General features: G+C 42.8%; 1 protein-coding gene across 1 annotated transcript; it reads left to right on the top strand.

Moving 5' to 3' along the window:
- Positions 1-20,518: 20,518 nt before the first annotated feature.
- Positions 20,519-106,378, top strand: LOC141134571 (exocyst complex component 1-like). The gene is made up of 3 exons (XM_073624055.1): positions 20,519-20,645; positions 91,679-91,809; positions 106,124-106,378. Exons 1-3 carry the CDS (start codon positions 20,519-20,521, stop codon positions 106,376-106,378), a joined length of 513 nt encoding a protein of 170 aa, XP_073480156.1.
- Positions 106,379-141,819: the final 35,441 nt, after the last annotated feature.

The raw sequence follows: 141,819 nt of genomic DNA, 5'->3' as shown, positions 1-141,819 counted from the left end.
CCTGCAGTGGGTAAGGAGGTTTGAAGTAGTCCTATAATATAAATAAGCAATTCTTTTGTTAGCCTTGTGAAAATTGCAAGTGAAGATATTCCTGAATAGTAGAGCAAAGCAACTTGACTGACTTGGCTGTAATAATTAACCACATGCCGACCAGCCACCGACAACTGTACTGCGGCAGAATGGCACGGTTGGGCGAAACAACGTTATGTAACGTCGCTTCGGCCTGTGGCCACTAGGGGGCGCGCGCCCCCCCCGCTCACCCCCGAGCTGATGCGAGTGCCCGGCGGTCTCGATCACCGTCGGGCTCCCACAATCGCTCGGGGCACACAGAGAACCCAGAACTGTGTGTGTAAAAACACAGTTTCCGGTTCTCTGAGGGGAGAACTGACAGATTGTCTGTTCACACAGAGTATGAACAGCGATCTGTTAGTTTCCCTGCACAGTCCACATCCCCCTTCAGGTAGAACACACATTAACCCCTTCACTGCCAGTGACATTTTTACAGTAATCAGTGCATTTTTAATCCCAAAAATGTGTCAAAATTGTCTGACGTTTCCTCCATAATGTCGCAGTCAAGGTAAAAATCGCTGATCACCGCCATTACTAGTAAAAAAAAAAATTATTAATAAAAATGCCATAAAACTATCCCCTATTTTGTAGACGCTATAACTTTTGCGCAAACCAATCAATATACGCTTATTGCAAATTTTTTTTTCCAAAAATATGTAGAAGAATACGTATCGGCCTAAACTGAGGAAAAAAAATGTTTTTTTTATATATTTTTTGGGGATATTTATTATAGCAAAAAGTAAAAAATAATGTTTTTTTTTTCAAAATTTTCGTTCCGCAGAGGTGATCAAATACCACCAAAAGAAAGCTCTATTTGTGGGGAAAAAAGGACGTTGATTTGGTTTGAGAGCCACGCCACATGACTGTGCAATTGTCAGTTAAAGTGATGCAGTGCCGAATCGCAAAATGTGCTCTGCTCTTTGGCCAGCCAAATGGTCCAGGGCTTAAGTGGTTAAAGAAACAGACTCTTCCTGTGTTAGCAAGATGCAAATGAAATCACAGTGACTGCTGGTTCAATGGTATTGTATCCTATAGAAATACAAGTAACAGTGTGGTAAATGAAGACAGTGATGTCTGTATACAGTGTCTATGTGGATGAATGGTTTTATCCTTCGGTACCATAGGCAACAGGTAGTGAATAGAGACAATGGTGTCTGTATACAGTGTCTATTACAAAAGAATGGGATGATGCCCGCTCACAAATCCTGGAATGAGAGATGAGGATGATGATGGTGATGATGATGACTTGGCAAGCTCTCCCTCAGGAATCTGGCTCAAGGGATGGCACCCGGCCTCCGCCGCACCGCGCTACATCTCACACGAATCTGATGCAAATGCAGGACAGATGGAACAGGGGCCGGCCTCCAGGCTGCCTCCAGACAGGGAAGGGGATGCTGTTCGCAGGTGTCCCTCTTGGATGCGGGGTTCTCCTTAATATCCATACCAGACCCAAAGGGCCTGGTAATGGACTGGGGGGACCGTTTTTTTCCAATGATTTTTATCTATATTGCCGAGACCCGACAATACATTACAGCCGCGAGCAGTTTTAAATTACTTTTTTTCCTTTAGAAATGTCATTTTGCTGTGGTACTGTTATAAACACTGGAAAAATGCACTACTTTACAGGCATACTAAGGACACCCCCCAGGCACGATATATAAAGGAATATTTCATTTTTATTGTTTCACTTTAAGCATTATTAAAATCACTGCTCCTGAAAAAACTGATGTTTTTAAAACTTTGGGGCAGGGGGCACTTCTTTTTGACACTTTTTGGTGAATAAGTACCCCATACTCATTGCCATAGGGGGTTGGGATTTGGGGGCCCCCCTGATAAAGGGGGTTTCCAGATTCCGATAAGCCCCCTGCCCAAAGACCTCCACCGACCAGGGTTGTGGGGAAGGGGCCCTTGTCCCCATCAACATGGGGACAAGGAGCACCCCCCCCGCCATGTTAAAGGCATGTGGCTCGATCGTCCCTCCCTTTCCTGGCCTGCAAGGCTGCATGCTTGGATAAGGCTCTGGTATGGATTTTTTTTTTATTTTGACGAGGGGGTTCTCCTCAAGATACCTATGGGTCTGGTGGATTTGGGGGGACTCCCACGCCGTTTTTTTTTTCACAATTTGTTATTGCCAGCAATTTTTTACATTCCCCAGGTTACACCTGATGAGTCATCTGTCATTGAGAATGCAGTGGCCGTCTTCCCGGCCTGCTCCTTAACAACCAGCTATTGTTAAAGACGTTGGTGGCTACCGGCTCCAAAAATTTGCATCTGAACCGCATATGAATCGCAGCTGAACCGCTAAACAGCTGCTTAGGAAATCTGGAAAGTTCGACTATGTCAAATCTTTAAAATCCATTAAAAAAACTTTATAGCATTCACACAGCACACACAGGGGGTGATTTACTAAGATGAATACGCTGCGCTTGTTCACTCCTTAATTGGTGCGCCGGAAAAATTATTGATTGAATGTGCGAACTGGCGCACGCAGGCGATAATAAATATGTAAACTGCAACTGGTGCTAGGGTAACTGCAGTTTTCTCATTGATAATAGCGGACACCCAATACATTTGGTTAATTTCATCTCCTTGGATGTGTCTTGTTAGGCAATTAGTAGGTGCTCTCTGTGAATTAACCCTTTTGATACTAATCTCATTCCTATTACTTCTAATACATCTTTGAAATGTGTTTTTTTCTATTTTTAACCAAATCTTTCAATATATTACAAAGAACAGAGAAGTGTTTCTAAGCCCAATAAATTAATATTTCCTGATCTTGATCTTTAAAGGTGACCATATACTGCAATCAGTTAGATTTTAAAAGAATTAGATTTAGTGCAAGAACCTAATTGATTTCCTATACTTTGAATTAATTGTTCCAGTGCATCTTCCTATTACCTATTTTGCCGAAATATATAGAGTACAGAGATTGGCCAATCAGATTGCATAATCATCGTAAGTGCCAAATTTGGAATGTAGATGTGCCATGACCCACTTGTATTTTCCAAACGATATTTCTTGGGCATTATACAAGGCACATGAGAAAACACGTTTTTTCAAGACATGCTAGAGTGATCAGGAAACTTCAAACTACGGCTCTCTAGCTGTTGCGGAACTACACATCCCATGAGGCATTGTAAAACTCTGACATTAACAGACATGACTGGGCATGATGGGAATTGCAGTTTTTGAACAACTGGTGGGCCATAGTTTGAAGACCCTTGCGCTAAACCCATCCCTTTCCTTTCTCAATGAAGGACTGTGCCTCCTGGGATATAAGACATACATCCCAGGAGGCAAGCCAGTGACATGCATATGGGGGAGTGTAATGTGTGTTAGGGACACAAACCCACACAAACACCACCCCATGTTACAAAATATATATATATAATTTTTTTTTTTTCTTAATTTGCAAATAAGGATCATCTCTTCCTCAGAGAACAGTGAGCGGGGCAGGGTGGTGGGAAGAAATTAGCAGTAAAAGCAACATCCTGTGTGCTGTCCACCTCTTCCGGGAACCAGATATGCGCCATAGGCACATACCTCTGTGCGCACAGCACTTGCATAGGCAGCGGTCACACATCTAGATGCATTTAGCTGCAGGAATCCATATTTTGATATAAATTAATATTAAAGCAGATGCAGATTTCCAGGACTGGACTAACAAATGTTTTTAGTGAAAGGCAACTGGTGTTTTATATTAAACAAGGTCTAAATGGGCCATTGGCATGAATCTTTGCAAAGTTAAACTAAACAAAATCCTCTTATTTTTGCTTGGGGACAGAGTGCAGAGGGATTAGAAGCCTTGTCAGTTTTTGGGGATGTCTGCACCCCTGATAGGGTGATGACACCTCCCAAATTTTGCCACTTTCTCCTTCAAATTTATTCACTTCCGGTCACATAGCCAAACAGGAAGTGAGGGTAAAACCCTACCAATATGTCTTTCCTTGGGGTCACACAGGTCAATCTAAATAGTTTCCCGTTAGGTAAATTGCACTCTAGCATTTTGCTCTGCACACCCCAAATTATTAGGAATCTTGTACTTTGGGGTTTATTTACTAAAGGCAAATCCACTTTGCGCTACAAGTGCATTTGGAAGTGCAGTTGTTGGAGATCTGAGGGGGACATGCAAGGAAGATGAATAAAAAAACAGCATCTTTGCTTCCCCTCAGATTTACAGCGAGTACACTTGTATTGCAGAGTGGATTTGCCTTAAATAACACCCAAAATACCTAATAATGTGGGGTGTACACAACAAAGTGCTAGTGTACAATTTGCCTAATGGGGACACTAGTTAGATTGACCTGTGTGTCCCCAAGGAAAGACATTGGTAGGGTTTTACCCTCACTTCCTGTTTGGCTATGTGACAGGAAGTGAAGCCAGTTTTAAGAAAAGGGACACAAAGCCCAACCTAAAAAAGACAAGCAGGGGTTCTAACACTCACTTGGTTTCCCTCAAATGTCCACAATTAGAATAGGATTGTTTCGAGCTCGATTTTAGCTCAGTGCTCTAAATCAGTGGTTCTCAACCCTGTCCTCAAGTACCCCCAACAGGCCATGATTGCAGGTTTTACTTCATCTTGCCCAGGTGCTTTAAATCACAGTCAATGGCTTTGTATTTTGGACAGCTATTTTAGCTAAGATAAATTCCCAAAACATGTCCTAGCGGGGGTACTTGAGGACTGAGGCTGAGAACCACTGCGCTAAAATGGTAAATTTAATACTTACCTTGTTGTAATTTTCCTTTCCTGGAGACTATTCATGGCAGCATACGCACAATCTATGCATACAGTGGGGCAAAAAAGTATTTAGTCAGCCACCAATTGTGCAAGTTCTCCAACTTAAAAAGATGAGAGGCCTGTAATTGTCATCATAGGTATACCTCAACTATGAGAGACAAAATGTGGAAACAAATCCAGACAATCACGTTGTCTGATTTTTGTAAGAATTTATTTGCAAATTATGGTGGAAAATAAGTATTTGGTCACCTACAAACATGCAAGATTTCTGGCTCTCACAGACCTGTATCTTCTTTAAGAGGCTCCTCTGTCCTCCACTCATTACCTGTATTAATGGCACCTGTTTGAACTTGTTATCAGTATAAAAGACACCACCTGTCCACAACCTCAAAGTTTCATACTCCAAACTCCACTGAAGACCAAAGAGCTGTCGAAGGACACCAGAAACAAAATTGTAGACCTGCCCCAGGCTGGGAATCTGCAATAGGCAAGCAGCTTGGTTTGAAGAAATCAACTGTGGGAGCACTTTATGGACCCAGACCAATACTGTATTTTACATATACAATGAAGGCATAAAGCTTAGATCCCCCTTCCAGATCATGATGAGATCATCTATGAATCTTCGATAACAGACAAGTTCAGGGGGGCGATTTAAAAATACAGCCTCTTCCTCCCAGTGGGACATAAAAATATTAGCCACACTGGGAGCAAAGCGTGCCCCCATAGCCACTCCCCTGGTTTGTAGATAGAATTCCTTGTTGTACCAGAAATAGTTCCTCGTTAAACAAAAATCAAGACAACCAAGGAGAAATTCCTGATGTTTAAATGATAGGGAAGAGGAGGAGAGGGCCCATTCCACCGAGGACATAGCATCCTTATGATTAATGATGGTATAAAGCGAACTCACGTCCGCAGCGACTAATATTGTGGAAGGGGAACACTCAAAGGTTTCTAAAATTTGTATGATGTCTATCTTTCAAGAAAGCTGGAGTTTTCATAACCAATGGCTGCAGAAAGAAATCAATGTATTGTCCCAACCTGGCAGAAACAGAATCAATCCCATTGACAATGGGTCTCCCAGGGGGATGAGTGATATCCTTATGAATCTTTGGTAAGAAATAAATAATGGAAGTCCTGCAAAATAAGGGGTCCAAATACATTGATTCTTTTTTAGTAAAGATTTTTTGATCCCTACCATCCTCTATTATGGCATGTAGCTCATCTTTAAACACTAGCATGGGGTCCTTATTGAGGATACTATAAGTGTCACGATCTTCAAGTAAACAACGCATTTCAGATTGGTAGTATTCCTTATTGAGAGTCACAAGCCCCCCCCTTGTCTGCGGAGCGGATCACTATTTCTTTGTGATTTGCCAGAGAGTCTTTACCACGTTTGATTGATAATGGGTCAGAAATTTTCTTAATTGTAAGCTTATCCAAATCATTTGAAACCATGTTTTTAAAAACCTCAAGATATTTATTGTCCGCATTGGGAGGGTTAAAAATTGATCTATTCCGTAATGACGAGTGATCCTGCACCGTGGATCTCAAACCCTGACTTGGGTGGGAAAGGAAATATTTTTTCACGTTGAAAAGTCCTAATATATTTTTGAATGCTAACATAAGTTTCAAATTTATTGAGATTTTTGATAGGTGCAAATTTCAAACCTCGATCGAGAACTCTAGTTTCATCATCATTAAGGGTGACATTACTGAGATTATATATACCAACACCTAATGAGGTTTGGGCCTTTTATGTTCGCCTACCCCCTCTCCTTCCTCTTTTTTTTCGTTTTCGGGGAGGCCCCAGATTTGGAGGTGTATAAGGTGCAGGTTGTCTCCATTGTTCCTCTGGGAATGGTTGATGGAACGGAGGGGGGGTATCTCTGTTCCCCTCGTTGGTCTAAAAAATCCCCTCTATGGTAAGAAACCTGATCAGAGAGTGGGGCAAACCTATTGTGTGTAGGAATTGTTCTATCATAAGACAGATAGGGACTATCCCTATTGTAAGTATCTCTTCTTCCTTGATGATGTTGATTAACCCTAGGATCTTGTGGTGAATTATATTGGTTGGAGGAGCGGGAGTGACCCCCCTCATGAATGTACAATCGAGAACCACCACCTCTACCTCTACCCCTTACCGTAAATTCGAAAAAATCATCCAAAAGAATTGGTCTATTTTAAAGCAGGACAAGGTTTAAGGTCCTGTTTCACCAGAGCGACCGCAGTTTATTTATAAAAAAGCTCCCTCATTAAGAGATCGCCTGGCCCCTGGTGTCCTCAATCCTCCAGTTCCTTTTACTGACAGATTATTCTCATTCTTGGGGGGTTCTATGCCTGTGGACGGTGTATTCCATGTAAGCATTCTAAAGGAAACATCAAAAAACAAACAAAGTTCCTAGCATCAGCCACCAATAGGGAATATGACATTAAGCAACTTATCACTTGTGATACGGTGGGGGTTGTCTATATGTTGGAGTGCGGTTGTGGGCTCCAATATATTGGCAGAACCTCAAGATCCCTACACGTTAGGTTGGCGGAACATGTCAATAATATCAAAAAGGGTCTCAAGACCCATATCGTGTCTAAACATTTCAAATTATTTCACCAGCAGAACCCCAAAAGTTTAAAATTTTAGGGTATCGAGAGGGTCACCAAACACTGGAGAGGGGGTAATTTTATACGACAGTTGAGCAAAAGGGAATCTTATTGGATACATGAAACCCGTGTTCTTTGCCCTGATGGATTAAATGTCGATTTTGATAATAATTGTTTTATTACTGATCGTTGATTATTTGAATTGTTGTTGATTATTTATTGTTTGTTGTTGATGCAATAGATGGTCGTGGATGACTTTTTTATATATATTTTAACACATATTTTGACTTTTTATAAATTGATACACGCAGATATATATTATTATATATTTTTATATTTCCTGTAATATTTATTGCCCTACATGTCTGCTTGGGGTTCGATTATTACCTCCTGTTATGCGCTTGCCAGCATTCCTTTTGCCACCATGGTGGTTATTTTATGCCGTACAGGCTGTGAACTTACACTATTACATTTTTATTTGTTTCCGTTTGCCTATTTCTTACGAGTGGGGACACTTCCGGGATTTCATCCCTGCATAGTGATCTCCGCCCCTCTTGTTACGTGGCTTGATGAAGGGAGTCGCTATGGTAATGGAGTTTGTATATTACGCGGGTGTCCACGCTCCTTTGGTATCTGCTGATGACGTCCCCGCCCATTGGGACGCAACGCGTTCGGAAGGAAGGAAGCGTTGTGACGTCACCCACGGCCATCTCGCATCTTTTCCTATACACGCTACATTATCCAGCACTGGATGAATGCCTTATTTGTAAATACTAGTACAATATTAGTACAATACCTGTCATTTTAGCTAATAAACTTATATTTTATGGAGAGCACTATGTTGTACTCTGTTTCATACAAATTCATATGCTGGGAGAGTGTCTTATGCTGCCAACTGCTTGTCCTTGTCCTGCTGTTTGACCGATCTGGATCTGCGGTGAATCATCTACATGTGACCCGTAAGGGAAAGTGCTTTTGACCCTCTATGATTAAAGGGTCCCTGCCCTAAGGTGAGAGGCCATCCTTTACATTGGTGGAGGGATCACATAAAGTCACCGAGTTGTCAGCATGAAGTCGCATCACTCATGATCGGTCGGATTGATTTATTCGCGGACTTTATATTGCTGTTTTTCATTTTAGCGCAGCACGTCATCCATATAACCTAAATATTTCACAATTCCCCCCCCCCACTCCCAGGCACCAAAAAGCCCCTCACCACCTTATCCCTCTGTATCATCCTTAACAGTGGATCAATAAAACAAATAAAGAGAATAGGGGACAGGGGGCACCCCTGTCTCACCCCAGATTTAACCAAAACTCCCATTAACCAGAACCCGACTACTGATCCCCCAATACAACCCTTTTATTTCATTAATGAGCAGCTGTGGTATACCCATCCGCTTCAAAACCTCCCACAAAAACCCATGATTCGCTTTATCGTATGCCTTCTCAAGGTCAAATGATGTCAGGATAATCCAACTATTCCGATCTTTACAAAAATTAATTATATTCCTAACTAAAATTAAATTCTCCGAGATCATTCGACCCGGCACTGCACAGGCCTGCGTCTCGCTAACCATCCTACTTATGACTCCTCGCCACCATTTTTGCAAAGACCTTGTAGTCTGAATTTAGTAAGGAGATAGGCCTCCAATTTTGAATATCCATCTTATCCCCCTTCTTATAAATGAATACCACTACCCCCCTCTCATAGATTCGGATATAATGCCTTCCCTCATCATGTAACTAAATACCTCAACCACATCCCGCTTAATAATTTCCCAAAACAATTTAAAAAACTCACTTGGTAAGCCATCCCCTCCCGGGATTTTATTAGCCCCCTTGCTTGTCACAGCTTCCCACACCTCCTCCTCATTCACTGCTTTCTGCAAAAAACCTTGTCATCCTCATCTAAATTATCCTTTACCATATCAAACATTCTAGTACCTGACTCATCAACACATCGTACACACCCTCAATCACTTCTTTTTCCTTACAAACCTTCTTGAAAAAAAATCTAGAACATTTTTCATCCTGCTCCAGGTGTTTAACTCTCGCTTGAAAAATAATTTGTTTTCCTCTTTCAGTTAATACCTCTTTAATCCTCTTCCTGACATGGTCTATTTCATCGGCCATGTCATAGCCCATATTTCTAAATGAATATAATGTAGCCAACCTGACTTGTAACCGAGAATATCTCCTTTTCTTAATGCTACTTTTATCCCTACTCTTTTTTTGAAAAAAAGAATTTAATTTTCCTTTTGACCCAATCCCACCACCCCAAAATATTACTAAAATCTTTTTTCCTATTAACCCATCTACTATATACATTACTAAAATCGTCTTTGACATACTCGTCTTGCAACAATAAATCTCCCATACTCAAATCAACATACACTGCCACATGGTCTGAAAAAATTACTGGCCTGTGTTCAACATTAGCACATTTGAACGCATCAGAAAAAAAACATAAATCAATTCTGGATTTGGTGCGCCCACACTCTGAAAAAAAAGTGAAATATGGATCCACCAAACCAAGAACAGTATGAGCATCATTGAGATGCAAGTCCTGAATTACCCCATTCAGCATAGTGCTACCTACATCTTACTTAGTCTCCGCTACTCCTATCCGATCTTTCATAAATCGGATCGTATTAAAATCAACCATGATCACACTAGGTCTCCATCCCACTAAACTTCTCCTTCCCACTAAAACTAAATCTGCCATAATGAATCTTCCTGGCACTAACACAACATGAGACATAATGTCAAAATTTCTATTTGTAATGATAATGCCTACCCCAGCATTCCTATTTTCCCCAACTGCTGACCATATGTAATCCACCACCCACTCCGGACGCTTGGGCAGTCGATTAAAAAAACACTCCTGTAGACAGGTGATGTCTCCTCCATTGACCTTCAAGTCCTCAAAAATGGCACACTGTCTAGCAGGAGACCCAAAACCCCTCACATTGAGGGACACCAGCTTGATGCTCATTGTCAGAGAGCGTACCTCGGCGGGCAGGGTGCTCGCGGTGGTGTGCGTCGGCGCGCGTTGGCGCGCGCGTTCCTGTGGACTCCGCTGTGCGCGTTCCTCGTGGTGCTGGCATGAGTGTCCTGGGTAGGCCTGTTGTGCACGCCGGTGTGCGGGGGCGCGCGCCTGTGTGTGCTGGTGCGCGCGCGTGCACGTCGTTTGGCGCCAAACGGCCCATTTAAGCCGGCGTCCCTCTGTGATCAGTGCTGCCTGATCAACAGCTTGCCGTCCTAGTGCCTGACCTTTGTATCTGAACTATTCCTGATTACCTGACGACCCGGCCTTGTCTCCTGGACCTCCCATTGAACTCTGCCTGTACCTGACCTCTGCCTGTTTGACTATCCGTTTGCCTGCTCCACTGTACCTCTACTGCCTGTCTGTTGCCGAACCCAGCCTGTCTCCTGACCATCCTGCTCAGTCTTGTTGCCTGTGTTCAGCCATCTCCAGCCATCTCACCTGTTCATCCTGCAGTATCTGGACTGTTGCATACAGGCTCTTATACCACTCCGCACTCCTGTGCCTCCTGTTTGCCTTACCAGGGGCCGCGAGTCGGATGCGTAAGGGAGCCTACCTTCTGCCCAAGCGGACTCACCGGTCTGGTAAGTAGGAGCCTGACAGTATCAGGCAGCCATGACCGAGTCCGGGCAGGGGGCTTCCCCTATGGATGAGCTCTGCAGACATCTGGCGGGATTGACCCAAGCGGTGAAAAGCTTACAAGAGGGTTATACAAGACTGGAAGAGCGTGTACAGGCCCTATCTGCACCCTCCGGTCCACAGGGGGCCGCAGCCGCAACCTCAGCACCCTCTGTAGTCATGCTACCTCCAGAGCCCAAAGTACCAGCACCAGAAAGATTTTTTGGAGACCGTAGCAGGTATCGTGCTTTCCGGAATGCATGGGGTCTCTATTTCGCTCTTCAGCCACGCACCTTCTCTCTAGAGGTCACTAAGGTGGGCTTCGTTATCTCCTTGTTATCTGGTGAACCTCAAACCTGGGCCCACCGACTCTTGGAGCAAAAATCTGACGTCTTGGAAAGTCTGGATGCCTTCTTTGGGGCAATGTCTCAACTTTACGAAGACCCTCAGCTAACCGCAACTGCTGAAGCCACCCTACACTCCCTCCGTCAAGGCCGTCGAGCGGCAGAGGATTACGCTGTCGAATTCAGGCGCTGGAGCTCTGATACGGCGTGGAACGATGCAGCCCTGCGCCATCAGTTTAGGATGGGCTTGTCTGATCCTCTCAAGGATGAGCTAGCACGGGTTGGGGTGCCTCAGACTCTGGAAGAATTAATCAACCTGTCCATTCAAATTGACCGTAGGCTGAGAGAACGACGCACCGAAAGATCCACCAGTACCTATCGCCCCACCTGGATGCTTCCACAAGTTCCCAGTCCTCCCAGTAGGCCCCCCGCTCCACCACTTGTTCCAGCCTGTGATGTACCAGAACCCATGCAGCTTGGTCTGCTTCATCCCTCTTTGACTCCTGAAGAGAAGTTACGCAGACGGGCTCATAACCTTTGTCTCTACTGTGGAGAACCTGGGCACTACGCCAGCGTTTGCCCCAACAAGACGCGTAAGTGTCGTTCCGCTGTTCGTACCTGTGCCACTATTTTGCCAACACCAAGTACGCATCTAACTATCTCTGTCATTTTACAGCTTCCCGGAAAGGCTATCCGAGTTCCAGTCATCATTGACTCCGGAGCCTGCAGCTGCTTTGTCGACCTGACCTTTGCTGCTCAACATGACATACCTCTTCGACCCAAGACCCAAAGCCTGGCTGTTCATCTTGCAGACGGTTCAGCCCTCCGTTCCGGCCCGGTCACTCAAGAAACCGTCCCCTTAGAAGCTATTATGGGCCCTCAGCACCGGGAATATCTCTGTTTGGATGCTATCTCCTCACCTCTCTTCCCAGTCATTCTTGGAATGCCATGGCTGCAGGTTCACAACCCCAAAATCAACTGGGCTACTGGAAGTATTGAGTTTCTTTCAGAGTACTGTCAACAACACTGTCTGCAAAGAGCCGACCTTGAGGTTCCCCAACTTCTCTGTTTACATCCTGATGCCAACCTGCTCCAAGCTATCCCAGAGCCCTACCGAGATTTCTCGGATGTATTCAGCAAGAAAGGTGCAGAGATACTACCTCCACACAGGCCCTACGATTGTCCTATAGAGTTGCTACCTGGAACCGAGGTACCCTTCGGCCGGATCTTTCCGTTGACGGAGCAGGAGCTGGGCACCCTGAAGCAATACTTAGACGAAAATTTTTTAAAAAAGTTTATCCGTCCGTCCACTTCCCCGGCCGGTGCTGGCTTATTCTTTGTAGAGAAGAAGGATCATTCTCTTCGACCATGCATCGACTATCGAGAATTAAACAAGATAACGATTAAAAATCGCTACCCGCTACCCCTGGTGCCTGAGTTATTCCAAAGGCTGGGAACTGCAAGGATCTTCACAAAATTGGATCTTCGCGGAGCCTATAACCTAATCCGCATCCGAGAGGGAGACGAGTGGAAGACAGCTTTTCACACTCGTTTTGGGCATTTCGAGTATCTCGTTATGCCCTTTGGTCTTTGTAATGCCCCAGCCACTTTCCAACATTTTGTGAACGACATTTTTAGGGAATTTTTGGATCTCTACGTCATCGTTTACCTGGATGACATTCTCATCTTTTCCTCTTCCTTGGCTGATCATCGCAGGCACGTCCGGAATGTCCTTGCTCGGCTCAGGCAACACGGATTATACGCTAAACTTGACAAATGTGAGTTTGAACTCCAATGTATCCAATTTCTGGGACTCATCATTTCTGTTGAAGGTATTAAGATGGACCCACAGAAGGTGTCCGCCATCCTGGATTGGCCTGCACCTACAGACAGGAAAGGGGTCCAACGCTTTGTAGGATTTTCCAATTTTTACAGGAAATTCATTAAAGACTTTTCTAAAATCATTGCTCCCGTTACGGAACTTAAAAAGCAGGGAACCCGATTCTGTTGGACGTCCAGGGCACAATCGGCCTTCGAAAAATTAAAGGGTCTGTTCACATCAGCCTCTATCCTCAAGCACCCTAACCCTGCCCTGCCATTTGTGCTAGAGGTCGATGCCTCAGAAATCGCAGTAGGGGCGGTACTCTCCCAACGCCAGGGCCCCAAGGCTCTTCTGTTCCCAATAGCATTCTTTTCTCGCAAACTCTCTATGTCTGAAAGGAATTATGATGTGGGAGATCGGGAGCTTTTGGCCATCAAGACGGCTCTGGAGGAGTGGCGCTATCTTCTGGAGGGTGCTGTACATCCTATTCTCATCTATACTGACCACAAAAATTTGGAATACTTAAGATCTGCCAAGAGACTTAAACCACGACAGGCTAGATGGGCGCTCTTCTTCTCCCGCTTCTTATTTCACATCACTTACAGACCTGGCTCTAAAAATGTGAAACCAGATGCATTGTCACGAATGTTTCATGATTCCAAAGAAACCGCCCCTCCAGACACTATCCTGCCGGCGGGAAATTTTTTACTTCTTCAGGGAGATTTAATTTCCAGAATTAGGCAAGCCTCCTCAGAAATTCCCCAACCTACTGGGACCATCCTAAGCGACGGGTTGCTTTGGCACGAAGGCAAGATCATGGTTCCTGAGAAACTTAGAGTGCCGGTACTGGAATTGTGCCATGACCACAAGCTGGCAGGTCATTTCGGGGCCCGGAAGACAACTGAACTGGTGCAACGCACCTTTTGGTGGCCACAATTGATTGAGGATTGTAGGAATTATGTCAGTTCTTGCCACACTTGTGCCCAGAGCAAGAGTAATCGCACAAGGGCCTGGGGCTTGTTGAAACCCTTACCAATTCCTGACAGGCCCTGGAGAATGATTTCGATGGATTTCATCATAGAACTACCCCCATCTGAAGGTTTCTTTACTATCTTTGTTGTGATTGATAGACTGTCCAAAATGGCACATTTTCTCCCCATGAAGGGTACACCCACGGCCGTAGAAACGGCGAAGATCTTTGTCAAAGAAATAGTGAGACTACATGGGGTACCCGCTAATATTGTATCAGATCGTGGTATCCAGTTCACCTCCCGGTTCTGGAAGGCACTGTGTGGTGCTCTTGAAATTGAGCTGGCATTCTCTTCGGCCTATCACCCCCAGACAAACGGCCAGACGGAGAGAACTAACCAAACTCTGGAACAATACCTCCGTTGCTTTTCTGCATTTTCTCAAGATGACTGGGTGTCCCTGTTACCAGTCGCAGAATTTTCATATAATAACTCTCTGCATTCAGCCATCAACCAAACGCCATTCTTTGCCAATTATGGATTCAATCCCTCCTTCCTTCCCAGCTCTATCCCGGAATGTGCCCTTCCTGCAGTGACTGAAACAATGGAGTTCTTCTCTACTAATAGTAAGCTTTTAAAGAGGATGTTTGACAAGAAAAGACGTGGGGAACTTATCCTAGAGCCTGGTAACCAAGTGTGGCTATCCACAATTAATTTAAAGATGGCTTGTCCTTCCAAAAAATTGGGACCTAAGTTTATGGGTCCCTTCCAGGTAAAAAGAAAAGTAAATGATGTTACGTATGAACTCAACCTGCCGGATTCTTTTAGAATACACCCGGTTTTTCATGTATCACTTCTGAAACCAGTTGTTCCTAATTCCTTCTCTGACCGTAATGCCAAGCCACCTGAGCCTATTATGATCAATAACGAGGAGGAATTTGAAATCGAGGAAATCCTGGAGTGCAGAAAAAGGCAGAATCAGATCCAGTATCTCATTAAGTGGAAGGGGTATGGACCCGAGGATAACTCCTGGGAGCCTGAAAGTAATCTCCATGCTGAGGAATTGCTACAAGCCTTCAAAGACTCTCACGCAACCAGGTTGGCCCAGCTGGGCATCCGGAGGCTGCCCTTGAGGAGGGGGCACTGTCAGAGAGCGTACCTCGGCGGGCAGGGTGCTCGCGGTGGTGTGCGTCGGGGCGCGTCGGCGCGCGTTGGCGCTCGCGTTCCTGTGGACTCCGCTGTGCGCGTTCCTCGTGGTGCTGGCATGAGTGTCCCGGGTAGGCCTGTTGTGCACGCCGGTGTGCGGGGGCGCGTGCGCGGGCGTTTGCGGGTGCGCGCGCCTGTGTGTGCTGGTGCGCGTGCGTGCACGTCGTTTGGCGCCAAACGGCCCATTTAAGCCGGCGTCCCTCTGTGATCAGTGCTGCCTGATCAACAGCTTGCCGTCCTAGTGCCTGACCTTTGTATCTGAACTATTCCTGATTACCTGGCGACCCGGCCTTGTCTCCTGGACCTCCCATTGAACTCTGCCTGTACCTGACCTCTGCCTGTTTGACTATCCGTTTGCCTGCTCCACTGTACCTCTACTGCCTGTCTGTTGCCGAACCCAGCCTGTCTCCTGACCATCCTGCTCAGTCTTGTTGCCTGTGTTCCAGCCATCTCCAGCCATCTCACCTGTTCATCCTGCAGTATCTGGACTGTTGCATACAGGCTCTCATACCACTCCGCACTCCTGTGCCTCCTGTTTGCCTTACCAGGGGCCGCGAGTCGGACGCGTAAGGGAGCCTACCTTCTGCCCAAGCGGACTCACCGGTCTGGTAAGTAGGAGCCTGACACTCATTCACATGAAGATGTGCATCATTCACCCCCAGACCTATCACTTAAGCCAGAAAACTGACATACATTCCTCAGGGCCATAACGCTTTCATCATCCAAAAACCCCTGACTAGGCGACAATGTGGCCGGCTGAAAAATTTTTGGAGTCCACGGACTTAGTGCTGGTGATTCTACCTCCACTCCAACATCCCCCAGGACCTTAAAGGGGTTACTTGTTTCAATTCCAGCTGTCTCTACTTTCAATTTCTTAGCCCTTCTCTTCTTAGGGCTCTCCAAAGCGTCCATCTTGGTCTTGGAACCCAGTGTCTCCATCTTTTCCACCTCCTCTTCTTGGGCTTCCTGCACCTCCGGCTCCCACTGTAAGGCTGCTGCCAACTCCTCCATAGCCTCCACCGCCCTCTCTACGTCTGCTCCATACTGGTGGGTGGCACTTCTACTCTTTCCTTCACTCTCTCCTCCACACCCTGGTGCCCACTTTCTTCCTCTTCCACCACCACCACCTCCTCCTCCTCCTGTCTTTCAGGAGAGTCAGACAGCACCTGTGTGGACACTGGTCGTCCACTCTCAGCGGTGCGCCTGACAGCTTCAGCATAAGAGACATAGGCCCTTCTTACTTTTGGACAATTCTCCACTGTATGATCACGCTGTCCACATATATAGGCCCGCTTAATCAAGCAAGCCCCAGCCTCATGTCCCTCCTCCCCACAGTTCCGGCAGTGCATCTCCACATTACATTCATCTCTGGTATGCCCAAACTTATGACATCTTCTGCAGTATGTCGGTTGACCAGTGTAGTAGAGAAACCCTCTATTTACTGCTATTGAAAAATTCGCTGGTGGATGCCGCACTCCACCAATCCCTTCAGAATCCACCTTCAACTTGACATAAAAAACTTTAATTTGCTATTAAAGATCCCCAGACGATTAGTCAGCCTGAAGCCTCCCTTCACTGCAGAGCAGTATCTCTTCAAAAAGGCCACAACCAAGACAATGTCCGTGAAGGGGTTACACAGGTGAACAACCAATGGTTTCTCCTCCATAGCATGAAAGGCCTTATAGACTCATGGTTAGCTTTCTCCTATTCCTTACACTCAATAACTCCCATGCAAAAATTGCTATGCACAAAAGAAACATCATAGTACCTTGGTGCTGCATGGTCCTGGATACAATAGATGTGACGTGGTTCCACTCCAACTGATTTCTCCAGCAAATCCTGAACAAGGAACTCCAAACTCACTTTATGCAAATGACCAGGCATAACCTGAAACCGCAGGGTGTTCTGAATCCCCTTCCGCTCCACTGAGCTCAGCAAAGAAAAATTCAGACAATCACACAATCTTGCCTCTTTTCAGGGCAAGGTAAAGAATGCTATCTGCAAGCTTTATATAACATAGGTTTGGGCAATTGAAAACACATGCACAGTCCATAAAACACACAAAATGCAAGTTCACCCAATGTAGAGACAGAACTTCAAAGTGGGTACACCTGTTAAGGTGTCCTTAAATTACTAACCCAAAAAACACACTCCCTGAGCATGCCCAGAAATATCCAAGTGCTGTTCACACACAAAAAGCACAAAAAGAAAAAGTCCCTGAGCATGCCCAGACCAACCCAAATGCAGCTAGCACAAAATAAGCCACCCCCCTGTCCAAAATTAAGCACATCATCCAGCATTTTCTTATTTGGGGTTAAGAAAAAAGAAGGTGGGAAAAAGTACTGGACTGCATCAAAAACAAAACAAAAACGTATCATAAACGCACCAAAAACGCATCATAAATGCACCAAAAACGCATCAAAAAAACGCATCAAAAACGCACATACAGAAAAGCATCTGGAACACATCTGGACTGTGTTTCTATGGAGTGAACTAGCCCGAAAGCTAGTAACTTGGGGGGTGGGGGTTACTCTGCCTGTAAAGTGGTGCATCTGTAGCATGTATCCAAAATGCTGCTTCAAAGATGTACGGTTTTAGAGAAAACGTACAAATAGACATTGCAGCTGCAAGATTTTAACCCCAAACCAAAAATAGCCTGCCCCCCAATACATACAAGGCCATTTGGGGCTGTAAAGGCTTAAAATGAGAAACCCCACATGAAAAATACCACCCCAAAATAAAAAATATTGTACCGTCCCATGCACTAACAAACCCCTAGCCAAACACACAGCAAGCCAGCCCATTAAAGGGGGGTGTATGCTTGAGGGCAGGAGGGGCTCAGGCACCCCAAAAGTAAACCTTGGTTCCCATATTCAGGGGGACAAGGGCCTCTTCAACACAACCCTAGGCTGGGGTTGTGGGGGGCTGCAGACAGGGGGCTTTACGGAATGTGGAAAGCCCCTTTAAACTAGTGGGTACAAGGTGCTTTGTGGTTGGTATTGGGCTGAGCCCAACATGCCCTAAAGGCAGCCAGTTATGTTGAGTGCATGTGGCCTTGTATGGTTTAGGAGGGGTTTGGGCGATCGCTCTTCTCACCCCTTTCCTAGCTGGCCCTGTTGTATGCTCTGAAAAAGGTTGTGGTTTGGATTGGTGAAGGCAGCTCACAGCCTTTTGAGAGTGTAGTGGAGTGTGGAGTTCCCCTTTAAAAGCAAAAGTTAGCCCATGGAAATCCAAGGGGTTAGGCTCGATTCACACCTATGCATGTTGCTTTTGAGCGTTTTTGGAGGTTTTTTTTTCATGCTTGCCGCGTTTTTGAGCCGCGTTTTTGCCGCGATTTTGCCGCGATTTTGCGTTTTTTTTTTTTTTTCATTTTTTTTTACAGTCTTAAAAAAAAATTACAAAAAAAAAAAAAAAAAAAAACGGCAAAAACGCACCAAAAACGCATCAAAAACGCTGCAAAAACGCAGCACTTGCGTTTTTGATGCTTGTCCATTGAAAACCATTACATGCAAAACGCTGCTTTTTGCATGCAAAAAAGTCCCCGACCCTTTCCAAAAACGCTGAGATACAAAAAAGCATTGATGTGAACATGTTCCATAGGAACCCATGTTAAAAAATTCCCGTGCATTTCTGCAAAATGCAAAATGCATCAAAAAACGCGCTAGTGTGAATGGGGCCTTAGGCCCCATTCACACTAGCGCGTTTTTTGATGCATTTTGCATTTTGCAGAAATGCACGGGAATTTTTTAACATGGGTTCCTATGGAACATGTTCACATCAATGCTTTTTTGTATCTCCGCGTTTTTGGAAAGGGTCGGGGACTTTTTCTCATGCAAAATGCAGCGTTTTGCATGTAATGGTTTTCAATGGACAAGCATCAAAAACGCAAGTGCACCTTTTTTGCAGCGTTTTTGATGCGTTTTTGCCGTTTTTTTTTTTTTTTTTTTATTTTTTTGTAATTTTTTTGTAAGACTGTAAAAAAAAATGAAAAAAAAAAAAAAAAAACGCAAAACGCAAATCGCGGCAAAAACGCCGCTAAAACGCGGCAAAAACGCGGCTCAAAAACGCGGCAAGCATGAAAAAAAAACCTCCAAAAACGCTCAAAAGCAACATGCATAGGTGTGAATCGAGCCTTAGAGGGGGGAGACAAGAGCATTGGAGAATGGAGTGTGGAGTTCTCCTTTAAAAGCAAAAGCTAGCCCAAGGAAATCATATGCATTAGAGGGGGGAGGTTAAATGCCCTTTTAGGAGGAGCTAGAGGAGCGAGAGTCTTTTTACATAATTTTAACAAGGTACATGTCACATGTTGACAACATATCATGCTAACATGACCTATGTGCAAATCTCCTTAAAAAAAATACATAAAGGTGAACCAGCGTAAAAAAAAAAAAAATGTGTCAAGTTTAGAGTTGCGCCCGTTCAACCCACGCAATTGCATTTGCGTTGCTTGACATTTGCTAAGATTTTGGCCGCACAGTGAACAACGCATTTGAACAAGCGCAAGAGTCGCTTGCGCATGTGCAGCGCTTAAATTGATCTCACACAGTTCTAAATGTACTTGCGGGCACAGCAGGCTTTCTATGATAAAGTTACTTTCTCATTCTATTTTGGGCATATTTGTTACTTGGGCAATTACTAAACTTCCTCACATCAACCCATAATATTGGCACCTCCATCTTCTGTTAATATTGAATTGAAAATTGCGTGCGTCATGTCCATAGTGGCGCTCAGATTTCATTCTCCCATGCGCTGAGATCGCTATAGTAAATGGGGATTAGCGCTCTGTTACCAGCGCAAACGTAAATATGAAAATGTGCATTGTGCCTCGCCGTGCGCCTCAACTCATGGCGCAAACGTTTAGTAAATCGTCCCCAATGTGTGTTTTGACAGCATTACTCCATACATCCTGTTGTAATGGTTCACATTTTCCATCTTTTCCTTTTACACAGCTGTCAAAGCATTGATTCAATGGTTTGGAAAATATTGAGCGTTTTTTTTAAAGACGACAACATGAAATTATTATCATTATACTACAGTAAATGGCTACATAAGCATTGGCTCAGCCTATACATCAATCTTTGTTATTCTCAGTCCTGCATCAGCACTATGGTGTCAATGCTCAAAAACAACTTGGAGAAGGAAATATTTCAGATTAAAGGGGATAGACTGGTTCATGTTTTGCAACTTGCAAATGTAAGTAAAGAAGATCCCAAGAATTATCTATGCATATCTGGTATGTATCTCTTTTTGTATTAGTTGTTCAGCTAAGTAAATATTGTCATATAACTGTGAAAATCATTGTCTCAAATAAAAAAAAAAAATGTCAGGTTTACAAACAGTTTTAGAAAGATTAATTGAAAATATAGGATGTGATATTGTATTATAATTTAGACTGTCCAGGACAGTTTTTTATTGTTAGCCCTCATTTTATTTTCTCTATATTGAGATAATATTTTACTGTAATGTCTTATACTGGCTTACTTGACTGCAATGGAACCGTACAATTTCAGTTACCTAACATAAGAAATAGGTATATGACATATAATATATAAGATGCAGTTGTGGCGTACCTTCATTAGATACAGTTGTGAATATAGCTGAACACTTCTAGTGTAGCATGCAGACATGGTCTCAAAATTCAGTTGTTGTTAGACCAAACATTAGAATGAGGGAGATGGCTGATCTAAGCTGCTTTAACTGTGAAATGGTTTTTGTGCCATATGTGGTGGTTGCAGTATGTTGAAAATGGCTGATCTCATTTTCACACACTACATTCTCTAAAACTGCAGTGGGTAACACGTCTGTGAGTGCATTTCCTTGTTACTGAGAAAGGGCAGAGGAGAACAGTGAAACCTCTTCAAACTGACAGAAGTCCAGAATTTCTCAGATACCTATTTTTGCAGTAGTAGTATACAAAAGGGGATCTCAGATCCCACAACACTTTTGGACCTTGAAAATGACTGGCGGCAGTAGAAAAAATCAAGCCAGGTTCCATTCCTGACACCTAAGATCACGAAAATGATGGGCGCCAGATCACTAAAACTGGTTAACTGGTGACTTGATATGGATTGTGTAAACAGATTTGGCTAGCCGAGGTATAGTAAAGAGGGTGATTCTTTTGGCTGGCAGTTTTTCACCATGGAACTCTTGGTATTTAGAACTTGTAAATGTAGAAGCTCACCTAAAATGTTCCTATGTTGAAAAATATCCTTTAGTATACTAAACAACCACAAACACATAGCCTGTTTCACACTTTTCTGTTGGAGCCAAATTACTGTATGCTTGTTGGAGCCCTGTGGAGCTATTCATTCTGATTGGCACCCTAGTGCACCTGCATGCAGCTCACAACTCATGATAATGCATTACTGCTCATTGTGGTGCACTGCTTTGCTAAACCAGGTGCATTTTGGTGCTTGGGCAGAGCTGTGAATCAATAGGGCTTTACTGTTCACAATTGGTATCTCTAAGGCTCCATTCACACTAGCGCGTTTTTTGATGCATTTTGCATTTTGCAGAAATGCATGGGAATTTTTTAACATGGGTTCCTATGGAACATGTTCACATCAATGCTTTTTTGTATCTCTGCGTTTTTGGAAAGGGTTGGGGACTTTTTTTCATGCAAAAAGCAGCGTTTTGCATGTAATGGATTTCAATGGACAAGCATCAAAAACGCAAGTGCACCATTTTTGCAGCGTTTTTGCCGTTTTTTTTTTTTTTATTTTATTTTTTTTTTTTTGTAATTTTTTTTTAAGACTGTAAAAAAAAATGAAAAAAAAAAAAAAAAAAAAAAAACGCAAAACGCAAATCGCGGCAAAAACGCGGCAAAAACGCTGCAAAAATGCTACAAAAACGCTGCTCAAAAACGTGCCAAGCATGAAAAAAAAAACCTCCAAAAACGCTCAAAAGCAACATGCATAGGTGTGAATCGAGCCTTAGGCTGAATTCACATCTATGTATTTTTTACTGCTTTTTGCATTTTGCAGATTTGCACTACAGAACGTGTTCCATAGGAAACCATGTTAAATGGACTGTAGTGGAAATCTTGGCACGTTTTTGAGCAGCGTTTTTGTAGCGTTTTTGCCGTGTTTTTGCGTTTTTTTTTTTTTTTTTTTTCATTTTTTTTTACAGTCTTAAAAAAAAATTACAAAAAAAAAAATTAAAAAAAATAAAAATAAAAAACGGCAAAAACGCACCAAAAACGGTGCACTTGCGTTTTTGATGCTTGTCCATTGAAATCCATTACATGCAAAACGCTGCTTTTTGCATGAAAAAAAGTCCCCGACCCTTTCCAAAAACGCAGAGATACAAAAAAGCATTGATGTGAACATGTTCCATAGGAACCCATGTTAAAAAATTCCCATGCATTTCTGCAAAATGCAAAATGCATCAAAAAACGCGCTAGTGTGAATGGAGCCTTAGAGCTAGGATACTGGTTTGTGATTCAACATGTAAGCAGTAGTTACTTCAATCACTATTAAACTCAAAACCACAAATTTAATATATTAAGGCTTGCCAATCCATTGATGTGGCGGCTACATTTTGTTTTCTTTTTTAGGCTTTTTTTCCCCTTTTAATTTCAGCTGGTGATCGGGCCAGTAAATAGTAGAAAATAATGTGGGGTTGTCAGAGCAGCACTGGGGGTCATATGGCTAAACAGCTCTAAACCTGGGGGTCACCAACCCAAAAAAAAGGGCGGCCCACCAATATTTAAATTACACACCAAAAACAATCAAATATAAGTAAAAACGATTTACAGATAGAATTTTATTACAAGGGTTAAAAGCAAAGGAACATAAAATTAATGATTTCATACAAAAGAGGATTACTGTTGTATGTATCAAGTCAGTGACACGTTTTGCGGTTATTGCTGCTTCCATTATACTCATACACAACAGATATCCAACATGAGACATCATAAAGGAAAACATTTTTTTTTTTTAAATAACAAACATGTTATACTTGCCTGCTCTGGGCAGTGGTTTTGCACAGAGTCTCGGATCTGCTCGGGTACTGGTTCTGCAGTACCATGCAATTTGGTGTGCTGTGATCTGAGGAAATAGTGCTTGCACTACTTTTTATGCTTCCTGTTATGTTTGGAAGCCCAATGAGCTAAATACACTGTCAAAACCAGAGTGTGAACTGACTCTTAATGAAATATTTAGATGCAAGTGGTATTTTAGGCATTCCCTGCAAAAGAAATTTCATTTTTGGTGAGATACTCTCTAAAGGTTGTTTACTTTTAATGGCATGCATGCACTGCAGCTTTTCTCATTAAAACACTGAAAGTGAACCAGACCCTCCCAATCAGGAATCAGACTGCAAATAGCTTTTTTTTTTCTTCAGAACAGAAACGTGTAGGAATTTGCTACAAAGTTTGTTAAAGTATTTGCAATGTACATTGATCACACAGAAGGGACTGTTTTTTTTTCCCTCAAAAGTGGAGTTACACTTTAAAGTATATCTAAACCCAAGAACCCACATTTAGATTTATTGCAGCTTACTGGTACCTTAGCTGTGGTGGGCGCATTCGTTTTTATCTTCAGGCCTTTCCCCTTTATTTTCATCTGGTTAACATGCCAGTAACATGCTTCTTGTCTAAGGGTGGCAACACTAACTCACTGTAGAGTGTCCATGGAGGAGCAGCATGATCCCCCTAGGACAGGATTATAGAACACCTCCATATTTCTTTAAAAAGGAAGGAGGTGTATTATGTAGTTCACAGAGGTAAACTGTACAGGCTTGATAACATTGCTTCAGATAACACTGCAAAGAGCACAGGAAGTGATAAGCTCAGTATACTTCAGGCAGGATCAGCTGGTATTTTCTTTGTACCTATTAAACAGATACAACAAAAAGCTTCAATGAAATATGTTAAATAATGATAAATTTACTTTTGGAACATGTTACATCTTCCACCCATATCAATAAGTTATTGATAGCGTTGTCACTTATTGATATAAACCACAACAGTATTTTTTGATACTTTAAAGATAGCAATGACACTTTTCATTAGCAGACTTTTCTGTAGAACAGACATATCCTTTCTTTGAAAAGTGTGTGCAGGGGCCTGACATTGCACCTGAGATCTGCTGTTTTGTGGGTACAGGACCCGTTTTTAAATAAATGCACATTTTGTACCTGCAAAAAAATGTGTATTTTATATTTTTTGGGTAAAGGTGAACTTCGCCTTTAAAATACCAAAAGGGAGCAAATAAAAGAAGTTCACTTTAACATTTATGGGAGCCCCCAAAGTCACACATGCACAGTGTGCCAAAGCTCAAATGCAGCACTCAGGGGGTCTTTATTCTGGAGTGACAAAGCTTTAACCCATTCATCACACATTGCATTTGTCCTTTAGGTGCCTTTCACACTGGGGTGGTGGGTGCGTCAGGGGTTTACCGTCAATTTCGCTGCGCTATTCGGCCGCTAGCAGAGCGCTTTCCCCCCCCTGCTAACAGCTGAGAAAGGGTTAAAACCACCACAAAGCGCTGCTGCAGCAGCGCTATGCCGGCGGTATAGCCGTTCCGCCCCATTGATTTCAATAGGCAGCAGCGGTGAAGGAGCAGTGTATACACCGCTCCGTCACCGCTCCAAAGATGCTGCTAGCAGGACTTTTTTTAGCGTCCTGCCAGTGCACCGATCCAGTGTGAAAGCTCTCGGGGATTTCACATTGGAGAGACAGCAGCGGCTCTTTCAGGGCGCTTTGCAGGCGCTATTTTTAGCGCTGTAGCACCTGCAAAGCGCCCCAGTGTGAAAGGGGTCTTATGCCGCGTACACACGGTCGGACTTTTCGTCTACAAAAGTCCAACGGACGCCGACGGACTAAAGCTGGCTGGTAATCCGATCGTGTGTGGGCTTCTCCGGACTTTCAGCAGACTTTTTCAGCCTCAAATCCGACGAACTTTAGATTTGAAACATGCTTCAAATCTTTACGTCGTAACTACGACGGACCCCGAAATCCGCTCGTCTGTGTGCTAGTCCGACGGACAAAAACCCATGCTAGGGCAGCTATTGGCTACTGGCTATGAACTTCCTTATTTTAGTCCGGTGTACGTCATCACGTACGAATCCGTCGGACTTTTGTGTGGTCGTGTGTAGGCAAGTCCGTTCGTTAGAAAGTCTGCTGCAAGTCCGCCGAAAGTCCGCCGGAAGTCTGTCGGACAGGCTGTCGGACTTTTGTAGACGAAAAGTCCGACCGTGTGTACGCGGCATAAGTCTCCAAGCTCTATCTTGGCAGGCACTCTCAATCTCCTACAGGAGTCCAACATGCATTAACAATTTTATCACAGAGCTAAGGGATGAGTCAAACCTACGTGGGTTCGGTTTGAGGAAGGTTTAGAGAACAACATTGAAGTTCAAGTGCTGAATCCAAACCCCACTAAGGAAAGTTAGAAGCAAAAGTGACCCATCGCAACCTTAATTTAAACAGTGATATGCCTCCATCCCTAAATATATTGTAAGGGAAGGGAAAATGGGACTTTAAATGAGGCATGTCATTGTGATTGGTAGAAATATATATGTAGATCTGAGAATTATTTTAATAAATATGTAAACAGTAGATGATGATAATATTGAAATTCATGATTGAAATAGACTTGTCTGGACACCCTTAGTTGTATACCCAACATGTTTCATGGTTGACTGCCAATCATCAGGGGTAAGATGCACATGTATGCTGGAAAATCAAATAAATAAATTAACTGTTAACCACTTGCCGACCGCCTCACGCATATATACGTGAACAGAGCGGCACGGGCAGGCAAAATCACGTACCTGGTACGTGATTGCCTTCCCGCGGGCGGGGGGTCCTATCGGACCCCCCCCCCGGTGCCAGCGGCGGTCGGCATTTGTCTGGCAGCGATCAGAGATGAGGGGGAGGCCATCCGATCGTGGCCCCCCCCCTCGCGATCGCTCCCAGCCAATGAGAAACATCCCCTGCCTGTGTATAGTACACACAGGCAGAGGATGTGATGTCATCTCTCCTCGGCTCGGCAGTTTCCGTTCCGACGCCGAGGAGAGAAGACATCCAAGTAAGTGTAAAACACAAACACACACAGTAGAACATGCCAGGCACACTAAACACCCCCGACCCCCCCCCCCCGATCGCCCCCCGATCCCCCCCCCCTGTCACAAACTGACACCAAGCTGTTTTTTTTTTTTTTCCTGATTACTGATTGGTGTCAGTTTGTGACAGTTACAGTGTTGGGACAGTGAGTATTAGCCCCTTGTAGGTCTAGGGTACCCCCCTAACCCCCCCTAATAAAGTTTTAACCCCTTGATCACCCCCTGTCACCAGTGTCGCTAAGCGATCATTTTTCTGATCGCTGTATTAGTGTCACTGGTAGCGCTAGTTAGGGACGTAAATATTTAGGTTTGCCGTCAGCGTTTTATAGCGACAGGGACCCCCATATACTATCTAATAAAGGTTTTAACCCCTTGATTGCCCCCTAGTTAACCCTTTCACCACTGATCACCGTATAACTGTTACGGGTGACGCTGGTTAGTTTGTTTATTTTTTATAGTGTCAGGGCACCCGCCGTTTATTACCGAATAAAGGTTTAGCCCCCCGATCGCCCAGCGGTGATATGCGTCGCCCCAAGCAGCGTCAGATTAGCGTCAGTAGCGCTAACACCCACGCACGCAGCATACGCCTCCCTTAGTGGTATAGTATCTGAACAGATCAATATCTGATCCGATCAGATCTATACTAGTGTCCCCAGCAGTTTAGGGTTCCCAAAAACGCAGTGTTAGCGGGATCAGCCCAGATACCTGCTAGCACCTGCATTTTGCCCCTCCGCCCAGCCCACCCAAGTGCAGTATCGATCGATCACTGTCACTTACAAAACACTAAACGCATAACTGCAGCGTTCGCAGAGTCAGGCCTGATCCCTGCGATCGCTAACAGTTTTTTTGGTAGCGTTTTGGTGAAATGGCAAGCACCAGCCCCAGGCAGCGTCAGGTTAGTGCCAGTAGCGCTAACACCCACGCACCGTACACCTCCCTTAGTGGTATAGTATCTGAACGCATCAATATCTGATCCGATCAGATCTATACTAGCGTCCCCAGCAGTTTAGGATTCCCAAAAACGCAGTGTTAGCGGGATCAGCCCAGATACCTGCTAGCACCTGCATTTTGCCCCTCCGCCCGGCCCAGCCCAGCCCACCCAAGTGCAGTATCGATCGATCACTGTCACTTACAAAACACTAAACGCATAACTGCAGCGTTCGCAGAGTCAGGCCTGATCCCTGCGATCGCTAACAGTTTTTTTTTGTAGCGTTTTGGTGAACTGGCAAGCGCCAGCGGCCTAGTACACCCCGGTCGTAGTCAAACCAGCACTGCAGTAACACTTGGTGACGTGGCGAGTCCCATAAGTGCAGTTCAAGCTGGTGAGGTGGCAAGCACAAGTAGTGTCCCGCTGCCACCAAGAAGACAAACACAGGCCCGTCGTGCCCATAGTGCCCTTCCTGCTGCATTCGCCAATCCTAATTGGGAACCCACCACTTCTGCAGCACCCGTACTTCCCCCATTCACATCCCCAACCAAATGCAGTCGGCTGCATGAGAGGCATTTTCTTTATGTCCTCCCGAGTACCCCTACCCAACGAACCCCCCCCCCAAAAAGATGTCGTGTCTGCAGCAAGCGCGGATATAGGCGTGACACCCGCTATTATTGTCCCTCCTGTCCTGACAATCCTGGTCTTTGCATTTGGGAATGTTTTGAACGCTACCATGCACTAGTTGAGTATTAGCGTAGGGTACAGCATTGCACAGACTAGGACACACTTTCACAGGGTCTCCCAAGATGCCATCGCATTTTGAGAGACCCGAACCTGGAACCGGTTACAGTTACAAAAAAAAGTGTAAAAAAAAAAAAAAACACAAACAAAAATAAAAAAAAATAAATAGTTGTCGTTTTATTGTTCTCTCTCTCTCTATTCTCTCTCTCTATTGTTCTGCTCTTTTTTACTGTATTCTATTCTGCAATGTTTTATTGTTATTATGTTTTATCATGTTTGCTTTTCAGGTATGCAATTTTTTATACTTTACTGTTCACTGTGCTTTATTGTTAACCATTTTTTTGTCTTCAGGTACGCCATTCACGACTTTGAGTGGTTATACCAGAATGATGCCTGCAGGTTTAGGTATCATCTTGGTATCATTCTTTTCAGCCAGCGGTCGGCTTTCATGTAAAAGCAATCCTAGCGGCTAATTAGCCTCTAGACTGCTTTTACAAGCAGTGGGAGGGAATGCCCCCCCCCCACCGTCTTCCGTGTTTTTCTCTGGCTCTCCTGTCTCAACAGGGAACCTGAGAATGCAGCCGGTGATTCAGCCAGCTGACCATAGAGCTGATCAGAGACCAGAGTGGCTCCAAACATCTCTATGGCCTAAGAAACCGGAAGCTACGAGCATTTTATGACTTAATCTTGGTGTGGTCAGATGCTTTGAGGGCAGAGGAGAGATCTAGGGTCTAATAGACCCCAATTTTTTCAAAAAAGAGTACCTGTCACTACCTATTGCTATCATAGGGGATATTTACATTCCCTGAGATAACAATAAAAATGATTAAAAAAAAAAAAAAATGAAAGGAACAGTTTAAAAATAAGATAAAAAAGCAAAAAAAATAATAAAGAAAAAAAAAAAAAAAAAAAAAGGCACCCCTGTCCCCCCTGCTCTCGCGCTAAGGTGAACGCAAGCGTCGGTCTGGCGTCAAATGTAAACAGCAATTGCACCATGCATGTGAGGTGTCACTGCGAACGTCAGATCGAGGGCAGTAATTTTAGCAGTAGACCTCCTCTGTAAATCTAAAGTGGTAACCTGTAAAGGCTTTTAAAGGCTTTTAAAAATGTATTAATTTTGTTGCCACTGCACATTTGTGTGCAATTTTAAAGCATGTCATGTTTGGTATCCATGTACTCGGCCTAAGATCATCTTTTTTATTTCATCAAACATTTGGGCAATATAGTGTGTTTTAGTGCATTAAAATTTAAAAAAGTGTGTTTTTTCCACAAAAAATGCGTTTGAAAAATCGCTGCGCAAATACTGTGTGAAAAAAAAAAAATGAAACACCCACCATTTTAATCTGTAGGGCATTTGCTTTAAAAAAATATATAATGTTTGGGGGTTCAAAGTAATTTTCTTGCAAAAAAAATAATTTTTTCATGTAATCAAAAAGTGTCAGAAAGGGCTTTGTCTTCAAGTGGTTAGAAGAGTGGGTGATGTGTGACATAAGCTTCTAAATGTTGTGCATAAAATGCCAAGACAGTTCAAACCCCCCCAAATGACCCCATTTTGGAAAGTAGACACCCCAAGCTATTTGCTGAGAGGCATGTCGAGTCCATGGAATATTTTATATTGTGACACAAGTTGCAGGAAAGAGACAAATTTTTTTTTTTTTTTTTTTTTTTTGCACAAAGTTGTCACTAAATGATATATTGCTCAAACATGCCATGGGAATATGTGAAATTACACCCCAAAATAAATTCTGTTGCTTCTCCTGAGTATGGGGATACCACATGTGTGAGACTTTTTGGGAGCCTAGCCGCGTACGGGACCCCGAAAACCAAGCACTGCCTTCAGGCTTTCTAAGGGCGTAAATTTTTGAATTCACTCTTCACTGCCTATCACAGTTTCGGAGGCCATGGAATGCCCAGGTGGCACAAAACCCCCCCAAATGACCCCATTTTGGAAAGTAGACACCCAAAGCTATTTGCTGAGTGGTATAGTGAGTATTTTGCAGACCTCACTTTTTGTCACAAAGTTTTGAAAATTGAAAAAAGAAAAAAAAAAATTTTTTTCTGGTCTTTCTTCATTTTCAAAAACAAATGAGAGCTGCAAAATACTCACCATGCCTCTTAGCAAATAGCTTGGGGTGTCTACTTTCCAAAATGGGGTCATTTGGGGGGGGGTTGTGCCATCATGGCATTTTATGGCCTTCAAAACTGTGATAGGCAGCGAGGAGTGAAATCAAACATTTTCACCCTTAGAAATCCTGAAGGCGGTGCTTGGTTTTTGGGGCCCCGTACGCGGCTAGGCTCCCAAAAAGTCCCACACATGTGGTATCCCCATACTCAGGAGAAGTAGCTGAATGTATTTTGGGGTGCAATTCCACATATGCCCATGGCCTGTGTGAGCAATATATCATTTAGTGACAACTTTTTGTAATTTTTTTTTTTTGTCATTATTCAATCACTTGGGACAAAAAAATAAATATTCAATGGGTTCAACATGCCTCTCAGCAATTTCCTTGGGGTGTCTACTTTCCAAAATGGGGTCATTTGGGGGGGGTTTGTACTGCCCTGCCATTTTAGCACCTCAAGAAATGACATAGGCAGTCATAAACTAAAAGCTGTGCAAATTCCAGAAAATGTACCCTAGTTTGTAGACGCTATAACTTTTGCGCAAACCAATAAATATACGCTTATTGACATTTTTTTTACCAAAGACATGTGGCCGAATACATTTTGGCCTAAATGTATGACTAAAATTGAGTTTATTGGATTTTTTTTATAACAAAAAAAAGAAAATATCATTTTTTTTCAAAATTTTCGGTCTTTTTCCGTTTATAGCGCAAAAAATAAAAACGGCAGAGGTGATCAAATACCATCAAAAGAAAGCTCTATTTGTGGGAAGAAAAGGACGCAAATTTCGTTTGGGTACAGCATTGCATGACCGCGCTATTAGCAGTTAAAGCGACGCAGTGCCGAATTGTAAAAAGTGCTCTGGTCAGGAAGGGGGTAAAACCTTCTGGGGCTGAAGTGGTTAATATACAAAGCCCTCGAATGAGAGGGAAATGTCAAATACACCCCCTTTCCTAAAAATACCTACAGAAAGATCCGCAAGACCCAGCTCCAGTAGAGGAATGGCATGGTGGTCTGGAAGTGATTGTCCCAACCGGGGTTGAGGCAGGATACCACCCCCCCCCCCAAAAGAAATCAGAGAAAGAGCCAAAAGGAACAGCAGCCATGGAACAAACCAGACAGTCATGCCACAAGATATCATGTGTACATATTTTACCCAAATCTGTGAAAAAATGTGAATGAAAACAAAAACTGTGAGTAAACTGAAAACGTGTGACACAGGTCAAACGTGTATCACATAGGTCTCTATAGGTGGTTGGAAAAATAATAAATTAATCGTTAGCAGACAAATATAAACTAAACATATTCAAAGTATATGGATACCAAGTAATACCAAGTATAACATAAATGTTATATTCTCTGAGTTGTGAGAGACACAAGACTCTGGTCTAGATCAACTGATTTTTTTTTCAGTACTTACTGTACACTCCAACATGCATCTCAGGACAGGTATATCTTATTATGCTTCCTTACATGTGCTCTAAGATGGCTACTATGCCCCTTGACCCTTGTCATCACTCCTGGGTGGAGCCAGCCTTAAAGTGACAGTACATGTGGAACCCTTCAGGTATAACACCTTCCATCCATCCCTAAAAAAAAAAAAAATAACAAAACGAGAACAGGCACAAAAGAGTAACTAATAACTGTCCAATAAGAGTCCTCCAAACACAGGAGATTCACAGGACTTCTCCCACATCCAGATGTGAGACCAAGCTTCTAGGGACAGCTACGGGGATAAAATGGCATTGGATCTCTTTTGGCGGCCCCGTCGAAAGTCTCGTAACCGGTCTTGCAGCTGAAAACGGTCAGGAGGGCGACAGTGTCTTTGAGGGCGGGCACCCAGCGACTCGGGACTGGAGGAAACAGGGTTATTCGAAATGGGCACCGGCGGGGCCAAGAAGGGATCAACTAGCTCAGAGGGTGAACAGACCTCCGGACCAGGGCTGGAGGGCTCTGTTGTAGCTGAGTTCAAAAGTTCAGAGTCCCCACAATCATCAGTCCCAGTGCATCCTGATCTGCTGGGCGCAGACCCTTGAGACACTGGTGGTTCAGCCGGCATCAGGGATTTGGGCAGCTGAGAATGAGGACGTAGTTGGTCCGCATGCCATCTGCAAATGGAACCATCTTCCAGGCAGACCCTATACATCTTGGGTCCCAAAGTCTCTACAATGATAGCAGGAAGCCAATGAGTGTTGGAAGCCCCATAAGATCGGGCCCATACCTTTTGTTGGGCTGTGAACCGCTTGTGAGCTTGTCGCGTTTGACCATCTTGTCTTGGGACTGCAGTACATATTCCTGGACTGTTTGAGGGCGGAGCATGTCCAAAACAGTCCATGGCTGCCGACCCAGAAGGAGTTCCGCTGGAGTTTTCCCAGTGGTTGCATGTTGTGTGTTTCTGTAAGCAGAAAGGAGTCCAGCTGCTGGGGTGACAGGGACTGTTGTTTACTTGCAGCCACTGTAGCTTAGAAATAGCGTTTGAAAGTCTGCACAAACTGTTATGCTTGACCATGTGTAGCCGGGTGGTAAGGTACGGTCAACTTGTGCTTGATGTTGTGAGCAGTCAGGAAACGCTGAAACTCCTGACTGGTGAATTGTGCACTGTTGTCTGTGACGATTTCTCTGGGGTAACCACATGTAGCAGTGAGATATAACAGTATGGAAGTCGTTGGCTGAGTAACAGGAATGACCTCAGGCCACTTTGAATGGGCGTCCACTAGGATCAAGAAGGTGTGTCCTTTGATCGGGCCTGCAAAGTCCAAGTGTAGGCAAAACCAAGGAACCGTGGGCCAAGTCCAGGGCTGGATGCACCCTCGAGGGGGGTCTCTTGCAGTTTGTGCACATCCGGCACAAGTATTCACATATGTCGTGATATCTGAGTCTAGGCCTTTTTTTTCATACGTGTGCCCCCGGGATGACCAGTATGTAGCAAGTCCAGAATGTGTCTCTGGAGGGTCTGTGGAATGATCAGTCGGTCTCCCCATAAAACACAGTTGCCAGCCACAGTTAATTCCATACGCCTACAGAAATAAGGTTCATAATCCTGTGTGACGGTTGCAGGCCAACCAGACCGTACCCATGAGAGTATTGTTTTCAGAAAGGTATCCTTGGCTGTATGGGCTGCTATCTCCCCAGAAGACAAGAAGTACAGGCTGGTGTAATGACAACTCTTGACCGGTGGAGAGGAGTCCATCGACGTCCCTGTCATTCAGGACATTGTGTCCGCATTAGCATTGGCATCATTACCGCGATACTGGATTTTGTAGCTGTATGCTCCCAAGAATAAGGCATAGCGTTGAAGGCGGGCCGCAGTAGTCTGAGAGATGCCTTTGTCAGGGCTAAAGATCTGAAGGAGTGGTTTATGGTCCATCAGTATGGTGAATTCCCTACCATACAGGTAAAGATGAAACTTCTTAATTGCCCATATCAGCGCAAGAGCCTCTTTGTCAATGTGTGAGTAATTGCTTTCTGCTTTTGTCAAAGACCTGGAGGCAAATGCCACTGGTTTTTCAGACCCATCTGATAAGATGTGAGATAGTACAGCCCCCAGATCATAGGGCGAGGCATCACAAGCCAAGGTGAGATGCTTCTAGAGGTCATAGTGCACAAGCATGCGTGACGCCAACAGCTTCCGCTTAGAAACTTCGAAAGCACATTGGCATGCAGCCGACCAGTCCCATCTGGAGTGTTTCTAAAAAAAGATTGTTCAATGGAAACAAGGTGTGTGCCAGATCTGGAATTTGTGGTAATAGTTCAGCAAGCCAAGGTATGATCCCAGTTGCTGGACGTTGGTTGGGGCTGGAGCTTTGACTAAAGCATCAACCTTGGCTTCCGTGGTGTGTATACCCTCTGCATCCACAAGGTGGTCACAAAACTCCAATTTAGGCACCATGAATTGGCATTTCGCTAAGTTTACTTTTAGACCCTGCTCTTGGAGTCTCGCCAACACGAGCTCGACGTTCCTCTTATGTTCCTGCTCTGTCCGTCCTGTGATGAGCATGTCATCTAGCAGGCACTGCGTGAAAGGAATGTCTGCCAAAATCTCTTCCATTTTTCGTTGCCAAATGGCTGGGACGGAGGCTACACCAAACAACATCCGATTGTATTCATAGAGGCCCTTGTGGGTGTTGATGGTTAGAAACTTGCGGGCAGAAGGATGGACCTCAAACTGTAAATATGCTTGTCTGAGATCAAGCTTGGTGAACTTTTGACCCCCTGCAAAAGAGGCTAAAATGTCATCTACTCTGGGTAGGGGATACTGGTCTATCTTCAGTTGGGAATTCAGTGCCATGCGGAAACCGCCACAAATGCGTAAGTCCTCATTCACTTTCTTTACTGGTACAACTGGTGATGCCCACTTGCTGTGCTCTACCTTTGAGATGACACCTTGTTCCTCCAGCCAACTTATTTCAGCTTCCACTCCTGCTCGAAGTGCAAAAGGTACTGTCCGAGCTTTGAAGAACTTAGGCTGAGCGTTGGGTGTCAGCTTGAGTCTCACACAGTCATGCTTTTTTTTATCCCCAACCAGTCATCAAAGATCTTTGGGAACCGCTGCTTCAGGGACACCACCCATCCCTCATCATCCCCTAATGGAATTGTAACGGTGTTACAGGGATTTATGGCGATGTCTGGCATTCCAAAGTGAGCAATCCAGTCTCTCCCAAAGAGAGGGGGTCCCCCATTTTCTAGGATATATAATGGCAGTCTCTTTGTCTGACCCTTGTACAATACCTATGCTTTTGCGTAACCCAGTGGGTAGAGTATCTGCTTTGAGTATGTCTGCAGTTTGATTGGTGTTGGACAGACAGTTGTTCGGGTCTGAAGTTGTCTCCATTGTTTCTGGGTGATAACTGAAACTGCTGCTCCTGTGTCTACATCCATCTTGAGTTTCTTTCCCTCAACGGTTACCTCTACAGTGATTGCGGAGGGTGCTGAATGCATATGATGTATGAGTAATCTGTGGAGCACTTCCTCATCCTCTGATTTAGACGATGATGTATATCTTCCCACCATATATGTCTTTGTCTTGGGGTTCAGAGGTTGTTTATCTCGCACCTTCTTACTACGGAACACTCATTTAAGATGACCTGTCTTATTGCAATTATGACAGGTCTGATCCTTAAACTGGCATACTTTGTGGTCATGGTCTGTATTCCCACAACGGTAGCAAGCTGGCTCCCAGCTTGGTGGGGGTCTGTATTTCCAGTTTGCGGCAATTGGCTTGACTGCTGTTCTGAAAACTGCCTGTTTCACCTCTTCCCTTCTGCCCTGGGGGTTCAATTCCTCTGTATCTTTCACAGCCATTTCCATCACTGAAGCTATCTCAATTGCCTTTGTAAGGGTAAGGTCTTTCTCTGTTAACAGTCTCTTTTGGCTAGACTCACTGTTCAGTCCCATGACAAACTTATCTCTCAGTGCAGTAGGTAAGTACTCCCCAAAAGAACAGGTAGAGGCTAGTCTGCGAAGGGCGAGCACATAAGCTTTAATTTCTTCACCTGGTTGCTGCTGCCGCTGATAGAACAGGAATCTTTCTGCAATCTCTAGTGGTTTAGGCTGGAAGTGATCCTCTAACAGTGTCAGGAGCTCTGTCAATGTCTTAGTTGCTGGTTTTACAGGGGAAAGGAGTGTCATATGTCTTAGCACCAACCACTGTCAGAAATACTGCTACTTGCCTGTTGTTTGGGATGGCATTTGCACTGAAATACTATTCCAGTCTCTCAACCCAGGAACTCCAGGATGTCTGTTCTCCATCAAATTCACTTAATGTGCCGATCAATTATATTTTTCCTGCTGGGCTCTGTGAGTGCTTTTATCCAGGTGACAATCCACACTGCCTTTGTCTCTCTCAGACAGATAGACACTTTGTAAATCCAATCCTCGTCGCCACTGTTATATTCTCTGAGTTGTGAGAGACACAAGACTCTGGTCTAGAACAACTGATGTTTATTTCAGTACTTACTGTACACTCCAACATGCATCTCAGGACAGGTATACCTTATTATGCTTCCTTACATGTGCTCTAAGATGGCTACCCTTGACCCTTGTCATCACTCCTGGGTGGAGCCAGCCTTAAAGTGACAGTACATGTGGAACCCTTCAGGTATAGCAATAAACTAGGGACCTACAGAGACCTATGTGATCTCTTAAGTGCAAGTAAACCCCCCTATCATTTTCAGCCAAGGAAGCGGCCATCTTTACCTCTGTTTAATCTACAAATTCCATGATACTGCACATGTGATCAGTTATGACACCAGCCATTGGATGGTTTGATAGTTTGGTTGAGAGCACAACCAATGGGAGTGTTACATTTCCGGCACATGCTTTATGGATGGGTTTACTTCCACTTTAAGGATACTCCCCTTTACCATCCCTCAGCCAGCTCAGATTAAGGGCGGCGGGGCTGGATACTCAATCGTCTCACTTCTGGGGTTGCGATGCACTCAGCTCTCTCCCCTCCGTTCATCCCAGCCGTATGATGGAGGCGGGGTCTGACCTCAGCTCATCGGCGTCATGTTCAAATGTGCCCCACGAGCGTTGCAGGGTGGTGGCATGTTTGTCCCTCCACCTCACGCCACAGCGGAGGTGGGCGGGCACCTACTGGGATACTTTATACCCTAAATGATGGGATTCCTCACCCCCTATACGCTGCTTAGACGGCATCACATGACGTTGGTGGGGAGCCGCCCAGGATCGGGGGTATATCAGCTGCGGCCAGCTGACAGTTCACTCCTCCAAAATGTATCTCAAGGAAGAGATCACTTTGAGCCACACTCCTATCACACAGGAGATGGTAGGTTTATTCACGTTCTCATACATTTATACCATTTGCAATGGATTTGCTGCTCACTTACACACCATCATGGGTGGGACAATTTCCTCATTTACCCATACACACATTTTTCTTTGTTGCATTTGTTGCTTACTTGCACACTCTTTCTAGGTGTGCTATTTACTCTCATAATCTCCATACACATTTCATCACACATATACTTTGGTCCCATATATGGGATCACTCTACACACATACCTTTCACACACATACAATCCCTCATGTAAACATTTACACGTTTGACCTGTGTCACACATTTACTCACAGTTTTTGTTTTCATTCACATTTTTTCACAGATTTGTGGTAAAATATGTACACATGATATCTTTTGGAGATGTGGCATGACTGTCTGGTTTGTTCCATGGCTGCTGTTCCTCCTGGACCTTTCTCTGATTTCTTTTGGGGGGTGGGTGTTATCCTGCCTTAACCCCTGTTGGGACAATCACTTCTAGACCTCCATGTCATTCCCCTTCTGGAGCTGGATCTTTCTGTAGGTATTTTTAGGAAAGGGGGTGTATTTGACATTTCACTCTCATTGGAGGGCTTTGTATATTAACAGTTAATTTATTTATTTGATTTTCCAGTATACATGTGCATCTTACCCCTGATGATTGGCAGTCAGCCATGAAACGCGTTGCTATACAACTAAGGGTACTCAGACAAGTCTATTTCAATCATGATATTCAATATTATCATCATCTACTGTTTACATATTTATTATGTGATTTATGTATTTATGCTCTGTAATTGTATTTATACATTTAATTGTATTATTATATTAATTATATCCATTGATTGATTGTTTGCATTAAATTTATTATTACAATTATCATGTTAATAATTTTCTTATGATTATATTTAAAATGATATATTATTTATTAATTTATTCATTATGCCTACAAATATCATGGACCACCCTTAAGGGATTATGACACTAAACAAATTAAATTTATTAAAAAAAATTCTCAGATCTACATATATATTTCTACCAATCACAATGACATGCCTCATTTAAAGTCCCATTTTCCCTTCCCATACTTTGTTATAATGTTAATAGAAGATGAGTGTTAAAAAAAACAATATCCATTTTCTAGACTAATAGGCAAGGGTTTGTCAAACAAATGGCATCGGGGCAGATACTGCCTGAGGAAAATGTACCAAAGCAAAAAATATTTTTTAAAAATTCCATTTGGCTAAGAGCAGCAATTATAATAATGCTTAAAGGGCAACAGCATAATTGCAAAATTCATTTAAATAACATGATTGGAGGCATTGAAACTTCCCAACACATTCCTGGGGGGGGCTGTATAATGTATGCAACCTACTACATAAACAAAGTCGCTGGAAACTCCCTTCATCTGCAGTCTCTTATCCTAGATGAGGGTATGGTATAGATATTACTGGGTATCCCACAAAAAAAACTGAGAAAACTTTTCCCTAAAAATATGTACCAGCCCTATATCCCCGATGAGAGTCTGGTATGGATGTCAAGGGGGTCCCACGCAAAAACAACAAAAAAAAAGTGTGGCGCTCCCCCCAAAATTCTATACCAGACCTGCCGAGTCTCGTAAAGAATATAAGGTCGAACCCCATGCAAAAAATAAGACAAAAAGGGTGGAACCCCCCTGCCAATATCCATACCAGATCTTTATCTGAACATGCATCCTGGCAGAACAGGAACTGGGGGATGAGCATTCACACTCCTTCTGAACCATACCAGGCCACATGGCCTCAAAACGGGCAAGGGTTATGTTGTTGATGAGGACAGTTGCCTCTTCCCCACAACTCTGGCCCAGTGTTTGAGGGGATCTACAGGCAAGGGATCATCAGAATCTGGAAGCCCCCTTTAAAAATAAGGAGACCCCCAGATACCAACCTTAACCCCTGTGTGAATGAGTTAGGGGTACATAATACCCCTACTCATTCACAAAGAAAAAAAAATTAAATTGTAATTTATTACACACACTTTATAAGTACTTAAAAAAAAAATAAAACAAAGAAAGTCCCACAATGTAAATTCATCGTCAATCATAGTGTCCAATGTGTCAATTCATGATAAACAACACCCACCAATTTGCTGAAAGAAAAAAATCTGCCAACCAGTGGACACATCCAAACCCATTGTTACACTGTAATGTAAAGCATGTAAAGAAATGTGAAGAAAGGTGAGGTATGCCCAGTGATGTGTAGTTACACAAATATGGCCATGGCCATTATTAGTTAATGTCATGTGACCATAAAGAAGGAAAACTTGTGTCTGAAATTACCTTGGGCACCAAATGAAGCGAATGACTAAGAAGGTAACTATGGGATTTTCAAGGTGCCAAACACAAAAAATATATAAAAATAAATTGTTATTGATATCAATAAAATATTTTTTCACATAAAAACATTGAGAAAGAAATTTTATTCATACAGTACTGCTGCAATATATTCAGCTCTACATGTTTTGCCAGACTATGGCTTCCTAAGGAAATTTTGCTAGAATATTGTATACCAGGTCACTACAAAAGAGCAATATATTAGTATACAGATACATAAACACAAAAAAGTATTAATAAAAATACACTGGAAAATTAAATCATGATATATATTGTTTAAACAAATATGGGTAATTTAAAGAAGAACTGCAGTCTGCTCACATAATTTGTAATAAAAACATTTTTGCCATTCTGAAGCTTCCCTCCAACCACTTTGCATATTATTTTATATATACCGTGATTCTGTACTTGCCAAATATGCTGCAGAAATCTACCTCCACTAAGTCTGGCTGCATCCATTTTAACTGTGGGCAGCTGAAGCTGCTGCCTGTTCACTTCCTGGATTTACACAGACACACAGCAACACACCTTCAGCTCTGCAGCTCTCATTGGCCTCTTATGACTCACCCCCCTCCCTTCCTGGCAAATTCTCACAAGAGTGAGAGAGAGAGCTGTGCATAATGTCATAAGCCTAGGCTTTTTACCAGATAAGAAACAGGAAGTGGGCTGTATAAGGTATTTACTGGCAGAAAAAAAAATGTTTAGCTATCCAAAGTTAAAACAACACGGGCAGAAGATTTAATAGGTGGAAAGTTGAAAAAAATGACTGAAGGTCCTCTTTAAACCCATAACATAAATGAGCACACATATTAATGGGTGAACTGGGGGAGTCCCCTCACCTTATTATTTAATAAATGAGTATCTGTTAAGAATCCAACATCATATGCTGAACCAGGACATCAGTGATCACAGAGGGGAAAACAGGAGCTCAAATGACAAACCCACTGCCTGAGGGGGAAGAGACACACCCTTAAATTAATTAATAGGAGATATACTGAACTGTGTCCAAAAAAGCCACAGGAAAAGAAGATCATACCTCAAATTGGCACTGATTAATAAGAAATCCAAAAGATACTTGAGTAAAATTACAAAAGCTAAGTTTGAAATCACTGTAAGACTTTTTTAATCCAAGAATGAAGTTGTAGGCATAAAACAAGCCAAAGATCTCCCAATGATACTACAACTAGAAAATGTGCAGGGTATTAGATTCAATGTCCCTTTAAATACATCATTTTATTGCCATCAAAGAAATTAGCAATTCGGTCTTATCATTATACTCACATTGTTCTTGGATGTGTCACCCTCAAGGCCGAGGGTTTAGAGGTTAAATTTTAAAAGCAGAGGCAAGCCTGCTGATCTCTCAGGTTTGCTAATCTGACAGAATGTCGCTGCTTTTATAATTCAACATGTAAACAGTCTGACAGATTTCTAAATCCTGTATTTCACCATATAAGCTCCGTTTACTGTTAAAAATAAGTCTGAAATGCAAGACTCCGGTGGCTGTAAGAAGATGTCCGCTTGCCGCCTTCTCACTGTATCCTTACTGTGGAGGAGTGCAGGGTGTAGCAAGATGGCGGCAATGGAACATCACTTCCGTTACAAATTCTGATGGGTCGCCGAATCTGATGAAACAGCGACCACTCAAAGGGAACAGCCGGATGGGCACCAGTGGGATGAAATACACCAAATGGACACACACTAATGCAAATGGCAGGACAAATGTGCCAGCAGGAAGACCCAGAAATGTCTATCTCCCCCCCAGTGGTGCCCTGGGCATCCATACGATCACCCATCCATCAGGCCAATGATTAATTGGATATCTGCCATCCAGTGGATAAAAGACAATTTGAAATAATGAATTAAAGTGAATATAGATATCTTCTAAATCACTTACTGGGTCGAAAGGGTTGGGCAGTTGTGCCATCCACTATCCCTCCCCCCCCCGATTTAGGTGGCCAGCAAATGAATGGGGCTCTTACTGCCTAAAACAGGGGTAGGCAACTAGCCCTGTCCACTATCTGGAGGCAGATAAAAATCAAAAATTGGGGAAAAGGGGGAGGGGAAACATCGGGACTGTAAATGAGGCCATGGCCTGGTAAGGTCACGTGCCTCCATCCCTGACAATGATATTGTAAAAATTAGGAGCAAGAGGGTGGCACTTTGAACAAAGCATGTGGTTAAATTGAATACAATGGTGGAGATATTTAATATTCTGTAAATAGCAAAATTACACACATAATTTCCATATACATACAAATAGGAATACACATTAATTGTGGAGTCAACTCCTAAAACAGTGGTAACTGGTAATAACGTGGTTAAAAATGGGTAGCATGATAGAGTTACAGAGTCCACCATATATCACAGTGGGGTACAAAAATGTTGCAAGGTAACATCTGCATGGCCTATGACCTTACTGGTCCCTGTCACATAATGTGATGGTATGAATATATAAATAATAGAAACTGTTAGAGCTGTAGTATACTGGTATACGGCAGTTGTTAGCTCGATGCATTTTGTGGCTTGGTGCCGCTCATCAGGAGCAAGCATGTGGTGTATCTGCAAATGGGAGATAAACAACTAGATAAATAATCTTGTATCAATAGAGGGGAGGAGAATGAAGATGGAGACCTCCCCCCCATAGATCACTTACAAGTATATATGCAGCTGGAGGCGTAATGTCGAGAACCAAGGACCACCCAAAGGCATCAGTGTCCGGAGCTGAGGGGGCTGGTCCAATGGTGACACACATCACGGGCAGCAACCCGGGTGGACTCTGGCACACAGAGCATACCTAAGGTGAACATGTGACAATAAGAGTAAGAGGTGATTAGGCCAAACAAATGTAGTGCAAAATTGGTGAAAAAAGGGGTGTGATGACAGTGAGGTCTGTTTTGTGTGGTGGGACTGATGTATACAGGGGAAGGGGGAAAGAAAGGGGAATGGTGGGGTGTGAATGAACAGGAGTGAGGGTGGACAGCCATGGCGAAGGGTTGCCACCGAGACGCCTGAAAACAGGAGTGTATATGAACGACAACCAAACAAAGTGACTGCAAAATGTACAAAAATTACCTGGTGCTGGAGAAGGGGGAGAAAAGAGCCCTGGTTCAGGAGGGACATGAGAACTAATGTGTGCAGGAGCCCCGTGTGACCAGGCCCGACCAGGGCAGTCGCCCATAAATAAATGTGCACCGCCACCTTACTGCCCCCAATGTCACACGCACGGGCGCTGTGAACGGGAGGAGGCGCCAAGGCCCTGCACCCTCACAACCATGTTCAGCCCTCGTGGAGATGGAAAATGCCCGCCGGGGAGGCAGCGTCACAAGGATGCTGCACATCCGGTGTGCAGTGTGTGACGTCGATGCACAGTGACAGAGCATCCGCCCCCCGAGTGTCACAAGGGGCGGAGGGAGGAAGGGACGCCCCGCGGTGCTCGTTGCAACTGCCGAACAAGATGAAATCCGGGTGGCACAGAGGCCACAACACATGCCACAAGTTGCACAACCACAAAATATAATGCCTAATAATTGCAGAGGTGGGTCACCAAGGAGATAGAGAACAATATAATAGCTAATACAAATTATATAGGGGTAAAGCAGGGAAGGTTAACAATGGTAACTGGTAATAACATGGTTAAAAATGGGTAGCATGATAGAGTTACAGAGTCCACCATATAAAAACAGTGGTAACTGGTAATAACATGGTTAAAAATGGGTAGCATGATAGAGTTACAGAGTCCACCATATATATACAGTGGTGTACAAAAATGTTGGGGGTGAATAAACAGGAGTGAGGGTGGACAGCCATGGCGAAGGGTTGCCACCGAGACGCCTGAAAACAGGAGTGTATATGAACGACAACCAAAGTGACTGCAAACTGTACAAAAATTACCTGGTGCTGGAGAAGGGGGAGGAAAGAGCCCTGGTTCAGGAGGGACATGAGAACTAATGTGTGCATGGGAGTGCACCGCTCCAAAGTGATCACCTCTCCTAAGAACAGCTGTCTCTGCAATCAGGCAGGGTGCTGGCTAATGGAAGAAATAGAGCGCTGGATAGCCACACTCCAAAAAAGTTCACCTTTATTTAAAAATGGATATCAAAGCATCACACAGCAATACAGACTAACTGCACAATTACTGACACGTTTCACACCAGATATGGTGCTTAGTCATAGCAGGGGGAGGGGGAAAGAAAGGGGACTGGTGGGAGGTGAATGAACAGGAGTGAGGGTGGACAGCCATGGTGAAGGGTTGCCACAGAGACACCTCAAAACAGGAGTGTATATGAATGACAACCAAAGTGACTGCAAACTGTACAAAAATCTGGAGGAAGATGACTCGTTTGGTCTGCCACTACTAATCTCAGAAAGAAGGGATTTCACTGTGATTGAGAAAACCCCAATCAGGTGACAGTTTGTGGAATTACTGTTGAGCTTCTGGAAACTGTTGAAATTATTCCTGAACATTTCCGTCACTTACTACTGAACCCCTCTGCACCCTGTGTCCCTTTAAACCACAGCCAGTATTCAGCGCAACAAAAAACACACCCAACCATTTTTTCTCAGCTGCGGGGGCCCAACTTATGATCTTGCACACAGGCCTACTGCTTTCAGAAAATGCCCCTGACCCGAGCTTATTATTATGCATCCATTCCATATGCTTGTATGTGACATCACATACATCACATAGAAGCACGTGGGCTGGATGCGAGAGTTGGATCAGCAGGATGAGTGTGCCAGGACAGGTAGATGTGTCTCATCTCTGCTTCCTCTCACCACTCTGCATATCACTCATATCATAGATGAGAAGAGGGTACAGCGGTGCAGCAGATGAACAGGGTGGTATTGAGGTGGGGCAGATGTGCAGGGTAGTACAATGGTGGGGCAGATGTGCAGGGGGTTACAGTGGTGGGGCAGATGTGCAGGCGGTTACAGTGGTGGGAAGGATGAGAAAGGGGGTACATTGGTGGGGCACATGAGAAAGGGGTTACATTGGTGGGATAGACGAGAAAGGGGGTACATTGGTGTAGCAGATGTGCAGGGTGGTACAGTGGTGGGGCAGATGTATCAGGGGTTACAGTGGTGGGGCAGATGAGCAAGGAGATACAGTGGTGGGGCAGATGAGCAGGGGGGAACAGTGGTGGGGCAGATGAGCAGGGGGGTACAGTAGGGGGGTACAGTGGTGGGGCAGATGTGCAGGGGGGTAGAGTGGTGGGGCAGATGTGCAGGGTAGTACAGTGGTGGGGCAGATGTTCAGTGCTGGGGTAGATGTGCAGGGGTTACGGTGGTGGGGCAGATGAGCAGGGGGGTACAGTGGTGGGACAGATGTGCAGGGGGGTACAGTGGTGGGACAGATGAGCAGGGGGGTACAGAGGTGGGGCAGATGAGCAGGGGGGTACAGTGATGAAACAGATTTGCAGGAGGGACAGTGATCTGAGGTGTGAAGGTGCAGGAATTGGGGCTGATCTGAGGCGTAGTTTACAGCATTTATTTTTACATTTTTTTGTTCTAAATCAGCACACTCAATTTCTTTGAAAACATTGTTTGGCACACTGTGCTCAAAATGTTGCCTACCCCAGGCCTAAAATCTTTAATTACAATGCAGCTAGATTGATTAGACACCCTTTTACTAGGGTTGCCAGCTTTTCTTCAAGCAAAACCTGAACACTTTAGTGGCCTGGGACACCTTTGGGTGCCCCAAGGAGAGTAGTAATGTGGTGCGCATAGCTTGCTGCAGCGAACAGTGGGTGCAGCCAAATTGCTCTTGCTGACATCAATGCCCTGCCCCCCCGCCCCGTGATGCCGAAACTGCCCCCAGACAGCCACCCGCAGCCCCCGGACAGCAACAGATGTGTGTCACTATCTTGGTTACATGGGGAGCCACAGCCCAGTCTGAATAATGTGTCAGTTTCAGTCTGCCTGAAATCCGGACACATGATTCAAAACCCGAACTGTCCGGGTGAATCCTGGACAGGTGGCAACCCTACCTTTTACTCTGATCTCTCTGGAGCAAGACAGATAGCAGTGCCATATTTACCAGGATAGTGAAACACTAACTATCTCTCTCACACAGAAGGCACTGATTCTTTTTCAATCACCTCAAGCATTCTTTTTCCCCAAAGCAAGGAGATGCTGCTTCATTCTCTGCAGTAGCACCCCATACTCTCCTTCCACTGTGCTCAAACCCTTTCTTGTGATTGGAAGATAAATGTTTTTCTAAATGATTATATAACTCCATGAAGGAGGAAACAATTCTCTTAATGACACATTCACACCAACCCCATTGGGCTTTTCTAGCACACAATAATACACGCGTGGTGTGTTAGAAAAATTTAGAATATGTTACACTTTCGCACGTGTTCTGACACAATATAATGCATCACAACATGTTGCCACACATTGAGTTTAATGATGTGTCAAGGTCAATACAGTTTTAAAAAAAGCAATTACTAAGATGCAGTGAACAAACCTTCCACACACAAACACACGTACACAGGAAATAATATATGTAATAAAAAAGGAACTAAAAATAAATTGCTTCCTGTACCTAAATATATACAAACTTGTCATGGGGAGGTGAGGCCATAAAATATAAATGTAATAATGACAATATGAAAGTTTAATTAGTAATACTTGTAGCCATGGTGTTAGCACTACTGACAAACAATCCGCCAAATCACCCCACTGCCAGACTTCATGCATCCTTTCCAGAGACAATGAACAGTCTTTTGCAAGCTTTGTTTTTGACCTCTGCCGGGTTAGCCCCCCATATCAAAATTTTTGAAAAAATCTTATGCAGTTTGTTAGATCTTTGTTAGATCAGGTTAGATCAACCATTGTTTGCGTTAGATCTCACACAGAAAAAGCAATACTAACAGTTATTTGCGGGGGGGGGGGGGGGGGCTAACCCGTTATGCGCCCCCCTTATCAAAAAATTGACCAAACAGTTAGCTATTTTGGAAGCTATTTGTTAGATCCGGTAAGATCTAGTGGTTTTAACGTTAGATCTCACATAAATAGAGACTTATTAAGTGATTAATGAGGGGGGCTGGCCCCCCCTTATCAAATTTTCTGCCCAAAAATCATCTAGACTAATAGATATTCGTTAGATCCGGTAAGATCAAGTGGTTTTAACGTTAGATCTCACATCATTTCAGAGATATTCCACATAAAAATAGAGATATTAGGTGGTACATAAGGATGGGTTAGCCCCCCCACATGCAATTTTCTGACAAAAAATCGTCTAGACTAATAGATATTCGTTAGATCTGGTAAGATCAAGTTGTTTTAACGTTAGATCTCACATAATTTCAGAGATATTACACATAAAAATAGAGATATTAAGTGGTACATAAGGACAGGTTAGCCCCCCACATGCAATTTTCTGGCCAAAAATCATCTAGACTAATAGATATTCACATGGGCGTCTGCAGGTAAGGGCAAGGGGGGTCAAGTGCCCCCCCAGGAATCAGGGATCGGATCTTAAATTCATCACAGTTGCGTCGCTATCGGGGTGCGGGCAGGCTGCACCCGGGTGCTACACGCCAGTGGGGTGACACCATCAAGGTGCTGTCAAGCCCCACCATCAGTGTAGTGTGACTTCGGACTCTTTTCCCTGCTCAGTCCAGCAGAGAACTCAGCGGCACTGTGACAGGAGAAAGGCGAGCTGCGGGCTATCAGAGGTTTCCCCCGCTCGTCCCCCCTTTCTCCTGTCTGGGAGTAGAGACCGCGGCTCTCACCAGATTCCTCGCCCAGCTTCCTGCCCGCTCCGTTCCTTCCCTATTGGCCATAACTGAGGGCCAATCAAAGGAGACTAGGAGAGGAGAGCATCATGGGACATGTAGTCCCAAAGATTGGGGGCCCCATTTTCCATTTTCCACAGGGAGGAGGCTACAGCTCGATCAAGAGAGAGATTGAGAGACTGCAGCCTGGAAAAAAAGCTGAGGGAGAGAGCGCTACAGGGCAAAGAACGAGGAGTCAGCTGGGCGGAAGCCAGAGAGAGAGCTGCGCTGCCCAGCGCCACCAGAGAGAGAAAGACTGAGCCACTGCCAGGGTACAGACATGCTACACTACTGACCAGAGTAGCCCCCGGGGGAACCCAGAGTGAGCAATCGTCCATGATCCATGCTGTAGTTTTGCTGGGTCTGGTAAGAGGGCCTGTTGGCCATTATCCATTACTTATCCTAGAGACTGTACTACGTCTGCAGTCTCTGATCATGATAATGTGATAATGACATTGTCGGAAAGGGGCGGTGCATGGGTGACCCTAAAATGATGCCCCCCCGAAAAAAGTTCTGCGGACACCCATGGATATTCATTAGATCCGGTAAGATCAAGTGGTTTTAACGTTAGATCTCACATAATTTCAGAGGTATTAAACATAATAATAGAGATATTAGGTGGTACATAAGGACTGGTTAGCCCCCCCACATGCAATTTTCTGGCCAAAAATCATTCAGGCTAATAGATATTCGTTAGATCCAGTAAGATCAGGTGGTTTTAACATTTTATTATCCATAATTACAGGGATATTTGGCAGGGATGCACGGATACCTGTTCTAGTATCTATATCGGAGCAGATACTGAGCATTTTCACATGTACCAGTGATGAGTGCCATTGAGCATACCAAGGTTATCCAGGCAGGCAGGGCCTATTGGCAGGCATGGGCCAGTAGCTGGGTGTCCCCTAGCCCCTATGGTAATTTGACCTCATCCATTTCCCCTTATCCCCATCTAATGCTTCTGTTGGGTTTTCTATGTTTTGGAAAGTCCATTAAGAAGTTATGTGTTATTTTTACGTTTTGATAAAGAGCAAGACTCATGTTTGATGTTTTCAGTAAGTACTCATTTAATAGCGGCATTTAAAACACATAATGGACATAAAAAGAAAAAAAAAAATTAAAGAACCAACATATCAATATATAAGAACAATTGTCAGTATTTGCATTGTGTAGAGTATCACAGAAAAGACAAAATTTGGTAAAGCATATCTTATAACCAAGTGTACAAGTACAAAATCTATACAAAACTGCAGTTAACAAACCAGGTAAAGTTACAATTCAACTGAATACAAAATACTTTGTTTTCAACTATAGTAGCAACTGCGGGGCTCTTACAGAGCAGATTCCAAATAATGAGGGGGAGGGGGGAGTACAGGGTTGAAGGAGAAATATGAACAACCAAAAGTGGCATAGGCATACAGAATGTTTTTTGGTATTATTCCCTAGGGAAAGTCTCTAGGACTAGGTTATGAAACACTAACCAGTATTATGTAGCCAGAATCACCTAGACTTTAACATATATAACGACCTACTTTGTTGGGATCAACAGTTTTTACAGAGTAGTCCATATCATTATATTCCTCCCACACATTATATTTCCTTTTACAATAGTGGCATTCTTGAACATGCATTATAACTGCTCCTAGTGCATAATGTGTGTCAGATATTGTTTCTCACCGGGAAATTCAGACAGAAATTGTTTTGTTAAAAGTAAACAAACACGTGGCTCAATTATTAGATGTGGGCCAGGGCTACTAATGATTATAGTACGTTGGCCACAGGTGGGTGAACATGGTCTGTTAATGATCTTAGATGAACTTTGCATTGCATATGCAAAGCCATGTTTCAGACCATTTGTGTTTATTGGCCAAAATATACTACAGCGTTCATGATTATTTTCACATGCTGCATTTTGACAAACTGAGGTTTCGACTGCACTTGGAACATTTTTTCAGTACAATTGAATAGTATCACCAATGTAATCTTCTGTTGAAAACACACAAATAATTCCATGTTGTTTATAAAACACATCTGCAACTTTAGTACTGCATTTTTTTTAAAGTATTCTCCACCTCTTCCTATAAATATTGTGACATATAGGTGATATAGCTAACTAATACATAAATAATCGTACACAATCATAAATGAAATGTGCAATAAATAAAATAAAAGAAAAAAATATTTTTTCAAAAGTTCTCCAAAAAGATCTACTCCACTCTGATGGGCTGTTTAAAAAGAAGTTCCACTGAGTATACAGTTCTTAATAGTATTCCAGGTGATAATTCCAGGTGATAATTCCTCAACCCTCTATTCAGTAGTGACATGCGACCATAGCACCAAAGAAGATGTGATAGAGTCATTTAGCGCAGCTTTCTTCTTTATATGTTATTTTGGTGTGTATGTGTCTCACATTATAGTTGCAGCTTTTTTTTTTTTTTTCAATTGATTTATTAGGATAGCGCAGTAAAATTACCTTTTCCAGTTTGTACATCGAGATACGAGTTTACAGCAGCAATCCTAGCATTTTCACTATGTAAATTTACATCTCATCCCAGGACAATTGCTGAACAATTAGCTCATATGGATTCTAAAATGGAGGCTATCACTCAGGATGAAGAGGCCCCAGGAGGAACTTCCTTAGAGGTACAACATTTACCCATGGCTAACCAATCTGAAAAAACGCCTAAAAAAAACCCAAAACAACAACAAATTTGGGAAAAAAGGCAGACGTGTATTATATTAGTCACCACAGAGGGTACCAGGACCAGGGAGAGGAGGACAACAAAAGAGAAGAGGGTGGAATCAACCACCACCACAGAGACAGGCAGCAAACTATGATCAAGGCGATGGATATTCGTCCAATCAAGGACAACAGTACAACTGTGGTAGGGAGTATTCCCATACCATAAGAGGCCCTGACAGAACACCACATAATAATCGAGGTCACCAATATAATCATGGACCCTATCGTGGGAACCGTTCCTACTCTGAGAGGGAAGAAGTGGATCAGGACTGTGATTGTGGTGTTGATACACAAAACCGTTTTTTTCCCCCTGAGAGATAGAGAGGGTCCTAATGGTTATGGTCCTCCGGATTATGGCCATAATAATAGAGATCATGAAGATGTCAGACCAGTTCCATCCAGAGATTACCTCAATAGGTCTAATGATAGAAGCCAGGGACAACAAAATTGGGGTTTTCCCAAACCCGATCAAGGGGTAAAAAGGCCAGTGGAAAACAAAGAGGAACCAGAGGAGGGAGGAGAGCACAGTCAAAAAAAGCAAAGGAAATAAAGGAAGATGGTATTTTTATTCTAAGTTCTCAAACCCTTACAAAATCTGAAACTGCTTTGTTGAGTAAGGGTCTTAAATTTGCACCCCCCAAAAAACGAAATAAATTTCAAACTTATAAGGACATTCATAAGTTTGTTTGCAGAATTAACATCAAACGACATTTTGCGACCATTCCAATTACACATGATGGAGTCATTCAACAAAGATACCAACATTCGGGATTAGCAAATGCTTCAACATTTAATCCCCCTGGAGTTCTGGCCCCCTCACTTAGGGTCTTTAGGGACATCCTCCTAAGGGATTTGGAGTTCATCAAAAACACTAACCCTAAAATGGACAAAAATTTGGAAGAAGGTTTAGATTCACTTTGTAACAACAAAAATCTTGTTATCTGCCCTGCAGATAAAGGCGGGGATATTGTCGTTCCCGACCAAGAGGAATACCTTCGTGAAATGCATAACATAGTGGGCGATAGAGATACTTATGTTCCTTTATCGGGCAATCCCATCACCCAGTATAAGAAAATGTTACTACCCCTAGTGGAGAAAGGTTTTCAGATGGGTATTCTCAATGAGAAAGAAAACATTTTTTTTGATTCCCAAGCCCCATGGGTTCCAGTGCTCTACTGTTTACCCAAGATCGATAAGAGCCTTACCTGCCCCCCGGGTAGTCCGATTGTGAGCGGAATTGACTCCATCATGTTCCGGGTGGGAAAGTACATAGATCACTTTCTCCGATCGTTGGTACAACAATTACCATCATATCTGAAGGATACAAGACATGTGATTAATCTAATGTCTAAAATAAAGCCTGATGATCACACCTTGTTAGTGACGGCAGATGTTGCATCCTTGTATACTATCATACCCCACCATTTAGGGATAGCTGCAGTCAAGTACTATCTAAATACACTTTCCACCATACCTAAACAACAGCAGGCATTTATCATTGACTTGTTGGAATATGCGGCAGGCCATAATTACTTTTGGTTTGACCATCAGTATTACAGACAACAGTGTGGTGTGGCTATGGGGGAAAAATATGCCCCCAGTTTGTCCAACTTATTTATGGCCACATGGGAGGAGGACGTCATCTATAAGGACCAAAGCCCATATTTGAGATTTTGGGCTAGGTATATAGATGATGCCCTCCTCCTATGGGATGGGACCATCTCTCAGTTGGACGAAATCTTTTTTTCTATCAATATCAATGATAGGGGTATTAGGTTTGTTCATGAGGCGAGCCAAGAGAAGATCAATTTTCTTGATCTCACCATTTCAAAGAGTGAGGGTACATTTAAAACAGTCTTGTTCTTCAAGAAGACTGACCGTAACGCCTTTATACCTCTGGGGAGTTGTCATCATGACTCCTGGCTCAAGTCCATTCCGAAGAGCCAGTTCATAAGAATGAGACGGAATTGTACTGATATGAGTGAATATAGAACTCAAGTTGGCATTTTAAAAGGCAGATTGGAGGAGAAGGGTTATGACGCAGACTCCTTGGAAAGAACAATCGAACAGGTAGCAGTAATTGATATAACTACATTGTTGAGTGATGGCCCTGTGAAGACCAAAGAGTGACCTGTTATACTGTTTATCACTACCTTCTCCACCCAAAATTATTTAATTAAAAACATTCTTCGTAAGCACTGGCACTTGTTAGGCAACGATAGAATCATTAAAACTTTTTTACCTGATAATCCACAAATTATTTTCAGGGGGGTCCCGTCTTTTTTCTCTTTTTCTGGATATTATAATGTTCTATTTTTTTTATATATTTATAATAAATACTGAGATTTAATCAACCCATTGGTAAACCATTGGAATGCTCCTGAGCCGTTGGGAGACCAGCTGCTCACTGGGACTCTATGTGAATTATCTGTCCCTTGATTACGATTAAAAATACTCGTGAGTAGTTGGACAACCAGCTGCCCATGGGTATCTATGTGTTGTTGGCACTTACATTCATATTGTGTCAGCTATGTAGATTATTCTTATAACCCTTAGTGACACTGGACTGGAGGTAAATTTAACCTTCGGGGGCACTCTCGGAACCAATCACAAACATTTGATTGATCATCTTATCTTTCAGTTTGAATCAAGTGAGATGAGGGTGATTATAAATTAAATATTTTATTTATAGACTGTTTTTTTAACTATCAGTAGCCAGATGCGGCACTGGTAGGCTTTAAACTCCAACACTCTCAGTGGTATACCATGTAAGGGCATTTGCCCTATTCCAATATGGTGGATTCAATTGAGGGACACCAGGAGCTCAGAGCTGGGCATTCCTTTTCTCTATGTGCTGTATATATGGCGATGAGTCAGCACGCCGCCCGTGCCCCTGGAAGACGTCATCTATGACAAAACAGCGTGGGGAGGAGCGGCATGCTGATGTCACCACATACCGTGCTAGTCCCGGAAGCAACGGGCCGCTATTGAGAGCCGGCGGCTCGTTTTTACATCTGAAAAATGCTATATATCTACAGCGAAATTATAAGTGCAATACTGTTTATTTTTAATAAATGTTTTTAAACAAGTTACACTATGGAAGCCTTTATGTCCTTTTATGGGGAATGAGTGAACATCATTTGTACAGAGGATACCCTGAGCAGAGAGTCCGGGAACATCTAGCTGTCCAAGCACAAAGACCCGCGGCTGGGGATAAAAGCCACAGGCACTTGCGATCTCCTTAAACAAGAGATCTAACAAGCTGGTAAGCGGCAGTATTATTATTGGTGGAGGAACTTTCCTGTCGCACTCTATCACATCTTCTTTGGTGCTGTGGTCGCATGTCACTACTGAATAGAGGGTTGAGGAATTATCACTTGGAATACTATTAAGAACTGTATGCTCAGTGGAACTTCTTTTTAAATAGCCCATCAGAGTGGAGTAGATCTTTTTGGAGAACTTTTGCAAAAAATATTTTTTTCTTTTCTTTTATTTATTGCACATTTCATTTGATTGCGTACAATTATTTATGTATTAGTTAGATATATCACCTATATATCACAATATTTTTTGATCACTACAATCATATAGCTACAATCTTCTTTATGTTATTTTAGTGTGTGTGTCTCACATTATAGTTGCAGCTTTTTTTTTTTTCAATTGATTTATTAGGATAGCGCAGTAAAATTACCTTTTCCAGTATGTGCAGAATGTGGCCGCTGAACGATTATCTCCTTGGTTTTATGTGCCCAAATTCATTTTCTTTGAATTCGGGCACATAATCTTTCATGCATTCGGATTCGGACAAGTCTCCAAATCAACAGATTTTCATTGATTTGGGGGTTCAACCAAATCCAAATGCAAGTCTATACCTTAAATAAAAGTCTAATAGAATAAGACATACATTAGCTATATATACTTTATAAACTAGCCATTCTGTACTCAGTAACACTTACTACGTGACTCAAATAAAATGATAAATGGATACTATATACAGTACTGTGCATAGGTTTTAGGCGTAGGTGTGCTGTAATGCTGTAAAGTAAGAATGATTTCAGAAATAAAAGTGTTAACATTTTTTCTTTTAATCAAAGAAACGAAATGGAAACGAACAGTGGGGAAAAATCCAAATCAAATCAGTATTTGGTGTGAGCGCCCTTTGCCTTCTTCTAGGTACACTTGCACACAGATTTGGAAGGAACTCGGCAGGTCAGTTCTCCAAACATCTTGGAGAGCTAAGCACAGATCTTCTGCAGATGTTGGCTGCCTCAAATCCTTCTGTATTTTCATGTAACCTCAGACAGACTCCATGATGTTCAGATCAGGGCTCCGTGGGGGCCAAACCGTCACTTCCAGGATTTCTTGTTCTTCTATACAATGAAAATAGTTCTTAATGACATTGGCTGTATTTTGGGATTTTTGTGCCTCCATCTTGGTGTATCTTGGTCTACACCAACATGTTAGAGCATTCTGCAAATGATAGGGCAGTGCTGGAGCATTGGGTGTGAGGACCCAGACAGCAGTAGCAGCCAAGAGAGAGACCACCGCCACCTGTGACTGGGTGTGTGATTAATATGTTTTTTTTTAAATTTTTTTAATCGTTTCCTGCACATCTGCCCCACTGCCATCCTGCATATCTGCCATTCCTCCACACCTACCCCACTGCCATCCTGCACATCTGCACCACTGCCATCCTCCACACCTGCCCCACTGCCACCCTCCACACCTGCCCCACTGCCATCCTCCACACCTGCCCCATTGCTGTCCTCCACACCTGCCCCCCTGCCATCCTGCACATCTGCCATCCTCCACACCTGCCCCACTGCCATCCTCCACACCTGCCTCACTGCCTTCCTGCACATCTGTCATCTTCCACACCTGCCCCACTGCCATCCTCCATGCCTGTCCCACTGCCATCCTCCACACCTGCCCCACTGCCATCCTGCACATCTGCCCCACTGCCGTCCTCCACATCTTCCCCACTGCCATCCTCCACATCTGCCCCACTGCCATCCTGCACATCTGCCATCCTCCACACCTGCCCCACTGCCATCCTCCACACCTGCCCCACTGCCATCTTCCACACTTTAAATGGTAGGAATACCGCGCTAACAAAATTCATAACAATAAGCAGCAGCATACAGTGCGATTACACCAGAAACCAAAAATTATATAAAAAAGCTGCGCTAGAAATTGAAATCCATAACAAATGACATCAAGGAAAAATTATTCAAAAAAATTGTCCTTCAAAATCATAAACACCACCAACGTGCACCTATAGATATTAGTGCTATGTCACCGCAGCTATTGATTCAGCTTACCAGATGGCAAGCTTAAAAAGGCAAGTGGCTATAGCCCAGCCAAGGCCTTTAAGCTTGCTGCCGCTCCCGGTGTTCGGATGGCGGGGGGTAAATCTCCAAGCTCACTCGCAGTATCCACGTATCACCATATTCCAATAAAAACCCAGGTAGCTCAGAGAAAAGACAGACTGGCCATAGTGTGATACCCTCCAAATATTTATTATAAAACATGTAGTCACTTACATTAAAACAGCAGCGTTGCGCATACGAAAGCTGGCCGGCATACAAAATAAACAAAGCCCGTTCTCTGAGGGCGTGGTGACGTCAGTGCGTGCCTTCCCAGACGCGTTTCATCATCATCTGACGTTGTCAATGGGGAACGGGCAGCGCAATGACTCACCACCATATAAAGGAAGCCAAGCCTCGGTCTGAGTCACGAGCATCCAGGCGCCATATTAAGTGTGGGAAAAAATTCCCTTAACTCAAAAATGTTAAAATATACATCGCTGCATATGTCTTTGTGTAAAGTAAAACCTAATATTCCAACAGCTAATTATAATAGTTGTGTATACCCTAAACTTAAAAGATAAATAAAAAGATGTAATTCACATATATGCATGGAGAACCAACCACATGTGAATGTGAATTTTAGTATGAATATACTATCTAAAAAAATTTTTTTAGAACTTTTTTTTTTTTTATATACTCCTGACATACAAATATTTATATGTGAAAAATTATATATGAAAATATGAAAAATTATATATATATACTATGTGATGATACTAATTTACATATAAATATCGTACCGAAAATATTGATGTGCATAAAAATCATCAAGAACTTATATATATATAAAAATATGAAAAATAGAAAAAATACGAAAAAATACAGTAAGTGTGAAAAAGTGATTAAATATATAAGGTGCTACGTGCCCCACTGAATAAATTCTTTGTGCCCCAACTCAGTGGATCAACAATGTTTTGGGAATATCTGATTAATTCCACAAACAATATTAAATTCTAGCAAAGATTAACCTCAAAGTGGCCATCTCATGCTCGTGTCTCAGAACAAGTTCACAAACCAATCCTAAAACCAAAACAATATTAAAATTATTTTTTTTTTTTAAATTATTATGTAAATAGTTATTTTATGAATTATCAATAAAAGCATTAACATCGGTGTCAATATTCAGTCCGTAAGGTACATAAGTCCTCAATCTATGGATCCAGGCCATCTCTAATTTAGATATTTCTCTCACTAAAGAACTCCCTCTCCAATGGGGACCAAACTTGTCTATACCCAAAAATATTGTGTTGGAGGGGTCCTTCCCATGTACATGTAAATAGTGCTTTGATACAGAGTGGTTCTTGAATCCACTCATAATGTTGGTGATATGTTCATTGAGGCGGACCTGAAGAGGTCGTTTGGTCCTGCCCACATATTGCAGGCCACATGGGCACTGCAACATGTACACAACCCCCTCTGTAGCACAAGTGATAAAAGGTTTTATCGCATATGATTTTTTTGTGCTGGTAGAGGTCCTTACATACCATAATTCCACATTTGTTGGGTTTGGGGGCCGTTAAGTATTTTCTGGATAAAGATTCTGGCCTTTCAGCAAGTCAGGTGAAGTTTATAATGGAATTATTGGAATACGCCGCCTCCCACAACTATTTTTGGTTCAATAACAATTTTTACAGGCAAAATACGGGGGTTGCTATGGGGGCTAAATACGCCCCTAGCCTGGCGAACCATTTTATGGGTAAGTGGGAGGAGAATGTCATCTATGCTCGCGAGGTACCTCAGATCATTCTGTGGGCGAGATACATAGATGACATCCTCCTCCTATGGGACGGCGAACAAGTGGCCCTACAGGAGTTTTTGTCCTTTCTTAATGTCAGTCAGAGAGGTATAAGTTTAAACTACGAGATGAGTCAAACCAACATAAATTTTCTTGATTTAAATATTTCTATTAGTGGAAATAGGATTGTTACGTCTACCTTTTTTAAGGAAACTGACAGGAATTCATTTATACCTGTGGACAGTTGTCATCCTCGTCCTTGGCTGGAGTCAGTTCCAAAAAGCCAGTATCTTCGTCTTAAGAGGAACTGTTCCAGTCAGACCCAGTTCTTAGAGCAGTCGAACATTCTCACAGACAGGTTCCTGGAGAAGGGGTATTCTAAGGAATTCCTGAGTATGACCCTTGATACTATCAAAGAAGTTAATAGAGAAGACCTGTTGGTAGAAAGAGCACCTCGCACCAATGATGACTTTTCCTTTGGTGTCCCTTTTCTAACCACATATTCTTTGCAGCACTACACCATTAAGAACCTTATATATAAACACTGGCATGTTGCACGTAGTGATGTGGTGTTAAATAAGGTGCTGCCAGAGAAACCTTGAGTCATCTTTAGGGGTGTACCATCGCTGCGTAATCGGTTGGCTTCTAATATTTTAAATCCACCGATTTCAAAACCCAGTTTCTTTAATCATTTAAAAGGATTTTACCAATGCAGACGATGTAGGATCTGCTCATATAGTGCTTGTCCCCATAGACGGATCACGACCTTTACCTCTACCAGCACAAAAAAATCATATGTGATAAAACCTTTTATCACTTGTGCTACAGAGGGGGTTGTGTACATGTTGCAGTGCCCATGTGGCCTGCAATATGTGGGCAGGACCAAGCGACCTCTTCAGGTCCGCCTCAATGAACATATCACCAACATTATGAGTGGATTCAAGAACCACTCCGTATCAAAGCACTATTTACATGTACATGGGAAGGACCCCTCCAACACAATATTTTTGGGTATAGACAAGTTTGGTCCCCATTGGAGAGGGAGTTCTTTAGTGAGAGAAATATCTAAATTAGAGATGGCCTTGATCCATAGATTGAGGACTCATGTACCTTACGGACTGAATATTGACACCGATGTTAATGCTTTTATTGATAATTCATAAAATAACTGTTTACATAATAATTAAAACATTTTTAATTTTAATATTGTTTTGGTTTTAGGATTTGTTTGTGAACTTGTTCTGAGACACGAGCATGAGATGGCCACTTTGAGGTTAATCTTTGCTGGAATTTAATATTGTTTGTGGGATTAATCAGATATTCCTGAAACATTGTTGATCCACTGAGTTGGGGCACAAAGAATTTATTCAGTGGGGCACGTAGCACCTTATATATTTAATCACTTTTTCACACTTACTGTATTTTTCGTAATTTTTCATATTTTTATATATATATATATATATATATATATATATATATATATATAAGTTCTTGAGGATTTTTATGCACATCAATATTTTTGGTACGATATTTTTATGTAAATTAGTATCATCACATAGTATATATATATAATTTTTCATATTTTCATATATAATTTTTCACATATAAATATTTCTATGTCAGGAGTATATAAAAAAAAAAAAAATTTCTAAAAAAATTTTTTTAGACAGTATATTCATACTAAAATTCACATTCACATGTGGTTGGTTCTCCATGCATATATGTGAATTACATCTTTTTATTTATATTTTTTTGGGGTTGGGATAGGAGCATTATTAACACACACATAAGTTTAGGGTATACACAACTGTTATAATTAGCTGTTGGAATATTAGGTTTTACTTTACACAAAGACATATGCAGCGATGTATATTTTAACATTTTTGAGTTAAGGGAATTTTTTCCCACACTTAATATGGCGCCTGGATGCTCGTGACTCAGAACGAGGCTTGGCTTCCTTTATATGGTGGTGAGTCATTGCGCTGCCTGTTCCCCATTGACAACGTCAGATGATGACGAAACGCGTCTGGGAAGGCACGCACTGACGTCACCACGCCCTCGGAGAATGGGCTTCATTTATTTTGTATGCCGGCCGGCTTTCGTATGCGCAACTCTGCTGTTTTAATGTAAGTGACTACATGTTTTATAATAAATATTTGGAGGGTATCACACTATGGCCAGTCTCTCTTTTCTCTGAGCTACCTGGGTTTTTATTGGAATATGGTGATACGTGGATACCGCGAGTGAGCTTGGAGATTTACCCCCCGCCATCCGAACACCGGGAGCGGCAGCAAGCTTAAAGGCCTTGGCTGGGCTATAGCCACTTGCCTTTTTAAGCTTGCCATCTGGTAAGCTGAATCAACAGCTGCGGTGACATAGCACTAATATCTATATCCTCCACACTTGCCCTACTGCCATCCTCCACACATGCCCCACTGCCATCCTGCACATCTGCCCCACCGCCATCCTGCATGTCTGCCATCCTCCACATCTGCCCCACTGCCATCCTGCACATCTGCACCACTGCCATCCTTCACACCTGCCCCAGTGCCATCCTCCATACCTGCCCCACTGCTATCCTCCACACCTGCCCCACTGCCATCCTCCACATCTGCCCCACTGTCATCCTCCACACCTGCTCCACTGTCATCCTCCACACCAGCCCCACTGCCATCCTGCACATCTGCCCCACTGCCATCCTGCACATCTGCCCCACTGCCATCTTCCACATCTGCCCCACTGCCATCCTGCACATCTGCCATCCTCCATACCTGCCCCACTGCCATCCTCCACACCTGCCCCACTGCCATCCTCCAAACCTGCCCCACTGCCATCCTGTACATCTGCCCCACTGCCATCTATCACATCTGCCCCACTACCATCTTGCACATCTGCCATCCTCCACACCTGCCCCACTGCCATCCTCCACACCTGCCCCACTGCCATCCTGCACATCTGCCCCACTGCCGTCCTGCACATCTGCCCCACTGCTGTCCTCCACATCTGCCCCACTGCCGTCCTCCACATCTGCCATCCTCCACACCTGCCCCACTGCCATCCTCCACATCTGCCCCACTGCCATCCTCCACACCTGCCCCACTGCTGTCCTCCACACCTGCCCCACTGCCGTCCTCCACATCTGCCCTACTGCCATCCTCCACATCTGCCCCACTGCCATCCTGCACATCTGCTATCCTCCACACCTGCCCCACTGTCATCCTCCACACCTGCCCCACTGCCGTCCTCCACACCTGCCCCACTGCTGTCCTCCACATCTGCCCCACTGTTGTCCTCCACATCTGCCCTACTGCCATTCTCCACACCTGCCCCACTGCCATCCTGCACATCTGCCATCCTCCTTACCTGCCGCACTGTCATCCTTCACACCTGCCCCACTGCCATCCTCTACACCTGCCTCACTACCATCCTGCACATCTGCCCCACTGCTGTCCTCCACATCAGCCCCACTGCCATCCTCCACATCTGTCCCACTGCCATCCTACACATCTGCCCAGCTCTGTTATTAGCAATGTAAGTAAATGCGGCCCACCATGCGTTCACATACATTAAATCTGGCCCTTGAGTGGGAAAAGGTTGCTGACCCCTGACATAAACAATAAAAATATATATTTTTGAAAGCATTCTTACTTTACAGCATTTTTTCACACCTGTCTATAACTTTTGCACAGTACTGTGTATGTATGCATATATGTAATATATATATATATATATATATATATATATATATATATATATATATATATATATATATATATGTATATGTTTTGCTCTCTCCCTGTCTTCCACCTCCTCTCCCTCCAACCGCCTAACAGTTACACGTAGAAACCTTCGCCACCTCAACCCTTCTCTTCTCTACTCTGCTACTGATCACCTCTATGACAAAATCTCACCTCTGTCCTGCCCCAACCTAGCCCCTTTCATCTACAACAGCTCACTGTCTTCCTCCCTAGACAAGCTTGCCCCCCTCACTACACACAGAATTAGGCCCCGACTGCTACAACCCTGGTAAACAGATGACACCAGAAGTCTCAGAAAACGTAGCCGTGCTCTTGAGCGCCTGTGGCATAAGACTAAGATCCAGGAAGACTTCATACAATATAAATCTACCCTCCTAAAATACTATTCCTGCCTTCACACTGCCAAACAGACCTACTTTATCACACTCATTAATACCTTCTCATCCAGTCCACGTCAACTCTTCTCTACCTTCAACACTCTACTCTGTCCTCCACTGCCCCCACCCACCAATTCACTCACTGCCCAGGAGATTGCCAATCACTTCAAAACTAAGATTGATACAATTCATGAGGAGATTTCCAATGCGCAAAAAAGTCCCCCATGCAACACCCCATGTCCACAGATACAATCATTACTTCCCTCATTCAACCCTGCTACTATTACTGAGGTTGCTAAACTTTTATCTAACACTCATCTAAGCACCTGCCCCCTGGATCCTGCTCCCTTGCAAATGCTACACTCACCCTCTGACTCAATTCTACACTCTCTAACTCACATTTTCAACCTCTCCCTCTCTTGTGGCATCTTCCCAAACGCTCTAAAACATGCGCTAGTTACCCCCATTTAAAAAAAGCCCTCACTGGACCCCACCAATCTCAACAACTTATGCCCCATCTCCTTACTCTCCTTCTCCTCCAAACTTCTTGAAAGACTGGTCTACAACCGACCATCTGACCATGAATAAACTTCTTGATCCCCTTCAGTCCAGTTTTTGCCCTCAACACTCCACAGAAACTGCTCTCCTTAAACTCTTAAATGACCTACTAATGGCTAAAACCAGTGGACACTATTCTGTGCTACTTCTCCTGGATCTATCTGCTGCCTTTGACACAGTGGACCACCCCCTCCTCCTCAAAAAACTCCACTCCTTTGGTCTCCGTGACTGTACTCTTCGCTGGTTCTCATCCTACCTATCCCACCGCTTCTTCAGTGTCACTTACAACTCTACTTCCTCCTCCTCTCTTCCTTTCTCCGTTGGGGGCCCCCAAGGTTCTGTTCTTGGACCTCTCTCTTTCTTAATCTACACCACCTCCTTGGGTCAGTTGATTGCCTCCCAAGGCTTTAAATATCATCTCTATGCTGATGACACCCAAATCTATCTCTCCACCCCCCAGCTCTCTCCATCTGCCTCCTCACGCATTACCAACTTACTAGCAGACATATCAGCCTGGATATCACATCACTTCCTCAAACTCAACCTATCCAAAACCGAGCTCATGATATTTCCTCCCTCAGGTGCCATTTCCCCTAATTTCTCTGTCAATATCAACGGCTCAACTATCAACCCATCTCCCCACGCCAAGGTCCTAGGTGTAATCCTGGACCCTGAACTAACCTTTCGACCCCACATTCTATCATTATCCAAAACTTGCCACCTCAATCTCCGAAACATCTCCAAGATACGCCCCTTCCTAACCAATGTCACCACAAAGCTTCTAATCCACTCCCTGGTCATCTCCCGCCTCGACTACTGCAACTCCCTCCTCATTGGTTTACCTCTAAATAGGCTATCCCCACTTCAGTCCATCATGAACGCTGCTGCCAGGCTCATCCACCTCACAATCCGCTCAGCGTCTGCTACAACCCTCTGCCAATCCCTCCATTGGCTGCCACTCAGTCACCGAATTAAATTCAAGATACTAACTATAACTTACAAAGCCATCCACAACCTGGCCCCCAGCTACATCTCTAACCTAGTCACAAAATACCAACCTAATCGTTCTCTTCGCTCCTCCCAAGACCTCCTACTCTCAAACTCCCTTGTCACCTCATCCCATGCTCGCCTTCAGGACTTCTCCAGAGCCTCTCCCATCCTCTGGAATGCTCTACCCAAATCCGTCTGATTTTCTCCCACTTTATCCACTTTCAGACGATCCCTAAAAACTTTTCTCTCTACAGAGAAGCCTATCTGGCCCCCTCCTAACAACTGTACATTTATCTTCTCAATCAGCACATCACCCACAGTTATTACCTCTTGTATCTCTTGACCTTCCCTCTTAGATTGTAAGCTCTAAGGAGCAGGGCCCTCTGATTCCTACTGTATTAAAGTGTATTGTATTTGTACTGTCTACCCTCAAGTTGTAAAGCGCTACGTAAACTGTTGGCGCTATATAAATCCTGTATAATAATAATAATAATAATAATACATATATATATATATATATATATATATATATATATATATATATATATATATATATATATATATATATATATATATATATATATTAATAACTCAAACAAGGTTTTATGATAAACAACATGTGCATGCATTAACTTTAAAGACTCTTTGTCCATAGGGGGTTCATTCAAAAACACCTAGATTCAAATATTTCCTACAAAATTTTTGTTTAACCACTTCAGCCCCGGAAGGATTTAGCCCCTTCCTGACCAGAGCACTTTTTACAATTTGGAACTGCGCCGCTTTAACTGCTAATTGCGCGGCCATGCAATTCTGTACCCAAACAAAATTTTTTTTCCCACAAATAGAGCTTTCTTTTGATGGTATTTGATCACCTCTGCGGTTTTTATTTTTTGTGATATAAACGGAAAAAGATGGAAAATTTTGAAAAAAAATGATATTTTCTACTTTTTGTTATAAAAAAAATCTAATAAACTCAATTTTAGTTATACATTTAGGCCAAAATGTATTGGGCCACATGTCTTTGGTAAAAAAAATGTCAATAAGAGTATATTTATTGGTTTGCGCAAAAGGTATAGTGTCTACAAACTAGGGTACATTTTCTGGAATTTACACAGCTTTTAGTTTATGACTGCCTATCTCATTTCTTGAGGTGCTAAATGGCAGGGCAGTACAAAACCCCCCAAATGACCCCATTTTGGAAAGTAGACACCCCAAGGAAATTGCTGAGAGTCATGTTAAGCCCACTGAATATTACTTTTTTTGTCCCAAGTGATTGAATAATGATAAAAAAAAAACCAAAATTTGTGGGACTTTTTGGGAGCCTAGCTGCGTATGGAGCCCCGAAAACCAAGCACCGCCTTCAGGATTTCTAAGGGGGTACATTTTTTATTTCACTCCTCACTACCTATCACAGTTTTGAAGGCCATAAAATGCCAAGATAACACAACCTCCCCCTCAAATGACCCCATTTTGGAAAGTAGACACCACAAGCTATTTGCTGAGAGGCATGTTGAGTCCATGGAATATTTTATATTTTGCCACAGGTTGCAGGAAAATGACAAACTTTTTTTTTTTTTTTTTTGCACAAAGTTGTCTCTAAATGATATATTGCTCAAACATGCCATGGGCATATGTGGAATTACACCCCAAAATACATTCTGCTGCTTCTCCTGAGTACAAGGATACCACATGTGTGGGACTTTTTGGGAGCCTAGCCACGTACGGGGCCCCGAAAACCAAGCACCGCATTTAGGATTTCTAAGGAAGTAAATTTTTGATTTCACTCCTCACTACCTATCACAGTTTTGAAGGCCATAAAATGCCATGATGGCAGAACCCCCCCCCCCCCCAAATGACCCTATTTTGGAAAGTAGACACCCCAAGCTATTTTCTGAGAAGCATGTTGAGTTCATGGAATATTTTATATTTTGCCACAAGTTACAGGAAAATGACAAACTTTTTTTTTTTTTTTTTTTGCACAAAGTTGTCACTAAATGATATATTGCTCACACAGGCCATGGGCATATGTGGAATTGCACCCCAAAATACATTTTGCTGATTCTCAGTTTTTAAGGCCATAAAATGCCAAGATAGCACAAACCCCCCCCCCCCCTCCCAAATGACCCCATTTTGGAAAGTAGACACCCCAAGCTATTTGCTGAGAGGCATGGTGAGTATTTTGCAGCTCTCATTTGTTTTTGAAAATGAAGAAAGACAAGAAAAATGTATTTTTTTTCTTTTTTCAATTTTCAAAACTTTGTGACAAAAAGTGAGGTCTGCAAAATACTCACCATACCTCTCAGCAAATAGCTTGGGGTGTCTATTTTCCAAAATGGGGTAATTTGGGCGGGGTTGTGCCATCTGGGCATTCCATGGCCTCCGAAACTGTCATAGGCAGTAAAGAGTGAAATCAAAAATTTACACCCTTAGAAAGCCTGAAGGCGGTGCTTGGTTTTCGGGGTCCCGTACGCAGCTAGGCTCCCAAAAAGTCTCACACATGTGGTATCCCCGAACTCAGGAGAAGCAACAGAATGTATTTTGGGGTGTAATTTCACATATTCCCATGGCATGTTTGAGCAATATATCATTTAGTGACAACTTTGTGCAAAAAAAAATGTGTCTTTTTCCCTTAACTTGTGTCACAATATAAAATATTCCATGGACTCGACATGCCTCTCAGCAAATAGCTTGGGGTGTCTACTTTCCAAAATGGGGTCATTTGGGGGGGGGTTTGAACTGTCCTGGCATTTTATGCACAACATTTAGAAGCTTATGTCGCACATCACCCACTCTTCTAACCACTTGAAGACAAAGCCCTTTCTGACACTTTTTGTTTACATGAAAAAATAGTTTGTTTTTGCAAGAAAATTACTTTGAACCCCCAAACATTATATATTTTTTTAAAGCAAAGGCCCTACAGATTAAAATGGTGGGTGTTTCATCTTTTTTTTCACACAGCATTCGCGCAGCGATTTTTCAAACGCATTTTTTTGGGAAAAAACACACTTTTTAAAATTTTAATGCACTAAAACACATTATATTTCCCAAATGTTTGATGAAATAAAAAATATGATCTTAGGCTGAGTACATGGATACCAAACACGACATGCTTTAAAATTGCGCACAAACATGCAGTGGCGAAAAACTAAATACATTTTTAAAAGCCTTTAAAAGCCTTTATAGGTTACCACTTTAGATTTACAGAGGAGGTCTATTGCTAAAATTACTGCTCTCGATCTGACCTTCACGGTGATACCTCACATGCATGGTGCAATTGCTGTTTACATTTGACGCCAGACTGACGCTTGCATTTGTCTTTGCGCGAGAGCGGGGGGCTTTTTTTTTTATTATTATTTTTTTGCTTCTTTATCTTATTTTTAAACTGTTCCTTTTTTTTTTTTTTTTTTTTTAGCGTTTTTATTGTTATCTCAGGGAATGTAAATATCCCCTATGATAGCAATAGGTAGTGACAGGTACTCTTTTTTGAAAAAATTGGGGTCTATTAGACCCTATATCTCTTCTCTGCCCTCAAAGCATCTGAACACACCAAGATCGGTGTGATAAAATGCTTTCCCAATTTCCCAATGGCGCTGTTTACATCCGGCGAAATCTAAGTCATAAAATGCTCGTAGCTTCAGGTTTCTTAGGCCATAGAGATGATTGGAGCCATTCTGGTCTCTGGTCAGCTCTATGGTCAGCTGGCCGAATCAACGGCTGCATTCTCAGGTTCCCTGTTGGGACAGGAGAGCCAGAGAAAAACATGGTAGACGGTGGGGGGGGGGCATTCCCTCCCACTGCTTGTAAAACCAGTCTAGAGGCTAATTAGCTGCTAGGATTGCTTTTACATGAAAGCGACCGCTGGCTGAAAAGAATGATACCAACATGAAACCTAAACCTGCAGGCATCATTCTGTTGCTGGTCCTTGTTGGGCATATATTGTAAACTTTTTTTTCATGCAGCCTGTAACATTACAGTATAACAGTAAGGCTTACCATACCTGCAAAGCAAATAAAAAAAAAAATAGTAAAAAATAAAACATTTTTTAAGGCAACCTGTGCCTAAAATATATATATGCCAAAGCATGGGGGCATCCTCCCGCAAAAGGTAGGAGCAAATCGCTCCTCCGCCCATGCTGCCCCCATGCTTCGGCATATATGCTGAGGTATGTAACTGTGGTGGTGAAATCACCTCCGACAGCGCTGGAGTCACAGCTTTATGTATCGTGGGAGCAAACGCTGTTGCTGTCAAGATAACTAAATCTGCGCTGCAGCTGAATTGCGTACCTGAAAACAAAAAAATGGTTAACAATAAAACACAGTAAACAGTAAAGTATAAAAAAATTGCATATCTGAAAAGCAAACAAGATAAAACATAATAACAATAAAACATTGCAGAATAGAATACAGTAAAAAAGAGCAGAACAATAAAGAGAGAATAGAGAGAGAAAGAACAATAAAACGACAACTATTTTTGGTTTTTATATTTTATATATTTTTTTGTGGTTTTTTTTTTTTTTTTTTTTACTTTTTTTTATTTTTTTTTTTTACACTTTTTTTGTAACTGTAACTTTTGTAACTGGTACCAGGTTCGGGTCTCTCAAAATGCGATGGCATCTTGGGAGACCCTGTGAAAGTGTGCCTAGTCTGTGCAGTGCTGTACCCTACGCTAATACTCAACTAGTGTATGGTAGCGTTCAAAACATTAACCAATGCAAAGACCAGGATTGTCAGGACAGGAGGGACAATAATAGCTGGTGTCACGCCTATATCCGTGCTTGCTGCAGACACGACATCTTCTTTGGGGGGCTCGTTGGGAAGGTGTACTCGGGAGGACATAAGGAAAATGCCTCTCATGCAGCCGGCTTACTGCATTTGGATTGGGAAGGTGAGGTGGAGCACCATCTGGATACAGAAAGGCTCTGATGATTTCTTCCTGGAATTTAAGGAAGGATCCTGTCCATCCTGAAGCTCTGTATAGCACATGAGCGTTCAGCAAAACCAATTGAAATAAATAAACAGACACTTTCTTGTACCAGCGCCTGGCCTTACGGGCAACTAGGTACGGCGCCAACATCTGGTTGTTGAGGTCCACCCCTCCCATGTTAAGGTTATACTCGTGGACACAGAGGGGTTTCTCCACAACACCAGTCGTCGTAGTGATTTGGACCGTCGTGTCTGCATGAAGGGAAGAACAAAAACATTCTTATTATCCCTCCACTTCATAGCGAGCAAGTTATTACACTTCAAGCAGGCTCTCTCCCCCAGCCTAAGACGGGAATCTACAAGCCGCTGGGGAAAGCCCCGGCGATAAGGTCGCACGGTGCCACATGCGCCAATATGATGATCAAACAGAGGACTAAAAAGTGGCACGCTCATGTAATAATTGTCCACATACAAGTGGTACCCCTTTCCTAATAAGGGTGACACCAAGTCCCACACAATCTTCCCAGCGCTTCCTATGTAGTCAGGGCAGTTTGTCAGCTCTTCGTGACTATCTTGGCCCTCGTAAACCATAAAACTACATGTATAGCCTGTGGCCCTGTCACAAAGCTTATACATCTTGACCCCGTATCTGGCACGCTTGCTGGGAAGGTACTCTTTGAATGATAAGCAGCCAGAAAACTTAACCAGGGACTCATCAATGTAGACAACTTGATGGGGCGTAAACAAGTCTGCAAAACGTTGGTTGAAGTGGTTTACAAGGGGTCGAATTTTGTAGAGCTGATCATATCCAGGGTCTCCACAAGGACAACAGAGTTCATTGTTGTTGAAGTGCATGAACAGCAAAATCTGCTCGTATCGTGCCCTGGTCATGGAGGCAGAGAACAAAGGCATATGTTGAATTGGGTTAGTGAACCAATATGACCGCAACTCACTCTTTTTAGTTATGCCCATGTTGAGGGAAAGGCCCAGAAAGATCTTAAATTCGGAAAGCGTAATTGGTTTCCAATCTCTGGCAAGGGAGGACTGGGGAATAGTGGCGATGTGTTGACCAGTGTACAAATTGCTTTGGTCCTCAATAGATCTATAGAGATCTTCGGTGAAAAGCAGGGAATAAAAATCAAGTGACGTAAGATCAACTGTTTCCACCTGAATGCCGGGTTGGGCAGTGAATGGGGGAAGTACAGGTGCTGCAGAAGTGGTGGGTTCCCAATTAGGATTGGCGAATGCAGCAGGAAGGGCACTATGGGCACGACGGGCCTGTGTTCAACTTCTTCCTTTAGTTGGCAGCGGGACACTACTTGTGCTTGCCACCCCACCAGCTTGAACTGCACTTATGGGACTTGCCACGTCACCAAGTGTTACTGCAGTGCTGGATTGACTATGACCAGGGTGTACTAGGCCGCTGGTGCTTGCCAGTTCACCAGAAGGAATAGCGGCGCTAGTACTGCTCTGCTCCATACGAGGGACCTGCAATTCTTGCACCTCAACAACAGCAGAAGAAGATCGGGGTCTGGTATGCCTGACCTTGGCAGGGACCACAACTCCGTCATCAGAGCTATCTGTCATGGAGCCGCTGTCCTCTACAGGATCGTATTCTGAGCCTGAATCTGACAGATGAGTGACTTCCTCTTCACTATCTGTCATGCTCAGAAATGTGTAGGCCTCTTCACTAGTGTACCTTCGATTTGCCATTTTGGGCTCTAAATTTAGTGGTACACTAGTGAGACTCACAGGTAAAAAAGCTCCTGACTGTTGGCGAATGTATCAAAACGCTAAAAAAAAAACTGTTAGTGATCGCAGGGATCAGGCCTGACTCTGCGAACGCTGCCGTTATGTGTGTTTAGTGTTTTGTAAGTGACAGCGATCGATCGATACTGCACTTGGGTGGGCTGGGCTGGGCCGAGGGGGAAAATGCAGGTGCTAACAGGTATCTGGGCTGATCCCGCTAACACTGCGTTTTTGGGAACCCTAAACTGCTGGGGATGCTAGTATAGATCTGATCAGATCAGATATCGATCCGTTCAGATACTATACCACTAAGGGAGGTGTATGCTGCGTGCGTGGGTGTTAGCGGTATTGGCACTAACCTGACTCTGCCTGGGGTGATGCAGACCCTATCTGACCCTAAAACGTAACTTATATCACCTGCCGGGTGATCAGGGGGTTAAACCTTTATTAGGTAATAAACGCCGGGTGCCCTGACACTATAAGAAATAAACTAACCAGCGTCACCCATAACAGTTATACGGTGATCACTGGTGAAAGGGTTAACTAGGGGGCAATCAGTGGGGTTAAAACCTTTATTAGGTAGTATATGGGGGTCCCTGACGCTATAAAATGCTGATGGAGAACCTAAATACTTACCTCCCTAACTAGCGTCACCAGTGACACTAATACAGTGATCAGAAAAACGATTGCTTAGTGACACTGGCGACGGGGGGTGATCAAGGGGTTAAAACTTTATTAGGGGGGTATCCTAGACCAAAAGGGGGCTAACAATAACTGCCCTACCACTTATAACTGTCACAAACTGACACCAATGCAATAATCAGAAAAAAAAACTGCTATTGGTGTCACTGTGACAGGGGGTACAGGGGGGTGATTGGGGGGGTGATCTGGGGGTGATGGAGGGTGAAAAGTGTGCCTAGAGTGTTCTACTGTACATGTAGTGTTGGTGCAATTACTTGGATGTCTTCTCTCCTCGGCGCCGGAAAAAAAAAAGACCGACACGAGGAGAGATGACATAACTTCCTCTGCCGTTGTTTACATTACAGAGGCAGAGGAAGATTGTCATTGGCTGGGAGCGATCGCGAGGGGGTGGCCATGAATGGATAGTCTCCTCCTCAGCATGGATCGCTCAGGGAACAATGCAGTAACTTTCCCATACGTTACTTTGTCTGCCCGTGCCATTCTGCTGACGTATATCGTCGTGAGGCGGTCGGCAAGTGGTTAAAAGGAATCTCCAGGCTGGACTTAACTAAGAATAACATATTCTGCTGTTCATATAAATGAAAGCACTTATTAAGGGATCCTATCATATATTTATATTAGGGGTGCTTCCCATATAGTGTGTGTGTGTGTGTGTGTGTGTATATTGTAAGATTGGGGTGATCAGACTCAAGCGGTATGTGCGTTTCCAGTAAGTACGCCAGTCCAAACTGTATTTTTTAAGGGCGTGGTAGCCCACTTTTATTTAAACAAACAAAAACAAAAGGTTCACAAAGACATCAGTATCCCATGCAGGAGGTTCCACCGTTACTGTATCTTACAGACTACAAATGCTTCAGCCTCCTGGTTTACGTTATTGCCACACGGCTGCTTCAGGCCTGTAGCCTAGGCCTTAGGTCTGCTCCTTAGAACAAAAGGGTTTTCTTGAGTTAAGCTCTCTCCTAGCTTACTCATGATCAGCGCCTTGCTGCTCTGTCACAAAGTACATCTGCCTCCTGCAGACATGCATGCTCTGGCTGCACCTATTCAGTCTCTGACTCCTGCAGAGGAATGGAAGTCCACTTGACTCCCATGCACAAACTTCCTGTCTGTCGGGTGGGGTCCTGAGCCATAGCCAGGTCACAACTAAATAGCCCAGCACACAGCTGTGCAATCAGCATGCCTTTCTCTCCAAAATCTGAAGATTTGTTATTTTTTAAAAATTTTTTTAGTTTGTTATTGTATTAATTATTATCAGCTTTAATGGCTAATTCCCAGATCATGTCCAGACCAGAAATGCATCCAAATGCATCCCTATGGTATTTTTCACCTCCAATTCACACCATTGTTCCAGACCAGACCCAAAAAATACTTCATGTCACATTTTGTCTGGTCTGGAATCCACCAGAACACGGTAAAACGCATTAAAAGCACATCAAATATGCACCTGAATGCTCTGGAACGCACCTCAGAGCATTATTAGCATTAGGGATGAGCTTTATGTTCGGGTCTAACATGAGTTCAACTCGAACATTGGCTGTTCGAGTGTTCGACAAAATGCGAACATTATGAGCGGCGCGTCACGCCCCATAATGCACTGTGACATTGCAGTGCATTGCTGTCTGATGATTGGCCAAGTATGCACTATGACCCGCATGCTTTGGTCAATCACAGCGCCGTCAGCAAAGAGAGCCATAATTGGCCAAAGGCAGGGTGCCTTTGGCCAATTATGGCTCAGGGGGTTAAGTCCACGCCCCACACTATATAAGGCCGCCTGCACGTTGGCCCTGTGTAGTGTGTTGCTGGCGTTGACTGAGTGAGAGTGTCATTTCATTTAGATTGAGCAGGCAGGCGATTCAGTTAGCTGCAGTGTATTTAATATATATATATATACTGTCAGTCTCGTATATATATATATCCACAGTATCCAGTTTAGCTAGATCTGACTGCAGTCCATTCCTGGTTTACTGTTTTTAATACACTTCAGGCAAGCAGGTGATTCAGTTAGCTGCAGTGTATTTAATATATATATATATATATATACAGTCAGTCTCGTATATATATATATCCACTGTATCAAGTTTAGCTAGATCTGACTGCAGTCCGTTCCTGGTGTACTGTTTCTAATATACTTCAAGCAGGCAGACAGGTGATTCAGTTAGCTGCAGTGTATTTAATATATCTATATATCTATATATATAGATATATCTATATATCTATATATATATGGATATATAGATATATCTATATATCTATATATATATGGATATATAGATATATCCATATATATATAGATATATATGGTAAGTCTCGCATATATATATATATATATATATATATATATATATATATATATATATATATCCACTGTATCCAGTTTAGCTAGATCTGACTGCAGTCCGTTCCTGGTGTACTGTTTCTAATATACTTCTGGCAGGCAGGTGATTCAGCTAGCTGCAGTGCATTTAATATATATATATACAGTCTCATATATATATATATATATATATATATATATATATATATATATATACACATCCACTGTATCCAGTGTAGCTAGATCTGACTGCAGGCTGTTCCTGACCTACTTTTTCTAATATACTGTCAGGCAGGCAGGTGATTCAGTGAGCTGCAGTGCATAAAATATATATACAGTCTCCTACATATATAACAAAACATATAGTGTATAATAAGGCCTAAATACACCACTCAGCTCTATAGAACTCAAAAAATTCTTCACAGCATAAATCAGAAATGACATAAAAAATAAATAACGACCAACACCCCTAAATGAGCACGTCAGAGGTGTTTGGTATGAGCAGCTGTTTAAAACCAAAAAACATATGTAAACAATAGTATAATACCATACATTGATATTCAAGGGATAGTTAAATACTAGAAACAGCGCTGTTGTTGAGCAAAATAAATGATTGTGTGGCCAACTACACACAGAACAATGTCCATAAAAGTGATGAAGTAATAGTAGTGGTTCATAGGTAGTTTAAAGCAGATAATAGGTTTGTCACAGCATGCACCATCCACCGATTACTCCACTCCACCAGGTGTGAACACACTCCCCTCAGGGGGTTAAACTCACCAGAGATGAGTATATCACAAGCATCCAAATAACAGACGTCCTGGGATAGATAAATACACTTTTCTCCAAGTGATGGATAAAGGGATTCCAAAGTAATGAAAACAAAGGAGAGCGCACATAGCGTAATTCCATTTATTGTTAAAACAAACCCATCACATTAAAATTCCCCCATCACTAACTACGTACTAGATATATGCAGTCAACAAGCAAAAGGATAACATCACCCTGCACCGCAGCGTAGGAACTCCGGTCACCGCCTCAGCCCACAGAGAGCGGAGTCACTTCCTAGTTCCGGGTCCACCACGATGGAGCGCACGTGTCACTTCCGGCGTCGTGTAGGTCACGCCCTGACGCGTTTCGTCATATCCTGACTTCAACAGAGGGCGTGACCACATGACACAGACGCCGGACTTAACAACAAGCCGCCCCTAGCTCCACATCCAATCACGTTCCTCAGAGCGCAGATTAGCATACGTCACGTCAACGCAGCTGAGGAACAGGAGGGGAAGAGGGACAAATCTACCCACATTGCACTTATATCGGCTATAAAGAGTCACGGTCATAGATGAAGATAGGGGATGCGGATAGCCGTAAATAGAGACAGCATAACATCACATATCCCAAATATCCAGTCCATGCCTTCAAATTGTGCCACAGTACATTACGCATGATACAAACAAACAATGTCAAGCACATATATAATGCTGTATCATCATCTGATAGCACCCAATGTTCAAATACACTGTAACCACTCATACTGCCTATAGGTGGAGTCATATGAGCTCTATACTTAATATAGAACTTCCACATAGTATATCTCATACACAGAGCTCATATATGCAACAAATCTGGATCATATCATGAATTAAAATTATATAAAACCATCTACTGAGAGCTTCATAAAAAAGTTCCCATTTAGTAAACTAAACTAAAAAATAGAATAGCATTAAAAAAATTAGAATAGCATTAATAAAATTAACATGCAGGCTTGAACATTAAAAATAGTGGGGAAATTGGACTACTAAAATACTCACAATCAGGAGAATAAAGCAGGGAGTAAAATAGGAAGGTAAATAATGCTAGCTCAGATAAGTCAACCCTATGATATTTTAAAAGTCACTTATAAAACAGTTAATGTCTAAATCGACATTCAACCCTTTTGGCGATAACGTGTCAGCCAGAAAAATCCATTGGGTCTCTCTCTTAGAAAGATCCCTAACCAAGTTGGAGCCCCTCCACACAGGTTTAAGATGATCTATGCCCCAAAATTTCAGACCAGATGGGTCACGATTGTGCATCAATTTAAAATGGAGCGAAACGTTGTGATCCTTAAAGCCCAACTTTATATTAGCTATATGCTCTGCAATTCTAATTTTTAAACGTCTTTTAGTTCTTCCTATGTACATAAGACCACATGGACATTGCAGCGCATACACCACATGGGTAGTATTACATGTGATGAATTCCTTGATGGTAAATTCTTTATGTTAGCCGTCGACGTAAACCTCTCAATTGCCCTCAGCTGCCTATTCACTTCTTTACAGGCTCGACACTTTCTACAACCGAAAAAACCATCTCTCTCCCAAAACGTGGGAGGTCTTGCAGGGGGATCAAGCACTTTTTTAACTATTTTATCCGAAAAGCTCAATGCCTTTCTATAGATAAAACCTGGTTTTGGGGGCAATACTGAATGTAAAACTTTATCCATTAGTAAAACATGCCAATGGGTAGAAAAGATGTTTTCTACCTCTCTATATTGAGAATGAAAGCCTGAGATAAAACTCCACTCTTGGCTATCATTATTCAAAATGGTGCGGGCTTCATTCAAAAGAGAATCTCTGGATAGCAAGGCCACTTCTTGGATTGTAGCATCCAATACTTCCACAGAGTAGCCTTTCTCAATGAACCTCTTCTTGATAGTTTGAGCCTGTGATATATAATCCCCTTCATTCGAGCAATTCCTTCTTACTCTGGCCAACTGGCCCTTAGGGATGTTTTTGAGCCACATAGGGTGATGCCCACTGCTAATGGGTAGATAGCTGTTAGAATCAGTCGGTTTAAAATATACCCTTGTTCCCAGGCTGTTACCTTGCCTAAAGATAGTGATATCTAAAAAATGGATCTCACTTTGGCTGTACTCACTGGTCAGTTTTATATTTTTCGTATTTGAATTCAATTCACTCAAGAATTTCTGTAGAGAGTCCATGGATCCTTCCCAGATAAAAAATAGGTCATCAATATATCTTTTATATAATAGGAGCTGGGAACGGGCGACTGAAAAAATCACTTTGTCCTCCCATTCTCCCATAAAAAGATTTGCTATACTGGGGGCAAATTTCGCCCCCATAGCGACGCCCCTACATTGGGAATAAAACTGACCGTTATACCAAAAAAAGTTGTGGCTTAAGCAAAAATCCAGGGCATTCCGTACAAAGACTTTTTGATTATGTGGTAAATCATCACGCTGGCTTATAGCCCAATTCAGGGCTAGGAGGGCATCATCATGTTGAATGATTGAATACAAGGACGCCACATCTGCCGTTACCAGATACAATTCTTGTCTATCTGTTAAATTAATTTGTTGCAGAATCTGTAAAAGACTTTTGGTATCCTTGAGAAATGCCTTAGTGCATCTAACACTATCTTGTAAGAACCGATCAAGGTATTGGCCCATCCGAGATGTGATTGACCCAATCCCGTTAACGATCGGCCTCCCCGGAGGGTTCTGTGTATCCTTATGTATCTTAGGAAGAGTATAAATTGTAGGGATTCTACTACTGCTTGGTAGGAGGTATTTCTTTTCTCGATTTGATAATACACCCGTTGAGTAACCCATATCAACAAGGCACCTCAAATTCTTGGTATATTGTACAGTCGGGTCCTTGTCTAATTTCACATAGGTATCCTCATCACTCAACATTTCAATAAGCTGGTTATGGTAGAATTCCTTATTTAAAATCACAACCCCTCCCCCCTTGTCAGCGGGCCTAATAACCACATCTTTCCTTTCTTCAAGCATAGTTATACCATCTAACACATGCTGCGGATTCACATTTCTTTTGGGGGCCAATAGTTCCAAGTCTCGTATCACTAACCCCTTGAACACCTCAATTTGCTGATTTGCTCCGTTTACAGGATTAAAAAGGGACTTATTCCTAAGTCCACTGTCTACGGGCACCGAGGCTAGAGTGCTCACAGGTTGAGAATTTTTATTTAAAAAGTACTTTTTTATATTTACCTTCCTAATGTATTTGTCTCCTACATATATATATCCACTGCATTCCAGTCTAGCCAAGCCTATATCTGACTGCAGGCCATTCCTGGGGTATTTTTTCTAGTAAACTTCAGGCGGTGTTTTGCTAATAAAATTTTACATGATGTCTGGAAGGCCACCAAGGAGAGGCAGACGCTCACAGGCCACTAAAAGAGGACAAGCAGGCTCTGTGTCTACAGCCAACAGTGCTGGTCATGGACACGGTGCATCCTCAGCACATGACCGAGGGGCACGTTTGTCCTTTTTATTCGGCAGCTGGCCGTGTTGATTCACAACATGCAGAAGAGTTGGTAGAGTGGATAACTAAGCATCCTCATCCTCTGTCACCCAGGCTCAGAGTAGTTTGTCTGCCAATGCAGTTGCCAAAGCGGCCTATTCCATCGGCTCAATGTCATCAGTCACTCCTTCCCTAGCCCCACCATCTGTTCGACCACAGTGTCTGGTACATGCTGCAGGAGGATACGCAGCGTTTTGAAGGCTCCGATGATGGTACCCAGGATGAGGTAGGCAGTAACGTGAGCCCAGAGAGAGGGGGTGCCCAAGAAGGACAAGAAATTGGCAGTCATGTTCCCCCAGCTGCAGCATAGTGCCAGGTTTGCTCCGGTAACGAGGAGGGAGGGGATGATGAGGTCACTGACTCTACATGGGTGACTGATAGAAGAGAGGAGGAGGAGGAGGCACATCTCCAATGAGGCAGGATGCCCTCCAGGGGCCAGCTTAAGGGCAGCCACCCTACTGCATCACACCGCAGAGCTCCGCATGTGCAGGGCGCTGCTGACTCCCCGCGTATTTTAAAAAATTCTTTGGTGTGGGCCTTTTTTGATGCGTGTGCAGCAGATCGCACCATTGCTGTTTGCAACATATGTCTGAAGCGTATCAAGCGTGGCCAAAACAGCAGCCGCTTGGGCACCACATGCTTGACCAGACATGTGTCGACCTCCCATGCAGTCCGTTGGCAACAGTACTTAAAAGACCCACATCAAAGAACAAGGCGGACCTTTCTTTGCTCCTCATCAGCTGGGATCTCCAACCCCACTATACTTTCAGTCCTCTCAGAAACCTGCACTTAGAGGAATGAAGGTGTAGAATTAGGTGTGCCAAGTACTTGCAGGCAATCTGTTATCGCTACACCAACATCTGATTGTAGCAGGCAAATTTCCCTACCCCAGTTGCTAAACTGTCGAACGAAATTCGGTCCCAGCCATCCACATGCTCAGCAGCTGAATGCTAGCTTGGCTAAATTGCTAGCACTCCAACTGCTGCCTTTTCAGCTGGTAGACTCTGCCCCCTTTCATGGATTTGTGGAATGTGCAGTACCTCAGTGGCAGGTTCCCAAACGCCATTTCTTTTCATGGAAGGCCATTCTGGCTCTTTACCGGCATGTGGAAGGTAATGTCTTGGCCTCGTTGGACAGGGCGGTCAGCAGTAAGATGCATATTACTGCTGACTCATGGTCCAGCAGGCATGGACAGGGACGTTACCTTTCTTTCAGCGCACACTGATTAACTCTGCTGGAAGCTGGGAAGGATGCAGGACAGGATGCCGTAATGTTGGAGTTTGTTCTGCCACCACGCCTCCAAAATGCTAGTAGTGGTGATTCTGCCACACCTCTCTCCTCCACCCCTCCTCTTCTTCTTCCTCTATGGCCTCTTCCCCTGCAGATTTTTCCTTGGAACCAGCTGTGCTCCGTAGGCGTTCCAGCGGCTACGCAAGTATGCAGGCAAAAAGATGCCATGCGGTGCTTGAGTTGGTCTGCTTAGGGGACAGGAGCCACACTGGGGCAGAGATTCTGTCAGCTCTGCAGGTGCAGACTCAGAGGTTGTTGACGCCATGCCAGTTTCAGCAAGGAATGGTGGTTTGCGACAATGGCACCAACCTCCTCTCTGCCCTCCGACAGGGACACTTGACCCATGTTCCCTGTTTGGCTCACATCCTTAATTTGGTGGTGCAGAGGTTCTTGTGCAGGTACCCGGGCTTACAGGATCTCCTGACGCAGGCCAGGAAAGTCTGTGGGCATTTCCGCCAGTCATATAATGCCAGTGCTTGGCTGGCTGACCTTCAAAAGGAATGCAACCTGCCCAAGAACCGCCTCATTTGTGACATGCCCACCAGGTGGGACTCAACGTTGGCAATGCTGCAGTGGCTGCACATGCAGCAGAGGGTAATCAATGAGTACCTGTGTGAGTATGGCACCTGGAAAGGGTCAGGGGAGCTTGGCTTTTTTTCGCCATGCAAGTGGCTACTGATCAAGGAAGCATGCACTGTCCTGTCACCATCTGAGGAAGCCACAAGGATGGTGAGTAGTGACAGTGCATGCATCAGTGATACTGTCCCTCTTGTCTTCCTGTTGGAGCACACGCTTCGTGGAATAATGGATAGGGCACTTGAGGCACAACAGAGGGAGGAAGAGGAGGAATTCCTTACCTCTCAAGGCCCCCGTTATCCAGACAGTATTCCTGCAGGCCTGCCAATCACACAGGAAGAGGAGGAGGAGGATGAGGATTGTATCAGCATGGAGGTGGAGCCTAGCACTCAGCATCAGCAGCAGTCTTCAAGGGATCGTTTTCAGTCCCCAGAAACCCATGGACTTGTACGTGGCTGGGAGGAGGTGGCTGTGGATCATGTCATCCTTAGTGACCCAGAGTCCTGCGAAAGAACTCTCGGATTTGTGGTATCAAGGAGAGGGATCATTACTGGCAACCCCTCTTGATCCATGTTACAAGGGTAAGGTTGCGGAATTTATCCAGCCTTCGCAGAAGGAGCAGAGGATGAAACATTTTCTGGTCCTCCTGGACAACGTGTTGCTGAGGCTTCGGTCAGTCACAGAAGGAGCGGTGGAGAAGGTGGCTGTCTGACCGATGCGTTCAGACAATTCTTTAGTCCGCAGCCCCAAGGTCAGATCAGTGCCAGCAACCATCGCCAGCGTCTGATTTACATGGTGCAGGAATACCTAGGGGCAAGATCAAATTTGGAGACCTTTCCAACCAAAAATTCACTGGGTTACTGGGTCTTGAGGATGGATCACTGGCCAGAGCTTTCACAATATGCAATTGAGCTACTGGCCTGTCCTGCATCCAGCGCTCTTTCTGAACACACATTCAGTGCTGCTGGAGGCTTTGTAACTGATCACAGAGTGCACCTGTCCACATATTCAGTTGATCGGCTCACCTTTATAAAAATGAATCAGTCTTGGATCACCAGCTACCAAGCACCTGATGCTGATGTAACTGACTATCCTGTTATGCTGAGTGACTATCCTATTCCTCCTCAATGTTCATGTTGATAGCTTCTAAGAACATTTTTCTTTCAGAGCACCACCACCAATGCCTAAGGCCCAATTTTTCTGCCCCTGTTTAACAGGGGAGTATAATTATGATTTTTGCTGTAATACTTCGCAGCAGGGCTCGTTCTTGCGCTCAACTAGAGTATCTGTGAAGGACTGCAGTGCTGCGGCACCACCACCAGTGCCTAAGGCCCAATTTTTCTGCCCCTGTTTAACAAGGGCTTGTAATTAAAATTTTTGCTGTAATATTTCACAGCAGGGCTCATTCTTGCTCTCAACTAGAGTATCTGTGAGGGGTTGCAGTGTTGTGGCACCACCACCAGTGCCTAAGGCCCAATTTTTCTGCCCCTGTTTGCCAGGCGCATGTAATTACAATATTTGCTCTAATATTTCACAGCAGGGCTCGTTCCTGCGCTCAACAACAGAATCTGTGAGGGGTTACAGTGTTGTGGCACCACCACTGCCTAAGACCCAATTTTTCTGCCACTGTTTAACAGGGGCGTGTAATTCCAATTTTTGATCTAATATTTCCCAGCAGGGCCCATTCCTGTGCCCACGAAGAGTAACTGTAATGCCGCGTACACACGAGCAGACTTTCCGACAGAAAGAGTCCGATGGGACCCTCCCATTGTATATTCCGACCGTGTGTATGCCCCATCGGACTTTTTCCGTTGAAAATTCAGACGGACTTAGATAGAGAACATGTTCCGATGGAACAAATTACTATCGGAAAACGCTTGTCTGTATGCTGTTCCGACGCACCAAAAACACCGCATGCTCTGAAGCAAGTATGAGATGGAAGCGCTCAGTCTGGTAAAACTAGCGTTCCTCACACTGCAAATTCTGTGATCTTTTAAGGCAGCGCATTCTTTTGTGCTTTATAATGCTAGAAGAATGAAGTTGTTTTGCTGCTGATATTTATAGAGTTCTCACAAACTTATTTCTTTATTATTTCTCATGATCTCATGAATAATCTTTTATTTTTTTAAAGCCAGATCTCCAGAATAATATTTAAAATGATGTTTTATAGTCTTCTTTTTTTTAATTTCATCCAGATCTCCTTTTTTTTCGATTATTGAACAATTATTTTTTAGTGATCTCCATATTTTTTTTTTCTTTGTGTCAAGTTACCACAGCACCATTATTATCTTGTATTTTTTTACCTCAAGGAGGTTGGTGTTGGTGTCCTTTGTTAATTTGACATTGTATTTTTGAAATGTACCTGCCTACTCACAAACAAACTGTCCTTTTTGTAGAAAAATACATAGGCAAGTATTTGTGAAGAATAAAATCTCCATTTATTCTGGGTAACAAAATAGAGAGGAACGCAATGCTGGAGAAACTTTTGGAATTTGCGAAGCCTTTTGGCCCCCAGGGCAGACATCAAGTCTGTGGAAAATAAAATTGTTAGCTTGAGGAGTCCATAAAATTTTGAGCCCAATCTGGTCCAAGACTCCCAAAGATCAGGACCAGCAGCAGATGACATATATGTCCCCAGGGTGTGGTATTATACCAGCCTGCCTCTTCTGTCAGACCAGACTGAACCCAGGCCATCACTTTCTTCTCTTCCCTGCAGCCTTGCCTCCACGCTTCCCTGTAGCCTTCCCTGCAGCCTTCCTTGGAGGCTGTGGCTCTGGTGGTAGACTTGTGGCAGGAGGAGGAGGAGGATGGGTGAGATCATATATGTGGCTGTGGAGAAAAGACTCGGAGGACACCACTCAGAGTACACCAAGAACCCCACACCTCAGAAAGAAGGGGAACTCAGCACAACACCACTCCCCGAGGATCTGGAGGAAGGAGAAGTGGAGGAAGTGGGCGAAATTGTCACCACAACAGGTGAGTGTCTGACACCCCAGCTTCAGGTAATATACATATTTATAATACATGTTTATACTCAAATGTTTACGTGATGTGCTGGTTGTGGAAGAGCAAGCTCAACATTTCACAAGTGACAGTGCACAAAGTCTAATCCAGGACATTATGGTGTGGAATCGTGAAATAGACATCATAAGGGATAAACTGAAAGTTCATGAACAACAAATGAAGAACATGACTGATGTGTTGGGGAGAATCTATATATCTTCCAAACGCCACCATTTTAATTGTTTTGGACTAAACGAAAATATTGTTTGTACATTTTAAAAGCCAAATTTTGAAGATGCACACGGTGTGTCAACATGTGCTATCTGCCATCAGGGGATATCAATGTATGTGTTCCCATGATGGGAGATAGCATATGTTGACATTAGGCATGGGATCAGGAGGGAAATATCCATTTTAATTCCCAAATTATGTGCATCTTCAAAATTTGGCTTTTACAGGGAACATCACCCCATCTGATGAAGGCAATATCAAGACATTTTTGACACTATAATGTATGATATTGCCTTCAGTTTTTATACGTCGAACTTTGTAAGTTCCAGAGTTGTGTATGTTATGTTTAGAAACATGCCTGTTTATACCATGAAAAAAAAATGGAAAAAAATGGAAAAAAAAATTATTTTACAACAAAATTTTATAACGCACATGTGAATGTGCACAGAGTAAAAAGTTTGATAATCAACAATGTGTGGCTTCTTCTTTCAATGCTCAATACCAGTTTTGGAAGTAATTTTGTGTTTACAGTGACAATGGGGCTTATTTACTAAAGGAAAATCCACTTGGAACTACAAGTGCACTAGGAGAACCTAGGAGACAGCTAAAAAAAAAAACACAAGCAATAAAGAAAATTCTAGATTTTATCAGATAATTTTTTTGTTTTATTAAAAATTTTAGACTTTTTTTAGACATTGTCTGGCATAGCAATGGCCCCCCTACCCATAAAATAATTGACATATTTCTGGTGAACTTCACGGGCGGTTTGGGGTGCCAAGCCAGGACGGCCAGTATCCAGGCCCGTCAGGGGATTAGCAGGAACTCCGGCCTCAGGCCCAAATAAGGCAAAATAATTTTGGGCATTTTTCCGTAAAAAATTGTGCAATATGCAGCAGGATAATATGATGTGGTTAATTTTGTAGTCCGCCATATGTATTGCTGTCAGAAACAGGCAGAACCGGCTGGCCATTATCCCGAAGGCATTCTCAACGACTCTTCGTGCTCTGGCCAGCCGGTAGTTAAAAACCCTCCTCTCCAGGGTGAGGGTCCTCTGGGGGAATGGCCTCATCAGGTGCTTGCCCAGACCGAATGCTTCATCAGGATAAAGACGAACGAGAGTCCTTCAACGTTGTCCGCAGCAGGTGGCAATGCCAGGCCACCAGTCTGGAGACGTTGGTAGAACTCGGTCTGGGCGAAGACTCCTCCATCCGACACGCAGCCATTTTTCCCCATGTCCACATAGAGGAACTCATATTGTGCCGACACAACCGCCATCAACACTATACTATTAAAACCCTTATAATTGTAATAGTAAGACCCCGAATGGGGTGGTGGCACAATGTGGACGTGCTTCCCATCTATAGCTCCTTCACAGTTAGGAAAGTACCAACAATCGGCAAAATGGGAGGCCAAAGTCTGCCATTCCTGTGGCGTTGAAGAAAACTGTGGAGTCAAACCAGAAAAAAAATATCAGTACTTTTGCACATAACATTGCAAGCAGATTACAAAAAAAACATTCTTGGCCAACATCAGTATAACATTTATATTAAGGAGTATTTAAAGACAAAAATATATTTCCACTTATCAGATTGCTCACCCCCTCTGATGGCCCATTGTAAAAATTTTAGGGGGGGTTATATATGAGTTTGGAACCCAAAAAAAAGCCTCTGGCACTGTGCCTGAATTTAAGGAGAACAATAACATTTGTTATTGTTTAGGGTAAAGCACTACTATGGAGCTGACAAAATACATTGTTAAGTGACTAGGCTATAGGTGTATATGGGCCCAGGATAGCATGATGGGGAGGTTAGTGAAGGCAAATATGCATGAAGGACAAAAAAGGAGCATTAAAAACTTCCAGCATGCATGAGGATAAAGAGGACATTCACAGCATATTACAGTCATGGTAATTAGGGAATGATGAAAGAAATACAATACATTAGCAAACATTAAATACATTTAATGTGATGTTAAAGGATAAATCTTACCTTAATATAGTCCTTCTGCAGGACCTGAATGATAGCAGAACAGGTCTCTGGGATAATGACCCCCAGAGTCTGGGGGGAGATGCCTGTAGAGAACTTGAGGTCCTGTGGACTCCTCCCAGTCGCCAAGTACTCCAACGTGGCGACTAGCCTCTGCTCCGGAGTGATGGCTTGCCACATGCAGGTGTCCTGCCTGCTAATATAAGGGGTCAGCAAAGCCAACAGATGGTAAAAAACGGGGTCCGTCATCGTGAGAAAGTTCCTGAAATCATTAGGATTATTCTCACAGATCTCACGAAGCAAAGGCATATGAGAGAATTGGTCATGCTGGAGTAACCAATTCTTGGTCCATGAACTCCTCCCCACCCTGTTCATGGACTGGGCTTGAGGCAAAGCAAGAACCCCAACACCAAGCCCCCACACAGCACGAACTCTACGACGAGTACGTCCCCGCAACATGGCTTCAAAACGGTTGGCTGGTCAGAATGAACTAACGGAACGCACTGAAGAACAGCAAAGCCCGTGAAGAGAGAGCTGAATATCAGAAACGAGCGGACAAGAACACACTGTAAAACAGATGCGAACTGACTACACGCACTGAAAAGCAGATTCAAACCCACAAGCACAAACTGAAGAGCAGTAATGAACTGAAAAGCACGAAAGCGGAAAAGCGCAAATTGTCTCTCACCAAACTTCTACTAACACGAGATAAACGCGAGATTAGCAGAAGGAGCCCAAAGGGTGGCGCACTGGCTATTGAACTTCCTTTTTCTAGTGCCGTCATACGTGTTGTACGTAACCTCGTTCTTGACGGTCGGACTTTGGTGTGACCGTGTGTATGCAAGACAGCTTGAGCAGAATGATTTTTGGTCAGAAAATTGCATGTGGGGGGCTAACCCGTCCTTATGTACCACCTAATATCTCTATTTTGTATGTGGAATATCTCTGCAATTATGTGAGATCTAACGTTAAAACCACTTGATCTTACTGGATCTAACGAATATCTATTAGCCTGAATGATTTTTGATCAGAAAATTGCATGTGGGGGGGGCTAACCCGTCCTTATGTACCACCTAATATCTCTATTTTTATATGGAATATCTCTGAAATTATGTGAGATCTAATGTTAAAACCACTTGATCTTACCAGATCTAACAAATATCTATTAGCCTGAATGATTTTTGGGCAGAAAATTGCATGTGGGGGGGGCTAACCGTCCTTATATTCTACCTAATATCTCTATTTTTATGTGGAATATCTTTGAAATTATGTGAGATCTAACGTTAAAACCACTTGATGTTACCATATCGAACAAATATCTATTAGCCTGAATGATTTTTGGGCAGAAAATTTGATAAGGGGGGCCAGCCCCCCCTCATTAATCACTTAATAAGTTTCTAATTATGTGAGATCTACCGTTAAAACCACTTGATCTTACCGAATCTAACAAATAACTTCCAAAATAGCTAACTGTTTGGTCAATTTTTTGATAAGGGGGGGGGCTGATGATGGGTTAGCCCACCAGCACATAACTGTTAATATTGCTTCTTCTGTGTGAGATCTACCGGAATCGGATTGTGTTGTCGGAAATTCCGATTGTGTGTGGGCTCCATCGGACTTTTTCCATCGGAATTTCCGACACACAAAGTTTGAGAGCAGGCTATAAAATTTTCCGACAACAAAATCTGATCCTTTAAATTCCGATCTTGTGTAGACAAATCCGACTCACAAAGTGCCATGCATGCTCAGAATAAATTAAGAGACGAAAGCTATTGGCTACTGCCCTGTTTATAGATCCAACGTACGTGTTTTACGTCACCGCGTTCAGAACGATTGGATTTTCCGACACCTTTGTGCGACCGTGTGTATGCAAGACAAGTTTGAGTCAACATCCGTCGGAAAAAATCTGATGGATTTTGTTGTTGGAATGTCCGTTCAATGTTCGATCGTGTGTACAGGGCATTAGAGTTCTCCATCCATCACCATGTGAAAGACAGAAACATCACTTTTGACCGTGTAAAAGCAATGGTCTTAGATCTCTTCACCTCCTGCCCAAACTTGCTTCTTCCTGTACAAACTTGATTCCTCCTGCACAAATTTGTAGTTGCTAATTGAAGTATGACACGTCCTCTTCTATTGGATAGTATGAACTCACTCTGAATAAGCCCCTCTACTGGCTCTGGTGGCTCGCTGATACTAGGCCTGAGGCCTGCAGAACCTCTCCCCGGAGGCCTAGTAGGTTAAAAGCCTGTCTTCTAGGAAATGGACTACTGCTCCCAGCCAGCCCAACTTGCAAACCAAGTACCCTCTGGCTAGACTGATTTGACACCGATCCCCACAGCCTCTTCTCTGATCCAGGACTCCTCATCATCCACCGTGTGCATGATAAAGACTCTGCTAATGATCGTGTAGAAGCAGAGTTCCCTCACAGATTCCCTGGCAACTCCAGCCATCAACGGTGGTAACACTCACCGACCTTCCAGCCCTGAGTCCTTGATGTGGAACTTCTCCGGACCATATGTTCCGACAGCTTCTCCTGCCCCTCTGCTCCAGGAGTTCCCTGCCAAAACCATGTGGTGACAGAGACATCGCCAATGACCGTGTAGAGGCAATGTTCCTTCACAGCTCTCCCCGGGCCTCCTCCTGCGATTGGTACACCCCCCCCCAGACGGGGGTGGTGTCCTCCTGCGGTTGTCTAGCAGTCCATTCCTCACTTCACCCAGTCGACTTCTCCCCCTCAGTGACATGTGACCTCAGCCTATACAGTGGGGACGGAAAGTATTCAGACCCCCTTTAATTTTTCACTCTTTGTTATATTGCAGCCATTTGCTAAAATAATTTTTTTTACTCATTAATGTACACACAGCACCCCATATTGACAGAAAAATACAGAATTGTTGACATTTTTGCAGATTTATTAAAAAAGAAAAACTGAAATATCACATGGTCCTAAGTATTCAGACCCTTTGCTCAGTATTTAGTATTTGATCTAATACAGCCATGAGTCTTTTGGGGAAAGATGCAACAAGTTTTTCACACCTGGATTTGGGGATCCTCTGCCATTCCTCCTTGCAGATCCTCTCCAGTTCTGTCAGGTTGGATGGTAAACGTTGGTGGACAGCCATTTTTAGGTCTCTCCGGAGATGCTCAATTGGGTTTAAGTCAGGGATCTGGCTGGGCCATTCAAGAACAGTCACGGAGTTGTTGTGAAGCTACTCCTTCATTATTTTAGCTGTGTGCTTAGGGTCATTGTCTTGTTGGAAGGTAGACCTTCGGCCCAGTCTGAGGTCCTGAGCACTCTGGAGAAGGTTTTCATCCAGGATATCCCTGTACTTGGCCGCATTCATCTTTCCCTCGATTGCAACCAGTCGTCCTGTCCCTGCAGCTGAAAAACACCCCCACAGCATGATGCTGCAACCACCATGCTTCACTGTTGGGACTGTATTGGACAGGTGATGAGCAGTGCCTGGTTTTCTCAACACATACCGCTTAGAATTAAGGCCAAAAAGTTCTATCTTGGTCTCATCAGACCAGAGAATCTTATTTCTCATCATCTTTGAGTCCTTCAGGTGTTTTTAGCAAACTCCATGCGGGCTTTCATGTGTCCTGCACTGAAGAGAGGCTTCCGTCGGGCCATTCTTCCATAAAGCCCAGACTGGTGGAGGGCTGCAGCGATGGTTGACTTACTACAACTTTCTCCCATCTCCCGACTGCATCTCTGGAGCTCAGCCACAGTGATCTTTGGGTTCTTCTTTACCTCTCTCACCAAGGCTCTTCATCCCCGATAGCTCAGTTTGGCCGGACGGCCAGCTCTAGGAAGGGTTCTGGTCGTCCCAAACGTCTTCTATTTAAGGATTATGGAGGCCACTGTGCTCTTAGGAACCTTAAGTGGAGCAGAAATTTTTTGTAACCTTGGCCAGATCTGTGTCTTTCTACAATTCTGTCTCTGAGCTCTTCAAGCAGTTCCTTTGACCTCATGATTCTCATTTGCTCTGGCATGCACTGTGAGCTGTAAGGTCTTATGTGGACAAGTGCGTGGCTTTCCTAATCAAGTCCAATCAGTATAATCAAACACAGCTGGACTCAAATGATGGTGTAGAACCATCTCAAGGATGATCAGAAGAAATGGACAGCACCTGATTTAAATATATGAGTATCACAGCAAAGGGTCTGAATACTTAGGACCATGTGATATTTCAGTTTTTCTTTTTTAATAAATCTGCAAAAATGTCAACAATTCTGTGTTTTTCTGTCAATATGGGGTGCTGTGTGTACATTAATGAGAAAAAAAAAGGAACTTAAATGATTGTAGCAAATGGCTGCAATATAACAAAGAGTGAAAAATGTAAGGGGGTCTGAATACTTTCTGTCCCCACTGTATATGAGGCCCGCCCCCTGCCAATACTGATGGGGATTGGTCAAAGCTCACACACAAGCCACCTGCCACTCCAGTTCCAGACCCAGACCCTTTTCTAGAACATTCTCCTCAGAAACAAGGGAGGCGCCTCAGAACTGATGTGCAGGTGGTCACACCCACTGCTACTCTGACTACTTCCAGCCCCCAGATCAAAACAGACAGGCCTAGCTTGCAGCATAAGCCTGCCTAAATTTGCCTGTGCTGAACAAACCCTAGTAATATAACCCTTACTAGCACCTACCTACTGGTAGAGGGTGCTACATACTTTTCTTCTTTTTCAGCCAAGTTCAACTTGTCAGTGCTATGCTTTTATTATGTCTATATACTATGTACTTTTTAAACTTTAATTTTTTGGGCTTAAAACATTATTTGTGATATGGTCATACATTTAAATATTTATATAATAATAATATATATTTAAATGGGAATTCAAGTTAATTATGAAAATACAGATATACAACCTTTAACAGGCAAAGAAATAGGAATGTGTAACCGTACCAAAGTTCTACTAAAATACTGTAACCACCCTAAAGAGCTTAAAAGGTGGAATCCTTGCTATCAGTTATTGTATTCACTATTGTATTCACGTAACCTCAACACCCATGGCCAGGGCTGGTGCAAGGATTTTTGACACCCTAGACAAAACCTCATTTTGCTGTCCCCCATTGGCTCTGCCCCTGACTCCACTCCCCTTTGCCCTGCCCATGTATACGGTGGAGGTGGCAGAGTGGAGATTTTTGCGGCGACTCTCCAGCTATTTCTTCAGCCATGGTCCACATGCCCGCACCTGCCCCTCTGGACCTGGCCTAAAGACAAATAGTGGTGGCACTGGCTCGCTTCCTCATGCCAGCTGTGGCCCGCAGGTAAAGGCAGGTGTAGACAGGCTAGGGTAGTATATGGACAGGGTAGGGTAGTATACGGACAGGCTAGGGTAGTAAAATGACAGGGTAGGATAGTATATGGACAGGCTAGTGTAGTATATAGACAGGCTAGAGTAGTATATGGACAGGATAGGGTAGTATATAGACAGGCTAGGCTAGTATATAGACAGGCTAGTATATGGAGAGGCTAGGATAGTATATGGACAGGCTAGGGTAGTATATGCACAGGCTAGGGTAGTATATAGACAGGCTAGGGTAGTATATAGACAGGCTAGGGTAGTATATGGACAGGCTAGGATAGTATATAGACAGGCTACAGTAGTATATGGACAGGCTAGAATAGTATATAGACAGGCTAGAGTAGTATATGGGCAGGCTAGGGTAGTATATAGACAGGCTAGGGTAGTATATGGACAGGTTAGGGCAGTATATAGACAGGCTAGGGTAGTAAATTGACAGGCTAGGGTAGTATATGGACAGGCTAGGGTAGTATATGGACAGGCTAGGGTAGTATATAGACAGGCTAGTGTAGTATATGGACAGGGTAGGGTAGTAAATAGACAGGGTAGTGTAGTATATGGACAGGCTAGGGTAGTATATGGACTGGCTAGGGTAGTATATAGACAGGCTAGAGTAGTATATGGACAGGATAGGGTGGTATATGGACAGGCTAGGGTAGTATATAGACAGGCTAGGGTAGTATATGGACAGGCTAGGCTAGTATATGGACAGGCTAGGCTAGTATATGGGCAGGCTAGGGTAGTATATAGACAGGCTAGGGTAGTATATGGACAGGCTAAGGTAGTATATAGACAGGCTAGTATATGGACTGGCTAGGGTAGTATATGGACAGGCTAGGGTAGTATATAGACAGGCTAGAGTAGTATATAGACAGGCTAGAATAGTTTATGGACAGGCTAGAGTACTATATGGACAGGCTAGGGTAGTATTTAGAAAGACTAGGGTAGTATATGGGCAGGCTAGGGTAGTATATAGACAGGCTAGGGTGGTATATGGACAGGCTAGGGTAGTATATGGACAGGCTAGGTTATTATATATACAGGCTAAGGTAGTATATAGACAGACTAGGGTAGTATTTGGACAAGCTAGGGTAGTATATAGACAGTCTAGGGTAGTATATGGACAGGCTAAGGTAGTATATAGACAGACTAGGGTAGTATATGGGCAGGCTAAGGTAGTATATAGACAGGCTGGGGTAGTATATGGACAGGCTGGGGTAGTATATGGACAGGCTAGGGTAGTATACGGACAGGCTAGGGGAGTATATAGACAGGCTAGAGTATTATATGGAAAGGCTAGGGTAGTGTATAGACAGGCTAGTGTAGTATATGGACAGGGTAGGGTAGTAAATAGACAAGGTAGTGTAGTATATGGACAGGCTAGGGTAGTATATGGACTGGCTAGGATAGTATATAGATAGACTAGAGTAGTATATGGACAGGATAGGGTAGTATATGGACAGGCTAGGCTAGTATATGGACAGGCTACGGTAGTATATAGACAGGCTAGGGTAGTATATACACAGGCTAGGGTAGTATATAGACAGACTAGGGTAGTATATGGACAGGCTAGGGAAGTATATGGACAGGCTAGGGTAGTGTAGAGATAGGCTAGTGTAGTATAAGTACAGAGTAGGGTAGTAAATAGACAGGCTAGGGTAGTATATAGACAAGCTAGGGTAGTATATGGACACTTTTTGCACAAGCACTTCACAGCTGCTATCTAGGGAATGCTAGAGAGCTGTGACATGGGAGAAGGAGCAATAAATAGCTCACAACAGCCTCTAGGCACTGTGATGGATAGAAAAACGAATGGCAGAAGTCACCTTAAATTTATGTTAAACATAAGAGTTATGTCTTCAAATTGTATCCCCTTTTTTAGACATTGGAGCAATTACTGCTCATTCTCTGTCTTGTCTCTAACAAAACATGAAGAGAACGTTCCCCAATGGGACACAGACAGTAATACATTGACTGACAGGAGTTTTAACCATTCCGTACTCTGTTCAAAACTGAAAAAAGAAAGTTATGACTCTACATACACTTTAAAGTGTATGTCAAGCTTAAAACTTTTTCTAGTTTTGGACAGCATAGGCAAGAATTAGAGCTCCTGTCAAGATTTTACTGCTATCCAAATTTTCCTCCACATTCAGTCCTGTTGAAAATGGTTTCACTAGACAAGTGGGGGGAATCGGAAACAGGGACACAGTCAGAAAAAAAGTCTAACAGAAATAAAAGCCATACTCGGTAGTACTAAAAGTTGTATTTTTGTATGTATCAATGTCTAACCCTTCCCCCCATTTTTCCCTTTAGGTTTTAAGGTTATATTTTCTGACAAAATTCCTATTCTCAAAAACACTACACATGATAACACCATAAACAAAGGCACCAAAATCTGTAGCCTAATTGTTTTTCACTAGACTGTATGTAGAAAGAGTAGAGTGTACATTTGCATCTGGAATACAGCAAAGTTTACATCGATAAATGCCTTTTCTTTGTAATTTGAAGGTGACATTTATTATTTGGTATCATAGTGTCTGCAACAAATGATGTCTGCCTGACTTGGCTAGCTGTGACAGAAAGGAAAATGGTTTTAAAATATGAATCAAGGGGCACATGGCTTTTGAAGGATTTGACATTAATTGATGGCGTTGATCAATCACAGGTAAGCGGATAAGTGGCAGAACATCTCTTTATACAGACAACACTCAATCCATCCAGAAATATTTAATCGGATAATTGCTAAGTAGCAAGTGACAGATCATACTTTGTGTTCTGTCACTAGCTTAATTTTTTTATATTGTCAGTGCAACAATATTCCAAAATCATGTCCAAAGCACTAATCGATGCATGGAACAGAACCCTTTAGGGTTTTGGAAGATGAAACCAAACAAAACACTATGGCATGATTTAATAAAAGCAAATAGGCTGTTCGCTTTTCATGGGAAGCAAATAGGCTGTTCGCTTTTCATGGGAATTTGCACTTAACAGGGGAATTTATCTTTAGTTTAGTGAACAAGTGGAAGCTGTGCTGACGTCCATCATCCAATCAAGTGCAAGCAAGAATTCCTTTTATTTTCCTTGCACATGATTGGGTCTTCATTGCAAATGGAATTTTCACCACATTCACTAAACTAAGAAAGAATTCCCTTGCAAAGTGTGAATTCACTTGCACAATGAACAGCCTATTTGGCTTTGAGTGAATCAACCGCTACACATTTCCCCAACCTTCCGGGTAATAGTGTTTTGGTATATTCACTGTTTATGACAGGCTTTCCTCATAATGTAACAATTAAAACCAAGTCTAATGTAAGCTTTATAGCCATCGCTATCTCATAGTGGATAAATGATGTAGCAACTATATATTGATATCACACACTGTCAGCCAAAATCTCAGACATAAAAATACATGCCTTATTACAACATCTAAAACTATCATAAAAGCATTTCTACAGGGTACTGTATAATAATATTGATCAGCCCTATTATATATATGTTCTTCATAGAATACTTGACGGTCCTAATGACCTTTATTTTTATTCAGAGAGTTATAGCTACCTTTTTACGTCATATGCCACAAATAGAAGTTTAATCTGGCTAGGATATCATTGTACAACTCATGGCAATATTAGTACATTGGGGTTGATTTACCTAAAGTTGAGAGTGCAAAATCTGGGACAGCTGTGCATGGTAGCCAATAGACATGTGCATTCGTTTTTTCCCGAATGCATTTTCGTCCGAATTTCAGGTATTTTCGTTATCGTTTTAACAAATGATAACGAAAGTGCAGAATCCGAAAAAACGAAAGATCCAACACAAACAAATGCTTTATTTTCGTTTTCGTTGTGACAACAGTTCGATATAGATAGGAGATTTGACATGATGCTGACAATAACAATCTGTGTCCATCGAACCTGTTGTTGAATGTGCCTAACCTTAACTCTATTAATCCAAGATTATTCTACATAGAGAGAAAAGATTCGACATAGAGAGAAAAGATCGCTGCTGGAATTGGGTGGGGGAAGTAAAATAAAAATAATGATAATGATGAATGTTATTGGCTGATTGTAACCAAAGAGGAGGGGCAGTAAAATAGCTAGAACTAAGTACACACGTACAGCCAACATACATTCACTTACGATTTGCTAGCAGTGAGAGACACACACACTGAATCATTTCAGAAGACAGTCAATCTTAGCTGGTCCGTTTGTCAGAGAACCTGAATTATTTATCAATTGAGCATAAGCACAGCAGCAGAACAATAGTGAAGCAAGCTACAGTTCAACTTAACTTTTTCATAATAATCTGCTGCTATTGTGTTAGTGTTGTGAACTTGATAGTGATACTAGTGTTGCTAGTGTTGTGATAGCCTCAGAGGCTGCCTGTGTTGTGGGGGGGGGGATTTATTATTATAGATTCTATATTATAGATTGAGATTCCCTATAGATTCTATATACCCTATCTTGTTACCTGTCTGATCAGTGATCACTATCACCAGTCCATTTTCTGTTTGAACTATATACATTCAACATGAACAACGAAGATTCGACAAAGCAGCAAAACATTCGACAGACACCCTAAGCCTTCAATGACAGATTTGACCTTAATTAATTTGGATTTTCGGACGAATGCAATTTTTAATGAAAAACTAAATAAAGAAAAACGAATTTCGGGAGTAACTAAATAAATGTATTTTTCGGACGAAAACGAAATTCCGAAGCAAAATATTTCAGTGTGCACATGTCTAGTATCCGATCAGTTTCTAACTTCAGCTTGTTCAATTAAGCTTTGACAAAAAAAAAAAAAACAGGAAGCTGATTGGTTTCTATGCAGAGCTTCACCAGATTTTGCACTCTCAACTTTTAGACCCAATTTAGGAGTGTTTTAGCCACTCACAATTAGCATGCTTGTAAAGGGGCCCTAGGGATGCCGTCTACACTAAGTTTGTGTGGCTTTTTCCTATTCACTTTAGGCTTCTTTACGTGTATCTATGTTGTAGTGGGACATTACTCTGTCCATAGTATTTTGAACATGACCCGTATTGTGAGGGATAAATGGGAGTACCTTTATAGTGTAAGTAAGTGAATACTATCTGAACAAGAGAAAGTAAGAGACTCCCTGTAATGTCCTAAGGCTTACTCACACTCACAAACTATTTAACTATGACCAAAACTAATGTTTTAATTTTGGGTAGGTACTAGTGATTGTAAAGTCTTGTTTTTTTTTTTTTTAGATAAAAATAACAAACATGTTATACTTACCTGCTCTGTGTAGTGGTTTTGCACAGAGCAGCCCAGATTCTCCCCTTCTCTGGACCCTCTTCGGTGCTCCTGGTCCCTCCCTCCTGTTGAGTGCCCCCACAGGGTGCCCCAGTTTGCTATGGGGCACCCAAGCCAAGCCACAGCTCCCCGTGTCCATTCAGACACAGAGCTGTGGCCTGGCCCCACCCCCTTTCTCTCCTCATTGGCCGACTAACTTTGATTGACAGCAGCGGGAGCCATTGGTGCCACGCTGCTGTTTCAGCCAATGAGGAGGGGAGTCCCGGGCAGCCGAGACATTGCTGCAACATTGCTGGATCAAGACGGTGCTCAGGTAAGTATTAGTTGGGCTGAGGGGGGCTGCTGCACACTGAAGGCTTTTTATTTTAATGCATAGAATGCATTAAGATAAAAAACCTTCTGATTTTAAAACCACTTTAAAACATCTCCAGCTTACTAAATATCTAGGTTACTATGTTAAAAAATGTAGGTTCCTGTGTTCCCCATTTCATCAATCTTTGGTGGATATTGCAAGGCATTCAAATTCAGAATGCTTTATTAATCCCAAAGGGAAATTACTAAAATACAGTTACATTCAACAAACACAACACAACAAACACAATAATAAGGCACAATAACAATAACATTACCAATAACAGCAATTAATACCACATACAACTAAATTAATACTATACCGTAATCAACCATAGAATCCTATTAAAATACTACATGGAACAAATAACATTGATTAAAAAAAAATAACAGAAAATCCAAAATGCAAATATTATACCACTTTCTCTAACATTACCCAAAAATCATTACACATAGGTAACCTAAAACCAACATAATATACAGTAAATACAACATAAAAACTCTAGATCATAAACCTGATTACATTCTCACATCCAGCAGTCACAGAGAAGAACTATATAATTTAATGCCCACAGACAAAAATGATTTCATGTGTCACTCTGCAGTGCATGATGGTTTTAACAATCTATCACTGGAGGTCAGGGACGTGCAGTGAGGTAAGTGGCTGGTGAGGCACTGGCTAGTATCAGAGCCAGATACACACAGGTTACATACGCGCAAATGTCAGAGCGAGAGCAATAATTCTAGCACTAGACCTCCTCTGTAACTCATGTAAACATGTAACCTGTAAATTTTTTTACGCCTATGGAGATTTTTTAAGTACCGAAGTTTCGTGCCATTCCATGAGTGTGTGCAATTTTAAAGCGTGACATGTTGAGTATCTATTTACTTGGCGTAAAATCATCTTTCACAGTATAGAAAAAAAAATCGGGCTAACTTTAGTGTTTTTTTTTTTTTATATTCATGAAACAATATTTAAAAAAAAAAAAAAAAAACGTGTTTGAAAAATTGCTGCACAAATACAGTGTAACATAAAAAGTTGTAAGACCACCATTTTATTCCCTAGGGTGTCTGCAAAGAAATATATATAATGTTTTAGGGGTCCTGAGTAATTTTATAGCAAAAAAAAATATTTTTACATGTAGGAGAGAAGTGTCAGAATTGGCCTGGGTGGCAAGGGGTTAAATACCATAAGTAAGTAATATACAAATAATTATTATATATTGTTTTTAAGGTAATTTAGTATATTTCAAAAACTGTACTCAAGCAGGCGGCTCAATAGACAAATTACTGAAGTAATAATAATATATGATTTAGCTTGATTAAAACAGTACCTTTTCAGCAAGCAGCAGATTCTCTTCCACCCTCTTAAGGCCGGGTTCACACCAGTCCGATGCGAATTCCAGCTCCGTTTTCTCTGCGAAGAGAAAAAGAAGCTGTTCAGCAGTGCCTTTCCGTTCTATCTGCGGATCAGCTGAGCAGGGAGAGGGGGTTGAGGGGGGGAGGTGTAGTGAGGAGAAGGAGAGAATGCCTGTTCACAACAGAATGCATCTGCGAATCAGATGCGTTCCCATAGAAGATAATGTGCTTGTAATTCGCACCGCAATGGCCAGAAAACGCACACTTTTTTGGGCAATGCACAGTACAAATGCAACACACATATGTGAACCAGCCTCATTCAAATGAAGGTATTTTAAAATGTCCTGCGAATTGGATGCGATGTTACCCGCATCTAATTCACATAGGTGTGAACGGGGCCTGACTATATGAGAAAAACATGGGATTATGGGTAAATCTTATACCCATAAACCATGTTTTTTCCTTTTAAATAAGAGGGCTGGGCTGGAAGGGAGCATTTGTCTTTTAATTCCTTTATTTTTCCAAAGACAGTTACACACAACAGCCAAAGTATGCAATGCTAACCAATATCACAGTCAAATAGCACAGAATGGGTTACATAAGCAGAGTTGTAGAACAACACACCCAGCGCTGCACAATATAGATGGTCACAAAAACTGTTGTGAGGATAATGAGAAGTGCATCACGCTGTGGAGCCCAACAAACAACTAAATGGAAGACCCAAGACATATATATAATTGAATGCAGAAAAAAACAAAACATTAAGATACAATAAAGTGGAGCAACTTAGATTAGAACCTTGTTAACATGACAGGAGATAATGCTTCCCTAAGGCCTGTTTAGCCCAGTGATGGGATAATAAAAAGGGCAAAATATAGACAGGGATATACACCATATCTCAATAGCCCATCACTGAGTCAGAAAGATGGAGGAGAGAAAGCAGCCAGAGGGGGAAAGGATTGGGGGATTAGATGTCCCCATAACTAGAAAAGGAATGGGATGGGGGGGGAGAGAAAGAAGGAATGCAGAGAAGGCCTCTCGCCCAGGGGGTGGAGTTAAATCCAGGAGGTCAATTCGATTGTGCCACCTTCTGGATATAGTCGTCGGTGTACACAAAATGGTTCCAAGGACGCCAGGTCTCTTGTGCAAGGTAGCGGTGAGGTACTCCATGTCTCTCAATTCGTTCACATTAGAGAACCACAGAGATTTTGATGGGGGGTTCTCCGATCTCCAACAGAGGGGGATGCATGCCTTGGCCACATTCGGCAGCTGGGTTGTAAGGGAGGCCTTATACTTCTTGATCGTTCTCTCTGAGAGGTGAAGTAGACAGGCTGCAGGGTTCCCTTCCAGATCAACATTTGTCAGGTGTTTGTGCAGATCACCTCACGCCAAAAGGGCTCAAGTTTAGGACAATTCCAAAAAATATGAAGCATCGTTCCCTCAGCGTTCCCGCACCGCCACCATACACTTGGAACCCGAGAGAAGAAACAATGTAAAGTGGTAGAGACTCTGTACCATCTGGTCAAAATCTTGTAACCTGTCTCCTGGATCCAGGTAGCTATAGATGACTTTTGGGCCAAATGGAAGATCTTCTCCTTCTGGGTGTCAGTGAACTGGGTGCCTAAATCTGACTTCCATTCGGATAGGAAGGGTGGCACATAGCCTTCCGCCGGCTGAATCAAAGAGGCATATATTATTGAGAGGCTATGGCGGACCGCCCCCCCCCCCGACGACAAATGTGTTTCAATTCCGTGAGCTGGCGAGATGCGCCCAATGTCTGCAGGCACATTGTTCAGTTGCGTAACTGAATACCACTCCAAAAATCCAGCGGAGGGTCTGCGGCTGATACCCCAGCAGAGGGGGAAAGCTGGCCATCAGGGCCCATAAAGTTACAGAGATGGAGTCGTGACCAAACGCTGAAAATGGGGATTCTGGAGGCCGGGTGGGAAGTCTGGGTTGCTAAGTACTGGTACCATAGGGGAGGGTAGTGGTGACACTGAGGGATGTTTAAAGGTGTCCCTGGCCACCAGGAGTGTGCTGCCCAGTGTAGGGTGATCAATGATGGCCTTTGTGAGAGGCGATGTGATCCACGTCCAGCTCTTGGCTGTATCATTAGAGTCCTCCAGTTCCATTGCCACCCAATGTTTTGCCTCTGCATGGCAATGCCAATCCACCAGCCTGGTGAGATGTGCCACTCTGTAATTGGCTTTCACATCTGGGAGGCCCACCCCTTCCCTCAATTTCGTGAGGTGGAGAAGTTGCAGTCTGATGCAAGGTTGGTGATGGTACCAGAGGAAACCCCTAAACATTGAGTCCACCTGTTTAAAAAACATTGGAGGAAGGTGGATGGGAAGTGATTGCAGCAGATACAACACCCTAGGCAACAAGGTCATCTTGAGGGCATTACAATGGCCAAACCATGTTAACGTGAGTGAATGCCAGTGGAGGAGATCTGTATTAAGACGGGTAAGCAGCAGAGCAAAGTTTGCCAGGTACAGATTGGAGGGCTCTAAAGTGATGTCAACATCCAAGCAGCGGATCGAGTCAGTGGCCCAGTGAAGGGAGAACACTGGGCGTAGTGATTTAATCATGTCCCTGTCCCCTGTGATGTTAAGAACAGATGATTTAGATTAGGTTCATTTGGAAAAAGGAGAGAACACCATACTCCTGCAGAGACTGGAGCAGTTGTGGAAGGGAGGTAAGTGGTTCAGTTCGGAAAAAAATCAAATCATCCGCTAATGCATCCCCAAAGCTTTTGGAAAGCCGGCAACACCCGAGTCTGCCCGAACCATACATAGAAAAGGCTCTAAAATTAGTATAATTATCAAGGGGGACGGGGGGCAGCCCTGTCGCGTGCCATTATGGATGTTGAAAAAGTCGGATCTTGTCTCATTGACCTTGACCGTGGCTGTGGGGTTAGAATAGAGAGACAGTATTCAACTCAGCATGGAGGACTGGAGACCAATGTGTTTTAGGGTGGCTTGCATGAAGGTCCAGTTTACCTGATCGAAGGCTTTCATGCGTGCATAGACAGCAAGAGAAGAGGTCGATTCGATGATCTGGCTGCATAGATCAAATTCACCACCCGAATGGTGTTATCACACAGCTTGCGAAGGGGCACAAAGCCTGCTTGGTCTCTGTGCACTAGGCTTGGGATATGCGGGAGCAGCCTATTGGCCAGAATTTTCACAAATAATTTCAAATCCGTATTGAGGAGTGCTATCGGGCGATAGTTCGCACACCGCAATGGATCCTTCCCCTCCTTTGGAATAAGGGAGATATAGGCTCTCAGTGTGTTGATCGGAAAGGACTCCCCATCCATGATCAAATTTAGGGCAGAGACCAGTGGTTGAGATAAGGTCTCAAAAAAGACTTTGTAATAACTCGGGGTGAGGCCGTCAGGGCCAGGGGCCTTTTTCAGCTTTGAGTGAGCCAGGGCCACTCCCAACTCCTCAACCATGATAGGCTCCTCTAATTCCTCTAATTCCTCTTGAACTGCAAGAGGAGGAGCTGACATGCCTGAGGAGGCAAGATAGGACTGAGGGGTGGCACCATCACCAAAGGGGGGATCCGAAGGGGGGAAACAGTCTAAGTTGTAGAGGCCTTCATAAAAGGATCTGAACACCGCCGCCATAACTGAAGAAGTATGAAGATTCTGTCTTGAGGTGCCCATGATACGAGGGATGTAGGTTTTTGTACGTGGACCTCGCAGTACCCATGCCAACAACGTTTTTGCTTCACTTTGTGAAATAGAGCATGTGGAAATCCTCAAATCCCTAAGAAGAGCCTGATATGTGGTATGGGCAAGGCTGGCCTTATGGGAGCACTCAAGACTACGCAGCCAAGCAAAAAGTTCCTCTTAAGACGGGCTCCTATTCTGATCAAAGCACCCCGGACCAGCGTTTGTCTTTTAGACACATGCCCTCTTCTATGACACTGTAGTGAGAGGAGAGCCTCCACTGCAGCATTTTTATTGGACAGCTTGTTCCAATGGTGCTTTACCATTTGTCCAAGGCTCCAAACTGTCCAATAACCTCAGTGCTTCTAATGCCGCGTACACATGAGCAGACTTTTCGGACAATTCGACCATGTGTGGGCTTCATCGGACCTGCAGTGGACTTTTTCGGTCAAAAATCTGACAGACTTTAGATTTGGAACATGTTTCAAATCTTTCCGATGGACTCGAGTCCGGTCGAAAAGTCCGCTCGTCTATATGCTAGACCGACCGACAAAAACCGACGCTAGAGCAGCTATTGGCTACTAGCTATGAACTTCCTTATTTTAGTCCGGTCGTACGTCATTACGTACGAATCCGTCGGACTTTGGTGTGATAACGTGTAGGCAAGTCCGTTCGTTGGGAAAGTCCGTTGGAAGTCCGCCGAAAGTCCGTCGGAAAGACTGTCGGATCAGTCCGGTCAAAAAGTCCGCCCGTGTGTACGCTGCATAACAAGAAGTGAGAGGCACTGTGAGCTGATCCTCTCAGTCTGCTACAAATAGAGTGTGCCAGCTTGTATTTAAACTGGCCGCTCTGTATGTAGCTTCTGACAGGTTGCACAAGAAGCCCCGTATCTCCGAAACCATAGGTCGTATGAGCCCCAAATTTTGACCAGGTTGCTGAGCACGTCCCTACTAAAAGTATTCCTCAGTAGGGATGAGCCGAACACCCCCCTGGTTCGGTTCGCACCAGAACTTGCAAACAGGCAAAAAATTTGTTCGAACATGCGAACACTGTTAAAGTCTATGGGACACGACCATGAATAATCAAAAGTGATAATTTTAGAAGCTTATATACAAGTTATTGTCATAAAAAGTATTTGGGGACCTGGGTCCTGCCCCAGGGGACATGGATCAATGCAAAAAAAGTTTTAAAAACAGCGAATTTTTCGGGAGCAGTGATTTTAATAATGCTTAAAGTGAAACAATAAGAGTGTAATATTCCTTTAAATTTCGTACCTGGCGGGTGTCTATAGTGTGCCTGTAAAGGGGCGCATGTTTCCCGTGTTTAGAACAGTCTGACAGCAAAATGACATTTCAAAGGAAAAAAAGTCATTTAAAACTATTCGCGGGTATTAATGAATTGCCGGTCCGACAATACACATAAAAGTTAATTGATAAAAATGGCATGGGAATTCCCCACAGGGGAACCCCGAACCAAAATCTTCAAAAAAAATGACGTGCAGGGTCCCCCTAAATTCCATACCAGGCCCTTCAGGTCTGGTATGGATATTAAGGGGAACCCCGGACAAAATAAAAAAAAAAAAATGGCATGGTGTCCCCCTCAAAATCCATACCAGACCCTTCAGGTCTGGTATGGATTTTAAGGGGAACCCCACACCAAAATGTAAAAAAAAATGGCGTGGGGTCCCCCCAAAAATCCATATCAGACCCTTATCCGAGCACGCAACCTGGCAGGCCGCAGGAAAAGAGGGGGGGACGAGAGAGCGCCCCCCCTCCTGAACCGTACCAGGCCACATGCCCTCAACATTGGGAGGGTGCTTTGGGGTAGCCCCCCAAAACACCTTGTCCCCATGTTGATAGGGACAAGGGCCTCATCCCCACAACCCTTGCCCAGTGGTTGTGGGGGTCTGCGGGCAGGGGGCTTATCGGAATCTGGAAGCCTCCTTTAACAAAGGGACCCCCAGATCCCGGCCCTCCCCCCTGTGTGAAATGGTAAGGGGGTACAAAAGTACCCCTACCATTTCCCAAAAAAACTGTCATAAATGTTAAATATGACAAGAGACAGTTTTTGACAATTCCTTTATTTAAATACTTCTTCTTTTTTCTATCTTCTATCTTCTTTCTTCTATCTTCTATCTTCCTTCGGTTTCTTCCTCCATCTTCTTCTTCTTCTGGTTCTTCTGGTTCTTCCTCTGGTGTTCTCGTCTGGCATTTTCCTCCGTGGCGTCTTCTTCCCTTCTTCTCCTCGGGCCGCTCCGCATACATGATGGCATGATGGGAGGCTCCCGCTGTGTGACGCTTCTCCTCTTCTGACAGTTCTTAAATAACGGGGGGCGGGGCCCCTGGGGCATTCCCTGTGACGTCAGAGGGGGGCGGGGTCACCTGTTACGTAACCTGAAGGGCCTGCTATGGAATTTAGGGGGACCCCCACATCATTTTTTTTTTTTAATTTTGGTTCGGGGTTTCCCTGTGAGCAATTCCCATGCCATTTTTATCAATTAACTTTTATGTGTATTGTCGGACCGGCAATTCATTAATAGCCGCGAGTAGTTTTAAATGACTTTTTTTCCTTTGAAATGTCATTTTGCTGTCAGACTGTTCTAAACACGGGAAACATGAGCCAATTACAGGCATACTATAGACACCCCCCCGGTACGAAATTTAAAGGAATATTACACTTTCATTGTTTTCATTATTAAAATCACTGCTCCCGAAAAAACGGCCTTTTTAAAACTTTTTTTTGCATTGATCCATGTCCCCGGGGCAGGACCCAGGTCCCCAAACACTTTTTATGACAATACCATGCATATAAGCCTTTAAAATTAGCACTTTTGATTTCTCCCATAGACTTTTAAAGGGTGTTCCACGGCTTACGAATTTGCTGCGAACACCCCAAATTGTTCGCTGTTCGGCGAACTGGCGAACAACCGATGTTCGAGTCAAACATGAGTTCGACTCGAACTCGAAGCTCATCCCTATTCCTAAGACTGACCAGTGTATCGTGGAGTGGGTTGGAGGCGTTGTCCAAGATTAAACATACCTTGGACAACATTCTCCTTTCCATCACTGTTGTTAAAGACTCCAACTTTAATCCAACAACATCACTGGCCTTGCAAATCAGTTTATTTAGTCTGTAGGTGTCGGCTACCCTAAGTCTGCTTCTCCAGCATGCAACATCATAAAGGAGAGCACTGGCCACCACAGACTCATAAAACATCTTCAGCATCATCCGGCAGATCTTAAAAGACTTCAGTCTTGTTTGCTGTTGGATTTTTACTACGTTGGTGTAGGAAGTATGCAGCAGTGTTACTCAATTTTTTGCTTTTCAATCAATATCAGGCAGAGCCAGATATGTCGGCAGAAGGGTTTTACTACAGTCATTGAGCAATAGAAGGTGAGAGGGTTTCTGCCTACTCACATTAACACATTACTGAAATATTCCTTTTGGGTGGATTGACCAATTTTTTGGGCACGAGCCCCAAAGCAGTCTTTGATGTGCATAACTGTACCATTGAGTAATATATGAGTAATATATGATATCCTAATAGAAAGTCCTGTGCACCAACACGAACACATTACTGAAATATGCCTTTGGGGTGGACTGACCATTTATTCAGACACCAGTTCCAAAGCAGTCTCTCATATTCACAACTGTACCATTGACTAATAGAAAGTCTCTGCTGATGAAACGTCTTTTCCATGAACATAATCCAGTGGTGGAATTACAATCCAAAAAGTGTCATAGAAACACAGTGAAGTACATTGTCCGGCTCGTACAATGTACTGAAAAATCACAGGAAAGGCAAGTTTGTACACTATTGGCAAACTCTTGTGTATGCATTGAAGCTCGTACACACGGGTGCCAGTCTGGTGATGTGACTTGTTTGTTCCAAGGGTATATATGAGTTGGGTAATGGAATGCTAAAGGTTAATCTGTTGCTTGATAATGTCAGTTATGCCACTACAATATATACCTATGAAACAAAACATGACATCACCAAGCATTCAATTAACTCCCAGCATTACCTAAGCATAGCAAAGTATTTTTGCTTGTATACAGCATTCTTCACTAGCCAGCTCTGTTGTATGAAGGCAAGAGTTGCTAAGTAAGATAATGGTGCCAGTAAATGTTTTCTTTACATAACAGATTTGCACTAGGGAAGACATCCATCTTATCACTTCAGCACCCCATACCCACAAGTGGCTTAAGACTGTATGATATCATATTTATTCTCTATTTTTCCACACAGACCCACTTTTTTAACAGTTACACACTTCCTTTTTTGTTAATTTTATGAGGGTATTGTATACACTTTAATCTGTTTTGAGGAATATACACACTACAAGTTATAAAGAGTAACTTGTAATGTCTTTCTGCTTTATTACATGTTAATTTGTGGTGATAATTTGCCTTCTGGTCTTTCTTCTGATTTATATATGGTTTTATAAGAGTGTTGTAACCACCTGCTGCTTGGAACCAGCAACAAGAAGACTTTTTGAAAAATGTGTCTTCTTTACAACAATTTTGTAAAATGCTGAGTCTAATAAGGAAGTTGTATTGTAAGTGTGACGGAACCGCTTTGCATGCCGATTAGGTGCTTCCGTCCACCAAAGAGTGCCTCCGAACTATTTTCGAGCCGACCGAGAACTAATACCTGCCCTTTTTACCCCAAACATTATACACAGACAAGATGTGAGGTAAAATCCAAAGGAATGACTCTTTATTGAAACTCAGACACATACAGTAAGTTAGTGCTTGACCATAATTGCATTGTATAGCAAATAATTAAAGTGCAACTCCAAACCAATCTTGTTTAGATTCCTCTAAGCTTCCTGTCTGGTCACGGAGATGGGAAATTCATTACAATTTCCTCAGAAGGAACACAGAGTACTAAAATAACTTTTATTCAGTTGGGACTTTGCATTTACTGTGTCCTCAGTGGGGAGAGTTTACTGATGTGATCACAGGTACTTGATGTAATTGGAAATCTCAAATGAAAGAAACAGTCATCAGTTTGCATATGGCAGATGTTCTAATGCTTCTTTACCCTATCCAAAACAAATTTCATGTTACATATCCCACAAAAGAGTGGATTTAAAACCATTTCAATACTGGGCCTATTCTGGCACTTCTCTCCTTCATGTAAAAATCATAATTTTTTTGCTAGAAAACTACTCAGAACCCCCAAACATTATATATGTTTTTTTAGCAGACACCCTAGGGAATAAAATGTCGGTCATTGCAACTTTTTATCTCACACGGTATTTGTGCAATCATTTTTCAAACGCCTTTTTTTTGCAAAAAAAACGGTTTCAAGAATTAAAAAATAACAAAACAGTAAAGTTAGACAAATGTTTTTGTATAATGTCAAAGATGATGTTACGCCGAGTAAATGGATACCTAACATGTCACGCTTTAAAATTGCGCACAATCATGGAATGGCACCAAACTTCATTACTTAAAAATCTCCATAGGCGACGCTTTAACATTTTTTACAGGTTGCCAGTTTAGAGTTACAGAGGAGGTGCTAGAATAGTTGCACACGCTCTAACGCACGCGGTGATACCTCATATGTGTGTTTGAGCGCCGTTTACATATGTGGGCGGGACTTACATGTGCGTTCGCTTCTGAGCGCGAGCTACCAGGGACAAGGGCGTTTTAATTTTTTTTTTTTTAATTTTACTTAATTTTTTTTATTTTTACACTTTTTTTTTACATTTTTTTTTAATCACTTTTATTCCTATTACAAGGAATGTAAACATCCCTTGTAATAGGAATCTATGTGACAGGTCTCTCATGCTGACAGCTGCGATCACGGCTTTGTTTATTTCCGAGTACCTCAGACGGTCATAGAGATGACTGGTGACCATCTGGTCACCAGTCATCTCTATCGTCCTCATCCGGCGCCGGCCGATTCTTTCTCCGGGCCCCCGATGGCACGGGAGAGCCCGGAGAAGCACCAGATGGCGGCGGGAGGGGGGGACACCTATAAGAACAATCAAACGGTGGAACTGCCGCTATGATTGTTCTTATCGTGCACAGAATCGCCGGCTAAAAAGAATGATAACTGAATGATGCAACTAGCTGCAGGCATCATTCAGATATCCCCTCTAAAAGTAGACAATGTCATTTTACTATAGCCGGGTATTGAAGTGGATAAAAGAAAACTGTTAACAGATTTCCTTGATGCTTGTAGTTTTGCCAAGGTTTTCTAACAATTAAAATTATGAAACACAATTTACTAAAAACTAAATTCATTTTCATTTTCTCATGTAAGATGTAAAATGAACATTTACTTTTTTTTATTGTAGGATAATGCTTTCTTCAGCTTACATTTTAGTACTGAAATCTATACTTTGGAAGCCTATAGTACGGCATCTAAATATGCCTTTCTCCGCTGTCTACGTGAGATGAGTACACAGTATCTTCAACAAGAACTTCAGTGGATTAATTTTGATAACGATTTTGTTGGAAAAACATCTATATTCGTCCCCGATGATGCAGTGCTATACGTGACACTGTGCATTAAGGCCTTTAGCTGCGCCTGTCTCTGCAGCTGTCTTTGAAAGACTATTCAGGTATTTAATTTCATAAGACTGTACAAGATCACCACCATTCAGAAAATGAATGCATCATTTGTGAGACTCTCGAATAATACAAATGATTTTGTAGCAAATGCACAATAAATTACGGTAACTTCATTTCAAAGAAAAATATTGTCCTATCAATGCTCATTTATATATACATGTTAAAGAAATCAGCTTCATGTAAACAATTTTATTATGTGTATTAAAATGTTTTTATGCTTAATTTGTAATTATGTAAGTATATGGGGTCAGCCATATTTGTTTATTACTGCTGCAGGCTTTGCTTCTTGCCCTGCAGTGCTACACAGTGGTTGTGTAGTGGCTTCCCTGCTCCAACTGTGCAAGTCTAGGAGTTGTCTGACACACTGAAAATTCCCTCTGTGGTTGATATCTTATTTATACAGTTGTTTAGCAGTTAGACAAACTCATTGTAGTAGTGAAGTTATGCCCCTATGGTTACCATAAATCTAAATGTAATAACAAATAAATGAAACAAGTATTTAAAAAGCGAAACCTACACAGAAAAAGTGACACTAAATTCAGGTTTAAAAAAAAATCTACTTAAAGTGGTTGTAAACCTTTACATGTAACCAGTGAAGTAACTGAGCTCAGGTGATACACAGAGATGAAACAAATCTTCCTACATATGTTGTACCTGTTTATCTGCAGTAATCTGTCCTGTACATTCTTCTACAACATACAGACAAAAGGATTTTTTTCAGCAGCAGGAAGCAGGGGATGGAGACCTGCCAACACACACTACTCTGCATGAGAAGTGAACTCATTGTAATGAGAGCTGATTGGAAGAAATCCACAGGCACAGAGAAGCATACATCTGAGCGTATGAGTCATCTGCTTTGTGCTGGAGTTGGCCAGGCCATTTCCTGCAAGGCTGAAGTGTCAGCTTAATTTAGGGTTAACAGACATCCCGATTTCTGGGGACAGTCTCCGGATTGAGTCCACTTTCCCCGGAGACCGTCTGTCCCCGGATTGAAGCAGCGGCGAGGGGGCCCAAGACCCGCTATCTCCCCCTGCACCTCTGCCTATCATAATGTATAACGTGGATAATCCGCGCTAACCCCTATCAATAAGTAACGTGCAAAAAAATATTTTTTAAAATTATTTTTAAATGACTAAAGGTGCCGCAACCTAAAAAACCTTGAACATAAGATTTTAGATTGAATAGAATAAGATTAAAACTAGGTGCGCTACCCAAATTAATATAAACCAATGAAATTCTCCTGTGAAATTCTGCCCGTAGGCTGAATAAAAAGTGAATGAAAAATCATATACATACATAAAAATATGTGAATTCCATATAGTAAAGGATTCCTCAAGTGACTAAATAGCGTCCTTTTGAAGATAACACTCAAACGATCTGAAGTTTCATTAAAAGCAAGTCCTTCAATTATGTCAGAGTAATATTTTCCTCTTCACACATCAAGCAAAGGTAAAAAGTGGCTGCTTACCGGATACGTCGGACCCCTATTACAGAGATCTTTAGAGCTCAGAACTATTAACCCATCAGTCAGGAACAGCCGAAACAGAACTTCCATGATATGTCTCCCTCCTAGGACTGTTTGGAACGCTGTATGACAACCGGCAATATTCTCCTTATGTCCGTTATCCAGAAGGGACCACTCATGGCATGAAATGAAGCATTAGAGAGAAGAAAGGAGGCGCTTCATAGTGCAGCAGGTTAAAATCCTTTTTTTTCCATTCACTGGACAACTGACATCATAGAAAGCAGAGCAAAAGCTATACCAAACGAAAAACAACCGTGGCAGAGACCGATCAGCTGACAAGTGGTGACATCAGGTCCTCAAGCTCCACCCAAGCTTGAGGTCAGGACTCTGTACAGGCTAGTCAAGTTCCTCCACTCCAACTCGCTCATCCATGTCTTTATGGACCTTGCTTTGTGCATTGGTCCAAATCCTTTGGTGGAGGGGGGATTACGGTGTGGGGTTGTTTTTCAGGGGTTGGGCTTGGCCCCTTAGTTCCAGTGAAGGAAACTCTTGGGGAGTTTGGGGATGGCCCCTTTCTGTTCCAACATGACTGCTCACCAGTGCACAAAGCAAGGTCCATAAAGACATGGATGAGTTTGGGGTGGAGGAACTTGGACCTTACCTCAGAAGACTGGGTGGACATTTATTTGGGTAGTAACTCACAAATCAATCCAAATTATATCAACAGTAGAAACGGTCTACAAAGTACTGTCCAGGTGATACCTGGTGCCGCAAAGGATAGTGAAGTATCTTCCTGGCTACCCACCAGCTTGTTTTAGAGGTTGTGGGGAGTCCAGTTCACATCTCTACATCTGGTGGACCTGCCCTGTGGTGCAGTCCTTTTGGGTGGAAGTAATTCCTACCAAACTGTTTAATACTGATATACAGTTCAATTCTTAGATTGCCTTGTTAAATAATAATCCATTGGAGGCGGAGCTGACCAGAAACCACATTTTGACTCCTCCTTCAAGTCACTGCTGCTGCCAAACAGGCAGTAACACAATCGTGAAAAACACCAACACTCTGTATTCTCACTATGAAGCACTGAATTGCCCAGGCAAAGATCCGCACCAAAACTGAAGCAACCATCTAGGATAGAATCAGGAATTACACTAAAATTTGGTACCCCTGGATAGACAATTTCTTGCCTCTGGAGTTTGATAACACTTTTTTGGAGCCCTGACATAGGTGGACACTCTATCTTTTGCACACTCTTGTGCCACAACTTCTATGAAAACCCCTAGGACCTCACCCCACTGTCCTTCTTCTCTCTCTCTCTTATCATCTTTCTTATCTCCTTCTGTATACTCTTTTTTTCTTGAGCTATGGCTGAGGTTGGGCAGTGGGCACTTGGCTACCATGGTTTATATTTCAGTAATGTATTACTTGTTACACTTCTTCACTGGTCACAGTTCTTTCTTTGTCTTAAGCACCCCTGGGCATCCTCTGACTTGAGATCTGTAATTGCTACTGCCATGTTTCTACTTGACACTGTATATGCCTCCCTGCATGGGGATATGACTTGATTCACCATGTGGCAATTATATACCTTTTCCTGGGGCATGTATGCTAATCTTTCAATAAAAAAATTGAACAAGAAAGTTGTATGTTGTACAGTATGTCAATACTTTTTTTTTTCATTTTGAATAGAATGTGGATGTGTTAGAACCGCATCTAAATGCAGTAAACTGAAATCTTATTGGTCTACATAAGTTACTGCACATTGCACATAGATACTAAGCTCACTAATTAAATAAGCCCCAAAATGGGCCAAGTACAACAGCTTTGTATTGTGTTATGGACATACTAGTCATGGGAAAATAGTCTTGTGTGTATGATGAATTTATACTGTGAATATGCAAGTTGACCAAAGATCACATTCTTCTGCTGATGGGTTTTACTTCCTCTTTGTTTCCCTGCAAAGGTAAAGCACAATGGGCTACTATGCATCCCATAGTAGCCCATTATGTGACACTTACCTGCAGGAGAAGCCCGCAATGTCCCCGTCTTCCTCGCTAACAGCGAGCGCCCATTCTCCACCCCTCTTCCTTCCGAGGGCCGCGAACTCCGGCTCTGTGACTGGCCGGAGTCGCGTGACATGCGTGCGGGAGCCGCCAGTCACGGCATGACCCGAGCGAGAGCGTGCCCTTTCTAACTCCGGCGCATGCGCAGAAGAAATTGCCGTACGGCACTTACAGGTAAGCCTTAATCTAGGCTTACCTGTATGTTAAAGTGGTCGGTAAGGGTTTAAAACCACTTTAAAGTGCACATATAAAGAAATACTGGTAATCACTTCAAAGTATAATATTTAACTTTTTAGTAATAATGTTATCATTGCTTTAACAGTCAATTTGCAAATATCTTTTAATTTAAGAGAAAACGTGCATTTGTTCCCCTAGCATCTAGTTTAGTCAAACCAAACATGAAAAAAAAATACTGCTATGGGTTGAAAGATTAATCAGTTTCTCTTCTTGTGTTATGTTTGATATTGGTATGTGCATCTGGTGTTTGTTGGTTACCTAACACAATGTTTGGTTTTGGAAGGACCACAGAGGCTTGTTTCCATGGATAGTGCTTCAAATTTGTTTAAAGTGCATAACCTATGTTCCAAATAATGTGCAGTTTGCTGCATAGGTTTTGTCAACATACCTAATGGAAAAATGTAATGACATTGGGGTTTGGTGGTTACTATCTGAAGATTAAACTTTATCTGATTTCACATGGCAAAGATAAGAAAATACAACAAATCGGAAACATATTAAAACCAAGAAATGCTGTTGTAATACTAACCTGAAGTGTATGGAAAACCTGATGAAAATTTTGTGAAAACCTAAAACTTTTGGGCAATAAACAACTCACACTTCTTAAAAAGTGAGCTAGGCTATACTTCATTTTTAACACATGAAAAAAAAAAAAAAAAAAGACACCACAAAAAAGGAAAACGTAGAGGATTTAATGGGTCCTTAGGGTGTGAGTGAGGATAATTAATTATGCTGCCCATATATTAGGTAATTTCAAGGGACACTCATCTACTCTTAACCAGCTTTTCAATTGTAGAAAATGCTGAATAGATAACAGCAAGTTGCCACCAACAGCTTTGTTACAATATGAAAGCCTTTTATAACAGTTGAGAAATTATTATGCCCAAAAAGCCATAAAGTGAATGGAGAATCACCAATAGACTCTTAGAACTCTTAACATCTTCCTCGATACCCGTGTCTTGTAGTTTGGAGCTCCATAATTATGTTTTCTCTAGGCCTGTATGCTAGAGCTTACTCTTGCAGTAGTACTCACTCTGAATGGGGGCAGCTTTAGGCCTAGTACACACAGGCCGAATGTTGGGCGGCACCAGGTGGTTCAATAGAAACCAGCTGACATTCGGCCCGTGTGTACTGCAGTCGCTCCTGTCGAAGAGGCATGACCAAAAAAGGTCTGCCGATTGGCTCTCAATCAGCGCTCTCACCGCCCCCCTGTCAGAATACAATAGCACAGCAGGAGAGAATGCTGTACTAAAGTCGGATAGTTAGTACAGCGGTTCCTACTGAGCTGTCAGTTTTTTTTTCCGTTCAGCCAAAACCAAAATGCCTGCAACAGTACTTAGTTCCATTACTGGCAGGGAGAGAGGTTAAGGATGAGCTTTGGATTAGGGTTGAACATGAGTTCAACCAGAACCCAAGTTGTTTGCGGTTCAAGAAAATAATAAATCTAGAGAGTGTAAAATCTGGTGCAGCTCTAGAAAAAAACAGTCAGCTTCCAGTTTTTCTATGTCAAAGCTTAATTGAACAAGCTGAAGTTAGAAGCTGACTGGCTACCATGCACAGCTTCACCAAATTTTGCACTCTACAGTTTTAGTAAATCACACCTTTGCGTCTATAGCAACCAATTACTAACAATGCACTTCCTGGCCTCCAAACTGTGGTCAGGTGGCTTAGAAGGGCAAGTCATGGGGGTTTTCTTAGGTGCCAAGCCCCTCCCTATAATAGAAAGGGTTCCCAGCAGTCTTTGCCAGCATCTGTTGGGGGAGACATGGAGTAGTTAGGGACAGATCATAGAGGGTTTAGACAGCTAACTGATAATCCTGAAAACGACTATATTTAAATTATGAAACTGATAGAGATAGGAAACAAAGTCTGTGCAGAGAGAGCTAGTTGCTGCTGGTGATTACTATAAACTGCTTGGCTTACATTAAATGACAGACTCGCTTGCTGTGTGTTGGACAGTTCTGGAGCAGATAAGGATAGAGCAGGGTCTGTGCAGTAAGAGATCCTATATTGTGTTGCTGAAAAGGCCTATATTTTCAGTCAGTGTATATTGATGACACTTGGAATAGATAGGGATAGATCATACAGTGTTTGCAAGGAGAGATACCTCTTTGTGTGGCATCAACTTTTCTCCTTTTTTTGGTATTTTATTGGTGTATTTTATAGTTTGTTTCACATTTCAGACTTGCTTTTTACTTTCAGTTAGGTGTAAAATAAATAAATAAAGGGTTTGGATTTTTTTTTTAAATTTATTTTAAGGGACTTGACCACTGGCCTTAGCTTGCATATTATGCTCTAATTTTCTTATCATGATAAACCTGCCTGGTCTGTCCCTTTCAAAATGCAGCCTACAAGTACATACAGTGCATCTAGTTTGTACAATTTATAGAATTGATTTCTTCATTAAAACTTGGCTGATCCATCACTCGGAAAACATGACCTGGTAAAAGTACTTAAAACGGAGCTCCACCTAGAAGAGGAAGCTCCCCTGGTTTGCACCCTCCCTCCTGTCCACTGCCACATTTGGCACTTTTTGGGGGGAGGGGGAAGCGGGTACCTGGTTTTTGCTGTGGCGAACTGAGCCGGACATTTGCCCCCCTCCTTCCCCTGCAGTCTTCTGGAACACATCACAGGTCCCAGAAGATTTTGAAACCTTTCACAAGGTGCAGTGTGACTAATGCATGCGCAGTAGGAAACAGGCTGTGAAGCTGCTAGGCTACATGGCATGGGTGAATCGGCATGGGTGAGGACATGACGGGATCCCTGGACAGGTGAGTGTCCTTATATTAAAAGTCGGCAGCTACAGTATTTGTAGCTGCTGACTTATAATGTTTTCTGAATGAGCCTGGAGCTCCCCTTTAAATAATATACATGGAGTTGCAACACTCTAATGTTGATTTTTTGTTATGAAAAGCTGACTGGTATTAGTATTCCAAATGCGGCAAATGCTTATGTAAATTCTGTATATGTAGTCACTCCAATGTTTTGGTGGCTTTTTTTTAGGTAAATAAATACATGTACCCTAATATTGATTTGTTTTTTTTATTAAAAGTTAACTGGTGTGTCCTGTTCAACATGTGGCCAAGTACAAGTGCTTAAATATTGTGCATAAAGTCACTGCACTCTAATGCCCCGTACACACGGTCGGACATTGATCGGACATTCCGACAACAAAATCCTAGGATTTTTTCCGACGGATGTTGGCTCAAACTTGTCTTGCATACACACGGTCACACAAAGTTGTCGGAAAATCTGATCGTTCTGAACGCGGTGACATAAATCACGTACGTCGGGACTATAAACAGGGCAGTAGCCAATAGCTTTCATCTCTTTATTTATTCTGAGCATGCGTGGCACTTTGTGCGTCGGATTTGTGTACACACGATCGGAATTTCCGACAACGGATTTTGTTGTCAGAAAATTTTATAGCCTGCTCTCAAACTTTGTGTGTCGGAAAATCCGATGAAAAATGTGTGATGGAGCCTACACACGGTCGGTATTACTGACAACAAGGTCCTATCACACATTTTCCATCAGAAAATCCGACCGTGTGTACGGGGCATAAGGCATTATTTTGTTCTTATTATTAAAAGCTAGGTGGTGTGTGTCTTCAGAATGTGGCCTATTAGATGGCCTAGTAGATTGATCCTTAGGGTGGGGAGGACAAGGAACATCAGACTGTAAAACACGGTCAAACTATTAAGGTCCACATACTGCCATCGGCCCTAGGAATGACAGCATATGTTTGGTGCATTCTCGCAATCTCAAAATGGATGTTCAGAAATGTTTGTTAAAACTTTATGATGTACAGTACATTGGTTGTGATTTTTTTTCTAGGTTTTAGAACTAGGTGGCATCTTTCAAGTACAGTAGTTGCTTCCTCTTTCAAAGATGTCGAATATGAATCCTAGTTATTTCCTCTTCGATGCATCTCCCTGAGATACCATTTTTAGCCTCTTCACCCACATAGATCGTTCCTCCACCACTTAGAGGACTGAGTAGGAGCTTTTAATTATCCTCTCTTCCCTGAAGGGGTCAGGACATTGCTCACCCACTTAGTCCTGATAACATTAATAAGTGAGAATGATTCACAATAGGAATGTGCAGTGAAGAGTAATTCAGTAGGAAGGAGTGTATCAGCGCGTGACCACCACACAGATCTTTATAAATACTAGTGCAGTGTCTTGTGGGCAGCTTCTTGGAATATTCTGGTTGACCAGTGAGAGAGAATGAAGTCAGCGCATCTGCTTGAGCATATTAGAAATGCCTACAAATTGGGTTTTATGAAAGGGAAATTAAACTTAAAGTTGCTATTTTCTGTATAATCTTCAGCATTTCTTTTCACACCAAAAGAGAAGTACAGTGTGTCAGGGAAATTCTAAGCTTCTCCCTATAAGCATATAATTTCTTTGCGCTTAAAAGCACAGACAGCTCTCTTATATAATGCCGGGAAAAGACGCTCGTTTATCTCTCCAAGTAACACAAACAGATGCTGGTATCACCTCAAGCTCAGTATAATCCTGAAGAGAAATGGCCATGCTGCCTTTATTTATATACAACACGGTAAGTGCTGCGCTAATAATTGTGAAATAAGATATCAATTAAGATAAAATTATAAAATACACAAACAATGATGCATACAGTGATAAATAAAAATAAACAGATGTGATAGTTAATCAAACAAAAAAAGAAAAAAATTCTCAAAAACAAGAGAAAAAAAGAAAAAAAGGAAAACTAAAGCAATATCCCATAGTGATCAATAAAGAAATCCATAGGTAATATGCCTCCACAGGAGAAGAAGTGAATTGCAGGAAACAAAAGCTGTGACACCAATCTTCCTAATGCAAAACCAGCGTGTATTCAGGTCAACACCCAAAAGTGAGGTAGCTTGCTTACCAAAAAGCCATGACTGCTGCTAGCTGTCTCTCCCAACACAGGGAATTTGGAAGTCTCCCCAAAATTAAAATCCTCCGGACCAGCTGTTCTTTAGTTCATGGTTGGGTCTTCACTCCAAGGTTTTAGCAGTCTTTGTTGGCTAGATTAGCAGCCTCCAGCACACTCACAGCTCTCCAAAACAGGTGTCTCCACCCAACTCCTCCTTTATTTATTTATACGAAACACATGGATAACAAAAGAGCGTGGTGGCTTCAGAATCAGCCAATCAGACACTTGTATTCATTCAAAAGAACCAATAACACACATGTATATATTCAAATAGAAATGCAGTAGTGACATGTGCAAACGGTCTTGTGCAAAACCATGTGGCAAGCACATGGTTCTGAACACGATCGAGTGCACATTCCCACTGCTACCAATGATGTGAGCCATACTAAATTTGGCCCAGTGGGGCATAACTCTGTATGGTTATACTATGGTTCCCATGTACGCAGATCTGCCTACTTAGGAGTTTAAATGCGATTGCCATGGAGTGGCCAGTTCCCTGGTAAGGCATAAACAAACATCCTTAAAAGAGCAAACAGATCTGCCGTGTCCACGGGAAGGTTTCTGCATCCAATGGTCTTCCACCAGCGTCTGTGTGTACGAATACCCTCGCATGAGCGTATTATAGCAAAACAGACACGGGGGGGGGGGGGGGGGGGCATCTGACAACATACATTAATAAAAATTTCCACAACACAGTGTTTTATAAAGCATGATGAAATAGACCAGCTGTTAAATTTGTATTACCAATTAAACCAGTTATTTTCTAAAAGCATATTCCATGCTGTAGACTGTTCCCCCAGCCCCAGGCCCCTATTGAAGAACAGACCTACCATTACAGAGCTAGAGGTAGAAATCAGTGAACTATAAGGATGATGATAACACCACACTTGTGCCCATTGAGTGCTATGAGTCCTTCTGCTATGGTGGAGCCATGCACAGCCATGCCAAATTCAAATATATAATGGGTGCTGAGGGGAGATGAACCCTGCAATTCAGGTAATTTGGAGGTGGGGGAGACTGGGGACATGACCTTACTTCATGTTACACCATAAATATAGATGTCATATGAAACATGATCTGAAAGGTGAAATTAGCCTCTTCTTGGGATACATATAGGCAGGGAAAAAAGCTAGATTTAACATGTCCATCTTGACACCCCCAAAATCCAGGGGTGGTATTGGGTTCCCGGACTCCCGAAATATCACAAGGCCTTTCACCTTACCAGACTATTGGACTGGTGCTCGCAAATGGACAAAAAACTTTGAATAAAGCTTGAATGGTCCTTCTTTTTGACACCATTATCATGCCTATCTTGGCTAGGCAAAAATGTCTTGTTTTCACGTATGTTCAATAGTCATCTATTCATAGACCCCAAAGTTAAAATAGTCAAGTCCCTTTTCTGGACCATCCTCTTACCTCCCACTTCATGCCCCTGTATCGTTCTTGGGATTTCTGTACTTTTCTCAATGCATCTCAGATCCTCAATTTCGAAAGCTGATTAACCACTAGCCGACCAGCTCATGCAGATATACTGCGGCAGGTCTGCTCTCCTGCGCGAACCAATGTACCTGTACGTCGGTCTGTGCAAGGAGGATAGCGGGCGTGCCCGCGGGTTCCGAGGACTCGATGTCCTCCTGCGACCCGCGATCGCAGTGAGGAGAGGCAGAACAGGGAACTGCCTATGTAAACAAGGCGATTCCCCTTTCTGCCAGATGACATAACAGAAAACCAGGGCTTTTTTTCTCAAGCAATAGGTTCTGGAACTCAACCACGACTCCATAAAACCCCTCCACCCACACACACCCTCCAAATCACATCAAATAGTGGGTGTGGTCAGTCAAATTTCACGAACAGTAGGAGGGTCTTAAAGGGACATTAAATAGCAGGATTGTATTACATACGGAGTGCAGAGTTCAGGGGGGTTACACACAGAGTGCAGAGCTTTCACTTGTAAACACAGAAACCGGACTTCTGTGTTTACAAGTGATTGTGGTGAGCAGACCCCCCCAAGGGTCTGAGCCAGAGGTGATGGAACTGATTTCCACCAAATTCCACCTGAAAAAAAGCCCTACAGAGATCTATTGTTCCCAGTGATCGGGAACAGTGATCTCTGTCATGTTCCAGTGAGCCCATGCCCCCTACAGTTAGAACACACCTAGGGAACACACTTAACCCCTTTGATCACCCCCTAGTGTTAACCCCTTCCCTGCCAGTGTCATTTTTACATTGATCAGTGCATATTTCTAGCACTGATCAATGTAATAATGTCACTGGTCTCCAAAAAGTGTCATTTAGGGTCACATTTGTCCACCGCAATGTCGCAGTCCCACTAAAAATCGCAGATCGCCGCTATTACCAGTAAAAACAATAAAAAAAAAATCCTGTAGTTTTGCACAAACCAAATCAATATACGCCTATTGTGATTTTTTTTTTACCAAAAATATGTAGAAGAATATATATCGGCCTAAACTGATGAGTAAATTTGTTTTTTTGGGTTTTTTTGTATTATAGCAGAAAGTAAAAAAAGATTTTTTTTTTTTTTTAATTGTCTCAATTTTTTGTTTATAGCGCAAAAAATAAAAACTGCAAAGGTGATCAAATACCACCCAAGAAAAGCTCTATTTGTGAGTAAAAAAGGACGTAAATTTTGTTTGGGTACATCGTCACACAACCGCACAATTGTCAGTTAAAGCGACGCAGTGCCATATCGCAAAAAAAGGCCTGGTCATTAAGGCGGCTGAAGTGGTTAAGAAGTGGTATATTTCGATTGGTCCACTTTTCACACCAAAACAGTCTGATGAATAACAACGAACTTACACTACTCATCTAGACTTCAAGAGACACTTTTAGCTTGGATTCAGATCTTTATCTGATGACCATAAAATGATTTGCCCTAGTACCCCATTTGAAACATTATGCCAAGACCAAACTTCAATCTTACACACTTTATCCCTTCTTCATTCAACTTTTTTTTTTTTTCTCCCCTTTTTCCCTTTTTCTTTCTTTTTTTTTCCTTCTTTTTTTTTCTCCTTTCTCCTCCACTTCAGTGTTTACCTTTGAGAGACTTATTTCAACTTAACGTTCAAAACCTGTCCCTTCTCAAGTTCACATCATTGTGGTAACATTATGCTTAGGAAAAAAGAGAAAAAAAACACAAAGGGAAGGGAAAAACACAAAAACAAAAAGTTCCTTTCTTTTATTTATACAAAAGACTTTAAAAATGTTTCCCAATCTACGCCATTCCCCTACGACCTTCCCTCTCTAATTTCTACCCCCCCCCCGCCTCACCATTGAAACTTTTCCTTCCTTTTCCCAGATGTTATTTCTCCTTAAGATCTTATACCGTCCCACACCTTCTGCCAATAGCTGTCCGAGGTTTTATATCTTCCCCACCCATTCCAGACGGAGCTGCATTTATCTAGTTGCCCTTTATCTTTACAACAAAGTAATTCCATTTCTAAATTCCACTACTAAATGCTGCAAAGGGACTGATCCCAAAAAATTGGTTAAAAAGTGAAAGCCCAGATTTAAGAGAATGGTTCAATCAAGTAGAGCACTTCTTCATTCAACGTTAACTAGAGAGGAGCATCAACAAGACCCACCTTTTTTGCCCAAATGGTAGAAAACTTTCCCAGACCCAAAAGGATCGTATTGTTTGTTTTTTTTTGCACATAAAGCCTTCCAAGCTTGCAAAAACAAAGAAAGCAGATGCAAATTATTAAGATGGTGGTATAAAACTAGTCTGAGGGCTCATTTGGGGTGCCTTTATCTGTAAAAAAAAATTACAAAAACTCCAAAGACATCTGAACGCAACAAAGGCTTGCATGCCTGTGACATGGAATAAAATGAATATCACTTTAGAAGAAATGATCTCCAGATCTGCATCTCTACAAGTATCTGCATCTCTACAAGTACTCCACAATCCAAATTTAGGCAGAGAACAATGGAAATTTTTCTTCATAATTCATCTACACAAACACCCACCAGGAAGATGCCATGTACCAGAGCACAAAGTTAAGCACCAGCACAACATGAATCTGTGATATGTACTTGCCTAATTTCAAAGCGCACCGGTCACTTTAACTAGCAAGTATTGTTCACCCAAGGATTACTTGCACACATCAAAAGGATTATCAATTTTTGTCATTTATTTATTTATATTTATATTTATCTATTTAAGAGCACCTGTCACGTTACAATTGAGTTAATAGAATATGTTTTAAAGAAAAAGTTTTGGCAAAACTAAGGTGTGGATACTAAATTGAAATCCTTCGCTCAAGGATTACTTGCACACATCAAAAGATTATAATTTTTTTGTTATTGTGTTATTTTATTTATTTAAGAGCACCTGTCACTTTATAATTTAGATAATAGAATATGGTTTAAAGAATAGGTTTTGGCAACACTCAACAGAGATCCAGGAATATTTAATTCACATTTCATTTAAAGGACACTACAAATTTTATATATAATGTTATATATATTGCGCATATAAAAACCATGGTTTTTATTAGAACATTCGAGACAAACAATAAAATACTGGAGTAAGGGTTCAAGCATATGTTCAAAAGACTTTAAAGTAGATTTTTTTAAAAGCTGTATGGTGTGTGTCCTGTTCACAAATTTGGCCTAGCACAAGTAAAAGTGCTTCAATGATTCAATAATGTGCATGGGGTCATTACAATATTTTGCTGGCTTTCTTCTTTGAAGATTTACACTCTAATGTTGATTTTATGATTATAAGCTGACGTGTGTGTCCTGTTCAGCATGCTGCTTAGTAAAAGTGGTTAAATATTGGCTAGGGTCACAATTATTATGTTATACTGTTTCCTTTTTTGCCTTCTATATGTGGAATATTGGGAGAAAGACCTTGGAGGCATTCTAGATCCAAAAAAATGGAGACAAATTTTGGGAAACCATCACTCATTGTCAAATCTAATTATAAACTACTCATGTGCTGGTATATGGTACCTGCGATGGCAGGAATGGTGTAGTGGTTAGCAACTCTGCCTTGAAGTACTAGGGGTCTTCAATCTGAATCCCAACCATGACAATACCTGCATAGAGTTTGCACGTGCTCCCTGTGCTTGTATGGGTTTCCACCTGGTACTCCGATTTCCTACCATATTCCAAAAACATACTGGTAGGTCAATTGGCCCTAGTGTATGAATGTGTGTTAAGCCTGGTACACACTTCTAGCCTTTTTTTTGTTCAACCCAGCGGGCTGAACGCAAAAAAAACCTGCCAGGTCACTATACAAACACAAGCGATGTTGGTGCGGTAATCTCCCCCGTTGTGCCTTTGTATTCTGCACAGTGGGACTATCCACCCTCACCCTGCCAGAACACACTGATCAGCACTGCTGATCGGATGATGGCTTTCCAGCATGTCCATGGGGGGGGACCAGTTGGGAGCGAGTTTAACCGCTTCCCGACCAGCCGCTGCAGTTATACTGCGGCAGGTTGGCTCCCCTGCGTGAGTCGTCGTAGCTATACGTCGGCTCGCTGGGCCGGGATAGCAGGCGCGTGCGGCCGCTGCACAGCGGGGGTGCCGATGCTCGTGGCCGACGGTCACGATGACCGCTGGCCACGAGCGATCATGAGCAGGAGACACAGAACAGGGACAAGTGTGTGTAAACACACACTTCCCTGTTCTTAAAGGAGTGACAGATCGTGTGTTCCTATTAGCTAGGAACCACGATCTGTCACTTCCTCTAGTCAGAAATTGCATAAAGTGCCCAAAATAGTGTCCATAATCAGTGAAGTTCTTCCATCATGTTCTTCAAAAGTGCAGCACCATAAAACATGCCTTAGTGCCCTCCAGTGATCCCCATAAGCATATACGCTCACCTTCCAGCGTAGGGGAGGGGCCTGGACGGAGCTGTCAGCAGAGAGAGAGAGCAGGAGATTTGGAGGCACACACTGCACCGCACGCCATACCGTTACGATCGGCTGGTCTATGCTTATATAGAAGGGTGCACTGACGCACCTGTAGCATGTGAGTACCCCAGCAAGGGGTGAGTTCCATATACATTTTAATAAAATATTCTTTATTGTTAAACTATATTGCGCTATGGAGTTTCTTTTCTCTTGCATAAAATCATAATTGGGAGCATTGGAGATCTACACAGCTGATTCCATTTGAGCACAGGAGTGGCTCCAAAGCGCATTTTGACAGAGTTTAAACACTGTGTCACACGCTGGAAGGTGAGCGTATATGCTTATGGGGATCACTGGAGGGCACTAAGGCATGTTTTATGGTGCTGCACTTTTGAAGAACATGATGGAAGAACTTCACTGATTATGGACACTATTTTGGGCACTTTATGCAATTTTGGATTTACACTGATTGAACCTCAAAGACTCATATGAGGAATGTTATTGTTTTTCTCCTGATTGGGCACCTAGTTTGTGTATTTAATATAGCACTTTGCACCTTGGATGTATGCACCATCAGTCATTTCTGATTTATCAGTAGTTTATTGTAGCACGTTGATTTATATGTATGTTCACTTTTGCACTTAGCACTTACTATTGTATGTTTATATATATTTTCAATATTATTAGTTTTTAGTATTATCATTTTCCATCTAGCGCAGACACATTTTTGTCTTTATATCTCACTTACACGATTATGGAACGTGATTTAGTGTTTGCTGCTGATGTTGGCCTATGATTGATTTTATATTTTTATTTTTATAAGGCATTAACCCGTATGTGGCTCGCAAGGTTTTTTTATTTATTTTGACTTCCTCTAGTCAGTCCCCTCCCCCTTCAGTTAGAATCACCTCCCAGGGAACACAGTTAACGCCTTGATCGCCCCCTAGTGTTAACCCCTTCACTGCCAGTGACATTTTTACAGTAATCAATGCATTTTTATAGCACTGATCGCTGTATTAATGCCAATGGTCCCAAAAATTGTCAAAATTGTCCAATGTGTCCATAATGTCGCAGTCTCGATAAAAATCACAGATCACTGCCATTACTAGTAAAAAAAAAAAATAATAATAAAAATGCTATAAATCTATCCTCTATTTTGTAGACGCTATAACTTTTGCGCAAACCAATCAATATACGCTTATTGCAATTTTTTTTACCAAAAATATGTAGAATACATATCGGCTTAAACTGAGAAAAAATTTGCTTTTTTTTAAAAAAAAGGGGATATTTATTATAGCAAAAAGTACAAACTATTGTGTTTTTTTCAAAATTGTCGCTATTTTTTTGTTTATAGCGCAAAAAATAAAAACCGCAGAGGCAATCAAATACCACCAAAAGAAAGCTCTATTTGTGGGAAAAAAAGGACGTCAATTTTGTTTGGGTGCTGCGTCGCACGAGCGCGCAATTGTCAGTTAAAGCGGCGCAGTGCTGAATCACAAAAAGTGCTCTGGTCAGGAAGGGGGTAAATTTTTCCGGAGCTGAAGTGGTTAAATTACATTCTTTCCTTTAAAAATATCATTATTGCTGCAGCATGTTCTATACATTGCACAGATGCGCCACTTTACAGACAGACTAAGGGGACACCCCCCCCCGCCACGATATTTAAAGTAAAATTTCATTTTTATTGTTTCACTTTAAGTATCATTAAAATAACTGCTCCTTTAAAAACAATTGTTTTAAAAACATTTTTTTGCATTGATACATGTCCCCCAGGGCAGTACCCAGGTCCCCATATACTTTTTTATGGCAATAACTTGCATACAAGCCTTTAAAATGAGGACTTTTGATTTTTCATGCTCGTGTTCCATAGACTTTAGGTTCACATATTCGCTAGAAGTTTTTGCATGTTTAAGACGTTCTGGGGCTCTGTTCATTACTATATACCAGAGTTGGGAAGCTCACATAGTTTAGAGTTAGTGTGCTGGGACACCCTTTGCATTTTTTTGTATATTAATCTGCCCATGCACACCTTTCCCTGTTAGCTCATTTCAAGCGGATCAGAATGGCTGCCATCCTTGACAAATAAGCATTTAATACATAACAAAGCATTTCCCAGACACACTATGGATTGGCCAAATAGAAAGCACAACGTTTCCTGCCTTGTGGCTTTGTTGGTCTAACTAAAAATTTGACAAATATAACAGAGAAATTGGACTTTAATTGTACCCTGAAAGTCCCCAAACTTGCTTTTCTAAATTAAAATGTAACATTTTATTAAAATCAATATGTAATGAAAATTTATGTTGCTTTAAAATACTGTACATAAGCCTCTCGTTGAACAGAAGTCTTGCACTAAGTAGGTAGATGGAAACATTACTTTAGTGGGTATGAATGTGATACAATGGATGGATGTGTTAGCCCTAGGGTGACTGTATGTGGGTATGTTTGGAAATGAATCACAGTTTCATTCTCATAACTTTTTTAAGCAACACAATTATATCTGTTCTATTGCTTTGATCTGTGTTTCTTGAAAATCACTGAATTTTATGGCAGTAGCAACCAGTAGGAAGCTGTAAACTGAGATTGCACTGATTTTTATTTGAAGCAGGCATTTCTTTTCTGCCCTGATATTTTTTTATAAATCTTTACTGAATAAAAGTCTTTGTGGAACAGGTGGCATGATACCTAAATTCTTGCACTAAAGACCGTCCACAGCTGCCTGTTTCAAAGGAGACATTAAAGTATTCCTCATTTTTGCACAGGTTTTACGGTGATAAGGTCTTTGACAATTTTGCAGATGTGCCCATGGTTGTTTGATACTTCCTTGATGCCTTCTGTATTGGAATAAGGGGAAAAGCAGAGAACAAAAGTAAGCTACTGAAGGACTGGCTTGCAGTGGCTTTGGATTATGTATAAACATTTTTACCACATCCAATGATTTAGAATCGAAAATAAGAGAATTTATGAATCTGCAAAAAGCGTTTGCAAATGGTATTTAGGGGCCCATTTAGATGGCTGTGCAGACCTTGACACTACTCCCTTCTATTGGGGCATTTTTTAGGATGCCCTAACCATTTCAACTTATTTAAAAGTAAGGGGCAGGAGGTTACTATACTATATTCCATTACTACAATTTCTTCCAAGTGGGGAACACGAACACCTTCAGTGGAAGAGAGAAGAAGCACAACACCCATCCCCTCTTCCTTAACCCTACTTTAACCAGCCCCCTCTTTCTTTTCTTTCTTTCTTAGATGGTACTCTTTACTGTTTGTTATTCAATTTTTTCACACTGGTTTCTTTTCCACTATTACAATCAGCAGATTTATAGCTTGACATACAAAGTAACATACAGATTGTCACACACTCTACCACCTTCTATTACCAGAAAATAAGAACTTGCCATTTGAACATACACGTAATAAGGAAGGATGGAAACTTTTTCTTGTTGAAAACTGTGCATCGGTAATTCAAAGTGACCAGGTGAGAAAATGAGTTCTTAGAACTTTCTTGTTCATGTAATGAAATGTATTCAGTTCCTCTAGCACATTCATGCTTAAAACAACAGGGACATGTGCAAAGGTTGAGTCATGGGTCACCATCACTCTAAACTGGTTGTTGATCGCATTAAGCTGGCCATAGAGATGGTTTAAATCTTGGGCAGTTAAGCAGGGACCGACGGAGATTCAAACCATATTTAGGCGGGCCGATTGTACCCAAGTTGATCCATCGATTGACTTGGATACAATCAGCCTGCCTAAATATGGTTTGAATCTCAGCCGGTTCAGCGATGGCCAGCTTAATTTGATAATATATTTGACTGAACACTTGAATTCTTATCCAGGTGACGACAGGGATGGGTAATTTATTGTCAGCCTTCAAAAGTTCTCTGAAGAAAGTCCAAGTCAGATTCTTTTTGTAATGATGTTGATACAAGGCATAGTCCATAATAGTAACCTCAAATCTAACATGCAGCACACTGGCTTTTTACTATTGTTATCACTGGACAAGAAACAGTCACTTTATTTCCAAGTTGAGGATTAGACAAAATACTTTTTACAGCCTGTCTTTGTATACCATGATTCTTTAGTTTTAGAGGTAAACATCTTTTTAACTCTTTTTATTAGGATTTTTCCCTCTGTGAGTGTGATTAGAATCCCAGATTGTTCCTTCTGTACAGAGCCCTATGTTAATTGTAAGCACAGGGCTCTGGGCTGTGATTAGACACAGCCAGTGAGCACATCTTGGCCATAAATCATTTGCTGGGACCTGCTGACAAACTCACGCTGTGTACAATCACAGCAAGTGTCGGCAGGGGGGCATGCATGCGTGCACCCTAAATCCGGAAGCAGGCAGTGGTGTACCAGTACGTCGCTATGCCTGTACAGTCTGGAAGTAGTTAGGTGGATCTTAAAGCGGTGTTCCATCAAATTGCCCCCATCATATTGTCCCCATCAAAGTTGCCCCCATCATATTACCCCCATCAAATTGTTGCTATCATATTACCACCATCAAATCTGCCCCCATCATATTGTCCCTATCAAAGTTGCCCCCATCAAAACTGCCCCCATCAAAAATGCCCTTATCAAAATTGCACCATCATACTGCCACCGTCAAAATTGCCTCCATCATATTGCCCCATCAAAATTGCCCCCCATCGAATTGCCCCCATCATAGTAGTCTTTCAAATCATTAGTAATGCTGTGGCTGTAATGTCCCCCATGCTCTGTAATCAGAGCTGAGATGCTCCAGCCACCTCCCCCACCGCCCATCACTGTGTATAAGAAGCTTTAGTAACAATGGCAACAAATGCCTGGTTACCCTTTTTAAAAATGGTGCTGGCCACCGCCTTGCATCGCGTCATTTCCGGTTTGCAAATAACGCGATGCTATGGCCCAGCTATGCCTATTGCCTCCTGGGATTGATGACACACATCTCCCAGGAGGCATTGCAACCCAGAAATGACAAACGGGGCCGCGGCCAGGAAGGAGGAAGTGAAAAATGAATACAGCATATATACAGTAGGTGATGCATAAAAAAATATAATAATAATATAATAAAAAGTGGCAATTAATTTTTAGTGCACAGATTAGTGAGGGATGTTGAGGAGTAGTAAAAATGGGTGGAACTCCACTTCCAGGTTAGGTGTCAGAGGTGGAGTATCTGATCATATAACCTCTGCGATTGGCTGTCACAGCAATCACATGATTGGGACCCTGTCCCACCAGCTTCCAATCACATCACAGTCACTGCTGGGAGTGAGTATACAGTGAGGAGATTCTCAGTGGAGACCAATTAATGCAGACATGTGACAGTGGGGTGGTAAGGCCCGCAGTGTTGTTGCATTGCACTGTATATGTGTTAAACTAGTGGGAACAGGTTAAAGCGTGAAAGCGTAAACCGCTGAATATTTTCTTTTTTTTGTTGCAACCTGCAAGGTAAAGCCATAATGTGCTAGTATGCATTGCATACTAGCACATTAAGTGAAACTTACCTTAGAGCGAAAGCTTCCAGTGGCGTGCTGACAAGGCTTCCATCACCCCCTGTCTTCCTTTCGGGTTCGCGGACTCCGGCTGTGTGAGTGGCTGGAGTCGCGATGACATCACTCCTGCGAATGCGTGCAGTAGCTGCCGTTTACGGAACAGGTCTCTGAAGGAACAGCCAGGTGGCCGTTCCTTCAGAGCACATGCGCCGGTGTCATCACCGGCTGCATGTACAGTAAATATCTCCTAAACTGTGCATGTTTAGGAGATATTTAGAGTACCTATAGGTAAGCCTTATTATAGGCTTACCTATAGGGTACAAATTATGCATGGGAGTTTACTCCCACTTTAACCGCTTCAGCCCCGGTAGATTTTACCCTGTTCCTGACCAGAGCACTTTTTGCGATTCGGCACCGCATCACTTTAACTGACAATTGCGCGGTCGTGCGACGTTGCATCCAAACAAAATTGATGTCCTTTTTTTTCCCACAAATAGAGCTTTCTTTTGGTGGTATTTGATCACCTCTGCGTTTTTTATTTTTTGCGCTATAAACAAAAAAGGAGCGACAATTTTGAAAAAAGCAATATTTTTTACTTGTTGCTATAATAAATATCCCCCAAAAATATATATAAAAAAACAATTTTTTTCCTCAGTTCAGGCCGATATGTATTCTTCTACATATTTTTGGTAAAAAAAAAAACACAATAAGCATATATTGGTTGGTTTGTGCAAAAGTTATAGCGTCTACAAAATAGGGGATAGTTTTATGGCATTTTTATTATTATTTTTTTTTTATTAGTAATGGCGGCGATCTGCGATTTTTATCGGGACTGCGACATTATGGCAGACACATCGGACACTTTTGACACTATTTTGGGACCATTGTCATTTATACAGCGATTGGTGCTATAAAAATGCACTGACTACTGTGTAAATGACACTGGCAATGAATGGGATACCCACTAGGGGGCGATGAAGGGGTTAAGTGTGTCCTAGGGAATGATTCTAACTGTGGGGGGGATGGGCTACTAGTCACATGACTGCGATCACTGCTCCCGATGACAGGCAGCAGTGATCTCTGTCATATCACAAGACAGAATGGGGAAATGCCTTGTTTACATTGTTTACGGCACTTCCCCATTCTGAGGCTCCACGACACTATCGCCAGAAGTGCAGCTGCTGGCAAGTGGTTAAAATCAGGTTGCAGGTGGTTTTTTTATCAGTTTTTCTAACAGTTTAGAAACACCTGCTGTATGTTTACATTAGAGGGCTAGTAGGCTGATTCTGGTGCAATAGAAAGTGATAGGAATAGAGCTAAAATTGTTGTGCTTGTGTAGTGAAGTCTGAAGATGAATTTCTGCATAATGCCTATAGCTACAGAAGGGATTGAGGGCTTGTAATGTAATGTAAATACTTTAACATGCAAAGTATGGGCAGGGGTTTACTTTAGAGTAAATTTTCCAGGTGGGGAAGTAACAGAATCTCCATATCAGCCAGTGGGACCAGGACAGCATGGAGAAGAACTGAAGTATATTCTTTAAGCGGGAGATGAAATCCAGAGGTGAGAAAATAATACATATAATTTCTAAATGATGTATAGAAAAGAATGAAATTACAAATTTTCATTACCCAGTAAATTTGGTGAAAAATACGAAATTTTGGAAAACGCATTGTAATCAGGTGCTTTATTATTTTTAAAGGTACAATGGGTTATAAACGACTGGGGATTATGAAAGCTACTTTCAAGTATCCTGGACCATTTTTGTGGCAAAAAATGTGCCCTCAATAAATAATTTGTTTGTTTTTTTCACTTAAAAAAAAAATTGACAGTGAGTAAAAGGTAAAATAAAAACGATAAAGCAACAATAATAGAAAATACACAAAAAAGGAAAGCAAGCACAAAGAACACTAAAGGGTTCCTTTAAAAAGAATGTGATGTGGCATAGTGGCCTGCTTTAGAAATTTACATGAAGCTAGTACAATACAAAAAGAATTAAAGAAAAGTGAAAGAAAAGCTGGTCACATTACCTGTCAAAATCACATGACTGGTTATCCTCCAATCATGGAACTCTCTCTGCTGTGTTAAGCATCTGTGAAGTTAGTGGGCTAAGGAGTGGTGGTAAGTAGAGGGAGGAGATCTGTACTAAAGGGGAGTATATAATGGGGGAGGGCCTGTAACTAAGGGGTGTCTGTACTCTGGACTGGTGGGGGGGGGTCTGTAGTGAAGTGTTAGGATGAGGGGGTCTGTACTGGGACAAATCTATACTGAGAGAGTCTGTACTGAGAAGGGGGTGTCTGTACTGAGGGGTTAGGCCGAGAAGGGGGTCTGTACATTGGTGATGGGCTAGGAGGGGACACTGAGGGCTGGGGGGGATCTATACTGGGGGAGATGGGGCCTGTAGGTTAAGACTTGTACTGGAAGGGAAATATACTTGGGGGCGGAAGGGTTTGTACTGGCAGGAGGGGGTTTTTGTTTTGTTGTATTCTGTGAAGTGTAACTAAAAACAAGTGCAGCTAGAAATGTCAGATATGCAACAATTGACATATAAATGTGAAGCATACACACAATCAAGTGCAGAAAGTGTAAGAAAAAATGAAGAATTATATATAATAATAATCAAATGTCCATAAGTGAAATACAAAACAGCAAAAATTATATAAAAAAGTCCACATGTGCAGTAACAAATAATGAAGGGATATCTCCTCAATTTCAATCAGACGGTGAACGTCAAAGGGCGTGTGGATTATTCAATAGGAAAAGGTACCCTTACCAGATCTGTAGGACACACATATCATATAGCATTGCGTCGAAAAGGCATAAGGAGGATCTCCCGTGATGTCAAGCCGGACAGTATCCTGTGGGTCGTGAGCACCAATGGACGCCAGAAGGAAGGTGGTCCCAGACGAAGGTTCAACAACTGTCACTCACAGTACCCGTATCCAGGGAGAGATGAACCAGGGATGGTCATCAGCGTTCAAACATGGGATAAGGAAAACGGGAATTCCACATGGTGCAGGTCAACAAAATTGGGATTTATTGAAGTAAAACACCATACAAGGGTAAAAATTAAAAAGTGATCACTGTGGAGATAAAATGGCAATGTGGGAAGCTAAAAATGCTAGCCCTATGCGTTTCGACTGAAAAGTCTTCAACAGGGGCATAAACTAGCCTCCCCACATTGCTCTTACTTATAGATTATACAATAGTCAGAAATTGGACAGATCCGCCCCCATCATGGCGGAACCGGAAGTGAGAATTGACTATATCTCAATACACGTGTATGCATATCACTTAAACCATATTGAATAAACATCCATAGTTTAAACCACCCGAATATAAAAGACTGAAGCCTAATAAAAAAATGCCAGTGGCATCTAAAACACCAAAATAACCTCAGCTACATAACAAGCCTCGAGGTAGTAAGGGGCGATAGCGTTATATCTGCCCACACACAGGAGGCTTGCGTTCCAAGCCTCATGCACGTAAAGGGGCGACAGCGCGATATCCACCCACACGCAGGAGGCTTGGGTTCCAAGCCTCGTGTGCGTAACAGAACAGGCAATGGCGTCATATCCGCCCACACACAGGAGGCTTGCGTTCCAAGCCCCATGTGTATAAGGGGGAAGGTTACAGTTACGGTTCCCCCATCCATACCAACAATCGCTATGCTGTGCTTCGTAACGAGGGTCCTCATGAGACACATCATGATCGATCATATTATGATTATGTTAGAGATGAAGAATGCAACAGAACACCATATTACTATAACCATTCTGGTCCATCTCACCCTTCGGGTTTTCACAAACCCATTTACAACCCCCCCCCCCCAAAGTCCAAAAACAAAAGAGGATGCAGAGGGGGGGTGGCGTTTACAATGGAGGAAAAAAAAAAAAAGGTCACAGTAGGTGCCGGCATTTTTAATTTAAGTAAAGTAGTCCTAACTGACCAAAAGAAACACATTTTGGATAAAGGACTCAAATTCGTCCCCCCTAGGTAACTCAATACGTTTTCCACCTTTGTGGATATACATAAATATATCCGTAAGTTAAATATACAGAGGTATTTTCTGTCAACTCCTTCAATGGACTCCAGAGGTACAATGCAGAGTGGTATCTTACACTATGGCCTCTCCAACCCGTCTCTCTTCAATCCCCCGAACAACACATCCCACTCTATCAATGTTTTTAAAGATCTGGTTCTCCATAATTTAGATAAACTCCCCAATAAGAGAATACATCAGGATCCAGCTATCACATCATGTATTAATGCCCTTTGTGATAGAAAAGATCTGATCATTCGCTCCGCCGATAAAGGCGGCGGGATAGTGGTCTTAGACAAAGAAGACTACATTGCGGAAATGAACAGATTCCTTGACCACCAAACTACATATTGGGTCCTCCTCAAGGATCCTACTGTAGAATACAAACAAGCCCTTACGGCATTTGTTAATGAGGGATTCTCCCTTAATATCCTCAATCAAAAGGAGAGAGAGTTTCTCGTCCCTTTAACTCCTCGAATTCCCGTCATCTATTACCTTCCGAAGATACATAAAAACCCGGTATACGGGGAATATCGGTACGGGGTAGAGAGTTTAAAATCTCCCTCTTTGCCGATGACATCATTCTCATCTTAACACAACCACACACCACCCTCCCGATTTTGCATGCAGAATTGGATCGCTTCTGTCTTCTCTCGGGTTACAAAATCAATCCATCAAAATCAGAAGCATTGCCTATTAATATCCCCAAAGCAGAGGTCTCACTTATAAAAACTAACTTTCCCTATACCTGGAAATCGACATCCCTGAAGTATCTGGGGATCCACATCACTTCAAAATTTAACACTTTATACCAAGAAAATTTCCCTCCCCTTTTCCGCTCCATCAGATCCTCTCTGCTGCAGTGGAAAAAACATCAGATTTCCCTGCTAGGACGAATTGCATCAATTAAGATGACAATCCTCCCGAAGCTCCTATACCTCTTCCAAACATTGCCCATTCCGATTCCATACAAACATCTGAAGAGACTCTAATCTGAATTACTCCAATTTGTCTGGAATTACAAGAGACACAGGATTCCGAGCTCAGTGATGATGGCGTCACGTAATGGGGGCGGTTTAGCGCTCCCTAACATTATCAAATACTATCAAACAGCTCAGTTGCGAGCAGTTGCTTCGTGGTTCACCCAAAAATCATACAATAAATGGACGGAAATTGAAAAAATATGGTTAGCCCCCATGCACCCGAATAATTTACTATGGAGTGCAGATGTGGGTGTAGCTCCCGATCGTTTGCTAGGATCCATGTCCCAATTGAGATGGCTGTGGTGTTCACTGGCGTATGCTCATGGACTGACATCAGAAAAATCACTCTTGACCTCTTTCATCTGTAACCCTAAGGTGCCGGATAGCCTCACTCACCAAATGTCAAACCACTGGACATCCCGGAACCTATTCCATTTTGGGAACTTGGTAGACCCTAAGACACGCAAACTTTTAACATTCTCTGATCTACAGACCAAACATGAACTCCCCAAACAGGTATTCTATGGATATCTGCAAATCCGACATTACGCACTCTCCATAGCTCCCGACCTACAATTCTCCCCCCATCTCCATTTGAAACTATAATTCTAGCAGGTACAGCGCAGAAGGGCCTTATATCAAGTATATATAAGATTTTGAATGAAGCTTTCATAGGAGAACGAGCCAAACATTCATATATGATTAGATGGGAGAAGATCCTTAATGAGGAAATCCCCATGACATAATGGCAGACAATATGGTCTCAAGCTACACAGAGCTCAATCTGCACATTATACAAAGAGAATACTTACAAAATGATCTTACTATGGTACATGACCCCGGAGGTGATCCACGCTATCTTCCCCAATAGCTCTGATAAATGTTGGAGATGTGGGGGCGCAAAGGGCACTTTTCTCCACATATACTGGAGTTGCTCATTGTTGGCTCCATACTGGACTGCAGTCCAGCAGCTATTGGCTCACCTTCTGGAGACGCATGTCCAGGCGACCCCAAAATTCTTCCTTTTAGGCCTATCACCGTTAAAACTCACTAAGCCACTTAAGAAGTTAGTGCGCCACGTACTCACAGCAGCACGATGCCTTGTAGCGTTACACTGGAAAAGCACTACCCCACCTTCAATGGAAGACCTATACACTAGAATCAAGGATGTAGAACTGATGGAGAAAATGACGGCCAGAATATAGGACAGATTGGAGGCACACAACAGGGTCTGGGAGCTATGGCATCTCCGGGAGGACCCACCATGACCAGGTATTATCCCCACTTGGATGACTTTCCTACCCCCTCCCTTTTTTCTCTAGTATTTCTCTCTATTCTTCAATACTACACTTTCCTGTGATTCCTATAGTCACAGACTACAATTTACAATTTATTAAAAATATCAGCAATACCTACATGCCAATAGAACCGTTAAAAGATGGACACTAAAATATTATGGGCATATAGACGTATCGAAATGTATGTAAGCAAATACTGCACGTCAGGTATATCTATGGTATTCAAAACCTCTGCTTTATCTTTTCTTTTTGTTTCTCTGAATTGTACTGCAGACATGAATGATATCAATAAAAAAATGTTATTTGAAAAAAAAAAACCCGGTAAATCCCCCGGTCGTCCGATCGTGAGTGGGATAGAGTCTGTCACCTCGAGGATCGGAAGGTATATAGATTTCTATCTTCAGCCTCTTGTCAAACAAATGCCCTCTTATCTTAAAGATACTCGAGCCATGATCAATATACTTGAAAAAGTGGATTACCAAGACGGTCTCCTTCTTGCGACTGCGGATGTGTCCGCACTCTATACGTCCATTCCACTTGATTTAGGCCTGGCGGCAGTGGATCTGTTTCTCTCTAGAGATTCAGGTCTACCCCTGATCCATTGTAACTATATCATGGAGCTACTTAAGTTCACAACGGAACATAATTACTTCTGGTTCAAGGGGGTATTTTACTCCCAAATCAAGGGCGTTGCTATGGGGGCTAAATATGCCCCCAGTTTGGCCAACCTTTTTATGGCCTCATGGGAGGAGGATGTCGTCTATGCCCACAGACCACCGGAGTTGGTCCTGTGGGCCAGGTACATAGACAACATCCTCCTCCTTTGGAAAGGTGATCGAAGATCCTTGGATGAAATCATAAGTTATCTGAATTCTAATGATAGGGGCATTTCCCTTAGTATTGAGGCAAGTTCTGAGACTATCCATTTCTTGGATCTGGAGATCTCAGTTGTTGACCATCAGCTGGTGTTCAGGACTTTCTTCAAACCTACGGACCGTAATGGGTATATTCCGTTTGATAGTTGCCATCATCATCAATGGCTCAAATCTGTCCCTAAGGGCCAGTTTCTTCGTCTACGACGAAATTGCAGTAATATTGATGACTTTCAATCTCAATCTCAGCCCCTCAAGGAGAATTTTGTGGAGAAGGGATATAAACCTTCCGACCTTGATGTTGTCATTCGAGAGGTTAGGGGTGTAGACAGGAATTTCTTGGTTGATCACCCCAAGGTACAAGAGCAGAGCCATTTAAAATGGTCCTTCTTCACCACGTTCTCTATACAGCACAACGAAATTAAGAGGATACTAAACAGGCACTGGAAGGTTCTATTAAATGACCATGTTTTGGGCCCTGTGTTACCTGACCAGGCGGGCGTCATTTTCCGTGGTGCCCGTTCCGTTCAGGGTGAAATAGCCCCCAACACTATAGATCCCCCCCATCCTTTTTTCAAGAATGCAAGGGATAGCAATGTTTGCATGTATGTTTGCACAACATATGTGGCAGACGCAGATCAGACACTTTTTATTCTACAGTAACATCTAAGAGCTATACCATGAAACATTTCACCATGTGCGCCAATTGTTTATCTCATTACTTGTCCATGTAAGAGACAATATGTCGGACGCACAACCAGGACCTTTTCCATCAGGGTGAATGAACATTTAGCGAAAATCAAAAATGGTTGCACCAAGCAGTGTCCCCCGACATTATCTTGAATGTCATGACAGAGACCCTACTGGCACCTTCTTCCAGATTATTGACAAGTTTGTTCAACATTGGAGGGGGGAGTCTTTTTTTTTTCCTCACCCAAGTTTCCGTTGGTTATTGGTTATCCTTGGTTACAGAGACACAACCCCTCTTTCGATTATTTATTTGATTATTGGAGGTTCTCTCCTGGTCACCACAATGCAGTAAGACATGTTTCCAGAAGGTAGCCAAAGTCCTGTGCACCTCTTCACTCTCCTCCCTGCCGAAGGAGTACCATGATGTACAAAGGTCAAGTTTGCCTCCGCGCCAGCCGTATGATTGCGAAATTGACCTTCAACCTTGTGCCATACCTCCTCGTGGCCGGGTTTACCCTTTGTCGGTCTTGGAGGATTGGGCCATGGAGGAGTATGTTGCAGATGCACTTTCTCAAGGTTTCATTTGCAAATCCTCGTCTCCTGCTGGTGCTGGTTTCTTCTGTGTGAAGAAGAAGAGTGGTGAACTGAGACCTTGTATTGATTATAGGGGTCTCAATCGTTTCACGATTAAGAATGATTATCCAATTCCATTGATTACGAAGTTATTTGACCACCTCAAGCTAGCAACGGTTTTCACAAAGCTTAATTTAAGAGGGGCATACAATCTTGTGAGGATTAAGGAGGGCGACGAGTGGAAAACTGTGGTTTAACTGTGGTTTAATACCAGAACAGGCCATTATGAGTACCTTGTAATACATTTTGGCCTTTGTAACGCTCCAGCAGTTTTCCAAGAATTTATTAACAATGTCCTCCGAGATTTGTTGCAGTTATGTGTGGTGGTTTATCTTGACAATATCCTCATATTTTCCAAGTCCCTGGAGAGCCACCACACAGATGTCTGTCGTGTGCTTCAGAAACTAAGAGAGAACAACCTCTATTGTAAATTGGGGAAGTTCGAATTCCATCACGAACAGGTTAAATTCCTGGCTTATGTCATTTCCACTGCTGGTTTTTCGATGGACCCGAAGAAACTTTCAGCAGTCCTACAGTGGCCCGACCCGTGGGTTTACATCCTCTGAAGCTTTTCCTGGGCTATTATTGGAAGTTTAGTCATAACTTTTCATCTCTGGTCAAGCCCCTGACTGATATGACCAGAAAGGACGGTAATCCACAGAGTTGGTCTCCAGAGTCCGTTAAGGCCTTTGAAAGTCTCAGGGCTGCCTTTTGTTTCTGCTCCTGTGTTAGCACATTCTGATCCTACGTTACCTTTTATCCTTGTGGTTGATGCTTCTGAGACTGGAGTTGGCGCCCTTCTGTCTCAACAACCTACCTCTGAGAGCGTTTTGTATCCTTGTGGCTACTTTTCCAAGACCTGCGGAGTGCAATTACGAGATTGGGGACAGAGAGCTGTTAGTGATCATTTTTCCCCTGAAAGAATGGAGACTTCTCCTCGAAGGTACCACTGTGCCGGTTCTCATTCTTACTGACCATAAGAATCTCACATTCTTGACTGAGGCTAAATGCCTCTCTCCCAGAATTGCGCAATGGGCTCTTTTCTTATCAAGTTCCAATTACATTGTCTCTTTCTTACCCGGTACTAAGAATGTAAGGGCTGACGCTTTGTCAGGACAATTTTCCTCCACTTCCAAGATAAAGTCGGTTCTGGTTCCTGTGATTCCTCCTGATCGTATTCTGGCTACAGTTCGCACCAGTCTCACTTCTCCTTTGGGTGACAAAATTCTTGCCGCTCAGGTCCATGCTCCTCCTGAGAAACCTTGTGACCGTTGCTTTGTCCCAGAGAGTCTCCATACTGCCGTGCTCCAGACTTACCATTCTCCCGAGGCTGCTGGCCACCCTGGGAAGAGTCAACTCTTTTGGGCCATTTCACAACAATTCTAGTGGCCTAGTCTACGTGCTGATGTAACTGCCTTTGTAGCTGCCTGTTCCGCGTGTTCTCAGAGTAGGACTCCAGGACACCTTCCAGTGGGCTTCCTACAACCCATACCCAATGGAGAGAGGCCTTGGACCAACCTGTCTATGGATTTCATTGTGGAGTTACTCAACTCCCAGGGCAACACAGTTATCCTTATGGTGGTTGACCGGTCCTCGAAAATGTCTCATTGTATTCCCCTTAAGAAGTTGCCCACTTCTAAGGAACTGGCTTCCATTTTTGCTCCGGAGATCTTTCTCTTACATGGGCTACCCAAGGTGATTGTCTCGGACAGGGGTAGACAGTTTGTGTCCCGGTTCTGGCAAGCCTTTGGGCACGGTTGGGAATTCAGCTTGATTTCTCCTCTGCCTATTACCCATAGTCTAATGGGGCCGCAGAATGAGCCAATCAGTCCTTGGAGCAGTTCCTATGTTGCTATATTTCTGACCATCATAACAACTGTTCAGACTTCTTACCATGGGTGGAGTTTGCTCACAATAGTGCCTTGAATTCTGCTTCCCGATTATCCCCGTTTATGGCGAACTATGGTTTCTAACCTTCCATGTTGCTGACTCATTTGTTCTGCAGAGTATTCCTGCATTAGAGGAGCATCTCTTTTGTCTTCCTTCCACGTGGGCACAAGTCCAGGAGGCTTTGCGACATGCTAATGGTAGATACAGACTCCATGCTGCCTGCGCCTTCCTACCAGGCTGGGGACAGGGTCTGGCTGTCATCTTGCAACCTGCGACTTCATATTCCCTCTCTGAAGTTTGCACCTCGGTTTATTGGGCCTTTCTGTATTCTCCGCAGGATTAACCCATTGGCTTACGCGTTAGACCTTCCTTCTAATATGCGTATCTCAAATGTATTACATGTCTCCTTATTAAAACCTTTGGTCTGCAACTGCTTTACCACCTTGGTGCAACGTCCTCACCCTGTACAGGTTGAGAACCATGAGGAGTAGGAAGTACAGTCCATTGTCGATTCCCATTGGTTCCGTGGGTGCATACAGTACCTGGTGCACTGGAAAGGGTATGGTCCAGAGGAATGCTCTTGGGTCTCATCCTCGGACGTAAATGCCCCTGTCCTCCTCCGTGATTTCCATAGACGTTTTCACCTCAAGCCTGGTAGTCCTCCAAGGGGGAGAGGTCGTTGAGAAGGGTGTACTGTCAGGGCTGGGCTCAGCCCTTTCTTCTCTGAGCTGGCCGCTCAGCTGTCAGCTAATTGCCAGCTCCTATCTCTCCACAGTGACTCACCTGTTGATGATATCCTGCTCATCAGACCTGCTTACTTAAGCCGTCCAGCCCAGATGATCTCTGCCTTCGCCTTGATCTACATCACAAAGACTTTCTCCTGCGCTCCTGTTAAATACTTGCTTGGCTGACAATCATTCTGGCTCCAGATCCTGCTTGCTGTTCCACTGATTCCTGGCTTCCTGACTTTCTGGCTTGTCTGACTATTTGTTCTGGTTACTGAACTTTGGCTATGTTTTCAATACGTTTGTTCTATTTACTTTTATTATTACAAGTGTGATTTAACTGTACTTCTGTCTCAGTCTGACTCATGGTTCCTGACACTGCCATCAGGTAATACTGTTTCCATGAAAGGGTGTACTTGGTAAGCAATAATGTTTTGGTAGATGGTATGTATCAAGTAACATCCACATAAATGCAGGACCCAAGGTTTCCCAGTAGAACATTGCCCAAGCATCAAACTGCCCCCATCAGCTTGCCTTTTTCTTATACTGCATCCTGGTCCTATCTCTTCTGCAAGTAATTGAGGAACACGCACACCGCCATTAACATGATGTAAAACAAAGCACGATTCATTAGACCAGGCCACCTTCTTCTATTGCTTTGTGGTCCAGTTCTTATGCTCACATTCCCATTGTAGGTACTTTTGGATGTGGACATGGATTAGCATGGGCACCCTGACTAGATCCCATACACAAACTGTGATGCCCATTTTTTCTGCTTTCAACATATCAACTTCAGAGACAACAAGTTTACTTTCTGGCTAATATATTCCACCAAATTTCAGGTGCCATTGTAACAAGATAATCAATGTTATTCACCTAACCTGTCAGTAGTCATAAAGTTATGGGGGATTGGTGTAAAAGCAAATTAACATCAGCTATAAGGAGTGTTCATTGACAAGTTTCATTCTGTCACAGTGCTACTTTTGAGCAGCTGAGGGATGCATATATGTAGCCTTAACCTTGTACTAAATCAACTGAACAATCTTTCTCACTGCTCCTGTTTAGCATCGTTATGCTGACATAATAAATCGATGCCCCTTCTGTACAATATGTCTTCTGCATACGTGTGCACAGAGGGTGTGTCAGGTGTGCCTGGGCACACCCTAATCACTACATTTCAGGATGAAGAGCGGGGGAAGGGGCTAGTAAATATGTAATTCATTTTCATTCATAACTGAAGCAAAGTAAACCGTATTTACTATGCTTCAGTTTGTGAATGAACAGGAAGCCACTCAGCACAGAGCACTTCCCATTCTTTCACTGTCCCGTGCAGCTGAGGCTGCAGAGAAAGGCATGTGAGTTTGAGCTTTGAGATGCACACCCTAATGCAATAGGCTGCGCACACCTATGGTTTTCTGCCATAGCTTTCTGCAGTTAATGCTCCTTCCCTGTGGTACACTCATCTGACTGTACACTGAGTCACATCGCTAGAGGAAGCCGCTGTGTGCTATGCATTGCTGGAGGAATCCACTGAAAGGTAAATCTGCCAAATTGTGCAAATATTGTACAAATATACTGTGCATACTTGCACATTATGGCAAGAACTTTGGAGGCCTATACTTATTAGGTTCCCCTTCAAACGCTTCTATCACATTAATATATTTATAGTGGAAGTTGGTAGTGTGGAGGCAAGGAAGGAGGAACATAATTGGGTGTAATGTACAATCTAATGGGTAACTAATTGGGTGTAATGTACAATTTAATGGGTAACGAAAGAAAAAAGCATCTGACGTTTTACTCCCTTATTGTCATATTGTTTCCATGGCCTTTAATTGCACATGGAGTAGTAGAAGCACATTATTGGGATCATCCTTCTAGTAATTGTTCTTGTAAGTGTGTATATTTAGGTTGCAAAGTGTGCAAAGCAATAGAGCTCTGATAGGGTTGAGGTCAGGACTCTGTGTAGGCCAGTCAAGTTCCTCCATCCTAAACTTACCCATCCATCTCTTTATGGACATTAGTTTGTGTACTAATGCGCAGTCATGTTGAAACAGAAAGGGCCATCCCTAAACCATTCCCACAAAGTTGGGAGCATGAAATTGTCCAAAATGTCTTGGTATGCTGACACCTTAAGCCCCCGTTCACACCTATGGAATTAGATGCGGATTACACATCCAATTCGCAGGACATTTTCAAATACATTCATTTGAATGTATCTGGTTCACATATGTGCGTTGCATTCGCACTGCGCAGTTTTTTTTTTTGGCATTGCGGTGCGAATTACAAGCCCATTATCTTCTATGGGAATGCATCTGATTCACAGATGCATTCTGTTCTGAACATGAATTCTCTCCTTCTCCTCACTACACCTCCCCCTCTCCCCCCTCTCCACTGATCCGCAGCTAAAACGCAGAGGAACCTCTGAACAACTGATTTTTATCCTTGCAGTGAAACCTGAGCTTCAATTCGCACCGCACATGTGTGAACCCGGGCTAAGAGTTCCCTTCAATGAAACTAAGGGGCCAAACCCAACCTCTGAAAAAAACAACCTAACACCATAATCTCAACCTCCACCAAATGATTTGGACCAGTGCACAAAGCAAGGTCCATAAAGACATGGATGAGCGAGTTTGGGGTAGAGGAACTTGACTGGCCTACACAGAGTCCTGACCTCAACCCAATAGAACACCTTTGGGATTAATTAGAGCTGAGACTGCAAGCCAGGCTTTCTCATCTACATCAGTGCCTGACCTCACAAATGCGCTTCTGGAAGAATGGTCAAATATTCCCTTAGACACACTCCTAAACCTTTTAGATAGCCTTCTCAGAAGAGTTGAAGCTGTTATAGCTGCAAAGGGTGGGCCAACTCAATATTGAACCCTACACACAATCGCACATTCCAACAACAAAATCCATCAGATTTTTTCAGACGGATGTTGGCTCAAACTTGTCTTGCATACACACGGTTACACAAAGTTGGTCGGAAATTCCGAACGTCAAGAACGCGGTGGCGTACAATATGTACGACGAGCCGAGAAAAATGAAGTTCAATAGCCAGTACTGCTCTTCTGCTTGATTCTGAGCATGTATGGCACTTTGTGCGTCGGAATTGTTTACACACGATCGGAATTTACGCAAACGGATTTTGTTGTGGGAAAATTTTAGATCCAGCTCTCAAACTTTGCGTGTTGGAAATTCTGATGGAAAAAGTCCGATGGAGCCTACACATGGTCAGAGTTTCCGACAACAATCTCCGATCGCACATTTTCCATCGGAAAGTCCGATACTTTGTACAAGGCATAAGACTGGGATGCCATTAAAGTTCATGTGAATGTAAAGGCAGGTGTCACAATACTTTTGGTAATATAGTGTATGCTAAGTATACTTATACATAAGGGCAAAATCTTTTGAGAGCCCCAACATCCCCTTCTTCAAGGTCCCAGCAGTACGAATTCACAATAAGATTGCAGCATGTTAAAAAAAAGACAATCTCTGAGGGAAAGGAGAAAAAGGGAAAACAAACACAAACAAACAGTCACAGAGGGGGTCCTAAAACTGTTGGATAAGGAGTGAGGAAACCAATATCTAAATTTAGTCCCTTAACATTTGTGTCAAATAGAGTTATCATTCTTAGTTCAAAAGTTTTCCTTCCCTGAATAGTTTTGAAATCCCCTTTAAGAACTAAGGCATTGAGGTCTTCCATAGTGTAGTCTAGTTGTGAGAAATGGTGTCCCACAGGTGTGCAGAACTCATCTTCTTTATTTTCCTTAATGGTATACCTGTGCAAATTCATCCTTGTTTGCAACATCTGTCCCATTTTTTTTTTAATATTTATTTATATGTATATATATATAAATATTTATATTTATGCCAATGTTAGATCCTTTGCTACATCTTTTGCATTGGATAAGGTGCACAACATTACTGGAGGTGCAGTTATATGATCCTGTAATATTGAAGGTCCCTTTGTGTGCATGACACTTTTAGATAGATTGATTTGGTTGCACAGTTTGCAGTGTTTTTTTAATTGCAGGGTGTCATGGTTATGCAGTAATCTTACTCTGTCAGCTTACCTCTCCTCCATGTGTTCACTTTTAGAGACCAGCCACCCTCACCTGACTGCTTATATAATCTTCCCTCAGCATAGCTCCACCTCAGCCTTTAATTAGGAATAGGGATGAGCTGAACACCCCCCCACCAGAACATGCGAACAGGCAAA

The sequence above is a fragment of the Aquarana catesbeiana genome, linkage group LG03 (assembly GCF_042186555.1).
Source record: "Aquarana catesbeiana isolate 2022-GZ linkage group LG03, ASM4218655v1, whole genome shotgun sequence".
NCBI classification, from domain to species: Eukaryota; Metazoa; Chordata; class Amphibia; order Anura; family Ranidae; genus Aquarana; species Aquarana catesbeiana.
This window is presented reverse-complemented; position numbering and strand designations above follow the sequence as displayed.

Excerpts from the sequence above, each read along its gene's own strand:
- LOC141134571 (XM_073624055.1), top strand. The coding sequence starts at position 20,519 with ATGGTGTCAATGCTCAAAAACAACTTGGAGAAGGAAATATTTCAGATT. Across the intron at positions 20,646-91,678 it reads GAATTATCTATGCATATCTG|TGTCTGCAACAAATGATGTC; the intron begins GTATGTATCTCT and ends TTGGTATCATAG. Across the intron at positions 91,810-106,123 it reads ATGGCGTTGATCAATCACAG|GATAATGCTTTCTTCAGCTT; the intron begins GTAAGCGGATAA and ends TTTTTATTGTAG.